We start from the raw sequence: 144,179 nt of genomic DNA, 5'->3' as shown, positions 1-144,179 counted from the left end.
AACATTAGAAAACACTAGAAGGGGATGGAAGCCTGGATCACATTTTCTAAAGCACTCATTTGAACAGGTTATCTAACAAGTATGAGTTATTTATGAAGATGGGGAGTGGTTACAGCAAATATTAAAAATTTAGCCTGTCCTGGAAAATCTAAGTTGAAGGAAAGAGAGGATAAAGAAAATGGCCCAATTGTTCTAGAACAGCACCGTCTGATAGAAATATAATGCATGCTACACATATAATTTAAAATTTTCTAGTAGCCCCGTTAAAAAAAACAAAAAGTGACAGACTAAATTCATTTTAAAAATATATTTTATCTAACTAAATATATCCAAAATGTTATTATTTCAATATGTACTCAATATACAAAAATTAATGGACTTTTGTGGCAGCTTCCTAACACTGCCTGCTTTGTATTGCTCTGCTCCAATCCACTCTCCAAATGTAGCCAGAGTACTCTTTCCAAACACAAATCAGGTGAAAGATATGGCCTGAGCAAGGTAGTGGCAAGGCACATGAGTGGAACTGAGAAATATTTTGGCACTCAAAATGGCAGAACTTTGTGATTTCGTGTGTCATAGATTGCCTGTTAAGGCGGATACTGAAATGGAGTGCTCATGGCAAGTTGTGGTGTCCTTGAAACTGATCTTCATTGTTCTGTAACATCCACTGAACTCCTTTGGTTGTGTATATATAAGAGGAGAGGGCACGCATTGTTCAGTGTGGGAAAAGATACTGGAACTCCATACCTGCTTTCTGAGATTCAAAGCGTAGGAGTTAAAGGGAAGTCATAAGAAGTCATTTCTCACCTTGGTTATGGAATGTGGCAATGCCAAGGCCTCCAGGAGGGTCTCCCAAAACCTCATACAAACAAGCCGTGAGATAAAGAGCCTACAGTTGGGCACCTGCTGCCGTGACAGAGGTACCAACAGTTAGACTGTGCCAGAGCCAATCCAAAGGGCTTGCTCTTTGCCTCTAGTCTCTATATCAGGAGCCAGCCAGGACAGCAGAGTGAGTCGAGGTCCAGAATACAGGCTAGTCCCCTTCTTCACTGCTGGTCTGCAGAAGTGGGGGCCAGGTTTGAGCTGAGAAGAGGGAGAAAGTTTTGAATTGAATGAGAGATTAATTTTTTGACAGTTTACATTTTAAAACGCAAATATATTCATCTTGTTCAAAAAAAATAAACACTATAAAAAGATCAGCAGTGAAAAATCTTGCTTCCACCTCTATATTTCAGTCACCTAATTCTCCCTAAGAGGTCATTACTTTTATTAGTTTCTGAATTAGTTTCTCATGGCTACTGTAACAAATTACTGCAAATTTGGTGGCTTAAAACAAAAGTTTATTCCCTCAAACTTCTGGAGGCCAGAAGTCTGAAGTCTGTGTCAGTGAGAGGAAATCAAGGTGTGGGCAGGGCTACGCTCACTCCAGAGTCTCTAGGGAGATTCTGTTCCTTGCCTCTTCTGGCTTCTGGTGGCTGCTGGCATCCCTTGACTTGTGGCGCATCATTCCATTCTCCGCCCTCATGGTCATATTGCCTTCTTCTCTTGTGTGTGTGTAATCACTCTCTGCCTCTCACTTATAAGGATACTTGTGATGACATTTAGAGCCCACCTGCATAATCCACGATAATCTCCTTAACTTAATCATATCTTTTGCCATATAAGATAATAGTCACAGGTTCCAGAGATTAGGAAGTGGATATATCTTTAGGGGCTGTTATTTAGCCTACTACTGTTTCTTATGCGTCTCTCTCTATATAAACAAACGCAAGCACATAGGAAAATATACTCACATTTTCTCACTTTCTAACACAAAATGTAATTTACCATACACTGTTCTGTACTTTACTGATTGACCAATATATGTTGAGATCTTTCCATATCACTGCATAGTGAGCATCCTCCATTTTTACAGGTGCATAGAATACCATTGAATGGATGTATACAATTTATTTAACCAATTAACAAAAATCAGTTTTCATTTTTCTGACGTTACAATGGCAAAGTAAACAACTTTGTATGTGTGTATACACATACATACATGTTTGCAAAAATATTTTATGATAAATTCCTAGAATTAGGATTTCTTTGTCAAAGGGCATATGCATTTGTGATTTTGTTCAGGTATTGCCAAATTGCCTGGTTAGGAGCTATATCTATTTGCTCTCCCACTTGTAAAGTATAAAAAGTGCCAGTTTCTCCATGTCCTTGAAGGCAGAAGGCATTGTGAAAGAACATTTGGATTTGTGCCAATCTGATCAGTGAAAAATATCTCAGTAAATTGCTTGTGTATACGTGAACATGATTTTTAAGAGTTGCAGAATATTACATCATGTGAATGAAATAAATTCTAAAACCATTTTTCCTCTCGTTAGATATTTAATTTTTTATTGTTTGAAATAGTGCAATGATCATTTCTGAGCATATATCTTTTTCCACATACGGACTGCTTCCTCAGAATAAATTTCTAGCAGTGCTCATGCTCAGTTTGAGTATTTAAGGTCCTTGATATATATTGCAAAACAGCTTTGTAGAAAAGTTTTACCTGTTTTATTTTCACCAGTAGCAAATGAGGGCCAGATATCAGAATCTTAATTGCATTTATTTATAGGAATTGCTTGCAAGTAAGCAATTACAAGTCTTTTTGGTTCCTGGATGCAAGTTCAACGTGGGGAGGTAGGGGTTTCCTCATACCTCCAACAAGCAATTCTCTAGATACCACCTGAGCGTCCTACACTTCAACTCAATTCTGACGCCTACCTACCTAGAGATAGTGTCAGATCCCACAAGTTAAGGGTTCAATCCTACAAGACTGCCCCCCACCCACTTCAGACGCCAGTCACAAGCCCAGGCTGTTACCGGTACTTCTGACCAACTGGCTATAAATCAGAGGTTCCCATGACCCCTTCCTTGGGTTCAATTAATTTGCTAGAGCAGCTCACAGAACTCAGGAAACCCATTTACTCACTAGATTACTGATTTATAATATTATAAAATGATATAACTCAGGAACAGCCAGACGGAGGAGATACATAGGGCAAAGTATGTGGGAAGGAGCGCAGAGCTTCCATGTGCTCTCCAGGCGTGCCACTCTCCCCAAATCTCCACGTGTCCACCAGCCCAGAAGCTCTCCAAACCCAGTCCTTTTGGATTTTTATGGAGGCTTCATTGCATAGGCATGATTCATTAAATCATTGGCCATTGGTTATTGAACTCAATCTCCAACCCCTCCCTCCTACGGAGAGGAAGTTCCAACCCTCTAATCACATGGTCAGCTCTGCTGGCAACCAGCCCCCATCCTTAGGTGCTTTCCAAATGTCACCTCATTAACATAACAGAAGACACCTTTATCACGCTCATCATAAGAAATTCCAAAGGATTTAGGAACTCTGTGCCGAAATTACAATGAAGACCAAATATATATATATATATTTCTTATTATATATCACAATATCACAACAAGTATGGAGTTTTAACTCAGGGGTAATATTAACAATAATAACATTAAAATAATAATACAGACACTTATTGGGAGCTTATGTGCCAGGTGTTTTCCTAAACATTCTATATGCATTATGTCATTTACGATCCCCATTTTACAGTTGAAACTGAGAAGTCCAGCTTCTGGCCAAAACCTATGTGTGATTTTTCAGGCTTAACCAATAGGCAATTACAAAGGCTTTACCTAGCAGGCCTCACCAGGGAAAGGAAAGCTGCCTCCCTACACCAGACAGTGCACAACCAATCCATCGCAACTCTAAAGGGAGTTGCAGCCTAGGACTCAGGTTCTCCTGGTCAGCCAAGCTTTTAACTCATGTCTGCATCCCTAGCCCAGATGCCTTCCTTCAGAGACCTCCTTATCCGGAGCCTTCCTCAGGTGCCTCCATGGAAACCTCTTTATCAGAGCCTAGAAGACGAAGGCCTTGAAGACACTTTTCTCCACTATGAGTCAGTCCTTTTCTACTCCTAGTTCTTCCCCTCTCCCTCCCCCTGGCCCCTAGGCCCATAAAACTGCGGGAGCCTCTTGTTTGGGGCTCCCTCAGCAGGGAGATGACCCCCAAGTCTGTGCCGATTCACTTGACCCTCAACCAATGTACCCTTCCATGGTGGAAAATGGAACAGTGGGAGCCAGCGCTTTATCCAGTTCAGACTCTTGCTTATACTATCACAGTAAGTGAGTAAATGCTTGAATGCTACTTTTATTTTGACTTGTCTTAATCAGCTACTCTGATACCTGGCATCTCAGCTGTCTCCAGCTCAGCTGAGCTCTGGACAGAAACTGAGGCCCATGGAGGTTAAATAACTAGCCTAATATTCATAGCTAGTAAGTGGTGGATCCCAGATTTGAACCCGGGCTGTTTTCTAAAATAAGAATAGCATACATGATTAGTTAAGAGTAATTAAGCCAACAATGAGCCATTACATGCAGTCTGCTCTCTTTTTTCCTTAGCTTACCTAAACGTTTGTCAATTTTGTTTATCTTTTCAAAAAACCGTTAGTTTCATTGATCTTTTCTATTGTCTTTCTAGACTCTATTTCATTTATTTCTTCTCTGATTTTTGTTATTTCCTTCCTTCTACTAACTTTGGGCTTAGATTGTTCTTGTTTTTCTAGTTGCTTGAGGTGTAAAGTTAAGTTGTTTATTTGAGGTCTTTATTTTTTCTTAACATAGGCATTTATCACTATAAACTTCCCTCTCAGCACTGCTTTTGCTGCGTCTCATAAGTTTTGGTATCTTGTGTTTCCATTTTCATTTGTTTCAAGATATTTTCTGAAGTCCCTTTTGATTTCTTCTTTAACCCATTGGTTGTTCAGGAGCATGTTGTTCAATCTTCACATATTTTTGAATATTCCAGATTTCCTCTTGTTGTTGATTTCTAGTCACATACCATTGTGGTCAGAAAAGATACTTGGTATGATTTCAGTCTTCTTAAAAATGTTAATTTGGGGGCCACAAATACTTGTTTTGTGGCCCAACATGATCTCTCCTAGAGAATGTTCCATGAACCCCTGAGAAGAATGCTTATTCTGTTCCTGTATATGTCTGTTAGGTCCATTTGGTCTAAAATGTAGTTCAGGTTCAAGATTTTCTTATTGATTTTCTGTCTGGATGATCTATCCCGTGTTGAAAGTCGGGGTATTGAAGTCCTCTACTATTATCATATTGCTATTTCTCTCTCTAGATCTGTTAATAATTGCTTTACATATTTAAGTGCTCTAATGTTGGGTGCATATATATTTACTATTATTTCCTCTTGATGAATTGACTCCTTTATCATTTTATAATAACCTTTGTCTCTTAGTACTTTTTTGACTTAAATTCCATTTTGTCTGGTATAAGTATAGCTATTGCTATTCTCTTTTGATTTCCATTTGCATGGACTATCTTTTTCACTCCTTTTACTTTAAGCCTATTGTCCTTAGCTGAAGCGAGTCTCTTGTAGGCAGCATATAGCTGAGTCTTGTCTTCTTTTCAATCCATTTAACTACTCTATGTCTTTTGATTGAATAATTTAGTCCGTTTATATTTAAAGTAATCATTGATAGGTAAGGACTTACTATTGGCATTTTGTTAATTGTTTCCTGGGAGTTTTGTGGATCTTGTGTTCCTTTGTTCCTCTCTTGCTTTATTCCTTCATGATTTAATGATTTTCTACCATAATATGCTTTGTTTCCCTTCTATTTATCTTTTTCTGTATCTACTATAAGTTTTTGCTTTTTGGTACCATGAGGCTTACATAGAACATCTTATATTTATAACAGTCTATTTTAAGTGGATAACAACTTAACTCCATTTGCATACAAAAGCTCAACACTTTTACTCCCCACTCCCAATTTATCTTTTTGGTATCACAATTTACATCTTTTTATATTGTGTATCCATTAACAAATTATTTTAGTTATAGTTATTTTTAATACTTTTATCATTTAACCTTTACACTAAAGTTATAAGTGATTTATATACCACTATTACAATATTAGAGTATTCTGAATTTGACTATATAGTTACCTTTACCAGTAAGTTTTACACTTTTCCTATGATTTCATGTTTTTAGTTAGCATCCTTTCTTCTCAACTGGAAGAACTCCCTTTAGCATTTCTTGTAAGCTAGGTTTAGTAGTGATGAACCCCTTCAGCGTTTGTTTGAGTGAGAATGTAATTATCTTTCCTTCATTTCTGAAGAACAACTTTGCCAGGTAAAGTATTCTCGGCAGGCAGTTTTTTCCTTTCGGCACTTTTACTGTATCATCCTACTCTTTCCTGGCCTGCAAGATTTCTGCTGAGAAATCTGCTTATAGCCTTAATGGGGGAGGGGATGGCCCTCGTATGTGATGAGCTTCTTTTATCTTGTTGTTTTCAAGATTTTTTTTGTCTTTGTTTTTTACAGTTTTATTATGTCTCAGTGACTTCATTAGGTTGAACTTCATTGGGAAGCTTTGAGCTCCATGTACCTTGATGCCCATATCTTTCCTCAGATTTGGGAAGTTTTCAGCCATTATTTATTTTTTTTGCTGGGAAAGATTCACCCTGAACTAACATCTGTTGCCAACCTTCCTCTCTCTTTTTTTCCTCCCCAAAGCCTCAGTACATAGTTGTACGTTCTAGTTGTAGGTTCTTCTATTTCTTCTGTGTGAGCTGCCACCACACTATGGCTACTGACAGATGAGTGGTGTGGTTCTGTGCCTGGGAACCAAACTCAGGCCACTGAAGAGGAGTGCGCCAAATTTTAACTACTAGGCCATCAGGGCTGGCTCCAGCCATTATTTCTTTAAATAAGCTTTCTGTTCCTTTCTCTCTTTTCCTTCTAGGATTCCTATAATGCCAATATTGTGTCACTTGATGTTGTTCCATAGTCTCATAGGCTTTCTTCATTTTCTTTCATTCTTTTTTTTTTTCTTCTCTGAATGGATAATTTCAAATATTTGTCTTCTAGTTCACTGAGTCTTTCTTCTGCATGGTCAAGTCTGATGTTAAAGCTCTCTATTGCATTTTTTTTTATTTCAGTCATTGCATTCCTCATTCCTCAGTTCCAAAACTTGTTTGGTCTTTTTAATGTTTTCTCTCTGTTGAACTCCTAAATTTGTTCTTGCATTATTTTTCTGATTTTGTTACATTGTTCATCTGTGTTCTCTTGTAGCTCTTTGATCTTTATTTTGAATTCTTTGTCAGGCAATTTTTGGATCTCCATTTCTTTGAAATCAGTTACTGGAAGTTTATCATGTTCCTTTGGTGGTGTTATGTTTCCTTGACTCATCATGATCCATGTAGCCTTGTGTATGTGTTTGTGCATTTGAAGAACAGTCACTCTTCCAGACTTTATGGACTGACTTTAGTAAGAAAAATTCTTCACCCATGGGTCTGGGCATACTGTGGCCCTTGGTCTAGTGGTATGAGGCCCCAAGTGTGGGAGCATGTGGTCTCCTGGGTCTGGGGATGGTGTGTGTGTGGTGTCTCATGGGCTAAGGCAGCTGTTTTCCGCAACATTGACAACTGTAGGATCCTTTGTGGCGAGAGCTGCAGGGTGTCTGTGGTGGCTGCAATGGATGTTACAGTCCTTAGTGGTACCTCCAGGTCCAGAGGCAAGGGACCAGGGCTGGTGGTAGTTCTGTTCAGAGCTGGTGATATGCACACACTTAGCTGTGGGCACTGGCTATAGGTGCCTGTGCGGTGGCAGGGGCCAGCTTCAGGCACACATGCAGTGGTGAGGACCAAGGCCAATGTCAGGCACCAGGATCAACTGTGGTCACACAATTATCTGCAGGGTCCCAGGGTGTTTAGTGTACCCTTGCATAGCTGCAGGGGCTAGCCACAGGCATATGCATGGCAGTGGGGGCCAATAAAGAGTCAGAGCCATTGGTGTGCAGGCACACATCTGCAGGGGCTAGCTGTGGGCACATGTGGTGGTATAGGCCTGTGAAAGGAGTCAGAGCCAGTTCCAGGCACCCAAGCAGCTGTGGGGCCTGAGCTTTTGGTGTATACTCATGTGGCTATAGTGGCTAGCCTTGGACGCACACACAGAGGTGGGAATCAACAATGGAAGTTGGGGCCAGCAGCCTACAGGTGCACAGCTGCAGGAGCTAGCCACTAGTGAATGCGGTGGTGCACACTGTGATGGAGTCAGGACCAGCTCCCAGTGCATAAGCAGCTGGGGGAGACTTTACTGTCAGTGTGTACTTATATGGCTGCAGGGGTTAGCCACGAGCACATGAACAGCAGTGGAGGTTGGTTATAGGAGTTGGGCTGGTAGTGTGCAGGTGCAGGGCAGTAAGTGCTAGTTGAAAGTGCATCGAGCAGTGTAGGCCAGTGACAGGAGTCAGGGCAAGATCTGGGCCCATGAGGAGCTGGGTGGACCTCAGCTATTGGTGTGCATTCATGCAGCTGCACAGACACATGCACAACAGTAGAGGCTGGTGACAGGAGTTGGGATTTGGCGCATGGTGTGTGGCTGCAGGGGTTAGCTGTTGGCATATGTGGTAGTGCAGGCCAGTGACAAGAATCAGAGCCAGATCCGGGCACATGAGTAGCTGTGGGGGCCTGGGAAGTCAGCATCCACTTATGCAGCTGCAGGAGCTAGATGTGGGCATGCACATGGAGGTAAATGCTGCTGACAGGATTCAAGACCAGGGGCATAGCTGTAGGGGCTAGCTGTGGGCAAATGCTTGGCAGTGAAGGCCTGTGACAGGAGTCAGGCTGTATCCAGGTGTATAAGCAGCTGCTGAGGCCTGGACTTTTGGCGTGCACTCATGCATCTACAGGGGCTAGCAGCAGGTATGTGCATGGTGGTGGAGGTTGGCTGCATGGACCTAAGCTGGTATTATGTACCTGCACAGTCCCAGAGGCCACGGTTGGTTTCCAGTGCAGATCCTGGGTCCTGGGCATCCTGTGGCAAGGTGGCCAGGGGGAGGGAGAGGAGAGTGGGGATGGACTCAGGCAGCTGGTGTCTATGAATGCAAAAACCTGTGGGGCCCTCAGTGGCAAAAGTTGCAGGGTGTACGGTGGCTGTGCTTGGTTTCCTCAGTGGCAAAAGCTGCTGGGATCCTCTTTGGAGCAGTATGCTGGGATCTGTGAAGAGGTCTTCAGTGACGAAAGCTGCAGGGGTCCACAGCATCCACAAGGCCTTTTAAGATCCTCAGTGGCGAACACTGCTAGGGTCCTCTACAGAGCAGGCCACTGGGAACCGTGTTCACTCCCACCACATGGCTTGTACTGGTAGCCCCTGCCCTTCTTCATTGTTCCTAGCTATCTCTAGATGTCTCAGCAATACATCTCTGGGTATGGTGACACCAAAGCAGGTCTTTTGTGCAGTGCCCCAAAAGATTGGAGAAGCTGGTTGCTCACCCCATTTTCCTTTCCCAAGCAAGGGGAACTATCTCAGGCCAGGGAGCTCCCTCTTGACACTGAGCAATACTGACCTTGCACTGGGATGATGCAGGTAAAATGAAACTGTTCTTCCTTCTCCTTTTTGTGCAATTATTCTCAGGCTTTTGGGTCCACTGTGTTACTGAAGCTTTTTAAGTGGACTTCTGAGCTCTCCCAGAGCTATTTTTGTTAGTGGATAGCTGACTAACTTGTTCTTTGTGGAGGAAAGGAGGCTCGGGTCTCCTTCTCTGCCATCTTGATGATGTCACTCCCCTGTTGTCATGTATTTTAATTCTACAAATAATTTAAACTTGACATGAAATTATTGTTTTATGCAATATTTATTCATGTATATTTACTCACTATATTTTCTCATTAGTTCTTCATTCCCTCTTGCATTTTCACGTTTCCATACAGCATCATTTTGTTCCTGCCTGAAGAAATCTTTTTAATATTTCTTTTAGAACAGGCCTCTTGGTAAGGGATTCCCTCAGTCTTTGTCTGAAAATGTCTTTATCTTCATTTCTTAAGCATATTTTTGCTACACATAGAATTGTAGGCTCAGTTATTTTGTATAAGCAGTTTAAAGAAGAAATTCCATTGCTTTCTGGTTTCATTTGTTTCTGATAAGATATTGGCTGTCAGTTACACTGCTGCTCTTTTGAAGGTAACATACCTTTCTTCTCTAACCACTTTTAAGATTTTCTAATTGACTTTGCTAATGAAAGGCATCAACTCAGAGATTCAAGAAGCTCAGAAAACTTCAAGTAGAAAAGACAGGTGTTTTTCCATGATGTGCCTAAGTGCGGTTTCCTTTTTTGTTTTTTACTTGTAGTTTTCTGAGCTCCTTGAATCTCTACGTTGATGTCTTTCATCAGTTTTGAACAAATTCTCAACTATTACCTCTTCAAATATTGCTTTTGTTTCATCGTCTTTTTTTTCTCCAGATTTTCAATTACATGAATGTTAATGCATTTGAGTATGTCTGAATGTCTCTTCTACTCTAACCTTTTTTTCCACCTTCTCTCTCTGCTTTAGTTTGAGTGTTTTCTATTGACCCATATCCCAGTTCACTAATCCTACATTCTGCGTCTCCCTGCTGCTTAATTCATACATTGAGTTTTAAATTTCAGATACTGCACTTTTCAGTTCTGAACTTCCTATTTGATTATTGTTTAATGATTCCAATTGTTTAAATTTTTCCATCCTTTCATCTATTTTGTCCTTTTCTATTTTGAATATATTATACAACATATTTTAGAGTTCTTATCTGCTAACTTCAATATCAGCAACATCTGTGCATTTGCATTCTATTTTTTTCTCTTAATTATCAGTCATACAGTCTTGCCTCTTTACATATCTAGAAATTATTTTATCATGTGCCAGATAGCATGTATAGAAGAAGAATCATAGAAGTTCCATGGAAAAGAGCATTTCCCTTTTATTTCACTAGGCAATTAGGGTGAGCAGCTAATCAACTCAATCCAATCAGAAATTGAGTTTGATCCAGGATCTATTATTGCAAGTTTAGTAAGACTAAATCCACTTCTGGTATGTTCCTGTTCCTAGATTCTGGAAGTACAGATCTCCTCAGCCCTAGAAGCTAACAGAGAACAGCTCTGACCTTCAGAAGTTTCAGCTCAGCCCTTTAGCCTCCTACTTCATTCAGCTTAAAAACCTGCAGATGTCTTGAAGAGGAAACCGGTCAGGCGTTTGATGCAGAGCTCCTCCCTGGAAGCACTATACAACTGAAAGAGATTTCAGTCTGCCCTTTAGAAGTTTTTGTGCTAGCTCCCCTATGTCTTGCGCAGCCACAGAACTATAAAAATATCCCAATGTGAAATCTGTACTTTTAAGGCCCTAAATGTTTCAATTTGTCACTACAGCACTATGCAACTGCTAAAAGTCTGCTGACTTCTCTGTCCCTAAGCAGAAGCCCTTTACCTGGACCAAGACTGATCCACAGCCTGCCCCAGATAAACAAAGGGCTGGCAATTATCAAGTCACTTTGGAACAATTTTCCCTTTTCTGTAATTTTAGTTCGTCCAGTCCTGTTTCCTCAGCTCTCTGAGTCCTTTAAAATGTGATTTTTATAATGTATCCAGTATTGTCTAGCGGGAGAGTGGACCTGTGGCAACCTATTTCATTTCACTGTTACATGAAAGTCCAGTTTTTTCAATGTCGTTTTAATTTGCATTTGCTTATTATGTGAAGTTATACATGTTGTTAAATGTTTATTTGCATTTCCTTTTCCATTAATTGTTTTAGTTTCTTTGCCCCCTTTTTCTACTGATTCTTTCCCTTTATCATTTTCAAGACATTTTCTCTGTACTGTGGAGATTAGTCCTTCTTTTGAGATATGTCACAAATAGTTTTTCTGATGTTATCTTTTGACTTACTTTTTTTTTAATCAAGATTTTTTTCCCTTTTATGTCTTCTGGATTTTGTGAAACAGATTGATAAATCTCCCCCACTCCAGGTTAATATGGAAGTCTTCCCTTATTTTCATCTAATATTTTTTTGTTTCCTTTTTTTATACTTGAAACTTTGATCTATATCAAATTGATCCTGGAAATGGGCACATTCTCCCCTTCCTCCCACAGATGGCTACTTGAATTTCCTATGACCATCTTTCCCTTACTGAAGTGGAACATCATCATTATAATGGACTAAATTCTCATGTATTTGGTCCTATTTCTGAAATTTCTATTCTATTGCGGTATGTGGCTATTTGTGCACTTGGAACACACATACTGATATTTTACTATACATCTTAATATCCAGTAGGGTGAATCTCTATTCCCCACCATGCTTTTCTTTTCAGAGTTTTCATGGCTTTGGCCTGCAGATTTTTCCACAAGAATTTTAAAAGCAGCTTGATTTGTTCCAAAAGAAGTCTATTTGTATTTTTATTGTGATTGGGTTAAATCAATAAACTGAGAGAAAACTGACATCGTAATGATATTGAGTCTTCCCCTCCAAAAATATATGTATTGCTATTTTTAAAGTCATTTTTTTTGATCCTTTAGTAGTATTTAAATATTTTACTCATTCAGGTCTCGCACGTTTCTTATTATGGGTACTTTTTTGTTGTTATTGTAATTATGATATGTTTGCTTTCTTATAGAGTCTCATTTTGAAGATAATAGATTGGACTGAACTTTTCAATACCTGAAAATCAGATTGCTCTTCAGTACCTGAAAGTACCAGAGAAGCCATAGGGATGTGCCAGAAATACTGTCTGAGAGTAGGGAAAGGAGATTGCTTTCATTGAGTTCAGCCCATTTAATAAAAGTCTACTTTCATAAAATGGTATGGATTTATTGAAGGAGTTCAAACTACTCTTTTCCCTAAATTCTCTATATCAGTAACCCAAAATAAAAACCTGGGAGTCCTCCTTAACTACTCCCTTTCGTTCTGCTGACCATCTATCCATGGTTTTTAACTCAGAATCATATTTGAAGCTTTTAGAAATACATATAGCCAGGCTCTACCCTTGGCCATTCTGGTTCAGGTCTAGGGCAAGCCTAGGCATTATGTGTGTGTCTGCATATACTCACACACATTCAAGTCTAGTGATTCTGATTCCCTACCTTGTAAGAATCATTAATAAATTAAAAACTAAGTTCTGTTGACTATAGACCCTAAATATATCTGCAATATTATTTCTTTAGTTTTGCCTTTGCCAATTTAAATCAATACTTCATCATCTCTCACTGAGACCACTCTGGCAATCTCACTGCTATTTCTGAATCTCTTCATTCCTTACGATCCAGCGTCCAAAGAGCTAACAAGGTCATCTATATAAAATAAAAATCAGATCATGCCACCACTTGCCAACATAAATTCCTTCAAAACTTCCCATCTATGATTCCTAAACATTGATCACTGACTAGTGAAAGGCCATATGTTTCCACTGGTGTGTTGCACAATGAGATTGAGAAAAATAGAGACAATGTAATGATTTTTTCACGAAACTAAATTTACTCAGTTTAAACTATCTGTATTCTATGATTATATATTTAATATAAATATATTGTTTTATAAAGTGATGGTGGCATGGGTGCCACTTTTTAACATCCTTACCTGGCAAAACAAAAAGTTGTCAAATCTATGCTGGCCTCGCCAATTTGTAAAATTACAGCCACCCACATGATCAGTCTGGGAACCACTGATTGAAGAATTAAATATAAGTGCTTTAATGTGTCACGTGATATGGAAATCCTCCCCCACTCACACAAACACACCAAAGTTGGCTCTTTACGTGAATTTCTTAAAGCTACAATTCATTCATTGATATTTTCTTTTCAAAAAAATTACACTAATATTAGTTAAGCACCAATTATGTGCAAAGTACTATGCTAGATGGGATACAAAGGTAAGCAAGACAGAAAATGGGCCCTGCCCCCAAGGTAGTTAAAAGGACAGGGGTTTTACATTTTGGAGTCAACAGCCTCGATTTCAAATTGGAGCTAACTATAGTACCTGCCTATAATTAGTTAGCTATGAAATTATAATTATAGTCACTAAAAAGAAGTATGATGTACTACAAAAGTGTATACTAAGGGGATTTGACCTGGTCTTAGAGGGTCAAAGGTTTCCATGAGGAAGTGAATTAAGCACCAAGATCTGAAGGATGAATGGGCATGAAACTAGGTGAATGAGAGAGTAGGAATGGAGAGAGAGCAGCACACATAATGGGAACAGCATGTGCCGAGTTTGAGATAGAAAGCAAAATGCTGTGCTTGAAGAACTGAGAGAATGTCAGTGACTCATGCCTACAGGGACAGGAGTAGAATCCTAGCTAGGCTCATGAGGTAGGTTAGATGACACCATACCTTGTACGCCACATATGCATTTTGATCTTTATTCTAAAAGTAATGCGAAGCCACTGAGTGAACACTGAAACAATGGAAAGATGGTGAATGGCTTTTCAGCAGATCAGTTTTGTGCTTTGACAACTGTAGCTGCTGTTTGGAGAAGAAGACTGGAAGGAAGCAAGAGTAAAAACATGGAGACAAGTTGGGAAGCTGCTGAAATAGTCCAGGTAAGAAATAATGGTAGCATGGAACAGGAAGGTAGCAATGAAGGTGGAAGAAAACTTGATAAAATTAAGATATTTAGGAGGATGGATTGACAGAATCTTATACTTTAACACTAACCATCTGCTTATAGTCCTATGCAAATATCGTTCTATTTTTCATTGCTTTTACAATGACCTATGCTTCTTCCTCCAAAACACCCTTGATTTTTTAATTTTTAAAACTAATGTAAATGATAATAAGTGTTGTATTAGTTTTCTAGGACTGCCAAAACAAAATGCCACAAACCGAGTGGCTTAAAACAACAAAAATATATTGTTTCACAGTTCTGGAGGTTAGAAGTCTGAAATTGAGATGTAGGCAGGGTCATGCTCCCTCTGAAATCTGTCGAGGATTCCTTCCTTGCCTCTTTCTATCTTCTGGTGGTTTGCTGGAAGTCTTTGGCATTCCTTGGCTTCCAGCTACATAACTCCAATCTCTGCCTACATTGTCACACTGCTTGTGTTCTCCCTCTCTCTGCCTTCATATTCTCTTATAAGTACACCAGTCATATTGGATTAGGGGCCCACCCTACTCCAGTATGACTTCCATCTCAACTAATCATATCTGAAATGACTATTTCCAAACAAAATCACTCATTTTGAGGTACTGGGGTTTAGGACCACATCATATCTTTTTGGGAGGACACAATCCAACCCAAAACAAATGCCTATGTAAAAACACTTAAGGAGGGGCTGGTCCAGTGGCATAGTGGTTAAGTTCACCCACTCCACTTCGGCAGCCTGGTGTTCATAGGATTGGATCCCAGGCATGGACTAAGCACCACTCATCAAGCCACACTGTGGCAGCATCCCACATAAAAAAAAGAGGGAGACTGACACAGATGTTAGCTCAGTGACAATCTTCATCAAGCAAAAAGAGAGAAAGATCAGCAACAGATGTTAGCTCAGGGCCAATCTTCCTCACATACACATACACACACACACACGCACTTAAGGAGGAGTAAACGGTAAACGTGCAAAGTCTACCTCTCGTAACCCAGGCCCAAGCCAATCAACACAGGGTATTCAAATATCCACAGGACATTTTAGGACTGAATGTGAGACTGAATGTGGGACTATAAGACATGAGGAGAGATATTCCTTTGGAAAAGAAGGTTCCTCACTCTTCCATAAGCTTTCTCCTTCTGGATGGAGTGGTGTGCGGACGTGTATCCTGGAGGTGTTGCAGGCCATTTCTCCCATGTGGGGAGCCTATGTTAGAATGAAGTTGAGAACATCCTTGATATTCTGCTGAGCTGCTGAATCAAACCAACTCAAGCTTGCACACCTCCCACCAGTTACAATAGCCATGACCTCTCCTTTACTGGTCAATTTGTTTTGAGTTGGGTGTTCTTTCCATATAAGTCCTAATGGATAAAGGTGTCATTAGGCATTGTACAACCATCATCTTTTCATTGTTTCAGTGTTCAGAGTAATTTTTCATTGTTAGGAGTTAAATAAAAGATATCCTTCGACAATGACTATGGACATAAGGCATGGAAGATAACCTAAATTGGAAAAAGTGAAAGAAGAAAGTAAGATTAAGCTTATGTATCCTTTGGTTTTCCTTTTGTCACCAAAAATGCTGGAACACAGATAATGCAGGGCAACACTTTTGTGCAGAATTTGTATCAATGGAAGTACAATGCTAGCAGAGATGGATTACCTTGCATTTATCCATTCAGAAAACACATCAGACTGTGAGGACTTTATGGAATGACACCAAGACTATACTTGAAAACTTGAGTTTTCCTCAACACAAAAGCCTTGACTTTGGCAATACCATAGGTTTGCTTATCACCTTGCCTCTCAGAGCGTGATCCATGAACCAGCAGCAGCAACAACACCTGAGAGCTTGTTAGACATGCAATCTCAGGCCCCGCCTAGACCTACTGAATCAGAATGTACAGTTGAACAAGATCCCCAGGTGATTTGTATGTATATTAAAGTTTGAGAAACAAAGGTACATTACATTGTCAAGAGAAAGATGCCATTGACAAAGAAAAATCTGTGAAGCTGTGCCCCCTGAAATGGTGAAGCTGATTTGCTACTTGTTGTAAAGAGGCGGCTCTCAACCCTGGCTGTACATCAGTATCACCTAGGGAGCTTTTAAACTGATGCCAAGGCCCAAGGCAGAACCTAGACCAACTGGATCAGAATCTTTGGGGTGGGGCTTAGGATCAGCAAATTGCTTTAAGAAGTCTTCAGGTGATTCTTATGTACAACCATGGCTGAGAATTGTCAGTGTAGAATAAGGGTTGGTGAGAGAAGGAGAGAGAATTAGTGTTTAATGTGTACAGAGTTTTAGTTTTGCAAGATGAAAAAGTTCTAGACCTCTGATGCAAAACCATGTGAATATACTTAACACTACTGAACTGTACACTTAAAAACGATTAAGATGGCAAATTTAACTTTATGTGTTTACCACAACAAAACAAGTAGGCAAACTAAATTCACAAAATCAATTTAAAGAACTTATTTGCTTTAACGTACATGGATATCATTTTAATTTTTAGAACAAATTTTGTTTCTAAAAGAGTTTTGAAAATAACTATTTTATGGGTTCACCAATATAGTAAAACCAATTTTTCAATCAATAAATATTTCAAAATCACATGATTTAAATATTTTAAAGCCCTTTTTACTGTCCCAAGTGTTCTGGTTTGAACTTCTTTCTTTCTGTTTACATTTCTCCCAGGGCCTTTCTTCAGAGGGCAACAGGCCTGGCGGATGATCCCTGAATCATCAGGCAAAATTCCATTATATTATACCACTTTAATCCACAACCACCCCCAACATGAATACCTTAGCTTTTATCAGACCCTCAAAGACCAAAATTAAGAATTCCTGCTCCCAGATAGTGGCCCTATTGGGTACAGTACCCTAACACTTTTATGGTCTATCTCAGTGTAGCATACAACTCTGTGCCACTATCTCTTCCATTAGGACTGCAAGCCTTGGGGCCGGCCCGGTGGCGCAGCGGTTAAGTTTGCATGTTCTGCTTCTCGGCAGCCCAGGGTTCACCAGTTCGGATCCTAGGTGCGGACATGGCACCGCTTGGCAAAAGCCATGCTGTGGTAGGCATCCCACGTATAAAATAGAGGAAGACGGGCACGGATGTTAGCTCAGGGCCAGTCTTCCTCAGCAAAAAGAGGAAGATTGGCAGTAGTTAGCTCAGGGCTAATCTTCCTCAAAAAAAAAAAAAAAAAGACTGCAAGCTTTTTGAAAGCCAAGCAGAGTCATATCTATCTTTTTATCTCCAGCACCTACTTATAGCCTGGGCATGACAATGTATTCAACAAAACGTCAATAAACACATGACTGAATGAAAGATCTCTACATCCCCTTCCACTTCGTACACCACTGATATTTTGAAACAGATAAAATGTTTTCTATAGGTACATCATTTGGAAGGATTAGAGCACACAAAGGGTAAAAGAAAGAAAACAGAATTCCATTCCTTTTCTTCTCAAATGATGTAGTACTCATATGGCATAAAGACAGAAGTTTTCTAGGCTAGACAGCTTACAACTTTTCCCAGAATTCCAAGCTCTAGCGCAGTGATTCTCAGCCAATGGCAAACACTTCAGAGAATCTCAAGACCTCCTTAAGATGTCTCAAAGAGAAGTTACTTAAGTTAAATGACACTTTCATTTAAGAAACACCAAAGTATGAATGAGCAATGGTAAATGCAGTAATTCTGGACAGTGATGGTTCCAACAAAGACAACTGAAAGGAAATAGGGAAGACTCAGGTATTTAAATATAGTTGGAAGATATTAGGCAAGAGATAAAACTCAGCTGGGGCCGTGTCCTGGACTCTAAGAACTAGCCCATTCCAGGATTTAAGATAACATGGCCCACATTTTCGATGATATTTCAATTACATTAACAAATTTATACTTTTATTGTACATTTCTTATAATCTTTTTGTTACAAAAAGTGCATTCTAATATAAAACTGTCAGAAGACATGGCACTGTTTTTATTACAACCTAACTTCCTAAGCCGAATAGCATAGTGGTGAAAGAGCAAAGGTTCTGGAGCTACAGTGGATTTGAAGCTTAGCTCTGTTCCTGACTAGCTATGCGACGTTGGCTATGTTATTTAACCTGTTTGGATCTCAGTTTCTTGATCTATAAACAAGAGACAGTTAATAGTATACATCTTAGAGCAGCATTGTCTAATAGAACTTTCTGTGACTATGGAAATGTTCTAGTCTGTACTGTCCAAATGGGAGCCACTAGCCACATGAGACTATTGAGCATTTGAAATGTGGCAAGTGCAACTAAGAAACTAAATTTTAATTGAATTTTAATTGATTTAAATGTAAATTTAAATAGCCACATATGACTAGTGACTACTGTCCTAGAAAGCACAGTTTTATAGGATTGTAAGCATCATATGGTCTAAGCATTCAAATCAATGTCCGGCACACAATAATCAATAAATGTTAGCTACTGCTATTTCCCAGCATGCCGCATCAAAGAAAACTGGTATGCAATTGTGGGTTACAGTTTTCTTCAACTCCTTCCCTAAATTTGTTGGATAATTATTTTTGCTACTATTTATAGTTCCAGGCTAATTCTTTCCCCTTCCACGTGGCACTGGCTTCAGGAAACACCATACCAGTCTACACACCAAGCCCCACCATCCCTTCTTGGGCCCAACACACTCATGTTCACTTTCTCTGAAGAGTTTGCAGACTATCAAGAACACATCTGGTCCTGGCTCCCTTCAGATGCTACCCCCTGCCCTCACTCCCAATGTTTTTACTACATTCACCAGAATCTTTCAAGTGTTAGAGCATATTCATTTCCTGTTTGAATAACTTATAAGAGGATTTTATTATGGCACTTGACATAGCCAAATTAGTCATTCTAAACCTTAAAACATCTCATCAGGCTTACAAAAAATTATGGCACTTGACATAGCCAAATTAGTCATTCTAAACCTTAAAACATCTCATCAGGCTTACAAAAACTACACTAAAAATTCCCATCATCTCGTTTTTTTTATGAGGTTAGAATGAAGTTAGAAAGGGTTATCTTTTGCTCCCTAGTATATAGTAGAAGGCAACCACTCATGTTCTAGCACATATTTATTAGATTTGAAAAGGCTACAAACTCTAAATTAATAATGTTGTGCATCTCTTTACATAGGAGTACTACTCTATTTCTATGACAGTCCCATAATATCAAATCTGTTTTTCCTAGAACAATCAAAATTTATAAAGATCTCTTTCTCTTCCTATTGGAGAGGGTATAGCTGAGGATACGAGAACAGTAGTCTGAATTCTTCTGATATCTAAGAAACATGATATGGTCCTTACATTTATAATTTTATATTCTAAAACAGGAAATATGGAGATATTGGTTAAATAACCTGACATATACCTCTAACCCAATGACGAAGGCATAATTAAACAAGTGGCGGGGTAATACCAGAGGGAAGATGAGAAATTGAGAAAAGATAAATAATTTAAAAAAATTAAAGCTTATCTCAGATATAAACTACTATCAGGTATGAACTAATTTAAGTTGTAAATGGGAAGACAACAACCACCAGCACCACCACCAGAAAGGAAGCCTAGTGAGCTACTGTCCAGAAATTAAAGGTGTGTGTGGGGGCAAGGGGTGGGTGGCTCTTTCCTACTCTTCTTTTAGCAGATACAAGCTGTAGCAAACTTCCTGTCCTGGACACATGTTCAAGAGTCAGCTTTGTTCTCTGGGATTCTTTTCCCCATTTCTAGCAATGAGAAATGATTTCAGCTGCAAGTAATAGAAACTTTGATTTCTGTTACAAGGAATTTTTTTTCTGAAGTAATAGTTCTGGAAAAGGGCGTCATTTAGGTTTGATTCAGTGGCACAATAAAACAATTTTGCAGTCTATAATGTCAGATCCATTCTAAAGCCTTACTTCCCATGATTATAAGATAACTCATAATTTTTTAAATTAGGGGCGCCTACTGCGAGCAGGACAGGAAGAGAGCCTCTTCCTTGCCAAAGAACCAAGTCCTTCCCCTCAGTCTGATTAGGCCCAATTTAGTTCTTGTGCCCATCCCAGACCAGTAATAGTCGCCAGGGAAATGTCTGGCAATAACTGGCTTAGACTAGTCAGGACTAACCTCTGGAACTGGGGATGGGGTCCACTTGCCCAATCACATGAACTATGGGAAAGGAAGTTTCTCACACAAAATGAGAGTTCTGATACAAGAAAAGGAAGAAATCGATGTGGAACAGGCAATCAATAGAGTGCATCACACTTCTCTCCCACTCCTGACTGACTTGGTATCTGATGCTAAATGCTTTGGCTGATTACTAATGGTATGCTTTACTGACCCATAACACCACTTATACTTTTGGGTAAGTGACTGCTGCTGTGGGGAAAAATGGATAATTAAAGATGAAGTTAAAAATGCTAAAGAAATTTCCAAGCCAAACTCAGGACCATTAGTTGACCTACAGTTACTCACACAGGTACTTTTGTCCAGTGTAGCTGCTCACAAGTGTAGCACAGGAAAAATTTGAACAGCAGGTGCATGGTAGGTGTCTGATTTTCTGCCCTTATGAACATTCACTACCTGAACAGTGCCTGCTACCCTACTGAATAAAAAGGTAAGACAAGATTATTGGAATAAGGCCCTAGAAAGTGGCTAGACCATTTGCACTGTGAAGATACTCAACACAGTAGGATTTCAGAGGATAAGGCTATTTCGCTGAGGCAGTAGGCAATTCAAGTTAACAGATCCAGGAAACTCAAAAAGAGAAAACAGAACAAACCCTTGAAGGATTCAATTAAGTATACTGTTTGGATCAGTGGATCAGCATTCTTTCCATCACAACATACTGTCTTTAGCAGTAAAGGCCTAAAGTTCTCCAGATGGGGTTACCCAAGAAAGAGCTTTTACTTTCAAATTCTTAGAATGGAAAGTAATGTTCTCACAAGTTTAACTACAAGGAAGAGAAAGGTTCCTTCTCAACATCTGATATTGTCCAAGTTTTAGGCAAGAAAGAAAGAAAGAAATCACAGCTTTACACAGGTTTCTAGCCAGGACAGTTGAATTTTTTGCTTTTATTGGGGAAGGCAGGAAGAGAAGTTAATCAGATCTTTTCCTTTCTGGGACTGGGAAAAAAATTGAATAGTGAATTCTATAAAGAGATGTTATCAGGACAATAAAAGATTCATTTGTATATTAGAATCTTTTTTTTTTAAAGATTGGCACCTGAGCTAACATCTATTGCCAATCTTCTTTTTGTTGTTGTTCTTCTTCTCCCCAAAGTCCCCTAGTACATAGGTGTATATTCTAGTTGTGAGTGCCTCTGGTTGTGTTATGTGGGATGCTGCCTCAGCACAGCTTGATGAGTGGTGCCATGATCGCGCCCAGGATCCAAACTGTGGAATCCTGGGCCACCGAAGTGGAGTACACAAACTTAACCACTCAGCCAAGGGGCAGGCCCCCTAGAATTCTTAAAGGGTCTGCTCATGTTGAAAAAATTTGTAACATGGGTACAGGATCAAGTTGCTTGCATGCATCCCCTTAATTTGGTTTAACATTTTTTTCCATACTAATAATTACAACACTAATAATTACACTTCATGGGTTGCTGTGAAGGATTACACCATATATATGTATGGATATGGATATGAATGCGTATGTGTACACGTGTGTTTCAAGCTTACTATTTGGCATATAGTTGACAGACGATAGATATTACATTTCTTCCCCCTTTCCTCAACCTGGTCACCGAACTGAATAATGTCATGCCTAAGCTGGCTTGCACACATTCCTTAACTAAGGGATCAGGAGACTAACAGAAAGTTTTGTGTCTGAAAACTGTGTAGTGTTCTGTTCCAAAATAAAACTTGTTTTCACTTCAGCAACATGGATTTGGGCGGACTACGTTTTTGAGGGGAGCCTCAGATTCCTGATGAGGATGGTGGTCAGAGGAATATGCTTACAGAGTCAAACAGACACTGAATCATGAGAGAGGGACGAAGGTATCATTTCCTCAAACTTTGGCTTTTCTAGTTTGTCGTAAGTAGAAAAGATATACTGGAATACCAAACTCACTTGTAAAGAAGTTGTTTGGTATATGTAGATTAATTATCTTTTGGTTGCTTTCATAAATAAAAAATAAGCAACATGCTATTTTTTATTATCCTAACTTTCCTACAAATAAACTATTATGATTAAATTCTGTTTAGCTTTTTTGACAGCCTCCATTTTACAATTTAGTTCCTGTATTTTATACTTGATTGTTCTTTCATAACATGACATGGGCAGTTTCAATATCTATTGACACCCACTGCTTCCAGATTTCCACAATTAATCCTAAAATTATTCCATTTCCAGAAAGTCTGAAATATTTTCCATTGACATTTCATAGAAATAGAGCTGTCGAGTTCTATCTCAATTTCCAATGGACTACCAAAAAAAGAGTTAGCATATTATATGGACAATCATAAAAACCAAGACAAGAAAATAATAATCTACATTCTCTAAAACCCATTTGCATCACCAGATCATTAGGTACAAGCACTTCTAAGGCATGGGAGGAATCAGCACTTCATAGCTGCAAGCATGAAATGCCACTTTCTATAATCATCTTTCTTTCTTTCAGCTGAGGTGGAAATGTCCATCTCACTTAAGGATTTTAGAGCAAAATGGATCAGAAACATTCCTTTTGGCCCATATCCTTTTGTGTCTTCTTTCCCTCTCCTGACATTCTCTTATTACTCCAGAATTCTTATTTTAAAAAAAAAAGAAGTTGAATTTTTATCCCTTTGAACTGTCTCATTGGACCCCTTAAAAATCACTTCTTAACTGAAGTGAATTTTCACTTGTTTTAAAATTTCTCAGTCCCTGAGGAGCACCATATTCTTTACTTTAGTTAGAATTTTATATTTTAGCTTTGCCTAGAGTTGGAATTTCAGATGGCTTAAAGGCATTTTCAATTTGTTTTAAATAGCAGCCAGTGAGGTATGCTTAACTTTTTGAAATAGATATGCTTTTCAGAGAAATGCCCTAAAATTTTCACATTCCTATACACTTAGAAAATTTCAGAGAAGCTTTCTAATAAAACTTAAATTAACAAGGGTTCCAAACACTTTCATTTTAATTGTCTCACCAAGACACTCCACTGTTTAACTTTCCACAGGAGCTTGATGTTTACAGAAACTTGTGAATCCTGACAATCTTGTTTATCTGTTTGAAGCCAATTTTTATATGCTAGGTTTTACTAAGCAGAATACGGTAAAAGGACTATTTAAGTTTTTTGAAGATTTAGACCAAAATATTGTTATGGCAGGATTTCTCAACTCAGCGTTACTGACATTTTGGGCTAGATCATTCTTTGTTGTGGGGCTGTCCTGTGCAAAGTAGGATGTTTAGCAGCATCCCTGGCCTCTACCCACTAGATGCAAAGAGCACCCCTGCCTCATTCTTCCCAACCCCCAGTACTTCTTACAACCAAAGATGTCTCCAGACATAGCCAAATACCTCGGGGTGGGGGGAGCGGGGGAGGTGAGAAGGAAAATGGCCCCAGTTGAGAACTGCATGCTAAAGCATGCTATTTTGTGCATCATCAAAACCAAAGATTCTACAACAAGCCTCAATCTTTACTTTTTACAAAGGAGGCATATAATGTAAAATGAAAACAAGTGGGGGCTGGCCCCGTGGCCGAGTGGTTAAGTTCGTGTGCTCCGCTGCAGGCGGCCCAGTGTTTCGTTAGTTCGAATCCTGGGCACGGACATGGCACTGCTCATCAGACCACGCTGAGGCAGCGTCCCACATGCCACAACTAGAAGAACCCACAACGAAGAATACACAACTATGTACCGGGGGGCTTTGGGGAGAAAAAGGAAAAAATAAAATCTTAAAAAAAAAAAAAAAAAAAGAAAACAAGTGGAACCAAAACATCCTGGCAGGGAAAACATATTTTAAAATATAATCAAATTGAGATTGTAACTATAAACCACTCAGTTTCTGTGCAGCAAGGTCTGATTTCTGCTGAATCTCAGCTAATTTCAAAGTTATTTCTCTATAAGGGGCACCACTCACTTTTAGGTTCATCTCCAGTGTTTGTTTCTTTTCTCTCTGAAGTTCTTTTCTGTACAGATGGATGATGTCCTCTCTGTCTGATAAAGTAGCCACAACACCACTACTCTTTTCTTTGTTTTCTTCACACCTCTGCACCAAGTTGTTTTCAACTTTAACTAAGGCAGAAGAAAGAGAACCAAGGGTAACCAATTCCTTCTCCAAAGTTAATGCCAATTGATCAATTAGGAAATCCTCACTTCCTAATTTTAGATTTTTGAAGAAACAGTTTATAGGGAGAACTCTGATGAGATTATGAAGGCACTGGAACAAAACTGTTTGATTCCTGGAACAAAAAAACCAAACACAATATTACAAAACTCAGGTCAGCACAAGTGGTCGTGTACCACATATTGTAGCAATCAATATTCATTTATAAACATTCTGGTAATGAATAGAACCAATAATGCATGCATGTGATCATTCATATAATTCGGACTGTAACAATCAAATATACATATACTACACTAAGTCAGCTAATATTAATCAGGTTACTTCCTGATTAAATTTTTTCTCTGAGTAATAAGATCAATATCATATTTTTAAAATTTCACTGTGAGGGAGAAGGGGAAATCTTAAAATAATTATTAGGCCCTAAAAGAAAAAAGCCAAAAACACACACAAAATTTAAACACTTCAGTTTCTAAATGAGGCCACCTTTCCATTCATGCTGTAGGAAGCAACGACCCAAACACGTCCCACAATGGCACAAAACTCTACCGTAGGGACTGTTGTTGGACCGCCTATTCACCACATCCATACACCCTAACTTCTGTGGACTAATTCCAATTTGATGTGCATTACCTGGAATAGACTACTAAAATCCCTTCAAATGGTGTTCTTTGTTTCCAACTGAAGAGTGTCCCATAGAAACTTCCTGGGATTTTACAAAAGCAAATTTCTGGAAATTCTTTGATTACTTCACATTTCATAAGTTCTAAGAGCCACGTCTTCATTGAAGTCAGAGCACAGCTGGGTGATGTGATTTGAAAACAAGTTTTGTACAATGCTGCAAGAAGTGCACAGAGATCTTCCACGTGTTCTACAAGAAAAAGATGTCACAAGCTCTGTCATTAAACTCTGTCCATTATCAAAAAAAGAGAGTTCTTAAAATTTGCTGACTCAATTAGGTATATGATTAAATAGTACCAACAAAAATTACCGATGGTTTTCTTCTTTGGAAATTTCACTAGGTATTTCCCACTTGAAAGATCTTCTAGACTTATAAAAAGTCTACCACACTGAATATAATGATCTTCAAAATAGTTACCATTTTCTCTCTTCCTAATTTGTAGCAGCAGAATACAACAAAAATTATTGAATGCTAACAGTGGTGAAAGAGATGTTACAGCAGTAATTATCTGTACACACTCTTTCTCAGATGGTTGTTCGCAAACAAAGCTTTTCTCTTCCTCACTATCAACAGTCAACTTGATCCTTTTTGCCTCTGATCCTCTTTCATATGGCTCTGAGCATGGTGCTGGGAAAGAATCCCTACTCAACTTGATCACCCTATTTTGACACTTAATAAGCTGAATGCTGGAGCTATGGGCTTGATCCATCAACAGCGATAAAGTCACCTGATCCAGGGACCTGTAAGAAATCCAGAGTTCGGTTTACTCTAAAGGTTCATTATTTAAAATCAAATAGATGATTAAATGCCATGCAAACAACAACAAAATTTTATTCTCTCTTTTCCTAGGAAACATCATTTCAAATGCAAAATGTATCAGAAAATTAAGTGTAAAAGCTAAATACATTTTTACAGATCCTGTAAAAGCACTTCTCTTGAAATAGGAAAGCAAAAACAATGTAAATATGCTGGACTTTAAGAAAGTAATATTTTAACAGAAAGGAATGGTAAAATAATGCCTGGATTTTATTTTTAAGGTAAATTACTTTCACCCCTTCTTTTTAAACAAGAAAAATACTACTTATTTTTTCAAAGAGTTTATTTTGGCAATAATTTAGAATGCAAATACCTCTAAAGCAAAAACTGCACTTTATACTCCCCTAAATGACTTGAATAAAATCTGCTTTTTAATACAGAATATTGTTTGTCCCTCAGCAATGATAATGTTTTGGATATAATATTATTAAAATTAATTTCACCTGTTTCTATTTACATCTTTTAATATGGTTATAGAACATTTAAAATTACATATGTGGCTTGCATCATAATTCCCTTGGACAGTGCTGTTCTTGAGCATGCAGATAATGTTATATTAAGATTTACTTACAACTTCAAAGAAGATGTGATTTTCACTCCAACAACCAAGCTATCATCTACTACACGATACCATATCTTCTCTACTAGCTGTTCTGAATCTTGAAAATTGTCTGATAACTTTTCATCAAAGGTATGGACAGGATTTTCTTCTTCACCACAAAGAGTAAAAAGACATTCCTTGTAGAAAAACATGTTTAAATAACTGATTACAAAAAAACTAATAAATGTAGTAAAATGTGAATCAGCTATTGGCCAGGCCTTATGGCTTACATGTTTCAAAACAAATTATCATTTATAATATATTAAATTATACGTTATACATATTTCACTAAAATAAAATTTATAAAACATATATAACTATCTACTCAGATCAAGCAGCACGCCCTGACTGGAAACAAGATGGGGTATCGCACACAAAGCCAGCAGGGGTATAAACCTGGAATCGATTTTGAAAAATAATCTGACAATATGCGCCCCAGGCATGCTGAAAACAATCCAATCTTTATTTTATCACTTGTTTTAAACCTATAACCGTAAACTTTTATACGAATAACACTGATTAAACTATCTTTGGACTGCTGATCGATTATTGCTAAAATTTTATTCTTAAAATTGAGGCCATATTCACTCATTTCCACACACATACGGATTTAGAATAACAATAGAAACAGTAGTAGCAATAGTAAGTGGAGGAGGAGTAATGGTAATAATATACAACACTTATTGAATGCTTACTGTACGTCAGGCCCTATTCTAAATGCCATTCATGTATCAATTTGTTTACCTTTCAGAATAACCCTAGTATCCTAGGTCAGTAAGATGATCATCTACATTTTCCAGATAAGGAAAACGAGGCACAGGGAGGTTAAGTACCTTTCCGAAGGTCACACAGCTAGCAAGTGGCAGAACTAGGATGTGAACCAAAGCAGACTGGTTCCAGAGCCCATGCTCTATCTTAATCATTACTCTATACTGGCCTTCTTTGTGGTAATTACTGAAAAAAGACATGGGCACTTATATTATAGTGGACTAAACATGTTTCTAGGAATCTGATGTTTCTGCCAGTAGCTGTGATATTTGAGGCAGGCTATTTATCTGAAACCTGTGGACATTTTGACTACTTGCCAGGATTACTTTTAAAATTAACTATATAAAGTGCCAAAAACGGTGCCTTATACAAAGTGGTTTCAATGCATTAATTTCTGAACAGTTCTTCCCCTTTTCTAATACTGGCAAAATCGTTGGGGTGAGGTGGAAAAGGGAAACGGTGAGACTTTTAACAATGACTTTCATGAGGTTTCCCAGATCAGAAGAGTAATACAGAAACGCAACATGATGTGCTTTTGTTATGTTTGTTACGTCAATGGAATCCTATTTTGGACCAAAATCCTCATATTGATAAGACTGAATTACAGACACAAGGCATGGACCATTACAAGAATGGTCAATCTTAAAGAAAGTCGGAGCTAGGCACTAAAGTGACATCAGGGAATAAAATGCAACATCAAGTTTCTCTATGTCTAGCTTTTCTCGATTTATTTGTAATTTTGCTATGCTTTCTCTATGTGGAACTAATGTGCATAAATACTATTTTCTATGAAGTCAAAGCAGCTTTTGCTAACTTCCTACATTACCATACTGGCATGGGTAACTGCAGGGTACCTGAAGAGGATCTTATGATGGTCAACCACAAGGAAAACGAGAGTAAAATTATAAAAAGCAGATATAAGGACTAAAGCATAGCAATTCAGGGACATTAACTAGAAGAACAAATATCCTTAGAAATGAACCATGCAACAGACTAAAAGAACAATTATTATATTAATGATGAAGTCATGTAATCACCAATACAAGGTTAAATAACGCTTAGTATATTCTGTTTAAGAAATTAGAAAATATATAATTCACTTAGGAGTAATTTCTATTCAAACTATACAAATAAAAAAGTTTAACAGTTAAATCTTTGTTAAACAAAAGGACTTACTCCCCAAGGTTCCTGATAACTGAGATTTTAATATCCTACAGAATAATTTGCAAATTGGTAAAATATTGGCTTCTGAATCAAATATTTTTCAATGTCATAAAAGCCCACCATTATAATCTCTGCCACTTTTCTTGATCCATTGAGCATTTTCTAACATATTCCAATACTCCAATTTAAATAACTCTTCAATAGCTTGTAGATTTTCAACTCATAAAATGATAAAATGGTCACAACTAATTTTACCTCCTCTGCACTTGATGTACTATCATCTTTCCCTTGAACCAGGTTTATTAAAGCTTTGTAAGATTTTGAAATCATTTTTTCCTTAAGCAAGAGATGCCGCTGTAATTCCTGAATAGAAATGAAACCAACCTGTAAAGTAGAAAGAAAAATCATTGTCAGGGACATAATTTCAAATGAAACCTGACATACCATTAATTCAGGAAGAACTTTCTCCAAATTTGCTTATTAATTCATTTCTCTATAGAAAAGCAGAGAATATTTCTCAGAGCAAAACTACTTTATTTATACATTTTAAGTCTCTAATTACAAAGGAAAATAACACAGCAAGTAACTGCAAGAGTTTACATATCAAACTGAGAGAACGCCAATGTATTAGTATCCGTTTCATCACTGAGTTAGGTAATCAATCAATATGAATAAAAATCAAGGCCAGGGGCTTGCCCTACAGTGCAGTAAGCTTGCATGTTCTGCTTCAGTGGCCCAGGCTTCACCAACTCGGATCCTAGGTGCAGACCTACACACTGCTTGTCAAGCCATGCTGTGGCAGGCATCCCACATATAAAGTAGAGGAAGATAGGCATGGATGTTAGCTCAGGGCCAATCTTCCTTAGCGAAAAGTGGAGGATTGGCAGTGGATATTAGCTCAGGGCTAATCTTCCAAAAAAGAAAAAAAAAATCAAGGCCTACCAACACTCCTGCCCCTACAAGAAACCTGTTTTTCTTGTTGTTGAAATAATTTCTGCTTCAAAAAGCAAAAGGCATCATTATGAATAGAAATGGTCACTTTTTTGAGGAGGAGGATTAGCCCTGAGCTAACATCTCCTGCCAATCCTCCTCTTTTTGCTGAGGAAGACTGGCCCTGAGCTAACATCCTTGCCCATCTTCCTCTACTTTATGTGTGGCACGCCTACCACAGTATGGCTTGCCAAGAGGTGCTATGCCCACACTGGGATCCGAACCGGCGAACCCCGGGCCGCCAAAGCAGAATGTGAGAACTTAACTGCTGCGTCACCAGGCTGGCCCGAAACGGTCACTTTCAATTTGATAGTTTGACATCTTTGATTCATACACCTTTATGGCAAAATTTTAAAGATAATACAGTTAACAGCCTCCAAACTGTCACAAGTTTATTTTTGTGCTAATAAATTCAGTGCTAGGGTCAACTCTTAACTACTGGAAAAAAAAAATCTGGCTCTGAAGTGGGGATAGAGCAATCTGTTCCTTCTATTACATTCAGATAAATAAGATTTCAGCACTAAGGATGAAACGTTCATGAAATACATTTTGCTACTGAAAATTTAAAGAGTTGCATTGAACTGATAGAAGCTGTTTCATTTCAGATGGATATCTGAGACTGTTTAAGTATTAATCCAGCTTTTAATATAACATGTTTTTCTAGATTGAAAAAACAATATGCATGAAAAAACAATATGCATCCTGTTTTTTAATTCCTTTCTTTTAAATTACATTTTAAGACAGGTAAATTCTTTTTCTTTTTATCAATGAATAAAAGTTGGAGAGTAATGATTGAATTATATCTTACCTCACTGCACAAAGTATGTAGTGTCTAGCTAATATTTTTAAACTCCTTATGTTGACCTAGTTCTGTGGGTTCCCCATCATTCACACTCCATCACTCATTCACTGAGTTTATTTGTGAGTTGGGGGAAGGGAGATGTACCCATCAGAGGTGGACAGTCAACCTGAGACTGCTGGAGGGGCAGGGAGCAGAAGAGAGGACTACGTGCGCAGATTAAAAATGAGGGCACCCTCAGAAATTTTCCATGTTCTCTCTTCCCTACTTTCTTCAACATGGCCCCAACTCCAGGACTAAATGGTGAATCACTAAACTACTTATATTTTCTATGTTGCGAAGTTTTGTCATAAAACTATGAAAATAAGCACATGGCAAAAATTTTAAACAACATAAAAATATATCTCACCTTACCTTCCTAGACCACCAATCCCATTTGCACAGCCAAGAGTGTTTACTTTTCCAGAACTTTTCCATGTATATGTTAAGAAATGCTTTCTTTCTCCTCCCCACAAAGAAACAAAACCCATCCGAAATCAAATACAAGAGCATACTGCACTGCGTGACATGAAACCTTGCTTTTTTGTTCTTTTTCTCTCATACATGCAGAAGAATGCATTATAAAAAAAACAGTTTACAGACTAATAATGAAGTCAACACCCATGTAACCACACCCAAGTCAAAAAGTAGCACTCCGGGAGCAGCCCGTGGGCACTCCCCAATCATGACCCTCTCTTTCTCCACTGGAGGCAACACTACCCTGGCCTTTTAAGATAACTTCCTTGTTTGTCTTCATAATTTTACCACCATTGTATGAACTCCTAAAGAGCACTTTTAGTTTTTTGTGTGTTTTGCTTCTGAACCTTTTATAAATGTAATCGTTCTGTACACACTAGGTTTTAGAGTCATCCATTTGTTGTGAGTAGCTGTAGTTTGCACCTTTCATTACTCTATAGTACTCCATCGCATGACTATACCAGTTTATTTCTCCATTCTCCTGCTGATGGACCTCTGGGTTAGATCCAGTTGTGAGGCATTACAAAGAATGCTGCTGTGAACATTCCTGTAAATGCGTACAAGTTTCTTAAAGGTCCTGGTCTTTCCATTTCCCCTCCAACAACTGGTTGGAAAACAAATTGCACAGGAGAAAGAACAGTGAAACAAAATCTACTTCTAGCACTGCAAGTCACTTAATCTTTCTGGCTCTCATTTGTTTACTCCTATGTAAAACGGTGGACAGGGTAGACTTGTTAATCTCTAAAAGGCTTTCTAATACTTGGAAATGTTTTTATCCACATTGAGAGCTAGCAATAAGATGTGAATACTTGAAACAAAATGGACACTCAACTCTCTCTTATTCCCCAGCTCCATATATCCCTGCCTTCCCTCTATGTTTCTTTCATATTTTCCTTCTTTGTCTCCGTGTTACCTTCTGGATAATTTTTCTAACATAGTCTGGTTTGCTTATTTGCTCTATATTTTTTTGAGTCAACTGTTCAACTCATCTGTTGAGGTTATTTTGTTTTTAATTCCAATGTATTTTTAGTTTATAGTAATGCTATTTGGTTATTTTCTGTGAATGTGCTTAGCTATTCTGTGGGTGGCTCCTTTTCTTTGAAAAGTTACTTGTGAGATTTATAAGCAGCCTAGAATAAATCTGTTTTTCGAGAGAGGATTCTACATTTGTTTCTGCCAGGTGCCTAGGGCACTACTGCTTTAGGCTAAATACAAATGCTCCCAGGGCAAAAGCAGCATCAGTGCTCTGTTTCTCTCTCTGGGTTCCAGCCTTTAAAGTTTAACTCGATAATTTATTCTTATATTTTCAGCTTTTTGAGGCTTTTAAAAACATATTTCAACTATCATTTTAAGTTGTTTTTATCAGGACAGTTGGTCCAAATAAATTGAATGACTTATTACCAGAAGTGGAATTTCTGAAAGTCATGTTTTCATAAATTAAATTATTTCAGCATCATTTCTAAATCAGCATAAAGATCTACCTTATTCTTTTTGACAGCTACATGGTATTCCATGGTTCAGGTATATCATAATTTATTCACCATACTCTTAAGTATGGATATTTAGATTTTGACAGAATTTTGTTGTTTATAAATACTACATAAACATTCCTGTAAAATCATCTTTGCTTACATGTACAAGTACATCCTTAGAATAGATTTCTAGAAGTAAAACTGTGAGAGTAAAAAGATATATTTGATTCACATTTTAATAGCTATAAGAAGTTTCCTTCTGAGGAGGCTGGGCCACTTTACATCCTCAAGATTACTGTTTGAGAATGCATATTTATATTAAGGAAGTCAATTCCTTTGTCATATGTTACAATTTCTTTTTACAGAGTTGGTCATTTATTTTGCTTTGTTCAGAGCACAAAAGTTTTTAATGTAATCGATCTTTCCATTTATGGTTCTATGTCCACTATGATGTTTTATTTATCTACTGTTCACATTACTATTTGTGTTTAATAAGCATTTAGTGAACTCACTTTAATAATTAAAATAGTTGCAAAAATTTTTAAAACAGCCTGCAGAGTACAAATATTATGATCTGGCCCTTTATAAAAAAAAAAAGTTTGCCAAGGATAGAGGAAAAAGTTAAATGACAACACAAGGAAACAGACAAATCTGAAAGGTGACAACTGGCCTGACCTCTTCATTAGTGTCCTTTAAAAAAAAGAGGAGAGAGGGCATTATTCTAGATAAAATGAGACATATAATAATGAAGTACAAGGATAAATTTCAATTTGATCCTGAAAAAAACAGCTATAGAAAACATCTTTGTCGGGGCAGCCTGGTGGCATGGTGGTTGAGCTCACACACTCCCCTTTGGCAGCCCAGGTTTCACAGGTTTGGATCCAGGGCACGGACCTGCACACCGCTCATCAAGCTGTGAGGTAGCGGCCCACATACAAAATAGAGGAAGATTGGCACAGATGTTGGCTCAGTGACAATCTTCCTCAATCAAAAAGAGGAGGATTGGCAGCGGATATTAGCTCAGGGACAATCATCTTCATACACACAAAAAAAGAAGAAAGCATCTTTGTGGCAACTGAAGACATCTGAATATAGTCTGAATAGTAAATAGGATTAAGAGGTCATTATTAATTTTCTAAGTGAAAATGGTATTGTGGTTACATAGGAGAACGTCCTTATTTTTAGGGGATTCCTGCTAAAACATAAAGGCGTGAAGTATTGTAATATTTGCAACTTTCGTCTGCAAAAATGCACACATACTCGTACATACGCACAAGCGCAAACAGATGAGGCAAATATGACTTTTAAAAAAGAAACAGTTGAATCAACGTGGGGACTACAAAGATAATCATTGTACTATTCATTGAAGTCTTCTGTATATTTGAAAATTTTTATGAATGAAAAAAGGCAGTTTATAAAAGACCATGAATCTTATAATCACATTTCCATGTAAATTTGCATATATTTATTAAAAAATCTACAAGAATATACATGCCAAAGTGCTAAAATTGATTATATCTCAGTAACGGAATCACGTAATTGTTAGTTTCTTTTTATTATTTCTTTGCATGGTCTGAATATTTTACAGGGAACATGCATTATCTTCATACATTTGGGAAAAAACAAAAACTCTTTTTTAGAGAGCTTCGTACGGAAAACTAAGGGTAAACTGTTCATGTTTGGAACACGGCATGAGTCATCATATTTGCTGCTCTTTGAAAAGAGATACTGTGGTATACTGATCCTAAAGACCAGAAAGAACGTGTTTTCAAAAGTGAGCTATTTATATTTTATCTTACGAGATTTATTAAATTTACACACACTTACTATAACAAGGTATCATTTTTAGATGATACATTTATAAGTAATTTCATAATAATTTTTACAGAGCTACTGAAAAGGTAAAGATCCTTTAAAATACCATTTCTTCCCAATCACAGAGTTGCTTATACGTTAAGGATCTTTCTTTCAATGTTCTTTCCTTCACTTAGAATAACACTTATCCAAAAAAGCAGAAGCAAAAAGCAAACATTGACACTAACTTTCAATCCCCTTTTCAGAGGTGGAACCACCAAATAACGATTATCTTGTACGTCTTCAAATAAGTCCTCTTCATAGCAATCTGATGTTTCAGTCTAAAAATTAAAAAAAATACACTAAAACTGAAACTTTAAAATAAACTGAAAATTCATAAGACTAACAAAATACAATTAAAGTTTCTCCAGTCAAAGGGCAGTTTCCCATGTTACACACTATTATGTAAAAGACAAAATATATATTTGCCCCATCTTCTTGTAACTAGAAAAAATTACTATTATTACCACTATTACCACCCACCTAACATTTGTATACTGCTTCGAAAAGTATCAGCTTACTAGATTTTTATAAAATCTCATTAAATAAAGAAAATAAGAATTATCCTTATTTTACTAATGAAAAAAAACCAAGGCTCAGACCTATTTATATAGATCTGAAACTTTAGTATTATTTCCCTTATGCCCAAGATCTTAAGATATTATGAAGTGTTCTTTTAATATAGCAGTTTCACTTCATTTTATTCCTTAATCCAAAATTATCATGTTTATTGGTATAAAATGTGATTTTCAGAAGCAAAAGGTTAATTTACAGTATTATTGTCACTTGAGTGACTACAATATATTCCAAATTTATATCAAAAGTATAGTCAATTTGTATAACATTTGTTGAAAGGAGATTCAATGTATATATTTAAAAGGCTTAATCTATGTATTTTCAAAGTTCAAAAAGTTTACTTTAAGCATGAAATCAAATATTTAAATGGTGGATCAAAAGCTTTAGGGGCCGGCCCAGTGGCATAGTGGTTAAGTTCGTGCACTCTGCTTTAGTGGCCCAGGGTTTGCAGGTTCAGATCCTGGGCGTGGATCTAGCACTGCTCGTCAAGCCATGCTGTGGTGGCATCCCACATAAAATAGAGGAAGATTGGCACAGATGTTAGCTGAGGGCCAATCTTCCTCACACACACACAAAAGCTTTAAAGCACTCAAATTTTCTAAAATGGTTCTTAAAGTAATGCATAAAAAGTAAATAGTACTTACTGAATAGTTTATGCTGCGCAGATTTGTTATTTTAAATGAACTCAGACTATCTGAATTCAAGGAGTCCTTAAAAAGTAGCAGTACTTGTTCAGTTCCAATTCCAATAAAGTCATCTATGAGTACCAAGCTAACTTTTTGCCATTTAGCAGCAACCTGAGAGAAAGAGGATGGTAGAGGAGAAACAGAGAAGGAAAAAAAATCAGATGTGAAATAAACTAAATCCTTTTGTTTCATGTAGTTGTAATTTGTTATCTTCAATCTTACAAACAAGTAATGAAAATGGGAGTGTAAACACTAAAAACTAAACTAAAGATACTGGGAGGTTAGAAAACATAAGGAGTTATAACAACTTTATAAATAGCAAGGTACTTAAATTTTAATATTTTATCAACATCTATCATGGGACTGTCACATTCCTGATTTCTATATTAAATTTTATTATAATTTATAAATTCTAACACTTCTCACGACTAAATGTTTTGGAAATTCTAACATTTCTCATGAGTAACTCTAGCGAAGATTCTTTCTCTAACATGATTAACTTAAGGATGACCCTCACTCTCAAAAGCCTTAGTGGATATGTATTTACGATAAGACTAATTACACAAGGAATTCAGTTGCATTAGGGCAACTGGAAGATACTAATAGATACTTTAAGAGCTCTCAAAGCAGAATAACCTTTAAGAGTCAAGATGAGCTTAATACCCTAAACCCTGGTAGGGGAGAACATAGCCATTATCAGGGTCACAGAAGGGGAGGGATCCTAATAATCGGGCACCTAGAACCATGCCAGCCTAATGAAATGATTTGATCAGTTTATACCACAATGTGAAACCTCAAGTTTAAAATAGAAGACAACTTCTTAAAGGTCCATAAAGCTGAAAGCCTCCAGATTGGCCCCCTGGAAAACCAACACCAGGGGAATCAGATACTCCTTCTCCCTCAGGCAGAAAAGCTTACACTCCCACTCAGAATCCGAGGAGCACAGATACATCATCTGGATGATTGAAGGTGGCTTGCATTAGAGCAAGAATATAAGACTCTTCAGTCTATATAACCAAATATCAATCTTTCCCCTATAAGGCTAATATCCAAAGCAGTGATTTTTCATATATCTAGGAATGAAGCTTATTTGTAAATCCATATCCTCCTTTTCTCCCACCACCCCCATGAGCATCGTGCAGTATAATTAACTATGTGAAGAGATATTAGTGATAAGAATGTGTTCAGCATGTAAACACCATAGAGCTGTGCACTCATGCATGCACCCACACATTTGCAATCTATAGCTCTAGAACAGCGCTGTACAAAAGAAATATAGGTGAGCCACAAATGCAAGGCACATATATAATTTTAGATTTTCCAGTAGCCAATAAAAGAAAATTCTCTAGCAGTGAAAAGAAAAAGGTGAAATTAATTTTATTATATTTTATTTAATCCAATATATCCAAAATATTATTTTACTTCAATATAATCAACAAAAATTAACATGATACTTTACTTTCATTTTTTACTAAGTCTTGAAATCCGGTGTGTACTTAACATTTATAGCACATTCTAATTCAGAATAGCCACATTTCAAATGGTGAATAACCACATGTGGCTACTGACTACCATATTAGACAGCACACCTCTAGAACATATTAACCTCTTTCTATCTACAACACACCAATGTTTCAGGTATACTTGAAAATGATCTCAATTCTCAAATGCCTGCCACATAGATTCTTGTCAAAACTTGCAGAGACAATTTCTACTGAAGAAAGCCTGAGAAAAGCTAATCATTATTTCTCTAGACTCAGCTGTTTCAAGTCCTATCACTGGATTAAACATTATACCTGGGACTTTTATGAAGGGCTGATCTGAGAACATACTAACCTTGATTTTCATTTCTTATTCTAATTTATGCTTGTTTGTATTTTACCTATCTTTGCAAGCTGCCTTAATTCCTTTATGGAATGAGGTAGTGAAAGGATGGATGGATGGATGAATCCATAGCCAACACAAAAGAAGACTGCTTCTGTTGTTTTCTCCCATTTTGGGGCAAAACTGCTATTAAAGGCACCATTTTATTATTCAATAATGTATTCATTTTATTATTCAAAATCTCTTACATAATACTACAAACAGTAAATTCCTCTTGGAACTCAATATTAGGAATTTTTTTCCCTTGATAGTGTGTTTCATTCAATTGCAAAACTTGCTGTATTTACCGTTTTTGTCTTAACTGCTAAACTAAGTATAATTGCTCAAATGCAATTACTTCCCTTAACCCAGGTTTTCTGCATGCTTACCTCCCCTCCCCATTTATTTTCAGATTCTCAACCTTTATTCTCTTTTTTTAAAGTAATTGAATATTTTACCCTAAGCTACATCCAATTTTTCTTTAAGTAAGGGAGTATAAATATAACATCAAGAAAGAGGCAGGAGCTGTAAAACTCCAAGAGTGGCAAGGCGACTGAGGCAATTTAGAAGCACTTAACTTGTAGATATCAGGGTCTAACTCCAGAGCTTTCAGTATAGGGCATTTGAGGACAGTTTAGAAGTACAGCATCCCTAAAGAGGTAGCTTAAGGAGTAGGTCAGCAGGGACTCAGGAAAGTAACTTGTGGAAGAGACGGTGGTTCACCATAGAGAAATAATCCTAGAATGCAATTTCAAGGCAGGGAGGCCAACAGCTACAGGCCCACTTACAGGGAGTGATCTAGTCTGCTGCTTTGGGTAACATCTTAGTGGCAGAGCTCTACAGTGTCCAAGCAAGGGACCCACTTCAAGTGAATAATGACCATATTTTACTGAATTAATGAAGCATAAGGGAGTTGTTTTTCCTTATCCAGGTGAGTAAGGGACCTTGGGTAGGTACAAGTCACTGATGACAGCCCTAGCCTTTGTCTAACATAATAGCAGTTACCACTTACTGAGCTTTTCCTATGTGCAAGACACTTTACAATATCATTTTATTAATTCTCCCCTCTCAGAGGCAGGATGATTCCACAATTTCATAAAGACAGAAAGCGGGTTCACAAAAATTAAATATATTCCTTAAGGTAACACCAGTAAGGGGCTCAGGGGGTTCAAACCCAGGTTAAGTGTGTTATTTCCATTACGCTGACCCCAATAAGGGTTACAGGCTATACCAGATGTTTCCCCCTAGCATTTCATGAAAGTAAAAGAGAGTAGAAAAAGACAGAAAATGTTACCTTCCAAATAACCTTCAAACAAAACTACAATGTACTTTTAAAAGACTGCTTTCAAAATAAAATAGGACAGCTTTCAAATCATTTTCCTTTTGAGAATTTAAGTCCTCTATGTGTTACAGAGGTTGAATATGATTACATAATCCCTGGTACCATAAAGGTAACTTACAAGGCAAAGCATGATAAAACACAATTTCAAACTGACATTTCCACACACACTAACACACACACAAGGTAACGATTCACAGAAAAGATGTCTTTTGAACTTTTCAAAACATTTATCAATATTCCATATCAAGGTGGTAATATAGTGATGGAAATTTTAGTTGACGGGGCTGGCCCGGTGGCGCAGCAGTTAAGTGCGCATGTTCCGCTTCAGCGGCCCGGGGTTCGCTGGTTCGAATCTGGGTGTGGACACGGCACTGCATAGCACGCCATGCTGTGGTAGGCGTCCCACATATAAAGGAGAGGAAGATGGGCATGGATGTTAGCTTAGGGCCAGTCTTCCTCAGAAAAAAGAGGAGGATTAGCAGCAGTTAGCTCAGGGCTAATCTTCCTCAAAAAAAAAAAAAAGAAATTTTAGTTGAGCTTCTAATTAAACAAATAGGGCACACAAAGTAAAGCAGTATCTGCTTTTTTCCAAAGTAACACAAGAACTTAAAAAGTTACATAATGTACTAAAAAACTACTTTTGGAAGAGACATTTCTAACTAGTAATAATTATTTATCTTTAATTATAAACACTTCACATCACATAATTGAATAAGCTGATATATCTTAAGGCAGGAGGATGCAATGTTACCAAAAACTCAGTTAGATAAATACTATTGGTGGGACACCCAGTTACAAACCTCTAATTTACTATTCATTTTCTGCGCCTTTTTACCTGTTTTTGAACACTTAATATCAGTGAGTATTTTAAAGCAATTTCCAAACCTTACATTAAAAGATATGACTAGATCAAAGGACAAGTCTGAGTTTCAAAATATAACATAATGAAATGCTCTAAGCAACAGTTTTTAGAAAATTAACACATCGCTTGTCTCTGGAGAGCAATTATTTGCCTCTAAAGGGACAAATATGATACATTTCAAGGAATTCCTCTAATTTCATTTTAAGTTTAAATAGACAATTACCAATTGTTAAAAAGTTAAACTGATTGGCGTTTTCTAGGAAGGCTTATGAAGTCAAATTACTAATAATCTTATTCTAAGTAAACTACACACCTAATTATTACATTAATAAAAATTAGAAATTGTTATACTAAAAGAAAAATAAATTTATAACTGCAGTTTTTTTCCAAACAACTCAAAGGTTTTATGGCTCAAAATGGCAAGGCAAAATCTTTATCAGGTAGTATTTAGACAACGTTAAGAAAAAAGAATGATGTAATATATATGATTTTAAGTGCAGCACTCACAATTGATTTGGATAATACGACTTCAGCATAAACTCTATGAAGTGTAAGAATGCTTCATAGGTCTAAGACCACACCAATTGAATGATATGAGAATAAGTACCGTACCTGAAAGTTCTTTTCCCAAACAGCACAAGCATCATTGGACCTAAAGGATACAACAAAAAGGAGGTCTCCTCCAGTGGAATCCATCAGTTGAACTGCACAAGGATCTCCAAATGGAAGTTGGCACACACTTTTAGGAGTTCCATTTTGGAATGAAATCAGCTGATTCTTCTGAGTAAGGACAATCAGAGACATTCTTAACTGGTTGTTGACCATCTCAGCTGCATACACATGCACACACGTTACCACACTGCTATAAGCAGGAGGGATGATATATGTATCACTTATTACTTCTTCATTTTCAAGAGAGTATACACAAAATTTGGTATTCTGAAATGCATAATCCGATTTTGAAGGCTTTCGGTTTGAACATCTCCTTGGTCCTAATAAAACCATACCTAGATTTGCAATCTCCCCTGCCCACTCAATAGAGGAAAAGTTAACAGACAGAGTAATAACTTTGTGAGTTTCGGAAGAGATACAGAAGAATGTTTTGTCATATCTCCATAAAACTAAAGGGCCATTAAGGACCCTTACGCCATCCAGCAATTCATGGCCTAGTTTAAAACTCAAACGCTTTTCAAATTTATTGGTACTGTGAAGAAACAGTAGAAGATATTTGAAAACATTATTCTTTTTATTGCACTGCATCACAATATAAGGGAGGTTAATTCCATTTCTGAAATCTGACACACAGCTGCAACACATAATTTTTAAATGCGAGTTTTCTTCCTTTATGCTAAAGAATCCAGTGGACTTCTGAACAAATGCTCTTGTCCCTCTGTCAAATACCATTCTTCTGACATGTAATACGGGTATTTCTGCAGGTCCTTCATCAGCAAAATTTCCTTTAGACAATCGAAAAACAAGGACTTCCCCATTATAACACAAGAGCCTTTCTTGTTCATTAGATGACATTGCTTGTTTGCTAGTCATTCCACAATATGAAGTCTTTGTGTTGGTCCAATTTTCGACTGCAAATTGATTCTGGTTGACGCTTTTAAACCTAAAAATGAAATGAGAAAAACTGCCATCAAGTAGGCAGCGTTGAAAAGAAAACATACATTTCTATTAGAGAACTATCACATAGGTAATCATAAATGCTATTAAGTTCACATTTTCCAGCTTTTTATGCTATCTTAACAACGTTACGCTTATCAAAAAACATATCCCAAATGTTATTTCTGTACAGCCCTTAAAAAACAGTTTGCAAAGAATGCAAAGAACCATATCAAACAGATAACTAAATGTGTTAGCAGCATCTATTAAAAGCTGCAGTGCTCTATTCAAAGTGACTGCAGACATTCCTTTTGGCTCAGGGAATTTCTTAAGGGTTCCACTTCAAATCTACCAAACTAATCTTGGTTTCCCAATTTTCTAACCTGTTGCCTCAAACCAGGTTTCTCCATCTCAACCTCAGCCCCTTTACCATGACATGATTCAGTCAGTCAATGATTCAAATTAGACTGCTCCCACAGCCCAGGCACTTGGGCTCCTGCTTCCCTGAGACAGGAGTTCGTACAGACTCTATAGCTAAAATGAAAGGCCCAGAAAGAAAAATAGGAGATGCTATAACATGGCTTAAAAATCTCCATATGAGTAATAGAAATAAATCTTAAATCTTACTTTGCAAAAACAATGCAGTTTTACAACCTAAAAAAGTCACTATTCTCAAAGTTGAAAAAAATAGAGGATTAGTAATACTATAATGAACGCAAGAATTAAATAGCTGTCAATTATTCATGCTTATTATATGCCAAGTGCAATACATGCGTTATTTCATTTAATGCTTACAACTGTTCTTTTAAAGTAAGTCTTTGAAACTGGCAGAGTTAGCCATTGATGATTAAGTAGCTAGGAACTAACGTTTTTTTTTCCTTTTTGCAATTACTGATTATAGCTTTTAGCTGTTTAATCCACCCATTGTTAACTGTGCTATTTAGGCAATATGCTATCTGACTCCCACTAGGCTCCTATAGATAACATCTCCCTGGAGCCTGGGTCACCATGGTAATGGCTGTGTGAGCTGTTTTTCAGGAATTAGAACTCCTTGTCTACTTCGGGCCTGTTGAGACCACCAACTCATCAACTGGGCCCATGGAGATGTCTGATAGGTGACCTTTTGACGTCAAGAGGCCAAAAACTCCACCCTCAGATCATGCTAAGGTGGCCATTTTGTGAACATCGGTCCTATGAAGAGGCATGGAGTCTGACTACGCTTGCGCAGATCATCAATTACCTCACCTCTCCTCACCTCCAATCACCTCTCTCCACATTTCAGACCACCTTGCCCCCATCCCATAAATATCCCTGAGTCCCTATTTTCGGGGAAGCAGATTTGAGACTCATGCTCTCACTTCCTCACATAGCTGCCTTGTGAGTAAACTCTCTCTCTGCTGCAATCTCATCGGCTCAGTGTTTGGCTTTCCGAGCGGCAGTCAAAAGTGAACCTGGTTCGGTAACACCTTCTTGTTATCCCATCTTTTAAACAAGAAACCTTATTTTAACGAAGGTCAGAAAATTCTGCAAGGTTACAACACTAACAGGCAATGGCAGTAAATTGGGAAGAGGGGCCCTCTGATTCCTGAGCCTACACTTTTAACCACCACACTGTCCTGGTATGCTTTCCCTTACTCTGAACACTGGTTATAAGAAAGGCAACTTTAGAAAATTAGTAAAGTAAAACAAAGAACGAAGGAACAAACCCTACATTGAACAAACATATAAGAAAAAGATTTTGATCTCTCTTTATTCAGTGGCCATATATGCTGAGTCACTCCTTTAACAGTTATTGAATGCTTAGCACATGCTAAGCAGAGCTGCTATGGTTAGAGATCCATGTGAACGCTGGGCCTGCCTTTTACTAGATGTATGACTCGGGCAAGTTACTTAACCCCTTTATGCCTCACATCTACATGTATACAAGGGGGCGGGGAGAATACAGTATCTACCTTACAAGGTATTGGAATTAATTAAAACCCACTTGAAATAAAACCTGGTACATAGAAATTGCTCAATAAAGGTGAGCTACCATCATCATTATCATCATCATCATGGTCAGCTCTGGTTTACATAGTACCTACCCTTAGAAAGGTTAGAAGAATAGTTGTATACTTAATGGTCCGTGAATGCTGAAAGGTCCCTCTCCACTATAAATAACTCTAACTCATACCTTCTCTTTTCTCCTACTTGTGGATCATTTACACTAGGAAATTCAACTATTTCAGTAATAAATGAAAACTAGGTCATTTACAAGTAAGTAATATTGTTTTTCCTCCGTTGAATGAGAAGTAAACTCCAAAGGCTTAAGTTTTGTTCTTTTACTATAAAGTCTACCAATAGTCCAATCAGAAAAAAGAATCACTGAACCATAATCTACAAATTTAACTTAATGTAGCCTGCATTTTATAGAAATGATTTTGATTTAGAGGCAATTCTACTTAAAAGCAAACTAGATCAACTGGCATCTACTTTCAAATTGGAGATGGCACACCTTATTGTCTAATTTCCAAATGTATCACTTGTTGTGGTTTTAAAATATGTTCACAAATTCTTTGAAATTCCTTTCATCAAGAAGCGGCACTTAATTCTCCTCTCCTTGAGTGAAGGCTGGTCATTATGACTTGCTTCTACCAACAGAATATGGCAGAAGTGACAGTGTGTGACTTCCAAGACTGGGTCATAGAGCACTGTGGCTTCCTCATTGACCTCTTCTTTGGATCACTTGCACTGGAGAAAGCCACCTGCCATATCAGTAAGACACTGAGGCAGCCCCATGAAGATGTACACACGACCAGGAACTATGGGTTCCTACCAAGCGCCAGCAAGGGACTGAGGATTTTTACCCACAGCCATGTGAGTGAGCCTTCTTGGGATCAGATCCTCCAGCTCCAGTTAAGCCTTTGCATGACTCAGCCCCTTGGAGAGATCCTGAGCCAGAAACCACCCAGCTAAGCTGCTCCCAAATTCCTGATCCTCAGAAATTTTGAGAAAATAAATATTTGTTGTTTTAAGCTGCTAAGTTTGGGAGTAATTTATTATACAGCAACAGATAAATACACTCTTCTGTGGCAATTTTTTAAAAATTAAATTGATGAGGGGGCTGGCCCCGTGGCCGAGTGGTTAAGTTCGCGCGCTCCGCTGCAGGCAGCCCAGTGTTTCGTTAGTTTGAATCCTGGGCGCGGACATGGCACTGCTCATCAAACCACGCTGAGGCAGCGTCCCACATGCCACAACTAGAAGAACCCACAACGAAGAATACACAACTATGTACCAGGGGGCTTTGGGGAGAAAAAGGAAAAAATTAAAAAAAAATCTTTAAAATAAAAAAAAAATTAAATTGATGATACTGTTTTTAGAATTTCATGAAGCCTATTACCTGAAGCAACTGGAGATACTGTATCATAATACAAACTAGCAGAAGTTACTGGCTTACTGGTTTGTTGTTAGGAAATCAATTTCATGCAAAGATCTGAGACAACAGGTATTACAGAGTAGTTTCGGCTTCATTAGTAAAGAAGATAGGCAAATCAAAGGTGTGGCTTTTACTTATGAAACTATCTTTTACTTTAAAGGAAACATATTAGCTGTATTACATCAAAATGTATGAACAATAATTTATTTCAAGTTTCTCACAGACATGTCAGGTCTCTTAGAAGACTTGTAAAAAAGGAAAAGCATTAAAATGATATATTCTGAGGCAAAGATCTAAGAACTCATTGTCTTTTACTACAGGCTTACTTAAAATGTTTTTCAGATTTCTTAATAATACTAAAAACAACCAAAAATAATTTCTGTATGGAAAAGGATTTTAATATTAAATGTCACAACTGTTTAATCAACACAAAGCTCTGGTTCACCAATATGCAAGTATGACAGGAGCAAGGAGAATCTGATTGCTAAAAGGTCAGTAGAATCTCCCCCTTGACTAAACTTTAGAGTATGTATTGTTGCACCTTGACAGAGTTATGACTTAGGAACATCAGGCCCCTTACATTCTGGTCTTTTAATGCTACCACTAAGTTCCTTAACTTAGAAACCTCTACCTTCCAACTCTGTTCCAACTGCCACTATCATAGTTCAGGCTTTCATCTCTCACTTAGGCTGAGATAAAAGCTCCTTAATTGGTCTTCCTTGCTTTAGTCTCTCTCCTCTCTAATATATCAATTTATTTATGCTACCTCAGTTATTATTCTAAAACACAAACTTGATCAAGTAACTGTCTCCTAATTCAAGAACTTTGCATGCATGCCCTCCTCTAACACACACATCTTCTCAATATATCTGTGATCCCTGAATTACTACCTGGAAAGAGAGATGCCAAACACCATGTACTGAACATATGAATGATGTAGAGACAAAAGGTTGCAAAGCATTGCTATAAAGCTTAGCAGAGCATTCAAAACCCTGTTATAATCCTAATCCAATATGCTTTTAGCATGAGCTCTAGGCAAAAAGTAAATTTATTCTCAGGGACTCAGGCTCAAATAGATTTAAAAACATAAATGTTCTTTCAAAGGTCATTATTTTTTATTTTTAAATCCTACAGCAAAAACACGTACATTTTCAATATTAAGTTATTTTATTTTAAATGGATCACCTTTGGAGTTAAAAATTAGAAGCTAGAGGGGCCAGCCCGGTGGTACAGTGGTTAAGTGCGCACATTCCGCTTCGGCGGCCCGGGGTTCGCCAGTTCTGATCTTGGGTGCGGACATGGCACTGCTTGGCTAAGCCATGCTGAGGTAGGCATCCCACCTATAAAGTAGAGGAAGATGGACATGGATGTTAGCTCAGGGCCAGTCTTCCTCAGCGAAAAGAGGAGGATTGGCAGCAGTTAGCTCAGGGCTGATCTTCCTCAAAAAAAAAAAAAAGGAGTCAAAAAAAATTAGAAGCTATTAATATATTTATTTATGAAGATAAATTTTTTCCTCAAACTTCCTATAATCTCAAAGCTTACTGAATTCACACATCTGTGTATATGTGTTTTATTTTATACTGATGCAACATATCTTTTAACAGTAAAAGTTCTTAGCATATATTCATAAAGCAAACCTTTAAGCCTATGGAATAAGTGGTAATTTTCTTTTTTTAGATAGAAATAATCTGAAACAAGTGAAACTAAGGTTTAATTTAGGGGTTCTTAAACCAATATAAACAAGCCCTAATTAATCAAACTCTGATTATCAGGGCACCAGGCTTACTATTCCAACCTATTCGTCATTTGACTTTTTACTTCGTACCCTTACATCAGTGGCTGCAGAAAACAATAAGTAACTCAAACCAGTTAAGTATCACCTCCTATTGCAGCTATGGGGGTGGAGGGGTGGGGGAATTAGGAAGCAGATTATTTATAAAACACTACATAATTAATTTGAGCTTTTCCTGATCTGTAATACCATACACCAAAGTTGACTGTATATATTTTATACATAAAATGAAAACAAATATGTAAGTATACTAGAAAAACAGTAATATATGCTAACATAAATATAGCAGGTTGGCAATAAATTATCACCCTCATCCACTCTTCTCTGCCAGCCTCTGACCAAATAAACAATGTTCCCTTTAAATGCTAATAAATTCACTGTGCACTATAAATTTCAGAACTTTATTTAATTTCAGAATTTCAGAAATTTATTTAAAACTACCAATCTGGTTCAGGAAGATCCTAAAAGAGCACTATATTATCTGCAGATGAAATCTAAAAAAGTCTCTAAGAAACCATATCAATTGCGCCCAATAGAAAGCATCTTGGAAAAACGGCAGAACTAAGACACCCAACTAAAAATTTCACCTAATAATATGAAACATAATCTTATGACCATAATACTGATAGATGTCCTTCTTTCAACATACAGGACATTGTTTGCCCAAGTAAATTAACTTGGCTACAGAATTGGTCTGCTTTTGTAAAACTTTTTTCTACCTATATAACTAGAAGTCATTTGTTGGAGGCTACCCACAATCAATCTCCCCTTTCCCTTTCCCAATAATACGGTGTACCTGAAATGGAGGTGAACGTGGGGAAACGGAGACCCACTAAGAGGATCAGGAAAGATTAAGTTAAAGAAGGTTTTCTATGTTATACTAAGGACTTCTAACTTCAAAAATAGAAATCACAGGATTTCTTCTGAATTATAAAGATCCTGGTGACAGTGTTGAAGATGGGGGTGAGGAGAGATTGGAGGCAGAGCCATCAATTAAGAGATAATTATGAGCAATTAAAGGGAGAGGTGAGATGGAAGGCAATTGGCAGTAAACAGAAATGCATATATCCAGCAATTTCACTTGTAGATATAAACCCAGAGAAATAATCTTACATAACACACAAAGACACTGCTGTAGAATGTTCACTGTGCTGTTATTTGTAATATAAAAGCAAAACTGGTAAAAACTTCAATGACCACCAAGAGGGGAATGAATAAATACTGATGGACTATCATACTATAGTTAAAAGGATAGATCTATGTATATCATCATGGCTAGATCTCAAAAACGAAAAAAATTAAGTTGCAGAAAAATGTTTACTGGAGTACATTATGTATCTAAATCAAAACACATAAAATAGCATTATACATTTTGTGTCTACCTACAATGGCTACATTTGAGTGCTTTCTCTGTGCCAGGTACTTTTCTACACACTTTGGACTAACTCATTTATTCCTCATGACATCTTTATGCCATAGGCACTATTATCCCATTCTACAGATGAGGAAACTGAGGCATGGAGTGTAAGGATCTTCTCAAAGGCCTACAGATAGGAAGGAACAGAGTAAGGATTCAAACCCAGGCAGCCTGGTCCAAATAAAAAAAGCAAAGCTGTAAAGATTCATGCCAAATCTCAAATAACTGTTTACTCTAGAGAAGGGGACAGATATCAGGGTAGGGGAGTGGAGCCAGAGGGAGACTAGCTACATCTGAAATGTTTTTTAAGGATGTATCCAAATAATTTTTAAACAATGTGTCCATTTTTTCCCCATAAAAGTGTAAACATAAAGAAATGTCTGGAGCAAAAGATGTTCAAGTGTCAATCGTGGTTGAGTATGGATGGTGGAAATACGGGAACTGTCCTTACAATTTCCTTGTAGTTTTCAGTATCTTTCAATTTTTAAAAAAGCCAGTATTATTGAATGCAAAACCATTTCCTTTCAATTTTTAAACCGACAACCATAAAACTTTTTCCAGTACGTTATAAATCTAAATCTTTCTCAACTTCGGCACTTACTGACCTCTTGCACTGGAGAACTGTTCTGGGCGCTGTCCTGTGCTTTATAGGATATTTAGCAGTATCCTTGGCTTCTACCCACCCCATGCCAGTAGCAGGCCCCCTCCAAGTTGTGACAACCAAAAGTGTCTCCCGACATTGCCAAATGTCCCCTGGGAGGCAAAACTTCCCCCTCCCACTGGAGAACTACTTGAATTAAACTGCAAGATGCTTTACACCTCTTAATTTTATATAACTTTTAAAGATTTCAAAGACATATGCCTTGTTAAGCATCTCACACTCCAAGTGGGAAAGAGGCTGCAGGAGTGAGGAAAGTTTCTAGGGAAATCTAGAAAATCTAGTTAGCATTCCATAGAATGATGGACACAGGCCCCAGGGACGCCTGCTTCCTCCTCGCTGTCCCATAAGGAGGGGACAAGGGGAGCAAACCCAGTCCCGCCGCCCCCTCCGCGAAGGCCCTACCTCGGCACGCGGAGGGCCTCCGTCCAGCACCCGCCAGACTCCCGAGGCCCCACGCAGGCGCAGCGTCTCGGGTCTCCAAACCTCCCGCCCGCGCGCTGCATCCTGGGAGGGCGGGGCCGGAGGCTGCAACGAGCGCAGAGGAGGCGGAGCCCGCCGAGCCTGCCAGGAGACGGTTGCCAAGGGAGGTTGAGAAGGCGGGGCCACAGGGAACGTTGTGAAAGCGAACCGCAGGCTGAGCTCTCTCAGACGCAGGCTATCCCACGGCGGGCGGGGACGGGGGCGGTGGCGGGGGCGGTGGCCGGTCTGCAGCGCAAGGGACGTCAGGGGGCGGGGCCCAAACGAGAAGCGAATGGAAAGCCAGGCTGAGGGCCTGGTCCCGCCTCCAGGCCCAGGCGGCCGCATCGGATTGGACGGCGTGGCGACGCTTCCGCCCGCTTTCCTGTGTCACGCGACCGCCTCCTCCTCCTGCTCTTCCCTCTCTACCTTGGGGCCGGCCCAGCCGGTCGTGAGTGAGGTATTCGGACGGCAGCTCTGGAAGTGACAACGGTGACCATGGCCGAGGTAAGGAGCCGACAACACCGCTGCCGGCACTATCCCCCCGCCCCGAACCTGGAAGCCGCCTCAGGCCTGGGAGCCGCGCGCCCAGGTGCAGGTGGGCTGTGCTGAGAGGAAGCGGGCTGGTGCGCTTGGTATCTAAGTGTCCCTTGGTGTCTCCTTTCCAGCATCATGCCCAGAATAAAGCCAGGCTCATCTCTGAGACCCGACGGAGGTTCGAAGCTGAGTATGTGACAGGTGGGTACCGCGTTCTCCGTGTTGAGGCGGGTGTGCGGTGAGCATCCCCAACTTTGCTGGGATGTTTGTGGGTGTGTCTGTGGGAGGCGTTAGGGACCATTTCGACCCTTACAGGGACGGTGCCCTGCACATTTCCTAGATTTTCCTCTCGGTAACATGCCCTGCACTCTGCTCCAATTGGGCGGGCGTTGCGGCCACTGCTTCCTTTAAAGGGGTAATGTAAGTTGGAAATCGGCGAGTTTCTAGCATCTCGCGTTTATGGAACTTCTGAGCACTCCTTAGGCCCACGGCACAGGTGACACTGTCCGGTCCACGGTTTCTCTACTGACCTCTCACCAGCAACAATGGAGAAAATGAACCTAGAAACTCCTGTAATACTATTCTCGTGTACTTAATTGGGGATCCAAATTCCTTGGATATTTTGCCTAATTACTCTTCATGCTACCCAGCATGCTACCCACGGAGTAAGGCCTGCGGCGCTGGAACAAGTTTTTGTCTTTTCAGCACACACCGTACCTAGCAAAGTACCTGTGAGTCCAGAATCGATTTATTGGTTGAATAGTCTAAGTCCAGATGTCACAGATACTTGAGTTGTCCAGCAATTAACTGATGATTTAATGCTTGTACAGTAATTTTTTAAACATGCAGTTTAATTTACCATAAATATGGAATAAATATTCTTATCCTGACCTTGCCACTTAATACCTTACTTGTCTTTTCTGAGGCCCCTCTTTTCATATGTGTGAAATGCCATTATTAGGAGGATTAAATGAAAAAGCATATATCAAACTGTCTAGCGTGGGGTTAGCATATACTAGGTTCTCAATGAAGATTTTGCCTTAATAGTCATTTTGCTTACTGTGAAAGGAGTTAAGCTTCCACATCTTGACTTTAGTGCTAACCAGAGGTTCCCTGCAACTCTAGACTGCCCTAGATTATATGTCAGTTGATGACCTAGAACAAATAAGGAAGTCTGTTCCAAATAACCTGGTCAGTAAATCTTTTCATCCCTCCCTGTCAGTTTTCTTCACATCCTAACTTTGCACCAGAGAGTTGCAAAAGCACTTAATTCATTTTTAGCCCAGAGATCTCATTTCTAGTAATATAGCTGGTTTCAGTAAAGAGATAATTCTAAAATTACCTTCTATAGAAATGTAGCTCTTAGAGCTAGATGGTTTATATTTTAAGAAGTAACCCAGAACTTGACCTAATGAGCTAATGTCTCCCCAATAGTCATTTACTTATGCCCAAGGGAGGAAGCAGAATATAGTCATAGAAATTTAGCAATAGACAAGATGTTAAAGGTCATCTTGGTCCAGCTTTCTCATTTTTAAAATGAAGAAAGTAAGGTCTAGAGAGATTGAGTGGTTTGCTCAAAATCTCTGGTGTTAGTGGCTAGGCCAGGGCTGGTGCTCAGCTCTTCTGAATTTCACTGTAGTTAGTAATCTTTTGGCAAAACCACCTTCTCGAATTAGATCATATCACTCCCTAGCTTGAAATCCTTCACTACCTTCCCACTGTGTTTAGAATAAAAATCCCAATTCTTTACGGTAGCCTACAATGCAAGGCTGTGCATACTCTAGCTCTTGCCCATCCCTCCATCCTCATCTCTTATTACTTTCCTTGCTTAGTACAGATTTCACCACTGCCCACAGTAAGAAATGTGTCATACGTTGCAATCTAGTACATAGTCACACACACACACACATAGTTCATTAAAGAATACTTATTCTGAAAACCTATGACTCCCTGATGCAATGACCCACAAAGTTGGCATCACAGCCTACAAATATGACCCACAGTTTGAAAAACATAACCAGCTACACTGCCTCTTTTATCTTCTTCAGACTGTTTCCATCTTGTGACCTTTCCACTTCTCTCTGCCTGGAATGCTCTTGCCCAGGTAGTGTGCATGGCTAGGTCTTTCTTCTCTTTTCCATCTTGGTTTAAATGTATCTGAGAAGCCTTGGTTGATTGTTAAATAGCCTCCCTGTCTTGTCTCCTTTACAGCTCTTATCGTAACCTGTAATTATCTCGTTCGTTTGCATACTTGCTTATTGTTTATTTCCTTCAGTAGAATATTTCTGGGTCTGGGGCAACCTGTAGACACTGAGGGCAGGGTCTGACTTGCCTCTGTACACCTAGCACAGTTCTCAGTACATACTCGTGGAATGAATATAGCAATGCTTAAGTGTATACCTAGGGATATTGGTCCAAGTCTGTAGTAAGAGCTGTCCTAACAGGCTCCTCTCCCCCACCAAAATCTGGCAAAGAACAGCCCTCAAACTGTGTTTCATCAAGACAAGCGTTATTTCAAAGTAAAGCACTGTATGTCAATAATTACAGGGAGGTTTTTGTCCTTAAATATATACACTTGGCTATGTGTGAGCCCACATGGGTGGGTTATCTGCACAGCCGTTGTAAATATTAATTAATTTAAAGCCTTGCATGCGAAAGGAAAATAAAAACCTTTAAAGACTTTCTCCCCTTAAAGTTTCAGTTGTTTCCTGAAATATAGCATCAGGTAAAGGTAAAGTAGGAAAGTGGTAAAAAGGGCTTTTTGATTTGCTTGTGTACTCCCTTTCGAGTTTACTTTTTAGAAACTAACTCAGGTGTTTTGAACGTCCACTTCTGTCATTTTACTCTTTCTATTGTCGTTAACAATATTTTGTTTCAGAAGAGGCTTAAGGCAGACTTAAGCAAACATGATTTTTTTTAAAAGCAAAATACTATTTTTTATCTGCAAGTTTATCACTTTAATCACTGGCTGTACTCCAAAAACTGTTTTGGAGGTAGGTTCTTGGGAATTCCACGCATATTTTTGTTTCCAGAGAAATTAAGATACCAATTATAGATAGATTCGTAGCTGGCAAAAAGAATAAAATGCAAGTCCATAATTGGTTTATGCATTACCAACGGTCTTTTTCTTCCCCTCATTGTTTCTGTGAGAAATTCCGTGCTGAGTCTCAAATGAGAAACATTTCCCATTCTCTCTTCCTCCTCCTTGTGGCCAAGGCAAGAGATTAATCCCTTGTGACAGTAATTTATTCAGTTCCTCAAATACTCATTATGTGGTTAATTCTGGGAAGCAGTGTGTCACTTTTAGAGAAAGAGCTGAAGAAGGATAGAGCCCCTTCCTGAACTACTAGAATCTAGAGAGACCTTAAAACAGAGTTAACTATTAAAGTTGAGGGAAGTTGCATCAAGAGTAGTAAGAGTGTTAAATCACTTCCGTAGGGGTCAAAGACAAGGAAAAATCACATCTGGTTGGGGTGACTGGGTTAGCACAGAGTTAGAAAAAACTTCATAGAAAAGGTGGTGTTTCTCATGAGCTTTGGAATATGGTGGAACTCATCCAGGTAGAGAATGTGATCCAGATGGATCAAATAATCTGAGCTAAGGCACTAAAGTGAGAAGGTATGGGGCATGTTCAGGAAACCATAGGAAGTCGCCTTTGATGAGCCTTACGGAGAGTAAGCACACTTGACTAAAAACAGTGGGAAAATAGCGTAGAGAGCCTTCGACACCAAAATGATGCATTTGTAGTTTAGCGAGGTGACACAGCTGTTGGGAGGTTTGTGGGTTTTGTTATTTTAGGTTTGTTTTCTGACTTTACAATTATATGAATTCATTTAAATGAATTTGGATGATAGGCAAAAAGTCGGAAGAATCCCCCATATTCTCACCATCCAGAGATAGCTCTGCTAACAGTGGGTGCATTTTTCCTGGTCTTTTTTTCTATATAGTTTAAAAAACATAGTTAAAAGACAATTCTGTATATAATTTTGTGTTACATTTTTTATTGGCATGATCTTATTTCATATTTATGAAGTAAGCAACGTTTTACATTACCATTTAATATTCAATTCTATAAATAAAAGATAATTTTCTTTGATCTTAAATAGTCCCTTTTTGTACATTTAGCTTCTTTCCAGTTTTTTGTTAATACATTTTTTTGTGCAATAGTTCAGATTATTTCCTTAAGATTCGTATCTGCAAATAGAATTATTGGTTTTTAAGAGTGAATATCTTTGAGACACTTCACATGCGTGCTAAACTTTCCTCTATAGAAGTTGCACCAAGATTCATTCCCACCAGCTAGTGTGAAAGTGTTAGTCTTACCATACCCTTACCCATATTTAGTGTCATCATTTCTTAACTGATGGTTCTTTCTTTTAGTTTGCATTTGATTACTAGTGAGAGTAAACTTGTTTTCATATGTTTGTATCCATTTGTAGTTAAAAAATTTTTTTTCATTAGTATGGCTTTTAAAATTGGTTTGGGCTTTTCTTGTTTATGTCACTTTCACTGTTTTCATTTTTTGAATATATTCAGAATTACCCATTCTTTTGTGGTTTCTTCCACTGCTCTTAAGTTAAATTATTTCTTTGTGGTTTCTTCCACTGCTGTTAAGTTAAATTATTTTTCTCTTACCCAATAATTTTTCTAGTCTTTTAATTTTTGTTTTGTCTTTATTATTTTTCTAATTTTGAAATATATTTTATATACAAAATATATAAAATGAATAAAATAAACAACCATGTACTCACCACTCAGCCAAAGAAATAGAACTTCCTATGTACCCCCATTCCTGCCATTCAGGGGGCAGCTGCTTGTCCTGCATTTGGTTTTACTCATTCTCTTGTTTTTCATTAGTTTTACCACCTACGATGTATTCCTCACCAGTACTTTATCAAGTTTACCTCTTTTTGAACTTTAAATATAGAAGCTGAATATATTTTTCCATGACTTGCTTCTGTTGCTCAAGAGTCATTCATATTGTCAAATATAACTGTAATTGATTCCTTTTTATAGCTGTGTAGTAGTTAAGGGAATGAAAATACCAATTGATGGATTTGGAGTTGTTTTTAGGTTTTGCTATTGTGTACAATGCTGCTATAAACATTCTTATACATATCTGGTGCCTAGACTTTCTCTAGGGCAGTGGCTCTCAAAGTTGGTCCAGGAACTGTAGTTCCTTGGGACCATTTCAAGGAGCTTGAAAGGTCAAAACTGTTTTCCTTATAACACTAAAACATCATTTTTCTTTTCACTATCATTCTTTCACAAGCATAAAGTGGCGTTTTCTAGAGGTTACATGGTGAGTGATGATGTCATTGCTCTGATGGCTGATAGAAGGTGTGCTTGTGTGTTCTCATGTTTAAAATTTTTCTTAGTTTCAATACCTAACACAGTAACTATTGATAAATACAACCCATATAAATAATAAAAGCTCTTTAGAGGCCTCAGTTATTTTTACGAGTATAGAAGGGGTCCTGAGACCACGTTTGAGAACTGCTGCTCTAGGGTTTGTACCTAACAGTGAAATGGGTGGTCATAGAATAGGCATGTGTTCAACTTTACTAGGTAATGCCAAACTATTTCCCAAAGCGATTGTACCAGTTTTCATTTTAACCAGCAGTTTTTGAGTGTCCTTGTTTCTCTACACCCTAAAATTTGGCAGTGTTAGTTTTTTTCTTAATTTTTGCTCATCTCATGAGGGTGTTGGGGTATCTCATTGTGGTTTTAATTTACATTTCTTTGAGTACCAGTGAGGATAAGTGTTTCTTCCTATCTTTATGGGCCATTTGGTTTTCAATTCTTTGAAAATCTCTTCTTCAGGCTCTTCTTGGGCCTTTGTTCCTCCATATAAATTATAGGATGAGCTTATCATGTTTCTGCAAAAAAAACAGAAAACAACCTTTGTTGCAATTTTGAATGGAATTGTGTTAACTCAGAGGATCAATTTTGGGAGACTGACATCGTCATGGTTGGGTCTTAATATCCAAGAACCTGGTATATCTATCTGCTAAACTCTTCCTTATTGAAAGATTTATAATTGTCTCCATGAAGGTAGACCCACTTTTGTTAAATTTATTCTCAGATGCTTTACATGTTTTATTTTTGTGGTTTAAATGGTATGTGTTAAGAATTTTTCTAAATGTTGTTGCTGGTTTATAGAAAGTACATTTGACTTTTTTACATTAATATTGAACTCAGAAACCGTACTAACTCTTACTAGTTTTAGCAATTTATCTCTAAATTAGTCTGGGATTTCTGTGTAGATGATAATATTACCTTGAAGTAGACTGTCTTCTTTCTAATTTTCCACTTCTTACAACTTTAAATGCTTTTGCCTTTACTCTGGCTGGAACCTTTAGAACACTGTTGAATCAAAGCAGTGATAAAAGCCTGCTTCTCTTATTCCTGATCTTAGAAAGATAGCCCCGAACATGTCATCATTAAATATGGTCTCTGTTAGGTACCCTTTATCCAAATGAAGAAGTTTCCTTCTATTCCTGGTTTTCTAGTTTGGTTTTTGTTTGTTGTTTTGTTTTGTTCCCATCACAATTGATGGTTGAATTTTGCTAAATGCATTTTCTTCTTCTATTGAACACGTTAATTGTATCTGATGAGATGTTCACTTGGTTTTTCTCTATTAATCTGTTAATATGGTAGATTATATTAATCAGGTTTTTAAAATATATTGCTGTATTCAGTTAGCTGATATTTTGTTTAGGAGTTTTGAATCTGTATTCATGAATTTGGCCTGTAATTTTCCTTTCCTGTACTTTTTTTGTTTGTTTTTGACATCAGGATTATGCAAGCTTCATAAAATGAGTTAGGAGTGTTTCCTCTTTTCTACTCCCTGAAAGATATGGTCATTGCGTAGTTCTAACTTGGTTCCCCATATTCACCCCTTCCCCAACTTATTGTTGTTTTAGATACTAATATTTACTTACCATATATTTACTAATGTCTTTATTTACCATTCCTTCTTAGGTTACAGCTCTTGTATCTGGGATCATCATCATTTTGTCTTAAGTGTAACCTTTAGATTTTCCCTTGGTGGAGTCTTGATGGTAAACTCTTAGTTTTGAAAATGTCTTTATTTTGTCTTCTTTTTTAAAAAAAAATTGTCATTAACCTTGAGGAATGCCTTTATTTTATTAGACTGAAGGAGACAAAGTGGTTAGAGAAGTAGAAGAACAAGGAAACTTGAGTATCTTAGATGATCTCAGGAGAATTTCAAGGACAAGATGATCAGCAGTGAATGGAAGGAATCTCTGTAGGTAGAGGGTGCATAAAACAGGGGTTGTCCTTATTAACTTCCCTCTCTGGAAATGAAGGGTGGAAGGAAAATGACATTTAAAGTGTAACTACACTGTTGCATATTTTATATAAGCTCTCTAGGTTATGAAACACCCAAGGGATCAGCTCAGGCTTTATTCGTCTTTGTTTCTGCAATACCTAGCTCTCTTTTGAGCTAGGATGTGGTGGGTGATCATAAATTAGTCCTCATAACTAATATGAGTTATGTGTTATCCCCAAGAAAAGATAGGTAGGTAGGTAGACACTTGCATTTTCTTAAATTCTGTCTATCTTGAACATTCTCAAGGTCAACCTTTTAAAGTTGTCATGATCAGAATAAGAGGAAAAAAATCTTAAGAGTTTATCAATTTTTGTCTATATTACATATCTAAAAATATCAAGCCTTTGCTGTAGAGAATATATGATTATAACTTTACATGGAGACTCAAGTGGTAAATTTGTGATGGGATGTAGAATTGGTAGACCTACTTAGTTTTGAATCTTTATTCTCAGTAATGACTTTTATCAGTACCTGGCAAATATTTTTTTGACTTATCTCTTTAAGTTGTTGATACCTGTTCTTCATATATGCTCATCCTGAATGTTTAGTGAGATATGCAACTTTAAAGAGTCTGTTACTAGAAAACGGTCACTTCTAGGATGTCAGTTTGTTTAGTCAATTGTCATTTGAAAAGTTCACATGAGAAGAGTGATCTGTTTACCAAATCTGAGTCCTCTTGATAGTAGAGAACATGAATGATTTTTCATTACTGAAAATTTAATCTCTAACAAGAATTTTGGTTTGATTAGATCTCTAGGAGATGGAGTAGAATTCACAGAAATTACTAAATGTTTTTTCTTCCCTGCAGCCATTTTGTAAGGAATGGGAGGACAAAAAAATTGCTACATTTCAATACAAACTATTTTTAGCTGAATTTGTGTTGGCTGTGGAGATTTGGCATATATGTATAGAACTTTTTGATGTTAGTTACTTTATGTTTACTGGTTGGGCTGTGATTTGCAGAAGTTATCTTTTCCCATTATACTGCCATGTATTTATAACTGACATAGGACATTAATAGACAATTTTTAAGTTTTTATACAGGCACTTACTCCATACCCAGATCATTGGAAGAAAAAAACGTAAAATTATGTAAGAGAAAATAAAAGACATGAGAAACCCTATATACATTTAATAGGACTTCCAGAAGGAAAAAATAGAGACAACGCTGTTTGAAGATATAATAGTTGACAGTTTTTCAGAATTTATAAAAGACATCAAATCCTTAAAGAAGCATAACAAGATCTGAGCATCATAAAAGAAAAGAAATTAATCTCTAGGCATATCATATTGAAACTGAAAACACCAAGGATAAAGAGAAAAATCTAACAACCAGAGAAAAATGACAGATTATCTACAAAGAAACAAAAATCAGACTGATACTTGATTTCTCATCAGCAACAGTTGATGCCAGGAAACAGTGAATTAATTTCTAAATGTGCTAAGGAAAATAACTGCCCATTTAGAATATTTAGTCAAAAGTTAAAGTAAAATTTTTTCGGGCATGTAAAGATTGATAGTCCATTGCTAATAAAAAACTACTAGACTACTTCACTAATAAATAAATAAAACCCAGAAAGAAGCAGAGGGATCAAGAAACAATGAAAAGCAAAGAAAGGGTAGGCAAATTAGTAAAGAGAAAATCTAAATTAATGTTGAGAGTAAGAAAAAAAATTAACAGGGCCAGCCCCGTGGCCGAGTGGTGAAGTTCGCCCGCTCTGCTGCGGCGGCCCAGGGTTTCACCGGTTCGAATCCTGGGCGTGGACATGGCACCGTTCATCGGGCCACTCTGAGGAGGCGTCCCACATGCCACAACTAGAAGGACCCACAACCAAAAATACACAACTGTGTACTGGGGGGCTTTGGGAGAAAAGGGAAAAATAAAAAATCTTTAAAGAAAAAAAAATTAACGGTAATAATAGGAGTAAGGGAGATTGGAGGTAAAACGTTGCAAGGGCTTGTATTGTTCAGAAGGAGGATAGAGATATTAACTGCAGATTTTGGCAATTGTGACTATTTAAAATAAGGGTAACCACTGAGAGACAGAAATAAAATATATGATTTCTAAACCAGTGGAGGAATGAAAAGGAGAATGAAGAAAATATCATCTCTCCAGCAGGAAGCAGGAAAAGAGAAAAAAGCAGCATAGTAACTAAAAAACACAGAGTAAGACAGCAGAAATAATCCCAGCTTTATAAATAGTTACTACAAATATTAATAGATTTATACTTAGCAGAGTAGACTTTAAAAATCTTAATTGCCTACTGCCTACAAGAGACTAGCCTAAAATAAATTAATGTAGAAAGGTTGAAAATAAAGAGATGGAAAAAGGTATACAAAACAAATACTAACCAAAAGTAATCCTATGATGGCTACACTTTTGTTAGACAAAATGTTATTTAGGGTGAAAAACATTAATACATTTAAAAAGTGATATTACTAGTGATAAAAGGAACCCTAAAAAAGAATAACAGTTAGGAACTAACAACATAAAAAGTATCTAACAGTATAGCCTTAAAATTCATAAAGCAAAAGCTCCCAGAATTAGAAGGGAAACTCAAGAAATTCACAAACTTGTTGAATGATTTTAACAAACCTCTTTCAGAAATACACAGAACAAGGGGCTGGCCCTGTGGCCGAGTGGTTAAGTTCACACGCTCCGCTGCAAGCGGCCCAGTGTTTCGTTGGTTCGAATCCTGGGCACGGACATGGCACTGCTCATCAAAGCACGCTGAGGCAGCGTCCCACATGCCACAACTAGAAGGACCCACAACTAAGAATATACAACTATGTACTGGAGGGCTTTGGGGAGAAAAAGGAAAAAATAAAAAAAATCTTTTAAAAAAAAAAGAAAGAAATACACAGAACAAGCAGGCAGGAAATCCTTAAGATTTTAGGTTTTAACACAATGGACAAAGTTGATCATAGATGTATATGTACGTGTGTGTACACATGAGTATGCGTATGAGTATACGCTCACGTATTAGTATATAGAATCTCCTACCCAACAAATAGAGAATATATACTTTAGAGAATATATATTTGTGCTCTTGGAGCTGTTGCAAACATTCACCACATATTAAGTCATGAAGGAAGTCTCAGAAATTCCAAAGCAGCTAGATCATACAGGCCATGTTATCACACCATTAAGCAACTAACTTAGAAGTCACATAAACAGGTATTAAAAACAAAACAAATGTTAGGAAAATAAAATGACACGCCTCTAAATAACCCACGAGTTCACAGCTTCCCAGCAACGTGTGCACTTCTTAACTTCTGCTAAATAACCCGTGGGTTGAAGAGGCTATCACAGTGGAAATTACAAAATCCTTAAAGCTGAGCAACAAAATATCTATAGTCTTAATTCGTTCATGAGAAAACAAGGCCCAAATAAAAATCAGCTAAAGATTCAGTTCAAGGACCTACAAAATGAATACAAGTAAATACAGGAAAAGTAGAAGGAAGGAACTAAGAGCAGATATTCATGGTATAGGAAAAAAGATAGTAGGTATAATAAACATTAGCTGGTTTTTTGAAAGGACTGGTAAAATAGACAAACCTAGGATGAGTGATTAAGAAGAAAGCGAGAGGGGCCAGCCTGGTGGCACAGCAGTTAAGTTTGCACGTTCCGCTTCTCGGCGGCCCGGGGTTCGCCAGTTCGGATCCCGGGTGCGGACGTGACACTGCTTGGCGCGCCATGCTGTGGTAGGCGTCCCACATATAAAGTAAAGGAAGATGGGCGCGATGTTAGCTCAGGGCCAGGCTTCCTCAGCAAAAAGAGGAGGACTGGCAGTAGTTAGCTCAGGGCTAATCTTCCTCAAAAAAAAAAAAAAAGAAGAAAGGGAGAAGGCAAAGACATATACTAGGAACAAAAAGCAGATATAATTATAGATGTGGTAAAGATTTTAAAAATCATAAGAGAATACAATGATCAGCTTTATCACAGTAAGTTAGAAAACAGATTGAGTAGAAAACTTTGTGGAGAAAAGAAAAGTCATCCAAAATTGTCTCAATGAAAAGTGAAAAACCTAAATAAATCAGTAACTATTAAAGAAATTGAAATGGTAGCCACAGATTTCTACCACTCTCACTGCCCTGCCATCACAAGGACACACATGAACATATAAGGCCCAAGAGGTTTTGTTAGACTCAGGAATGCAAAGATGATTCATAATCGGAAAATGCAGCAGAGGAATTTACCACATTAACAAAATGCTTCTCAATGAAATTTTTGAATAGGTACAGTAATTCAACAATCAAAACTATATAAAAAGGTAAACGTTGAGAAGTGTCTTTTGTCTTTTATGCGTCTTACTCCCTTCTCCTCTTCCTTTTTTAGATAACCATATTTGTTTTCTGTTTGTTTTTTCTATATTTGTTTAAGCAAATACAAATATGTATGCATTAACAAAATTAAATGATGGGAAATGTTTATTTCAGTAAAGACAGAAACCATGCTGGCTATAATTCAACTTTATGAAAAGCAAACAAAACTTTTAGCAAACAAGGAAAACATTCTTAATTCTAAGTGTATCTTCTAAAAACCTACAGTAAATGTCGTGTCTAATTGTAAAACTTCAAAATAATTCCCATAAAGTCAGGAAAAAGACAATGATCTCTCCATTATTTTTTCTGTAATTATACAGTATATAAAATAACCTAGTTATCAATATGGCAAGGAAAATAAGAGGTATAAGGTTTCCCAATTCTGACATCATTGGTTCATGATAGCAACATGGAAATCTCTAAACTGCCTAACAATCTAATAGAAGAAATGTATGACTTTTTTCCTTTTATGGAGAATATTATAAAATGTTATTAAAGAACATGGAGAGAAGACCTGAATAGATAAATGGAGAGAGATCTTATCCAAGATATTATATGTCTTACATATCCAACATATGAATCCAGCTCTTGAAGGATAGGAGGTGAAGCAGAAAGCGCCTCCCCTCTCTACAACAGACCTGGGGTCAGCAAAGTCCTGTTTCTGTACAACCCTCTGTCCAAGAATGGTTTTCGTATTTTTAAAGGGTTGCTAAAAAACAAAATGAAAAAGAATCAGTAACAGAGGTCATATGTGACCTTCAAAGTCTAAGATTTAGATATTTACCATCTGGCCCTTTATAGAAAAAGTTTGCCAACCCCTATATTAGACCAGTGGTCCTCAAAGTCTGGTCCCTGGACCAGCAGCATCAGCATCTTGTGGGAACTTGTTACAAATGCAGATTCTCAGATCCCACCCATGAATTAGACACCCTAGGGGTGAGGCCTGATAATCCCTGTTTTAACAAGCCCTCCTGGTGATTCTGATAGGTGCTGAAGTTTGAGAATCATTGCTATAGGTCAGTGGCTTAATCTGTCATAAAAGATCACCTGCCTGTCAGTCTCTCACCAAATAGCTTCACAGGAAAGTGGAGATACAGCGTTGGTTGTGGCCAATTAGCAGAGGATGGCCTTAAGAGAATACTTCATTTCAGCCTGATCACTCCCGTTGTTGGCATTTACAGTCTAGCCAATAGAAGTGGTTCATCCAGTACAACTGCTCTTCCAGGGCCCTACCAGGACGTGAAGTGGATCAATGCTTAGAGTCCTGGAGATATAAGAGATCCTAAGAGGTTTTAAACTACTATAATGTTTGATGGTTATATGTTTGCTGCTTTTGAACATTATAACACCCAGTTAATAACTATTCTCTGGTTTTCGTTATCAGAATACTTTTGTACTTTTTCAACCTTTATCTGAATTTTGGGCACATTTATAATAACTACAATATACTTCCAAGATTTTCTCAACTGATTATTGGTCAATTAGAATTTAGTCTTCTGGGCCGGCCTGGTGGCGCAGCAGTTAAGTTCGCATGTTCCGCTTCTCAGCAGCCCAGGGTTCGCTGGTTTGGATCCCGGGTGCAGACGTGGCACCACTTGGCAAAAGCCATGCTGTGGTAGGCGCCCCACATATAAAGTAGAGGAAGATGGGCATGGATGTTAGCTCAGGGTCAGTCTTCCTCAGCAAAAAGAGGAGGATTGGCAGTAGTTAGCTCAGGGCTAATCTTCCTCGAAAAAGAAAAAAAAAACTAAAGAGTTTAGCCTTCTGTTTGTGGGTAGCATTCTACCTTATGTTAATAAAAACTCATTTGTATAATGTTTAAAATTTTCAGTGTCCTTGATCTTTGTAAGACTGTGGGTAGGTAGACCTTATCTTCATTTTACAGAGAAGAAAATCAGGCCCAGAGCAACTTGCTCAGTCTCCCTATACATAGTAGCATGAGTCTTCTGATTCCATCACTCTGCCCTGTATCCTGAATTTAGCTGGAAATTTTTTCATACTTGTTAACTGTAAAATACAGTTTCTGACCTGTTGGTAATTTCACCAGCCGACAAGAGAGAAAAAGAAAAGTTAATGGATTTCGCTGGTTTATGGGTAAGAACTATATTCTCTTTATCTTGCAACAACAATTTTTAAAAAGTGTATGTGAGAGACAGTGTGAAGGGGTTGTGTGTATGCACACACTTGCACGCATTGAAGAGAGAGAAGGAAAGTTGAAAAGCTGAGAAAGAGAAGTCATCTTTACCCTGGAACATTTAGTACTGTCTGTTCCAGAGGTGAATCACTATGGCCATTTATCTTTAGTTCTTTCTCTGCCAAATTATAAACTTTACAATTTGTTTGGTGGCAATACATCTGTAAATACAAGACCAATTTACAGAGCAAAATTCATATAAGAAGAAATAAATAGTAGAAAGAGACAATGAACTATAGGTGTACTGGTAGTTCATTGTTTCTTAACAAAGGAGTGGCAAAGGAGCTTTGAGCTATTTTGTAGAAATGCAAGGATGACGCTTAAAAATCCACTACTTGAGATTAATGTTGGTCTGTGATGAAGTTTTCACTGATCCACAGCAAGATGAGTGTAATAAGGACAAGGTACTATGAGAGTATATACATATGCATACATATCTGTGTATAAAACTAATCTCTTGGGGGCCAGCCCGGTGGCGCAGCAGTTAAGTGCGCACGTTCTGCTTAGGTGGCCCGGGGTTCCCCAGTTCGGATCCCGGGTGCGGACATGGTACTGCGTGTCAAGCCATGCTGTGGCAGGCGTCCCACATATAAAGTAGAGGAAGAACATCAGGGCCGGTCTTCCTCAGAAAAAAGAGGAGGATTGGCAGATGTCAGCTCAGGGCTTATCTTCCAAAAAAAAAAAAAAAAACCCATGAAAACGAATCTCTTATCTCTATGCTTTAATCATTGAGAGGTAGAGTTTTTCAAAACAATGTTCTGACATGGTGGGGGTGCATGCACACATTCCTGTTTTGCTATCCTCAGATACCTTTTGAGTGTACATCTTTAGCTTCTTCCTTTAACGTCTGGACTTACCAAAGTACTGGTTTTCTGAAACTCCCTAACACTTGAAGGTTCAGTTTTCTGGCAGCTGTGTTTGAAACCAGCATATTGTGTTGTCATAAGCACAGTTATTATTGCACTTGGCCTTGTGGTCTCAAGCCAAGTTTTCCTTAGCTTGAACGCTCAGTTGAGTTTCTGTTTCTTTCTCGGTCTCGTTCTTTCCCACCCCCTCTACACTCTTCAGCCCTCTTTGTCCTCTTCTGCTCTCACTTTTCTCCTGCCTCTGTCCCTCCTCGCCTACATGACCCCCTGGCCAATCCTCTCCTTTCTCTGTCTTTTCCACCCTCTCTGTTTTCATTTCTGTCTAGGGGTAAATGTTTAACAACAGGTGTTTCATATGTAAGTACATTCATATGTAAGTACATGTTTTATTAGTAACAATAATTATTCATTTTAATATAAATGGAAATTTCTGATTTCAAAGATCTGCATCCCTAAAAGCTATCCAAGACCAGTTGGCTTTAAATTTCTTAGTAATGGGCACTGTCTCGTTTATGGTATTCCTAGTGGTAATACCAGCAGTGGTAGTAATAATGATAATAACAATGTTTTATTCTTACTATGGCTAATACTGAGTTTTTACCACTTGCCACATATTGTTCTAAGTAAGTGGTTCTCAGAGTTTAGTCTGCAGACCCTTGAGGATGCACAGGACTCTTTTCAGGAGCCTGTGAGGTCAAAACTATTTTCATAATAATACTAAGAAGCCATTTGCTTTTTTGAGTGTGCTGATGTTTGCACTGATTACACAGAAGCAATGGTGGGTGGAACTGCTGTCTCCTCAGCCCTAATCAAGGCTAGTGGTCATTGTAGTCTTCGCTGTTGGTGCTCGCAGTAAAAACAACAAAAATACAACCCACAAGCCAATTTTATTTTAGAAAGCCCCTGATGAAGCAGTAAATTTTATTAAATCTTGACCCTTTAGTACATGTCCTTTTAATGTTTTGTGTGACAAAATTGGAAAATATGCCTTAAATACTTCTGCATGTTTGAGTTGCCAGCTGAATGTCACATTTTTCATGGACCACCATTTTTATTTGAATGAACAACTGGCAAGTAAACTATGGTTATTCAGACTTGGGTATTTGGCACAAATTGTTCTGAAAATGAAGAAGTCAGCCTGTGATTTCAAGGAAAACACCATACTGGTCCAGTGGAGAGGACTGTCCAGTGGCCAAACTGGATGGTGCTTCTTCAGGGGACAGGGGCTCCGAGGGGCCCTCTGGATGCTAAATAGTGTAAACTCTTTTATATCCAACTCATGTTTATAAATTATAATCAAAGAAGAATTGTGCTTTCACTACTAATGAATTTTCAAATAGCAGAGCTAAAAAACATTTGCCAAGGTTTATCTACTACAGAAAACCACTCATTATATAAATGAGAAGAATAGAGCCCAGATATTGATAAGCAGTATCCAAGGTAACACTCTACAAATGCATGATTGATGGCCAATGTTATATTTTATAGTGCTTTAAACTTCCAAGTAGTTTCATATGTACATTTTTATCTGATCCTCACACAACCCTGTGAGTATCTAAAGCAGCTTAAAGATAAGGAAATTGAGACTCAAAGAAGATCATTCTCTGAATGCACTTTATATTTTCCTGCCCTTTCAGCTATTATCTCTGAGCCTGAAATAAAGCAGATCAAATGGAGAGGAGATAGAATCTATAAAATTTGGCAACTAACTAGATGCAAAAAAAATGGAGATGAAGGAGCAAGGGAATTTCCTGAAGTTTTTTGTGTGGGCCCCTGAGAGGGTGGAGAGTACCATTAACCGAGAAAATAAAAATAGAGAAAGAATAGATTCAGTCAGCAAAGGTTTCCCGAAGGCCTTTTCATTGGCACTACTGTAATCTGCTTTGGGGGATAGACTGTGCTGTTACAGTCTCTATGCGCGAAGATATGGCATGCATGCCAGTTACTTTGATTCGAGGGAAAAGTGCTAAGTGCCTTAAGAAAGGCTTAGTTTAAGTCCTGTAGTTGTTCACAGGAGGGGAGGAACTTCTGGGCTCAGGGAAAATTTTATGGAAGAGGAAGCATTTGAAAGGAGTCTTGCAGAATGGTAGAATTTGGATGTGCAGTGGTAGTTGTTGAGGAGACAAGGAAAGTTCAGTTACGAAAAATAGAGCAAGGCATGGAAGAAGGAATATCAGATATAGAGGTTGGTAAAAACATAGATGTATAGGTGGATAATGAGAAATTATTATTGGGAACAATTATTCTAATAAATTATGGGAAATGTTGACTGCTGCATACATGGTCAGTTTTCCATTTTGTATTGAGTTTATTTTTTTAAATATTTGCCAAACAAATGTCTTTTTAAGTACAATTTATTTATTTCTTTACATATAAAATTTCAATTTTCATTGACTAGAGTAAGGATTTCAAGTTCAGATAACATAATTGACCTTCCCAGGTACTGGTTTATAGTTTTAGAGAGGGTCATGCAAAATATTTTACTATAGTCTTATTTTTTAAATCTGTGGTGGCTTATTTAAAGTAAACCTTCTATCTTTAGATAACTTTATTCTCCTCACACTTAGAAATTCCATCAATCCTTTAAATTGCACATTCATCTGAACTGTATCCCTATGTCTGTCTTTAAATATCTTAGCTTTGTCTTCCAGGTCTTTCTTCTCTTTTGGCATTAGTGTTTGTTATTATTCACTACAGAATTTGTCTGACTTGGATATTTATTACTGTTTTTGCCCTAGATAAATCAGATAAATATGATCCACGTGATGTTGAAAGGCTACAGCAAGATGATAACTGGATTGAAAGTTACTTATATTGGAGACATAATGTTATAGATGAAACCCTGAAGATGCTTGATGAGAGTTTTCAGTGGAGGAAAGAAATGACTGTCAATGGTAAGCTTTTCAATTTAACCTTGACAGTATACCATCTCTGCATAAATGTTACTGTTTTACATTTATCTAGTAGTATATTTGCAAATATTTTTGGCAATCTTCATAAACACCAGAATATAATGTTGTACAGAGACCCAGTAACACTTTGAAAGGAGCATCTTATGAATAAGTCTTAAAAGTGGTATCACTCATGGGGAAATCAGATCACCAGGGAGCAGAATCACACTCAGATTCTTCACTCACAGCAGAGTCTCTTAATCTGTGCTTGTTTAGTTTGGTACCATTAAACAATAGCAAGATAACATTTTCACTACTAGGCCTAGATGCTATTTGCCTGTTTTTCTCAGTTGGTACCTTATGTCTTTCTCTATCCCCAGAGTTTCTTGTGCTAATAAGTGCTCCATATAGAATTACTAAATGAATGGGGATCCCTTAAAAAAACAGACTTATCCCCAAGGATGCCTATGACAGTCTTCTCTTAACTTCTTGATTTCAAGGCCCAACTCTAAATTGAAATTTTCCCCCAAAATGGAAGTTTTAAAACTTAGAGGGGTTTTTATAATAGTCTTCAAGTATATGAAGAACTCTTCACAGGAAAGGTTACCCATTATGTCTCTCCTCCTAAAAATTTAACAGGAAAAACTGTCATAACTGCTGGTTTAGATGAAGTAGAAAGAAGGGTTTCCTGACCTTCAGGATTATAAACTCTGGTATGACTGAGTCTGGAGACTTTTTACAAAATAGTCAACAAATAAATCAAGAGCAGATACTCTCTCCTAGTCTTCAGAGTTGTAGAAGGAATCCATTAGAAGGAGAGTATTTAAAAATAATTTGATTGAAAATATAAAATCTGTGGGTAATTTCAACAGTGAAGCATTTATTAATCAAGCAAAGAAATACAATCTGATATTTATAGATCATTAAAGTGGAGAATAAACTTTTAAATTCAACAATAGTTTTTTCTTACATACAATTGCTAGTTTATAGTGGCATCCAAGCAGAGGTATGATAAAAGGTGGGTGGGGAAGGATAAATCTTTGAAAGTTCTCAGGGAACCATGTGAATGAAACAAAAGCTTTGGCATTTCCTGCCTTGCTCTGTTGATTCTCGGCCTCACTAGAGACTGGACAGGCCCTTTTTTGTTCCTCCTGCTAAAGGATCTAGCATTTATCTTGAAATATTTTCCAGCTTCCCCAAGATTATAAAATGTATGAGACTACTGAATATCAAACTTAGTAGAAAAATTGTACTTTACTAGACAAATCATAATGATTTCTTTCATCAATTCTGAGGCTGTAATATAGATATTTACTGGCATGGTCTCTTGAAATTGTCCAATAATGATAATATTTGTTTGCAAGTCATTACTTGAAACACAACCAGAATATGAGAATGTATCCACAAAGTAATGGCTGACGTGTAAAGGGAAATGAGTTTTTTCCATTTCTCTCATCCATGTCTTTATGTAGTTTGTTTACTTAGTAAGAAACACCATTTTTATTGCCAGAGGTTCAAATATGCTTTATCTGTTTTTATATCAGAAACACTATATAATATTAACTTTTACATTGTAAATTTTCTTTTTAAAAGGCCCCTAAGTTACAATTACTAATCAAAGTTTATCACTTTTTAGACCTGACTGAATCATCCATTCCCAGATGGTTATTGGAAATTGGTGGTATTTATCTCCATGGTTATGACAAAGAAGGCAACAAGTTGTGTAAGTATATTTAACTTATGTACTTGCTTTTCAAGATTTTGAGATGTAGTTATCTATCTCAGCTGAATTAATGATAGGCAGAACTTTCTCCATGTGGACCACATGTCAAGTTTCTGACAATTGGGAATGGTTAGGGCCATTTTGACCAGCATCAGATACTTAGTTGTACATACTTTTTGCATTGTAATAAACTAGGCAGTAAAAAGTGCCACATCCTGTAACACTGCCGAAATAATGTAATTCAGAGTCATCATCATCTTTCTAATTTAATGATATTAAAATTCAACCCAGTATTTTTATGGAAAATCTTTTGACAGTTGCTAATGGTTGCTAAATGGACTTTTTTCCTTTCAAGTTTCCCATTTCTTCCTTAATCTGTGTGATAGCAGGAGGAACAGTCATAATCATTCCTGCTGTCCCAGTGACGCCCTTGTTACTCCTCTCTCCCCTTTGCCAAAAATCCAGTTTGGTTTGTACCAAGGCTGGGACTTGACAGGAGTGTCAGAGCCCGGTCCCAAGCAGACATCCTGCCAAGGCAGTTTCCTACACGGTCAGTGCCTGCCTTGCTTGCCCTCTGTTGTGGCCTGTGGTCCGTTCCTGTCCCAAGACTACTCTGTCAGCATTTTCCTCTTATTGCCAGCTCCTCCTTCTCAATAATCTTTTCTCCTTTCTCTTGTTCTATATGTCCTTTTCATGGGCTTCCCAGGTTTCATTCCTTTCTTGGCCTCTTGCTTTCCACCTGATACTGTCTCCGTGGGTGATCTCAAGTACATTGCTACCTTCAGCTGCCTCCCCTGAAACAGTGGAGACCCCACATCATCCCCAGGCTGTATGCACATACATACCCAGCTACCCACTGACTGGCCCCGCAGGATTGATTGTCAGCCGCATTGAACACAACACACAGCTAAACTGTGTCCCACCACCTGCCCTCCTTCTGTAGTGCCCAGCTCAGGCCCACAACCATTGGCTCATTCGTCTGACATAGCTTCAATTTTAGCCTCTTCTCTGTTCTCACCAGCACTTCCTCAGTTCGGTGCCTAACTACCCCTGTGCCTTCCCAGGCCATAGCCTGTCGGGTTTCCTTCTCTGCCTCTTCAGTCTCCCCTCTGTGCTGCTGCCAAGAGATGTTGTAAATAGGAAAATCAAAACACCTTAGCATTTTACTCAGTCCTTCAAGCCCAGCCTTGTCTATTTAGCTTCTCCTCTCACCACTTGTCTCATTTTGTCTTTGCTGCCACCACTCTCAACAGGTTGCTATGCTTCACCTACGTGCACGACACCCACTCAGGCCTCCGTCATGCCTCTGTCCAGGCTTTTCCTCTGGATGGAACATTTTTTCTAGTGCTTGACAGACCAATGGCTTTCATTTTTGTTAAGCACACTCAAGAGTACTTTTTAGGTTATTGCCGAGTGTTGTCTACTCACCCGTATTTTCTTTTCCCCCTTATTTACTAGTGAAGTTTGTTTATGTCCTAAGGGGAAAAAATAGTTTACCTTTCTGCTACTCTTTAAGGTTCACAAGTGCACACTATTTCTCGTTTCAAAGAAGGAAGAGATGTTTTTAATCTGAGAAACAAAGTGAATTATAAATGAAGAAAAATGTCAAGAGAAAGGAATGATATGTGTATAAAATAATATTATAATGCTATAAATATTTTTCTTATTTTTGGATAAGTCTGGATCAGGGTGAAGTATCATGTAAAAGACCATAAAACCATGTTGGACAAAAAGAAGCTTATCGCATTCTGGTTGGAACGTTATGCTAGAAGAGAAAATGGGAAACCTGTAACAGTGATGTTTGACCTGTCAGAAACTGGAATAAATAGCATAGTAAGCATTTTTCTTTGTATCATTGTTTATCATGTTGTTCTTCCTCTCTTCTGTCCTCCCTGTCACCCCTCCCTCCTACAACCAAATACTGCTATAAAATTGAGCTAACCAAGTTATGTTTGGGATTTATGTTTGTCCCCCTGCATTGTGAGTGAAGCCAAACATGGAGTGGGATTTGCAAAGAAATAAAGTTGTTTTAGTATTTGACATTGAATCTATAGATTCCCTAGAAATGTTCCTTGTCTAATACACAGTATGTAGAGGTAGGAAGTCAAGGCTGGCAGGGTAAGGTAGAGTGGTAACAGTAAACTTTTCTGTCAAAACTAATATCCTACAGCACTTAACCCTGTGCCTAGCACACAGTAATACACTAAATCAATATGGAGTAAAGTAATGTATGCTCTCTATTGTACCATTAGATTCATACCATGTTTTGCAGTTGCGAGATGTTCACTTGAGTTTTGCTCTCAACAGCACTTTGTGATCTTGTTGGGTTGTTTTTTGTTCTTTTTTTTTTTTTTTTTTTTTTTGCTTGTTTGTTTGATTTGGTTAGTTTTGGAAACTAGTTTCCTTTAGGTGATTTTTGCCAAGCTTAAAATGTAAGTAAAACCTACCAGTCTCTAATTTGGGCCCTTGTGACCTTAGTGGTAACTACAAACCCTTCAGTAGCATGGGGCTCTGTGGGCACATTTATTAGAGCTATTGTCTCTACATTCAAACCTTGGCTAATTCTGGCAGCAGTGAAATGACATTCACACACCTGGCTGGGACAGTGTTGAAACCTTTTTGAAAATCCACTTGGCAGAGCATGTTAAGAACCTTAAGATGTTCATATTCTTACTCTTTGCTTGCTAACTCACTTCTGGAAATCCATTCTAAAAAAATGATTCTGTGTCAGAAAAAGCACTGTGCACCAAAATGTTTTTTAGTGTCATTTAAAATAGTGAAAAATTAGAAAAAAATGTAAATGTCAACACAGGGAAATTGTAAATTATGGTATGTGTAATTGATAGAGTATGTGTGCTATGTAAAATGGTGTTTATAAAGAATTGGTAGTAATATTAGAGAATACCTTTTTTTTAATGAATAATGAAAAAGGCGACAGGATTACATCATAGTGATACCTAGCCCAAAAGAAAGGAAACCTTAGACATTAAAAAAAAAAAAAAAACAGGCTAGAGAGAGCTGCTAGAGAGAACAAGAGTGTTTTTGGATGGTAGAACCACAGATTTCTTTTTTTCATCTTTCCCTATTTATATTTTAAGAGTCCATTGCCCTGGATTTTTTCAATCTGGTTTCCATGTCAGTGAGTTTCAGATTACAAAGTAAATCCTTTTATACCCAAAATCTAAATCAAAATGCCTAGATAAATATCCCATAAGAATAAATCATGGTTATCCTTTGTGTATGATAGTTTTCTAATTATTAATCCAGAATCATGAAAAATAAATGTTAATGTTTTCTATTGCCAAATATAGAGGCAAGGAATTGAGCTGATTGTTTTCAAGCTACTTATGTCCTATCTCATTATCTTTTACTTATAAATAAGGTTTATTTGTGTTACCGAGTATTTAAATCATTGTTTTAAAATACCTGAATCTTAGTTATTTTTATATGTGATTCACAAAGGATTTAAGTTGGCTTATAAAGATGTATACAGAATTGCAAGGCAAAAATTTTTTTTTAATTATTTGTTAGAGTCGAGCCACTAATTTGACTCTAAGCGTTCAGCTGCCTGCCTGAAAGAAATGGAATCATTTAAAATTATTCATGAGCCATACTTTAAAACCAGTATCTTAGGAGAAATATATCCATTCCTGATACTTGAACTGGAGAGAAAAGTCTTTCATAGGTCCTCAAAGGGAGGACATTTTACAAGATAATGAATAGCACCCTTGAAAACATCCTCACAAAATGTAGAGCAATAAGTTTCATGGAGCTTTTTTATGTAGTACCCACAATGTACATACACACTGGCATCCTGTCAGATCCACTTGAATTAGCAGTAACTTGGGATTTTACAAGCAAGGCTATTCAATTAAATAAAAGATGAAAACAAGAATATTGGACAAAGCCTTTTTAGACAAAGTCTCTGGGGGCCACAGATTATATACTAAGGTAACCAAATTTTTATACAACTAGTTATTTTGAGATATTTCTTTGACTTTTACGTAACTGCAAATTGTTAAACTCTATGCAGAGTGGATATGGTGATTAGTTATAAAGGTATTATTATATACTAGGATTTATCCCATAATAAATACTTAAGATAGTTAAGGATGCCTACTTTCAGTTTACTGGAGTTAAAGATGCTGCAACTCACATGCTAGGAATGACTTTATAGACTCTCATCTCTAGGACAATCTACCTTTCAGTAATTGATGAATATAAGCTTACCTGGTTATATCTTTCATCCTACAGTCCTTATAAGATGCCTGATCAAGATTAGTAAGTCAGCCATGGAATGACATGGAATGAAATGACCCGTGTCAATGGTAACCCTAATAACCTAATTTCATGTTACTGTGTTCAAGGCAGTAGAACCAACAGACAGCTATGTTTATAAAGGCTCCCAGAAATTAGAGTCAATGAATAACACTTGAAAATAAATTTTAAAATTCTAATTCTACTTCTAGCTCCCTAAATAAGAGGAGAGAAGCTAGAAGTGAAGTAGATACAGCAGGCCAATATGATCAGATTAACTGTTGTGTAAAAAGATTAATAAAATATATTTTATTGAGGCTATTATGAGGTATAGAAATTAGATTTAAAAAGCAAATATACCAGAATTTATATACATGTGTATTATCATTCCAAGTAGTCAGATTGTAAACTGTATACTTGTTTCAGTAATTCTTTAAATTTTCAACAGATTTTTAGAATTTCTCAGCGGGGATTGCTTTTAGATCCATTTTATAATGCCATGTTACCTTTGCAGCCTCAAGCATCTAACTAGTTTGAGGTAACATGAATCATTTTTTTTTTTTTTTAAAGATTTTACTTTTTCTTTTTCTCCCCAAAGCCCCCTGGTACATAGCTGTGCACTTTTAGTTGTGGGTCCTTCTAGTTGTGGCATGTGGGATGCCGCCTCAGCATGTCTCAATGAGCAGTGCCATGACCGCGCCCAGGACTCGAACTGGCGAAACCCTGGGCTGCCGCAGCGGAGCACACGAACTTAACCACTCAACCACGGGGCCGGCCCCAACCTGAATCATGTTTAAGCATCTGATTTCTTTAACTCAATTTTAGGACTGATTATTATAAGTAGCTTAATTACTTAAAACCTTAGTTCCTGGGAATATAGATATTTATATATGAGCTTATTTTTTGAAGAATTTAATAATTTTCTCATTTGTATTTAATAATTTATCACCTTTAGAAATGTACAATTTAACAAAAATTTAAATGTATAATCTTTATTTTAGGACATGGAGTTTGTACGCTTTATCATCAACTGCTTTAAGGTTTATTACCCTAAATACCTCTGTAAGTAACTAACTTCTTTATAAAAATATAATATATAGAAACTGTAGATAATGTCTGAGAATTGTGGAGCTTTATATTATTATAGACTCTAATACCTGAAACATTGTTTTATGATGAAGAGCTTAAATGTGTTCATAGAAATTTAAGTGCTTGTCCTAGTAGGTACAGGGGAAATTTTTCATAAATAATCATTGTCCTTTACAGTTAGTTTTTAGAGTTTAAGTTCTAAACTATATACATGGCATCCTGTAACACACAGGGACATAAAAACACCCATTTATTTCCAAGATTATCCCATTTTTACTAATCTTTAAACTGAGAAATTCATTTACAATAATATTCATTATGTGGAACTGCTTACATGCAAGAAACATATTGATGAAGTATACTATATGTTAAGCAATATCATACATAAAGTACACTGTGTTACTAATTGCTATTTAAAAATTGTCGTTAAGAAAACACTTGACTAGAGCGCACTACATTTGAATTTGTCATTTGGAGTTTATTTTTAATTGTGATTCTTCCAGGAATTACCTGAATGAAGAATTCCTAAATTTTATGTATTCATTTTTGACTTATTGGATTTATATGATAGTTTCCCCCTGGGGAAGTCAAGATGCCATCCCACATAAATATTTTTAACTTCAGTGAGTTGAAAGTGAAAAGACAGACAAGAGGCAACAGGGACATCAGAAAGTGGAAACTCACAGATATGCCTGGGCACACCCCAGCAAATACCACAATGAGGGTCTTTGGGTCTCGTGACTCAGATGACACTAAACCATAAAATCCCCAAATCATCTTACTTTGGCATGCTTTCACATTTTTATTAATGTGAAGTGAGGAACAGACAAAAAGCATGGCAGATATTGAGGATCATCAGTTTTACCCCTAGTCGTATGCTCTGATGTCTTCAGAAAGAGTATTCATGAACGTTTTTAAGCGTAGAGAATGTCTAATTTGGGGAACCTGTAGGATCTGCCCTTCCTTCTGAATTCTTCTTGGAGCTAGCATGTACCCTGATTCATTAAGGCTTGCTGAGCAGTGCCAGTCAGTGGTCAGTAGGGAATCACTACTACATGTTATTAGCTTATTTCTCTTATGTTCAAAATGCACATAAACTATCCACTTGTTTATTGAAATATCTAAAAGAGTTTGTGAAGAGCCATTTATAAATAGTATAAATATCATTATTACCTTATAGAACACATCCAAGATTCTTTTGAGGAAACTATTAATAAATTCATGGGTCTATATAAAGATGAATTGGGACACTTTTCATTCCAATTAACTAGAGATAATGAGAGATAATGTATATAGTCTACCTATATAATGTAGTTTCGCAGACAGTGAGTTTTGTAGAATCTTAAATTATGCTTCAAAATCTGTCATAAAATGTAACTATTAATTTCTTAAAATATTGAGTCCAAATCCTTTCAGGCATATCCTAGATAAAGAGTGAGGTGTTAAGCACCAGGGTACTTCTTTGCAGATACCTTGTTCTTTACATGTACTTTACTTGTCCTACATTGACATAGTTATTTTAGGAGGTTCTCTGCTCAGAGAAGAATGAAATTGCATTTTGATTCATGTGGAATAGAAGAATGGATTGGATATCAAAAATTCCCTTTGTTGTTTCTGTTTCTTTCTCATGATTGTTAATAGGGCTGTTTAATATCTTCATCTAAGTATGCAAATAATACTTCTGTATACTTTGGAATTATTGGCTTCCTCGGGCTCATAATATTAAAAGTAGAAATAATTTTTGTTTTTTTAAACATAATTAAAAATGGGGGGGCAACTGTGAGAATGGTTTAACATATAATCTCTAGAAAATTATAATTCAAACTATAAATTAGATGTTGAAATTGTTTTAAAGTTCAGTGGACTTCAGTGCTAAGTTGTAAACGCTATGACGTGCCATATCCGAAGACTCTACTAACCCACTTAACTATTTTCTTTTGTGCCTTTTTGCAAACAACAAAAGCAATAAATGAATAAAAGAACAGGCTATTTGCCTAAGGACAGTGATGGTGCATTATTCATTTCCCACAAGCCATCCTCCTGGGTGGGCCCCTCACAATTATGAGAAGTTAGTTTGGTTCTGGCACCACTCACCCTTCATTCAATTAGAACTGAGTCAACCAGCTGAGTTTAGAGTTACATTTAGATTACCAGATTTTCTAGGCCAGGTATAAATGATATTACTATAGTGGTACTAAGTCACATTCAATGAATTTTTTTTCATCTTTCAGCAAAAATGGTGATCTTTGATATGCCTTGGATAATGAATGGTGAGTATATTACTTATACTTTCCTAAAACAAAGTGTCTGATTTCCTTTTTGCCAGTTTAGCCATATTTCTATGGTTGTTTAAAAAAATGTTTATATTGTGCTTGATATGTACTCTTAAGAGGCTGGAGCTAGAACACTCGAAGTCTATTCCTAAGCAAACTGGGCTAACATTCTACCCCCAGGCTCTGGGGACACCCATTAGTCATCTCTAAAAACAGCCTCAAGATGTTCAACCATTCAGGTAAGCTATAGCCAGAAGCCTCAGTTTGTCACCCCTATATGGGGTATGTCACAGAACACAGGCCTTGGTAGACTTTCTCATGAGCTTCAGGTGTTGAGGAAGAAGGTGGGATGAATATGAAATTTACTCTAAATTTCTGTAGTCACATAACTCTTACAACAGTCGTTATATATTTTTGGTAAAAAAATTTTTCGAAAACATTGAAACACACTCTTTTTCAACTTTAATGTGATTGTAAATTTAGTAGTATTTTCAGAATGTTCATTTTCATTTGTTTGCCAAAGTCAGTCGTTACATAGAAAGCAATACAGAAAACCAACAAAACCAAAACTTGGTTCTTTGAAAAGTTCATTAAAATTGCAAAACTTTACCTAATCTGATGAAGAAAAAAAGAAAGATTCAAATTATTAAGATCAAGAATGAAAGAAGAGACTTCACTATTGACCTTACAGTAATGAAAAGGATTATAAGGGAATACTGTGAACAATTGTATGCCAGGAAATTAGATAACCTAGATGAAATGGACAAATTCCTAGAAAGACACAAACTACTGAAATGGACTCAAGAAGAATCTGAACAGAAGTATAACAAGAGAAATTGAATTAGTAATCAAAAAATTTCTCACAAAGGAAAGCCCAGGCCCAAATAGCTTCACTGGTAAATTCTACCAATCATATAAAGAAGAATCAACACCAGTCCTTTGCAAACTCTTCCACAAAACAGAAGAGGGAGCACTTCCCAACTCATTTTATGAGGCAAGTATATCCCTAATAACAAACATCACAGGAAAAGAAAACTACAGACCAGTATCCCTTATGACTATAGAGAGAGCAGCTCTCAATAAAGTACTAACAAACCAAATCTAGCAGCATATAAAAAGGATCCAAGTAGGATTTATCTCAGGAATGCAAAGTTGGTTCAACATATGAAAATCAGTCAGTGTTATCCAACATATTAGTAGTCTAAAGAAAAAAATTACATGGTCATCTCAGTAGACACAGGAAAAGCATTTGATAAAATTCTCTACTCTCATGATAAAAGCACTCAAGAAACTAGGAATAGAAGGTGCAAAGAGTTGGAACAACTGCAAAGTTAGGGGACCACCGTAATCCATATAGGACTACCCTCACTTTTCACACTAACTGTAAGTTCAAGAAGTTCCCAAAACCACCCTCAGGTTCACTAGAATGACTCAAAGAGCTCGCTGAAAGCTATATATCACTGTTACTGTTCATTACAGGAAAGGATTCAAATTAAAATCAGCCAAGGGAAGAAGAACATAGGGTAGAATTCAGGGAAGTACCAAATGTGGAGCACAGTACTTTTCCAGCCTCAATTGGTGGCAGTACCCCTAGAGTATTGCCAACCAGGCAAGCTCACCCAAATCTCAGAGTTCAGAGCCAGCCCTGATGGCCTACTGGTCAAAGTTCAGCATGCTCTGCGTCAGTGGCTTGGGTTCAGTTGCCAGGAGCAAAACCACACCACTCATCTGTCAGTAGCCATCCTGTGGTGGCGGCTCACGTAGAAGAACTAGAAGGACATACAACTAGAATGTACAACTATGTACTGGGACTTTGGGGAGGGAAAAACAAGGAGGAAGGTTGACAAGAGATATTAGCTCAGGGTGAATCTTTCCCAGCAAAAAAAAAAGGATTAAAAAAACATCTCAGTGTTCAGAGTTTCTACCGGGGCTTTGGTACATAGGCCTGACTGATTGATCACATGGTTGATATCAGTCTCCAGTCTCTCCAGAGGTCTGCTGATACTGTGTGACCCAAAGCCCTCACCCTAAATGATATTGTTCCAGTGTGTCCCGAGGTCCCCAGGCAAACAAAGACTCTCCTATTAGGCATGAAGATTACCTCCTAGAAGCTGAGGGCAAAGTCTAGACCTTTCTTTGAATAAGGTTAATTCTTCACAGAAGAGAACTTCCTCAGCCTGATAAAGGGAATCTATGTAAAACCTGCATCTATGGAAACCCACAACTAATATCATACTTAGCGCTGAAAGAATGAATGCTTTCCCCCTAAAATGAGGAAGAAGACAAAGTTGTATACTCTCACCACCTATATTGCCAGGGCACTTAGGCAAGAAAAAGAAATAAAAGGCATCCAGATTGGAAAAGAAGTAGTAGTATCTATATTTGTAGGTGACATAATCTCCTATATGGAAAATTTTAAGGAATACACACAGAAAAAAACCTATTAGAACTAATAAATGAGTTCAGCAAGGTGACAGGATACAAAGTCAATACACAAAATCAATTATATTTCTATACACTGGTAATGAATACTCCAAAATATGAAATTAAGAAAACCTCCATTTATAATAGCATCACAAAGAATAAAATACTTAGAAATAAAATTAGTAAAAAAAAGGTCAAGACTTATACACTGGAAACTATAAAACACCATTGAAGGAAATTCAAGACCTAAGTAAATAGACATCTCTCGTTCATGGAGTGGAAGACCTAATGTTGAGATCTTGATACTTCCTGAATTGATGTACAGATTCAATACAGTCCTTGTCAAAATCCCAGCTGCCTTTTTACAGAAATTGACAAGCTTATCCTTAAATTCATATGGAAATGCAGAAGACCCAGAGTAGTTAAAATAGTCTTGAACAACAAAATTGGAGAACTCACACTTCTTGATTTCAAAACTCACTACAAAGCTATAGTAATTAAGACATGGTACAGACATAAGGATGGGCATATAGATCAACAAAAAGAATTGAAAGTCTAGAAATAAATCCTAACATTTATGGTTAATTAATTTTTTGGTAGTGGTGCTAAGACAATTCAGTGGAGAAAGAATAGTCTTTTTAATAAATGGTACTGGGACAACTGAATATCCACATTCAAAAGAATGAAATTGGACCTCTACCTCCCACGATATACAAAAAATGAACTCAAAATGGATCAGAGACCTAAATGTAAAAGTTAAAACTATAAAACACTTAAAAGAAACCTTAGGTGTAAATCTTTGTGACCTTGGATTAGGTAGTGATTTCTTAGATATAACACCAAAACAGCACAAACAACAAAAGAAAAAAATAGAAACATTGGATTTCATTAAAATTTAAGACTTTTGTACTTCAAAGGAACTGGTCAAGGTGGAAAGACAACTCTCAGAATGGAAGAAAATATTTACAAATCATACATCTGATAAGGGACTTATGTCTAGAATATATGAATAACTGTTACAATGCAACAGTAAATAGACAAATGGCCCAATTAAAAAGGGCAAAAGATCTGAATAGACATTTCTCCAAAAAAGATAGGCAAACAGACAATAAACACATAAAAAGATGCTCAACATCATTAGTCATTAGAGAAATGCAAGTCAAAATCAAATGAGATACTACTTCACATCCACTAGGATGGTGATAATCAGAAAGACAGTAAAAAGTATTGTCAAGGATGTGGAGAAATTGGAACCATCATACATTGCTGGTGAGAATGTAAAATGGTACAACCACTGTAGAAAAGTTTGGCAGTTCCTCACAAAGTTAATCATAGAAGTACCATATGACCCAGCAATTCCACACCTACGTATATCCTCAACAGAATTGAAAGCCTTATGTCTACACAAACATCTGTACACAAATGTTGATCAACTGGTGAATGGATAATAAAATGTTGTATATCCATAAAGTGGAAAATTACTCAGCAATAAAAAGGAATACTGATACATGCTACATCATAGATGAACCTTGAAAACATGCTGAGTGAACAAAGCCAGTAGAAGAAAACCACATATTGTATAATTCCATTTATGTGAAATGTCCAAAATAGGCAAATGCATAAAGGCAGAAAATGGATTAATGGTTTGCAGGGAATGGGAGAAGGGAAGATAAGGAGAGATTGCTAATGGGTGAGGGTTTCTTTTTGGTGGGATGAAAATGTTCTAAAATTAGATAGTGGTAATGGTTGCACAACTCTGTGAATATACTAAAAACCATTGATGTGTATACTCTAAAAGGGTGAATTTTATGGTATGTAAATTATCTCAATAAAGGTGTTACAAAACATCAGATTTAGCACTTTAGTTAATTCATGTATCGTAGCTTCAAACACTTCAACTCACAGACTTTTTAAATTGAAATTAATGAAAATGTAAATGTTATGTAAAAAAACTTTAAGCATAATTAGCCAAAGTAAAAATGCAGTTTTCTGAAGTAATATTTAATGTTTATCATGCTGTTTTATTTCTTGATTTTTTTCATTGATGCTTTGCAAGTTCAATGCAGGAATCCTCTTTTAATTTCTTTAAAACCATGCTTAGAATGTCACGATAGAAATGGGGTTTAAAAAATTAAGTATAGTTTTGGTATAAATCAGAATAGCATGACAGAACAAGATTGCAATTACTGAGTAGCTGTGTTTGGTAACAGTTTATTCTTGCAGATTCCGTAAATTCCTCACAATTACTTAAGCTGCAGGGCCTGGGAGAAAGGCAGAGAAGTTTAGGGTTAGGATGGAAGTCTGGGTCCGGCTCACACTCATGATGAGAAGGGCTACCTCCTCTTCCTGACTTCCCATTTGAGAAGGTTTTTCAGATTGGGGGTTTATCAGAATTGTAAGGCAAATGACCCTATTGTGTAGTTATCCCCTGAATCACTATGCTATTTGATTCAGTGTCTGACTATCTTAGTAGTTGAGATTATTGATGGATTTGTGCAGAGGCTAAAACTCTGAGAAGTTTATTAATGAATATCAGGGTAATTTAATCTTCCTGAATCTTCATGGGACATTTGAAACCCATAAGGGACAGTCACAATGTAAATGCCTACAGGAATTAGAGAATGTTAATGAAGTATCATGACATGGAAAGGTACGTATTAATAGACTTTAGCGCAGACTAATTTCAGAAGACCTGGGTTGGCACATAGCAAATTAATTGAAAAAGAGAATGAAAAGAATTTAATGAAGTGACTGTTTTTTCTTCAGCTGCTTTCAAAATTGTGAAAACATGGCTTGGTCCAGAAGCAGTGAGTTTGTTGAAGTTTGCAAGTAAAAGTGACATCCAAGACTATGTCAGTGTAGAATACCTGCCTCCCCACATGGGTGGAACTGTAAGTATAGTACTCGAAACTTGTTTCTGAAATAACACTGGATCACAGTACATTAGGCTGTATTCTTTCCTCAAGGAAAAAGGAAAATCAAAATCTTAACATCCAAAGAAAGATCATAGATACCCCCAAAATAGAAAGCAGCATTATGTTTTGTATTTGTTTTCAAGTTGTTAAATTTTTATTTTTGAATAGGTTATATATTTACACAGTTCTAAACTGCTGCTATCCCAACCACCCTGTTCCCCTCCCCAGTTCCATTTCTTATATTTCCAGGAATCTGTATTGCCTATAAAAGCACCTAGAATATTATATGTAATATATATAAGCAAATATACTATATATGTCATTCTTTCTCCCTCCCATCTCTTCTGAACAAGTAGTATATTTATATACTATTGTGCATCCTGCTTTTTTCTTCACAACATGTCTTAGAGATCATTCCAAATCAGTATGTGACAAGCTGTCTTACTCTTGTTTATGGCTACATAGTATTCTAGTGTCTAGAGATGAACTGTAAATTATTTAGTTAATAACCATAAGTTACTTAATTTCCTTTTGATGTCTTTAGTTTGTTTCCAGTTGTTTACTGTTGAATAGTCTCTTTAAAGATAATATATACTATCAAGATATTTTTTGAAATGATTTTACTACTTATAAATAAGAGACCAGAAGTAGATATGTGTTAAATTTTTAATACTACATAACAATGAAATATATTGTGGTAATCACTTTTTTAATAAACTGTGAAACCTATGGATTTGGTATGCTTTAGGTTAACTTGATTGATAATATTTTCAATTATTTGATTTTTATAATCTACTTTGTATACTGCCTACTTGGCAAAATTGTATTCAACCAGAACCAAGGGGCTAGCAAGATGAAAAGTTTTATGTCCTTTTGCTTTTTTATTAGAAAAAACTTGAACCAATATTTTTAATTTGAAGTTTGCTGCTTTCCTATTCTGAGGCTTTGTATTTCACATTTTAACCTAGAAAAACAGAGTGTGGTTCATTTCAAGTACTACCCTCAGTTAAAATAGCAATTTGATTGATTCATCATTTGTAATAATTTGCCCACAGAATTATTGTATCTTAAAATTAATAGCATTTAGTAAAACTTATTTTTAGGGGTAGAAAAGGTTATTTCCCTTCTCTGTTGGTAGTGGTGTATTTCTTCAAGATTGTAGTCAAAATTGTAGTAGGATTACTATTCTTTAACATAAGTTTTTTTTTTTCCCAAATGTAATACGTACACATGATTTATTATTTTGAAAGCAAACAAGACCAAAGACTGGAAAGTACAACAGTACAGTGAAAAGTACATCTCCCTCCCCGGGTCACTGCCCACTGCCACTCCCTAAAGGCACTTACTGCTTCCAAGTTTTATTCTATCCTTTATATTTTTTTTACATGATGGTCACATACCATATATATTGTTCTGTTGTGGTTCTTTTTGGACATCATTTATTTTTAGGTTATACCATATTGATTGGTAGAGGTCTACCTGATTTTTTAAACTGTTGTAGAATATTCCATTGTATGGATATAACATAATGTGTATTTTCATCAGTTCTCTTTTGAAGGACCATTAGTTTTCTAATCTTTTGCCATTACTAATAGTGCTGCAGTGAATATTCTTGTAAATAACTCTTAGTGTACGGGTGCAGCAATATATGTAGAAGATAAACTCCTAGAATTAAAATCATTAGGTCAAGGGATATATTTAGTTTAAATTTTGATAGGAGTTATCAATTTCCCTCTAAAGAGATTGTGCCCATTTATGAATAATGTGTGAGAATGCTTGCACCACATCCTTGCCAACACCATATATTCTCATTTTTATAATCTTTGCCAGTCTCAGGTAAAAAATATTTTATTGTAGTTTTAATTTGCATTTCTTTTATTGTAAGGCATGTTGAGCATATTTTTTATGATTTAAAAGACAGTCTGTTCTTTTTCTATGAACTCTGTATTATTCCTTTATTCCTTGTTCTGTTGGGTTATTGCTCTTTTCTTCTTAATTTGTATATATTAACAATAGCTGTCTCGTTCCTAATATGTGTGGTGCATGTCTTTCCGGTTGTGACCGTTAAAAAAAAATTTTGTTTTTTAAGATTTTATTTTTCGAGGATGGTGGTAGTTGATTCGTTGGGTTTTGTTTGTTTTTTGTCATTCAGAAATGTTTCGTTTTAGTGGGCTCAATTTTTATCAATATTTTCATGCCTTCTAGGGTTTTGCTATGCTTAGAAAGGCCTTCCCTACTTAGGTTTTGTGTTTTTTTTTTTTATCTTCCTATGTGTTGTTCTGGAGCTTATATGGTTTTCAAAAAATACTCTCACCACATATACACACACACGTTTAAAGCTTTTATTCATCTGAAATTTTTTTTGGTATAAGGAGTGAACTAAAGATCTGACTTAGTTCTTTTACAGATGACTGACCAGTTGTCTCACACTGCTTACTGCTCTTTCCCTTTTTGGTTTGAAATGTTTTCTTTGTTTTAAATTTCACTATTCTCTTGGCCTGTTTTCTTGGCCAGAGGAATGGATTTTAACTTTACTAAAAGAATTATTTCTCTACCCATCTCTTAGCAGACCGATACAAAATTCTTTTCTTTCAGGATCCTTTCAAATATAGCTATCCACCACTAGTAGATGATGACTTCCAGACACCATTGTGTGAAAATGGGCCTATTGCCAGCGAGGATGAAGCCTCAAGTAAAGAAGATATAGAAAGTGATGGCAAAGAAATCTTGGAAGCAATTTCTAATGAAGAACAAACGGCTCTTCTAAAAAAGGTAATTTTAACAAAAAAATGAAATCAAGTCAAAAGCTATGGCCTAGCCCCAATTCTACCAGCAGCTGGCTACGTGATTTCAAGTGATTCACTTAACTTGCTGTCCTTCCACATCTTTGTATTAAAATGAGGAAGGATGGCACTCGCTGACCATTAGGGCCGATATAGTGTATAAATGGCTGATTCCATGCTTTTGTATAAAAATTGGCAAAATGCTCCCAGAGGGAATTGTTTTATCTAAAATATTTTTTATTTATCGGAAATAAAAGTAATTAATTTAAAACTTTATCTTGATCTGCTTCCTCTATTTCATTTTTTAAAAAGCACTTAGTTGTTATCTTTTTATGAATCTTCAGGGCTTAATGGAGGGATAAATACATTATAATTTAGAACAAACTTAAAGACTCTTAAGGGAAGGACCACATTATATTTTCTATGGTGACCTATTTGTAGTAGGCACTTAAATAATATGTTAATAGTCTTATTAATGTAGGTTAAATATATTTAAATATAATAAACCTATGTTAAAGATTATAATTTGGATTGAATCACTATAATGTTTACTTTTGGGCCTAATGAACTGCCCAACTGTCAGTGTAAAACTAAATTTCTTTATCTGTTCTTTCTTCATTTGTTTTGTCTTTAGATTAACCTAACTGAACCTACTTCCAAAGCAGAAGAACATGAAAAAGATTCCAAAATGAAAGCTTTCAAGAAACCCTTGAGTGTGTTTAAAGGGCCCTTATTACACATCAGGTAATAGTTGAGGATTTTATTAGCTATGCTTTTATAATATATCTTGATCATCTTAAGGGAACTGCAAAATTAAGAAAACTTCCGTACTGTTTTGAAACTGTGGAAATACAAAATTAAAAGTTATCTGAAGACTCACCTTGGTTTCCAGGCATAGTGGATATATTTAGCTGCCTTTGTGTTATTTATTCCATTGAGTGTGTTTAAAGGGCCCTGATCCCACATCAGGTAATAAAAGTGAATATTCATATATTAATGATAAATCTGAATGATGTATATTTTCCTCCTTTTACTGATACTGTTTGACTTGCACAAGTTTGAGGATGCCAGAGATGGCATTGAAGTAGGCATTTGTTGATTTGACCTTCCAAAAGCTAAAGCTGAACCAGAAAAGTGGGTTTTTTACCAAAGCCAAATTTCAGTACATCTGTATTTTTGATTTTAGGTTATTTAATCCAAAAGATTCAGGATTGTTTCTTTATCATTTTGTAAAGACCTCTTTCTCACTAGTGATGCTTTTAGTTGGTAAATCTATATAGCATTATGTTGATATTGCTATACCAATTTGATTTAGTGATGACCTAATATATCATTTTCTATCCCTTTACTTGAAAACTCTCTATGTAACTGTTTTGGGTATGACTCTTGTGAACAATCACCCAGAGTTTTAAAAAATCTAATCTGAGATTCTCTATTAATTGACAAGATTGATTTGTTTATGTATATTTTGATTATTGTTATTTTTGGATTTATCTTCACCATCTGTATGTGTGTGCGTGCATGCGTGTGTGTGTGAGAGAGTGTGCATGTTGGGGGAGGGAGGGAACCGCATGCATGTTCTGTTTTCCATGGTTTTTCTTAACCATTTTCCCCCTTTGGAGTTTTGTTTGTTTCCCATTCTTCCCTCTAGTGGTTTGAAAGTTACACATTGTTTTTTCACTGGAGGCCTGTCAAAACCATAGGTCCTAGCTTATAAATGTCAAGGTATGGCTGGAAGAGCTGGCTAGGGAGAAAGCCATAGTGGGACAGGGCAGCTTCTAGGCCTGCACTTTTGGGCTCTATACCCCACCCCACCCCCAGCCCCCAGGAGAGTCACAGTCCTTTTCCTGCCAGCACACAGGGACCCATCCAACATCTGTCTCCCCAAGGCTTCTCACAGTTTTTATACTGGCTCCTGAGAGCAGTTCTAAGATCGATAACCTTCCTATCTTTTCTGTGACACATTTCAGATTGGGTTCTAAACGGACGCCAGCAACCATGCCAAAGCTGAGCAGAGTCCTCTTAGGAGAGTGCTTCCTTAAAGATGTGTGTTCTTTAGATGAATAAATATCTCTGATATGCAGACATTCCTGATATAAAATGAATATATTTAAAGATGTAGCTCAAAGTCAAGAGCTATCTGAAGAATTCATCTTTTTATCTAGAACACAAACACTGTCCTTCCTATTGTTTGGAGGCACCTGATACAATTTGGCTAATATAATTAAACTACACAAACTGTGCTTGAGTCTTTTAGTTTTTATTTTAGGTCGTGGGTATTACAGTGGCCGATAATAGTAAAATTTCTATTTTGAAGCTCACTGATTTTACTGTTTGACAAATTCTTCCTGCAGTTCCCACCCCAAATTTTATTTCTGTGTTTATTTTTCTCCTCCCATATTACTTAGGAAAAGCCTTTATAGTAAGGAATTACTTTGTTACTTAAATACATCCCTAATGATTTTTCAGGTTTTGCTTTTCTCTATTGGTATGTAAAAATATGCCCCATTCTAATGTGTTTGTAATTAGGTTAAGTTGAAGCAGCAATTCCTTCTTTGTTTTGATTATTATCTATAACTTTCCAAAGAGTTTAAATAAACGCACCTTAAGATGATGCTGATTGCTATAGGACTATTGAGAATCTTCCTAATTCTCTCTTCTGTTCTTTCCTATTTTATTTTGATCTTGGGGAAAACCATAGGACTTTTTTAATAGCATGCATTGAATCAGTAAGATTAAACTGCAAAATATATTAGGTTATTGTTTTATAATCTTTTCTTTTTTGATGAAATCTCTATATACAAACGAGCATAAAATATTAACCAAATATTTTTCTTCAAGCTAATGATTAGATTATTTATTCTGAGAATTACAAATGCCTTATGCTTTTGTCACCACCTAGCCCAGCAGAAGAACTCTATTTTGGAAATACAGAATCTGGAGAGAAGAAAACTTTAATAGTGTTGACAAATGTAACTAAAAACATAGTGGCATTTAAGGTAAATATCTTGAAAGATATAATAAATTATGTCTCAAAATTTGACATGTAAAGTGATTTTAGATGTATTTTAATTGAAAGATTGATAGTTTTGAACTTACACAATGTTTTTTATTTATGGTATTTTTAGGCATGTTATACTGCCTTCTAGTTCTAACCGCATCGCATAGCTTATCTAAAATTTTTCCTGGGATCTGTATCTCAATCTTTAATGTGCATTAATAGGCTAATGTCCAAATTTATCCCAGGGTTTAATGTCTGTTAGTAAATAAAAATCCAAGGGAAATCACTCTTCATTATATGAATGCTTTAATTCCTAAGAGTGAAAAATAAAACTATAAAATCGAAAGTGCATTTTCCCCCAAGTGTGGTACATTCTGAAGTATGGTTTATACTGGATACTAACCAGATATTGAGCTTTAAGTGTAGCAAGATGGAGTCCACCGTCACCCCATATTGTAGGTATTACTTCATTAAATTGTCTATTTAAATTTAACCACTAGGGGGAGTGGCCTGGTGGCATAGTGGTTAAGTTCACGTGCTCTGCTTCCGCAGCCCAGGGTTTGCAGGTTCAGATCCTGAGTGTGGACCTATACACCACTCATCAAGCCATGCTGTGGCGGCATCCCATGTACAAAAAAATAGAGGAAGATTGCCATGGATGTTAGCTCAGGGACAATCTTCCTTAAGCAAAAAGAGGAAGATTTGCAACAGATGTTAGCTCAGGGGCCAATCTTCCTCACCAAAATAAAATTTTAATCACTAGGATGTTCTGGTTGTCCTTTGATTATCTACTGTTTTTTAATTTCTGAATGCTAGTGTAATGTGTTCTAATGTGCACTCAGTTTTTTGAATTTGTATTAAATTCAGGTGATTACCAGACAGAATACGTATTTAACAGATGGATTATTTTTTTTTTTATTTAAGAGGAAGGCTAAGTGACAATTGGACTTACAAGTGAATATACTTTTTTAAATCAGTTGAGGTGAGGTGCTTTTTTCATTATTGATGAGGAAAGGTACAATCTATGCGTTAACCACCAAGGTTGTTTTATAGACTTTGTCTGTTGATTATTAATTTTTTTAAAGTCATTTGTAAGCTATTTCCCCCCCAAAAGCATAAAGGTTATTATGTGATTACTGTGTTTTATAAACAGGTGAGAACAACTGCTCCAGAAAAATACAGAGTCAAGCCAAGCAACAGCAGTTGTGACCCTGGTGCATCAGTTGATATAGTTGTGTCTCCCCACGGAGGTGAGTTGTCACCTGATAGCCACAGTGGGGGACCTGGGGCTGGGTGATGAATCAGCAGAGGTGGGACTAGAATCTAGAAATAAGCAGTGTCAGCAATCACCTCACCATACTCTAGGCATCTGTTTTCTCACGTGTAAAATGAGAGGGGCAAATGGGCCTCATTGACATTGCCCTTTCCACATTAAAATTCTTTTTTTTTCAATTTTTGTTTTGGATGTACATCATATTTTGAATTCTGTATACATTACATCATGTTCACCACCTGAACACTAATTATAGTCCATCCCCTCACATGTGAGCCTAATCACCCCTTTTGCCCTTCCCCCTCCCCCAAAGGTAACTACCAGTCCAATCTCCAATGCTATGTGTTTTTTGTTGTTGTTTTTATCTTCTACTTATGAGTGAGATCATATGGTATTTGACTTTCTCCCTCTGACTTATTACCCTCAAGGTCCATCCGTGTTGTCACAAATGGTCGGATTTCGTCATTTCTTATGGCTGAGTAGTAGTCCATTGTGTATAAATACCACATCTTCTTTATCCATTCGTCCCTTGATGGGCACCTAGGTTGCTTCCACGTCTTGGCTATTGTGTATAATGCCACAATGAACATAGGGGTGCAAGTATCTTTATGCCTTTGTGTTTTCAAGTTCTTTGGATAAATACCCAGCAGTGGAATAGCTAGATCATATGGTAGATCTATCCTTAATTTTCTGAGGATACTCCATACTGCTTTCCATAGTGGCTGCACCAGTTTGCACTGCCACCAGCAGTGAACAAGGGTTCCCTTCTCTCCACACCCTTTCCAACATTTGTCGTTTCCTGTCTTGTTAATTATAGCCATTCTGACCGGAGTGAGATGATACCTCATTGTAGTTTTGATTTGCATTTCCCTGATAGCTAATGATGTTGAGCATCTTTTCATATGCCTGTTGGCCATCTGTATATCTTCTTTGGAGAAATCTCTGTTCAGATGTTTTGCCCATTTTCTAATTGGATTGTTGGTTTTTTTGTTGTTGAGCTGTATGAGTTCTTTGTATATTTTGGATATTAACCCCTTATCTGATATGTGGTTTGCAAATATCTTCTCCCACTTGTTAGGTTGTCTTTTCGTTTTGTTGATGGTTTCCTTTGCTGTTCAGAAACTTTTTAGTTTGATGTAGTCCCATTTGTTCATTTTTTCTTTTGTTTCCCTTGCCTGGTCAGACATGGGACTTGAAAATATGCTGCTCAGACCAATGTCATAGAGCGTACTGCCTATGTTTTCAAGTCCACATTAAAAATTTTTGTTTTTTAACAAGTAAAATGAATTTCGAAAAGAAGTCCTCATTTTTAGAATAACGTTTTCCTTTTTAAAAGTAGTTCTGTATTATTCTTTTTCCTTAATGTTGTTTTCTAGAATGATGCCTTAAACCACATATCCAACCCTTTGTAAAGGTTCCTGTTTATATAATGTTACCCTTTTGGAATGCAGGTTTAACAGTCTCTGCCCAAGACCGTTTTCTGATAATGGCTGCAGAAATGGAACAGTCATCCGGCACGGGCCCAGCAGAATTGACTCAGTTCTGGAAAGAAGTTCCCAGAAATAAAGTGATGGAGCATAGGTATGCTTTTTACTCATAGAAGCTCAAATGTGATGGGAAGAATCAGAGAAATGTGCCTACGTGGGCTAGGCAGGCATACCTTCCTATTTGCATTTGGCAGACATTTAGGCTTCTAGTGTGGCCCTCAAGCTCTGCAAGGCTCTGGGGTGCCCAGGTGAATAAGACCTGGAGTTTCTCGAGGAGGTTGCTAATAGCAGAGACTTGCTTGCAGGCTAATGCAAGAATCTGGATGTGTCAAAATTACAAACACAGCTTTCTCTGTCACAGCAGTTCCCTTTGTAGGAATGCTCACCTTGTGTACTAGCATGTGTTTTTGCAGCATCATTTGTACTAGTGAAAAATGGAAAAGAAAGAACCTAAATGGTCACCAGTAAAGCAATAGTGAAATGCAATTGAGTATATCCACACTAAGGGATACTCTGCAGCCATTCAAAAGAGTCAGGCAAGTCTGTTTGTTCTGATATGGAAACACATCTATGATATATTATTAGGGGGAAAAAAACCCTACTCACAGAAAAATATGTATGACATTGTCCTATTTAAGAGGGGAAAAGCCTGTGACATGAAAGGAGAATAGAGAAGGCGGCTGTGTTGTGGTTTTATTTTGAAGTGTGCCCAGTTTTGCTCCCCAGGGGACACTTGTCAATGTCTGGAGACATTTTTGGTTGTCACAACTGGGCAATAGGGTGTGCTGTGGGCATCTAGCGGGTAGAGGCCAGGGATGCTGCCAAACATCCCACGATGGACAGGACAGCCTCCTGTGACAAAGAATGATCTAGCCCAAAATGTCAGTAGTGCCAAGATTGAGAAGTCTCAATTGAGAGTAGTTAAGGATGGCTACTCTGATGACATTTGAGTAGGACTTGAGGGAAATGAGAGAGTAAGCCACATAGATAACTGGAAAAAGAGCTTTCCAAGTAGAGGAAACCACAAATGAAAAAAGGAGTGTACTTGGCCTTTGTGAGGATCAGCAAAGAAGTCAGTGTAGCTTGAATCTGGTAAGGAGGGACATTGTGGGAGATTGTCAAAGAGACAGTAGGGAGCCAAATCATTGCCATGGTGAGGACTCGTGATTTTGAGAGGAGAAACCGGTAGTTGGTGCTGAGCAGAGCCATGAGGTGATCTGGCTTATTTTTTAAGGATTATTCTGGGGACTGTGTGGAAAATAGACTATGGGCAGACACATGTAAAAGAGTGATATTAAGTTAACACTTAAATAGAGCTTGCTGTGTGGCAGCACGGTTCTAAGTGCTTTTACTCTTATTTATTCATTTAGTCATTGAAGCAGCCCTAGGAGGTAGGTCTTTTTTTTACTTTATAGATGAGAAGCTGGGAAACCTAATAATGGTCACAGCTGAATTAAATCTTCAGAAAAGTAGTTGAAAGAATACAGATGTGACTGGAACACAGAGTGTGAGAGGATCCATGGTAAGAAAAAGTTGGAGAGGCAGACAGGGCCCAGAGGAGGAGCTTGATCACCATCATAAAACCAGTGGGAGAGCATTGACCTGATCTGTTTTGCCTTTGACAAGATCACCATTTATGGGGTGGTTCATGGTGGAGAGGAGAACAAGAGTGGGCCTGGGGAGACAAGCTTTATTTCATCCCAGCAAGAGAGTAAAAGTTAGACCTAGCCTACAGGAAAATTGAATGGCCAAACAGAGGAGGACAATTCAGCATGGAGTCAGAAGGGAAATCACTACGTGAGCTGTGTTATGGAAGCCCAGGGAAGTGCATCTTTCACAAAGGAGGAGATGACCAGAGGTACCAAGTACTGCCATGCCAGTCAAGAAGGGTGAGGTGTGAGCAGTGGCCATTGCTGGTGACATGGAAGTCATCAATCGATGACCTCATGGGGAGCACTTTCAGGTGACAGGAGCCACATGTGAGAGACGAGCCAGATCCCAAAGAAATGAAGGTGGTAAAACTGTTCTGGAGGTTTGGCTTGTTGGGGAGGGACGAGGAGTCATGTTTGGAAGGAAGAATGTGGTGGCAATGAAAGGATTGTTTGGGTTTTTTAATGGGAGAGATGTGAGCATTATTTAAAACCATAGCAAGGGCCATCTGAAAAGGAGAAGACTGACCATACAAAATAAATCATTGACACTGAAATTCCTCAGAAAGCTGGAAGGAACAGGATCTAAAGCCAAGGTAGGGATCAGTCTTAGGAGGGAGGAAGAAACACAGATATAGCTAAGGTTCATGATGGGTTTGGCTTGTTTTTAGATGGAGTAGTTAGATATTTAAATTTTCAAGTTATATTACAGGAGGTCCTACTTTTTGTCAAAGGCATGGCTATGGAAACATATTGTTATGTGTAAGCTGCTTTGTTCTTTTCTTTTTTTTAACTGTCAAGAGGGAATCACTTATCTCACAGAAAGACGGAGCCTTGGTGGTTTGGTACTGAAGGCCCAAATAAAGCACTGCCACCTATCTAGAAAGGGTGGTTTCCTTCAAATCAGATCAGATGAGTTCTACTGAATACCATATAAAAAACTTTCCATAGGCTACTGAGCAGTATCTGCAATTTCTTGTGTTATTTGTACATGCATTAAGAAGCTGGAAGATGTAGGAAAGGAAAAAAATAATTTTACCTCTACACTTCTAGGTTCTTGACTGAGACCCCCAACCCCCTGGTAATCAAAGACAGATTAACAGGAGAAGAACAAACCTAAGTTCAAACATATATACTTCCTGTATACATTGGAGATATCCAGGAAAACGGAGTAAAACTCTCTAAAATGGCCCAAGCCTCCACCTTAAATACCATCTCCAGCTAAAGACAAAAGAAAGATGGTGAGGGGAGCCAGTTATAGGAGGCCATCAGGGAAAGTACAGTAAACAAGGGTAAGGTTATTACATAGATTTAGGTGAATTCCTCTCTTCTTGAGGTCCCCAGAATATCCTGAGCCTGCCAGGAAGTGACCTTCATTATTCACCTGGTAAGGCTATTCAGAACTCTATAAGCAAGGTACCAGGTCAGTTTTTTCCAAGGGGCTTTATTGGCTACATAAAGTCAACCTTAGTTCCTTAAAGTTGTCTGGTCATATCTGATTTTATGCCTATCATTTTCTCAATATGACATTCCAGTCAAAGCCTTGGTAATATATCCATGTTTCGTATTGTGTCCTGTTATAAGGAGAACAGATTCTTATTGAACTTATGCAAATAACTATATTGCCATGAAAACAAGAATGCTAAGAGTTCTCAAATTCTGGAGGTATCAGGTAGGGAGAAAAATTGTTTCAATTCTTCTTACTAAGGTATAATTTACCAAATTGCTATAAATCCTAGATAGCTTAAGAGAAAAGAGACAAAGGGTTCCTTAAATCATGAAAAACAAAATATTAAAGAACTAGCAATCTTTCAAACAAAAAGTAAAATCAGTTCATTCTATCTCATGTTATTAATTCTTATTCTGCTTGAATCCAGTTTTTCCATTAGTTCTGGAAATTCTTACCCAATTCAGTTTTATGATCTTTAAGTTATCAGAAACCTGTATTCTGGAGTACTTGTTAAGAGTCCTTTCCATATTTGCAAAAGCATGAGTAAAACAATAACTTCTATAAATGACAAAAAGATTTAAAAAGGGCCACAGGTAAAGATATGATAAGAGTTCATTATAATGCTATTGACAAGGAAATTTGGTTATTTCTGTGACATACAACTGTTAAGATAATAACTGGAATTACAAGTGATAACATTATACCAGGACATATCAGATTTCTAGGAATTTTATACAATTTCTGGAATGCTTATATTAGTAACATATCCATACAAATATAATCTAAAGGAGGTTTAGTATTCTTATTTGACAATGCTTCCCATGTAATTTAGCATATCCAGTAAGCCTAATTAGCTTAATATCTCTCTTTTTATAAGGAGAGAGAACAAATCTTTTGAGATGTCCCAGGGACCCTCTGGAAAGTCCTAAGGTTAGTTTGAGGTCAAAAAGACTTCATTTAGAATTTGATTTTGGCAAGTTTGTCAAAAATATCAAAAGGTTTTGGACACTTGACTAAATAGGATCATAGATCATTATGAAACAATACTTAATTATGTATTAAACCAAAGTGACAATAAAAGGTTTCAAAGGCAAATACAAAAGGTTACATAGTTATGAGCAAAACTTAACCTTTTTAATCTTTAGAAGACTGTGTTCTTAAGTAATCAAAGATCTGATGATAAAGATAACGTGAAGCACAGGAAATTGTTTTGATCAATCGTAAAATCTTTACTTTCTAGGCAGATTACTTAACAGGTAAAAACCTTTCACAATCTCTTATCAGGAGCAGACCAATAGTGCAATAAGTCTTTGTCCTTGTAGCAGGTAAAAGAAAACTATGTCTTAGTTTTACGTAAGTACACTATTGATATTAAAGCCTTTATCTTTTTTTTTTTATGAGGAAGATTGGCCCTGAGCTAACATCTGTTGCTAATCTTCCTCTTTTTGCTTGAGGAAGATTGGCCCTGAGCTAACATCCATGCCAATCTTCCTCTATTTTGTATGTGGGATCTCATCACAGCATGGCTTGATGATCAGTGTGTAGGTCCATGCCCAGGATCCGAACCTGTGAAACTTGAGCCGCTGAAGCGGAGCACACAAACTTAACCACTACGCCACTGGGCCAGCCCCTTAAAGTTTATTTTTAACACCCTTAAAACAAATTCATTCAATTTTAGCCAGCTTGACTACACAAGGTAAAATTTTCTCTTTCCAACTTCCTATATCCATTTAGTTGGTCCTTTATTCTCTTCTTAAAATAAGCAGCTTTACTTTAGGACAAAATTACTTTTATTTCCCTTAACAAAAATGCATCCCCATAGCTCATGTGTTTTCTTGGCCAAAAAGACATCCTGCATTCCTTGCATATGGAGTCATTTCCCTTATTATTTCTAGTAGTTTTACTTACATATATTAATTAGAATTCTTAACCCTTTGTTGTTAGTGCCGAGTCAATTCTGACACCTAGTGACCCTCTGTACAGCAGAGCAGAACCCTGCCTGGTTTTTTTGCACCATCCTCTCACCTCTGACACCATATCAGGAAGTGCTCTGCTGCTATTCACAGGGTTTTCATGGCCTGTTTTTTCAGAAGTGGGTGGCCAGGTCCTTCTTCCTAGTCTGACTTGGTCTTGATGCTGTGTTCAAAACTGTCCACCATGGGTGACCCTGCTGGTATCTGAAATACCAGTGGCATAGCTTTCAGCATCATAGCCACGTGCAGCTGCCACCATATGACAATTGACAGGTGGCATGGTTCCCTGACCAGGAAATTAACCTGGAGCCGCAGTGGTGAGAGCACTGAATCCTAACCACTAGACCACCCGGGCTGGCTTCTTGGCCCTTAGAAACTTTAATTTCTAGTGAAAAGTAAGAAGTAAGCCATTGTGGTCTGTTACATCACATCCTTTAGATTGGCAAATTTATGAATACATTTCATAATTGAAAGTATATGCTTCCTCATATTACAGTTTTTCAGTGTGGCACAAGGTATGTTTACTAACAGACCCAAATATCTTTAGTTCCTCTGTAATAAGAAACCAAAAGTAGATAAACTTATATTCAGTAATTAATGTTTTAGTATTTTATCTTATTTGGAAATGACCTAGTTATTCAATGAATTTCTCATCATTTAACTTAGTAAAACTCTAGTTTCAAGTTACCAAAGAGATTTGGAAAACTATTTTTAAGTGGACATAGTATAAAACAAAATCATTGCTGAAAAGTTCACCTAAAAACTTATCCCACTTAAATCTATCTAAATCACCTGCTCCCAAAAATTATGTTTAGACTATTCACAAAAACTTGATGAGACATTAGATAAAGTCAGCCATCATCCCAATCTATTCTTCTTGCTGACACATTTTTTAAAAGAGATAACATGAACTTATTTGAATAGTAAACACAGGTAGAATAAAAGTTGCATGTCTGGATTATATCTAATGTTGGTAACTCTGGAGACATGCCTATTTTAATTAAACCAACAAACTTACCTTTTATTCACCAAAGATTATCCCAGATCACATGAACTTGAGAAACATTTGGGTTAGTTTCTATATTTGAGCGTTTTAGTAATACTTAGTTTGGTAAGTGCTTATTTTTCTTTAAGCCAATTAAATAGAGGTTTCACAAATTAATTTTGGCAATACCATCTGGATGTAGAAAAACATCACACATCTGTAACATACATCTATGGACACACACAAACATACAGATAGACACAAACAGGGACCTTATAGCTCTAGTTCTAAAATTTTAGCCATGAATCAGGTACAATAATACAAAACCCACTAGTTTATTAAAGCCCAGTTGGATCCAACTTGTGTTTCTGCCAGCTGGAATAAGTTTACCTGCTCAGGTGGCTAAAGCTTGTTTACTAACATTTGTACTTTTAATTTTTTTTTATTTGCCCAATTTCCAAATAGCTCCTTGTTTTCCTTCTGATGAGAATCATTTCCCTGAAGTTTGCATTTCAAAGAGTTAGCTAGCAGGTCCTTGAGAAGATGGGGTATAAAATTTACATTTCAAAGGAACAGAGAAAGTATCCAAGTTTTTTTCTAGTAGTTTTAGGATATATTTGCCTGTTATCAGAGATCTAGAGTAATTACTATTAAATTTTTCTTAAGTGCAGGACAGTTCTGTTTCTAATGTCCTGATTTTTTACAATACCTACAAGTATTTTGAGGTGAATAAGGGAGGTTTGGGGATTGGTAAGGATAGGTGGACTTTGAATTGCTTCTGGAGCTGCATTTCTGGTTTTGTAAAGATTTGCAGGACAAAAACAGTTGCTTTTAATTCCTCAGAAGAATTGGATTGCAGCCTGAATGATATCAAGGGACTGACTTGCCCATCCAACTATACTTTCTTCAATTTGCTTTATATCAGGAACAAGATTGCCAACTAAGATGGAAATCAAATGATTTCTATGTTCTGGAGCTTCAGGGTTTAATGCAGTATGCCTTTAACAAGTCCATATCAAGTGTTCAGCAAAGGCCTTTGAATGCTCTCCTTTTTCTGAGTGCACAATTCAATCTTACACCAATTCACCTTAGGGGGAAAAAACCCCTACGATTGCTTCTTTGAGCCACTGAACATTGGCCTTCAGCTGATCCATTTCCTGATCAGTTGTAGGAGTGCCTAGGAGAAATTCTGGTCATGTTTCTTCTGTGATGAGGGTTTTCCCCAGGGGGCTGTCTGGCTTGCAGTATAATCGTAGGTGGGAAGAACACCCCATAGCAGCCAGTCAGCGTCCCTGTGAGTGGGGACTGAATGGCCACTGATCTTTTTAACTCTTCTCTAAATTTGGTAGATATATTCTGAAAGTGGAAGTAAAAAGAGCTCTGTAATTTCATCTTGCTAAGGAAGTCCTTAAGGCTAGCTGCCGTACTCCTTCGTGGCCTCCTCTCAATTTGGTCTTTCCATAGATACCAGTAAGACAATTGTTTAGGATGAGAGCTCCCTAAAAATTTTTCAGACACAGAATTTTTTCCAATTCAAAGGATCCATCGTCTGGCCGTTGACAAGTAGGGTCTTATATTAATCTCAATAGCAACTCAAACCAATAAGCCTTTTTTATGGCTTAACCATGAATGCAAGGGGTGTCCCAAAAGAGGATACAAAATATGCAGCCCTCACAAGATCTAGAAAGTTTACTCTGAGAGTTAGCCTAAGAAAGCAAAGACCTTCATTGTCACAGGCAGTAAGAATGGTGTAGTGAAGATGGTCTCCAGTTACCCACAAGAATGTGAGATGCCTCTAGTGAAAGACCTGCTAATGAGACTTCTCCAGCACTAACAAGACAACAAAGGTTGAGATGACAAAGGCTTCTTATGGACCAGGGCCCTTATGACAAACTCCCATGAGAGCTGGCATGGTCGGACACAGAATGCTCCTTGTCACTTTGTGTCTGAGATCCCAAGCCTATTTAGCTGGCCACCAGATACATGCAGACATACATGCATCCTCCAGTTTTCAGAGACCAGGGAATATTCTCATTGGTCATAAAGCCAAGCTCTCAAAACGTAGAACAAGACAAAAGGGAAACCTCATCTGGCCTATGGTTCTCCTCATGACAAATGACACAAAAGAAATCAATGACCATCTCTGGGAAGAAAAAGGATCAATAGAAAACAAGGATACTCATAACAAAAATCGCTACTAAAGTCACTATACCCAAAGAATTACTTCACATAAATATTGTCTTCTGCTAATCTAGATTTGGAAAGGAAGGGACAAGGTGAAACTTCTACCTCCTTCTCTTGACCTGGTACTAGAGTAAGGTCCAGGAGAACTGACTTTGGTAAGAGTTCTTACCCTTCCCAGGCTTCTGCTAGTTTTCCAGGATTCCATTTGCAGATGCCCAAGCAAGTATGGTGTCTCAGCAGGTCCCATAGTAGGTTGCCAAACCGTAGGGTAGGAAAAATAATTTTTCCCTTTACCCTTCTCAGTTCATGGCTGAGGCCCCCACCTTCTGGTAATCAAAGACAGATTAACAAGAGAAAAACAAACAGAAGTTTAATAACATGTATACCTCCTGTATACATGGGAGAGACCCAGAAAAACTAAGTGACTGCCCGAAATGCCCTAAGTCACCACCTTAAATACCATCTCCAGCTAAAGACAAAAGAAGATGTTGGGGTGAGGGGAAGTTATGGGAGGTGACCAGGCAAAGCACAGTAAACAAGGGTAAGGTTGTTATGCAGATTTAAGCCCTGCCTTCTCCATTGATGAGAGTTTCTAGAGATTTAGAGTCATTCTCCTCTTCTCCTCTTCCTGCTACAGAGATGGAGACACCCTTAGAAATGGGGATTTCCCTTGCAAATGTGAATGTCTCTTACAAAAGGATAATGTCTGCTGTTTCCTAAAAATAATCACTCAAGATAATCCTTATGCCAAAGAGGCGTATTTTGGGGTGGTATATTCTGCTCCCCTTCAAAGATAAATATACACTGAGCTGCTACCTTATGTGTATCTAGGGGGAGGAATGAGTACTTTCACTTCTGTTAACATATACTTCTGTGTTTAACATTTTTCAGTTTATATTTTACTTTTATGAAAAAAAGTCATTAAAAATTTTAAGTTATGTTTCCTTTGGATTTTCATAGGTTAAGATGCCATATCGTTGAGAGCAGTAAACCAACCACTCTTACATTAAAAGACAACGCTTTTAACATATCAGATAAAACCGGTGCAGATATATATCTACAAGTAAGTGTTCTTTCTTCCTAACTAAAACAAAGTTGTTAATGCTAACCAACGTTAGAAATCCATTTTTTCCCACTGACTTAAGGAAGCCCTTTGGCATAGACACAACAGAAATACACTCTTCTTCGTTAAGGGAAGTGAAATCAGAAATGGTAAGCGGTGAGTTACTTTTGGAGATATACTGACTTTTTAGCAGCTCTGGCCATTTTAATTTGGACTAGGGACAATATAACAAAGCACATGATGGGTTGGGGAGTATCAAAGAATTCAATCTCATAGAAAAGATACCATGTAGGGTGTTTAAGTTTGAAACAGACTGAGGGGCTCTCTTTCTGAGTAGTGGGTTTTGGTACCTCCAGGAAGTGGTTGCTTTGCTCCTTTCTCAACTAGAAAATTAGACCTTTTTAAAATGAGAGAAGGAGATACATGTCTCTTCACCAAACAAATCTAATTCCTTGTTGCATTCCAGCTCCCTGCCTTTCAGAGTAGATGGACCCATCCCGTAAATGTTTGGATTTCTAATATTCCTGTTTGTGGGATTTCTAATATTCCTGTTTGTCATTTACATGATTAATACACTGTTTTATTGATACAAATCTTTCATCCTTTTTTCCCTCTTTAGCTCAATCGTTTACTAGAAAGTAATAGGAAGCTTGAAGACCAAGTTCAGCGTTGTATCTGGTTCCAGCAGCTGATGCTTTCCTTAACAGTTATCTTGCTTGCTTTTGTCGCCTCTTTCTTTTATTTGTTGTACAGTTAAAGAAGTGGTGCTCGGTAGGAAACATGGCTCTTTCATTCGTTAGTTGGAAAAAGTAAGACCCAGAACTTCTCCACCGTGCTACTAAGAGTGTCACACATCTCTGCTTCCTAAAAGGAAATGTGCAATGGAAGAGATACATGTCTTGAAAATAAACTGTTAGAATAAGGAAACACTGAAGAAATTGATTATAAGAGACTATAGCTAGTTAGTAAAGTAAGAAAAGGCATATTTGTTGTGTAAACTAATAGTTTGGATATAATTTATTTTTTCCTTTTGAATTGAATACCTTTAAAGCTTAAGTTTTATTGTGTATAAACATTAGCTGAACTGAAAAGTATAAGTAACTTGCTTTGTTGCAGCCAAAAAATGTAATCTGCTTTTTTTATAACAGAATTGTTATAGCTGAGCCAACTTATTAGCTTTTCTATACTATGTATATAGAACATGTATATTGAAAAAAACATACAGAGTAATTTCTGTAATAATGACTTTGTATTTTGGAGAATTACTTCCAGATGCTAGTTAATATTCTCTTGGAATGTAAAACTATTTAATGCCAAACCACCTTTAGCCTTTGTTTCTTATCTTTCTTCCTTAACAGCCTGCCTTTTATTAATCTCGGACTTTTTTATGAACACACTCATTTAGATAGAATTTGGGAAACTAAGTTTGGTTGGATTTTCTTTGAATTGTTAGTGATATCTAGAAGGAAAATCTCTTCAGTCCCAGTGTCCAGTCTTTTTTATGCAGGTTCATGTTGCCACTATGGCTGGACACTGACCCTTCTGCATCATTTATTGTAAAGGCCTGATCTTCCATTGCACCATCTTCACTTTCTTTTCTAAGTGAAAGGAGATAAAATTTTTTGAAAAGTTACTTTTTGAAATGCATAGCAGAATATTTCGTTTGTATTTCCATTCCTTGTTAAAATCAGCCATGAGAAGGAAATTTGACAAAAGACTGGAGTGTCAGTAAGGGTGGAAAAAAAAAGAAAAATTGAAACTCGTGTAACTCGTGTCAGTTCTCCATTCAAGAGTGAAAAATATAACTCATGATCAACTGTAAAACCTTCAGACCAGGGCTAAGGGACTTGCTTGATACTCTGCCCTTGTCACAGTAACACTGAGGATGATTCCTAAATTGAAACACTTTGCAGGAGCAGAGGCTAATGAAATTAGTTTGTTTTCTTCATTAATATGACCAGTTTCAGTCTGTGTTTGTTCACATGTAAATCTACTTTATATGCAAGGAAAAACAGTATGCCTGTAAAATAAATTTTGAGTTTTGATTGAGCCATGTTTGGAGATTTTTTTTATTCTGAGGTTCATTGTTGGCGGCTTTCATCTTGGGAAGTTGATTCCAAAATTGAGTTGTGAACAATGATATAATAGACTCCCTTCAAAACTGGCATAGGAAATAAAACCTTAAAAGGACACTGGTCTGATACGTTGTCTTAATTTGGGTTTTTCTGTTTCAGTTTGCCAACTCCAGCCGTGAAAGTGACTGCAGTCCACCCTAAGTACTGTCCATAGTACCTCCCTGTGTGTGTGCACAGTGGTTTCCCCTTCTGTGTTAGATTCCTGGCTTTAATATAATCTAATCCCAAAGCATTTGTGTATATTTTTGTTCCTCGGCAAATAAATGAGGAAATAATTAGTCAAAATTGGAAATGTATTGTCCTAACAGTGTCCCTTTAATGTTTCATATGAAAATTATGTTGACTCACTAAAATGTTCTTCCCTAATCTCTGGCCAGTTGAATTTACTAACATTTCTTCTTAACATTTGTTTGTCTGTTAAATGTGACTAAGTGAAATTATTGAAAATTAACTATAAAATCAAAGGCATCTAAACTTTTGTACTTGTCTTGCTTAGTCACATGTATTTACATTTGACTTTATTCTGTCTTCATTTGATTTTATTTAATCACGTTTGTATGGTTATTATTTTTGGTACTTTATATTAATAATTTTATTTTTAATCATATCATTACCTGTTCATGACCAAATTACCAAGGACCAACATTTAGATTTAGATTGTTTTCACTTGGGAATGGAAATTAGTAGATTTCCCATGAAAACATTAATGAAATATCATTAGCTTGATCTGCAGGTAGCCTAAAAATGAAATTACTGGAAACCTAGCCTCAAATTTCATAGTAATACCATAACTGTTTTTATATCTTGCCACTAAGTTTGACTGAATTTAATAGCACTTTATTGTACAATTGCAAAGATATATTCCTAGAATTGTTGCCAGTGTAATTTCTCTAATGTTCTGGTGCTTTTCATATATTTTCAGTATTTTTATTACTATATTGGTATTTTCTTTGTATAAATTGATCAAAAGAACATGTTTTCTATTTTAATATGTTTTAGAAAAGTAATTACATTTATGAAATAAATATCATCAGGAAAAACCTCTGGTCTCTAATTGATAAAGCATCTTAAAATCAATGTTCAGGCTCACTCTGACCTTTTAAAGATCACATGAATTTCTTTTGGACCTGCTTTGCATTTTTATAAGGACAGTGCCGCAAGCTTCCAAAGATGCAATTGTGTTATCAGGTGAACCTGACCTTAGTGTGTCCCATTTCTCCTTGACCACCATCAGGGTCTGGCTGCTCTTCAGTGGAGCTCTCGGTCTTCCCCAGACTTAGCAGTGGACTTGCTGTCACAACTGGGGGCTCCATCATGGAACCTAACGCTAGAGCTGCTCCGTGTGCCCACGAAACCTAATACCCACACAGCTTCCTGCCTGACGAGAACCAGCAGGAAGCAGGATGACGAGAAGTCCTACCTGGCTGCCAGGCATATGGAAGGTAGTCCATGCTAGGAGGCACGGGAGCACAGGGTGTGGGTGTGGTTGGGGAGGGGTTCTGGGGATTGTCGGTGTGGTCCCCTCGCTACTGGAAGACACAACTCCCAAATGGCAGCTACCACTTCATAAAAACATAATGAAAAGGACAAGTCCATCTTCTAAACTGAAAAAGAGGTGGAGACACAAAACCATCAGAAATTCAAAACATAACTACAAAGACAGAACAGGAACCTGCCAAGAAGCACCACACCCTACCCAGGACTGTGAGGGCGTGGTCTCCTTTCCTAAAAGACAATTAATTTTCTGGGAAACAGCAGAGCTCCTGTGGGGTAATCTCCAGCCAGGAAAAGATGGGGTACTTTACATCAATCTTCAGTTCTGGCTCCCTGAATTTTCACCAGCAACTCGACATTTCCTGATATCAGAGCAACGTGGGCCCCACAAGCATAGGGCTCCCCTTCTCTCCCTGGCCCAAGAGGACAGAATGGAAGTCCTCTTCCATTCCACACAGAAGTTTCTCTCTTCCAACTGAGGCGGTAGTGGTTAGGAGTGAGGACTCTGACATAACACTGCCTGGGTTCGAGTGCCCTCTCTGCCAGTTTCTACCTGCGTGACTTGGGGATCATAATCGACTTCTTTCAACCTCAGTTTCCTCATCCCTAAGTGAGTCTGATAATCACAGTACTACTTCACAAGGTTAGTCTGAGAGTGAGGAAGTGATGCATTTCAAGCAGCCTGGAGAGGCCGGCCTTGTTTCGCTGATGTTGCCTCTGCCGCCTGCCATTCCAGCTTCCTGGAACTCTTCACACTTGAGTTGATCTTCCTGAATATCCCACCTCATTCAAAGCCAAAGGTCAGTTCTCCAAACTTTTCCCTGCTTTGTACCCCTACCCTTGCCTTCTTGGCACCTCACTCTTAATTCTGGTGCTCAGATCGGTGGATGCACCTAGAAGGCCAGTGATGCTCGGCTGCCTTGAATCTTGTGAAGGAGTATCCCTGCCAATCTGAGGAAGACTTGGCCAGATATTTCCTTCCATCATTGCCCGCACACTCCTTCAAAACACACTATGCACACACATACACAGAGAATTAATCTTGCAATATTCCACCCATAAAAGTTTCCCGTTAAATTTGTAACAATTTGATAAAAATATGACATAGGATCTTTCACATATTCATAATAATTTTGTCCTTACATTGCATAAAATTACCTCCCTGTGATGTCCAAAGATTCTCTTCCCTACCCCACTCATGTCCCCTGCCATGCTAAGTAGGACTAATCACTTGACATGTTAAAATATTTGAGACAATTGGTTCAACTGCCAAGAACACAGAGGAACATCTCCCTGGCCCATAGGGGCAAGATATGTGCACATTTTCACATCTTCCTAGAGGGAGAATTTGAGTAGTGAGTGGTCCTTGAAATTCTACCAATTTGTTCATGCTCCTTTGACCTAAATGGTCTGGGAATACATCATAAGATCTTGTGTTTTACAGATAAGGAAACCGAGGACCCAAGACATAATTCTCTTTCCCAAGGTCACATGGCTAGTTGGTTTCAGAGCCAAGAGCTGAACTAGTCTCCCAAGTCCAATGCTTTGTTACAACTACCCAGAACTGCCACATCTGAGTAATAGGTTAAAATGTTGAAAGGACAAGTCTGAGAGCTTTGCCTTCACTAAACAGCAGGAGAGGAAGAGAAGATAGAGTACTTAAGGAGAAGCAGAGGTGACAAAACACAATAGCACTCAAGACCTTTGGCTGGAAAAGTAAGTTTCTTGATATTCTAACATACAGACAGACCATACTTTGAGAAAGGATCGAAACGTAAGGGTTAATGTAGTGTTTATTTGATGGAGGGTTTTTGTGTGCGGCATCACCCTTCTGAGAGGTTTATCCACCACTGTGTAGAAGGGCATCTAATAGGGTATGTTGCCACTAGTTGTCTCTGCCTTAGTCTAGTGACCTCAAGGAGTCATATGTTTAATAAAATCAGAGCATTTAAGTTTTCTATTGCCATGTAACAAACTACTACAAACTTAGCATCTTAACACAAATTATCTCAGTTTGTGTGGGTTGAACCCGGCACAGCGTAGCTGGGTTCTCTGCTCAAGATCCCACAAGACTAAAATCAAGCTGTCAGCCAATTGCATCCTCCCTGGAGGCTCAACTGGATAAAGATCCACTTCCAAGTGACCTCAGGTTGTTGGCAGAATTCCTTTCCTTGTGGCTATAGGACTGAGGTCCTCAATTTCTTGCTGGCCATTAGCTCTCAGCTCCTAGAGGTCACTCCTAGGTCTTTGCTATGTGGTCCCCTCCATAAGCAGTTCACAACATAGCTGTTCCCACTTCAAATCTTTCCTTTCAGAAAGGGCCCAGTTCTATTTAAGGGCTCACCTGATTAGGTCAGGCCCACCCAGGACAATCTCCCTTCTGATGAACTCAAAAGTAACTGATTAGGAACCTTAATTACATCTACAAAATCCCTTCTGCTCTATAAGCTAACCTAAATCATATGAGTGCTGTGCCATCACATTCACTAGACCTGGCCCCCACTCAAAGGGAGAGGGTTATGTAGGGTATGTGTTAGGTGGGACCTGCAAACTCATCCAATCTGGTCCCCCCATTTTACAGACCAGGAAATAGAGGGTAGGAAAGCTGAACCCAACCTTACCCAGTCTAATTGACTGCTTTGAATTCACAGATGTCTTGCACATAGGAAATAGACTAGAACTTCTGTGTTAGGCACCAAATTACAGGCATGGGGACAGTATGTCTCTATTCCAGTTGGCTTTCTCCAATCTCATAGCTTCAGCACACTCAAGTATCCAAACCTTTATAAATAAACTGTTAAGGAAAAGTATGTGGGGCCAGCCTGGTGGCACAGCGGTTAAGTTCGCACATTCTACTTTGGCAGCCCGGGGTTCACTGGTTCAGATCTCGGGTGCGGATCTACGCACTGCTTGCTTATCAAGCCATGCTGTGGCAGGCGTCCCACATATAAAACAGAGGAATATGGGCACGGATGTTAGCTCAGGGCCAATCTTCCTCAGCAAAAAGAGGAGGATTGGCGGCGGATGTTAGCTGGGGCTAATCTTCCTCAAAAAAAAAAGGTATGTCACCAGTATTTTAAACACCTATTCAAACATAAAAAACATTCTAGAAACATTCTCACCATGAGTTCATGTGCTTGGACAAAGGGGACTTCCAGTAATTGTGTGCTTTTGTAAACAAAGCTCTAGTGAAAAACAGTTTAACTTTCCCTTTTCTTTCAGAATAATCCATTCACTTCAGTTAACTTAGTTTAATTGGACATAAATATGTTCTGTGAAGGTTGTTACATGAAAAGGTTAAAAGTGTAAGAAAAGAAAGACTCCTTTTCTTACAGAACCTTGCGTCATGATTCGCAGCATTTATACTGTCCAGTTCACTTTGGATCAAATTCCATTGCCTTCATTTCTATTATTCCAGAAAGTCCCCTGCACATTTTCAGGTCATTCTGGAGTTCTGCATGTATATATGCATTGAAAAATCTCTCTAGTTTTGGGAAGTAACCTAAAACTGTCCTGCATGGACTTGCTATTGCCCCACAAATTCAGACACTATTTCACCTTCTCCCTATGTATTTACATATTCTCATTTCTGACTGCACGAAACTTCAAAACTCCTAATATTATGCCTGTCCCCTTTTCTAGGATCTGGGACTATAGCAAACTAAGAGGTGAATCATTCCAATACTCCTCTCTTTTACTGCTCCCAGCCTTCACTCTAACACTTTCATACAGATTCACTCAGCTAAACGTATTATTTGCAGTTCAACTCGCCCTGAACTGCCTTTGCCCACTAACGTGTAAATATGCTTGAGCAACTTGAGTCAAATATCAAATCGCTGTTCTCAGTCATAAAGGAAATGTCAAAAATGTGCTTTTGGGTACTTTTCCAATATTCTCACCCTGTGACTCCAGCTACTTCCTTTTATGGGGGTGGAGAGGCAGGAGTTTATTATTACAAGCAATAACAATAGTATGACACAGTCTAGCAAAATTTGGTAATTTTTTTTTAATGTGGCTGCACTGATAAGTTGCTAAAAAGGAAAGGTAAAAAGAAACTGATGTCAAAAGCAAAGCTTCCTTGCAAATCCAGTATTTACTGCTCTGGGATGTCTTAAACCGATTAAGATCTTAGTCATTGAAGGTGGAGGTATGTCTTATAGAGGAGTTATATTCTAAAGTCAGTGCTTAGGGCAGAATTGAGTATAGTCAGAATTTCCCTAGAAAATTCATTAGGAAAGTCTTGCAATAGAGATGGACATAGTAACCCATATCTTGGTGAATCCAAACCTTCTTTTTAACACAGATAAAGTGTTTGGTTTGCTTTTATTTATCTTGGGGGGGCGGTTCATAGGATACAATAAATACATGTATTGTGTCTTTAAAACTAGAATCACCATCAGCAAGATTCTCTTAAGAGGCACAAGGGAATTGAGAATGAATGAGAAAAAGAAAAAGTTACATTTACCATTCTATACATATTGAGTGGAATAGACCCTCTTTACTCTAAGAGTTGAAGGCCAGATATAAGTGAGGTTGCTCACATAGTTAAGGCCAAAATCAGAACTGAAATCTGATCTTCCTCTTAGATAAACCTCTTTAGGAAGGCTTCTTACCACACCTCCACTTGCATCTAGCTCCCTGTTGTCTCACTCCATTCTAGTGTCTATTCCCATCACTCTAGCAAAACAGTACTTGCTAAGGTCCAGTAATGATTTCCTTGTCACTTTATCCAGTGGACCTGCTTCTGCCTGAATCTGAAGTAAGTTCTTGCAGCAGCATTTGGCTATTCCAACCACAAGGTTTCTGAGGCAACTCCTGCTTTTCTTCTTCTCTCACTGACACTCTTTAGTGTCCTCTACTGGCTCATCTTCCTCCACCAAGTCTTTAAGATGTTAAAGTTAGAACTGGGCTCTCTCCTTTCTTTCCTTGGGGGATCTCCTCTACACCCAGGGCTGCAATTAGCATCAGTCAGCTATTAACCGTTGGTTATTCTAACCAGAATTCCCATTCGAAGTCTAGATGTATATATCCACCATGAACTCAACAGTTCCAAGTGTCCATCACAAAATGTCAAAAACAACTCATGATCTACCACCAGACCTGGTCTTCCAGTCCCCATCTCAATGGATAGCACCATTCTCCATCCATTTACACCAGCTAGAAACCTGACCTTTATCCACAGCACCTCCCCTCTCCACTTCTCTCCCTCTCCGCTGCCACCTCCCTTCTTCAATCCACAGCATCTCTCACCTGGACTTCTGCAATAATCTCAGGCAGTGTCTGGGCATCCCCTTTGACTCTCTGCAATCTTTTCTCTATATTGCATTCAGGAATATTTAAGAACCATTGAAAATGTGCAACCTATCATATAACTCACCAGATTAAAACCTTCAAGTGGCTTCCATGGCTCTTAGCCCAAGATTAAATTCCCATAGGCCTACCAGCCCCTGAATGATCTGGCCCTTGCCTACCTTCCTGGCCTTATTTTCCCCCTCTCCCCCTCTTTATGATCTGGTCCCATCTCTCTACCTGGAATTCTCCTCCATCCCACCCTTCCACCTTCACCTCTTCATGGTGGCTCTCAGCTCATCATTCACTCAGGAAAGCTACCTCTCTGCCCACTCTTACTACTTTTATTCAACACAGTATTGGAAGTCCTAGCCAGAGCAATTAGGCAAGAAAAAGAAACAAAAGGCATCCAAATTGGAAAGGAATAGATAAAACTGTCACTATTTGCAGATATGATATTATATATAGAAAACCCTAAGGACTCCACAGAAAAACCCGTTAGAACTAATAAATGAATTCAGTAAAGTTGCAGGATACAAAATCAATGTATAAAAATCTATTGCATTTCTATACACTAATAACAAACTATCAGAAATAGAAATTAAGAAAACAATCCCATTTACAATTGCATCAAAAAGAATAAAATATCTAGGAATAAACTTAACCAAGGAGGTGAAAGACTTGTACACTGAAAACTGTAAGACATTAATGAAAGAAATTGAAGACACAAATAAATGGAAAGATATTCCATGCTCATGGATTCAAAAATTAATATTATTATAATGTCAATACTACTCAAAGCAATCTACAGATTCAATGCAATCCCTATCAAAATTCCAATGATATTTTTCACAGAAATAGAACAAACAATCTTAAAATTTATATGGAACCACAAGACTCTGAATAGCCAAAGTAATCTTGCGAAAGAAGAACAAAGCTGGGGGCATCACGCTCCCTGGTTTCAAACTATGTTACAAAGCTACAGTAATCAAAACAGTATGGTATTGGCATAAAAAGAAATGCATAGATCAATGGAACAGAATAGAGAGCCCAGAAATAAACCCACACATATATGGTCAATTAATTTACAACAAAGGAGCCGAGACTATACAATGGGAAATGGACAGTCTCTTCCATTAACGGTATTGGGAAAACTGGACAGCCACATATAAAAGAATGAAACTGGACCACTATCTTACACCATTGACAAAAATTAACTCAAAATGGATTAAAGACTTGAACGTAAGACCTGAAACCATAAAACTCCTAGAAGAAAACGTAGGCAGTAAGCTCCTTGACGTTGGTCTTGGTGATGATTTTTTGGATCTAATGCCAAAAGCAAAGGCAACAAAGTAAAAATAAACAAATGGGACTACATCAAAGGAAAAAGCTTCTGCACAGCAAAGGAAACCATCAACAAAATGAGCAGGCATCTATGGAATTGGAGAAAACATTTGCAAATCATATATCTGATAAGAGGCTAATATTCAAAATGTATAAAGAACTCATACGAGTCAATAGCAAAAAAACAATCCAATTAAAAAATGGGCAGAAGACCTGAATGGACATTTTTCCAAAGAAGACAGATGGCCAACAGGTACATGAAAATGTGCTCGACATCACTAATCATCAGCGAAATGTAAATCAAAACCACACTATCACCTCACACCTGTTAGGATGGCTATTATCAAAAAGACAAAAAATAACAAGCATTGGTGAGGAAGTGGAGAAAAGGGAACCCTTGCGCACTGTTGGTGAGAATGTAAATTGGTGCAGCCACAATGGAAAACGGTATGGATATTTCTCAAAAAATTAAAAAAAGAATTACCATGTGATCCAGCAATTCCACTTCTGGGTATTTATCCAAAGAAAACAAAAACACTAACTCAAAAACATGTGTGTACCTCTACATTCAGTGCAGCATTATTTGCAATAGCCAAGATATGGAAACAACCTAAGTGTCCATCAATGGATTAATGGATAAAGAAAATGTGATATATATATATATATATATATATATATACACACACACACATCACACACACACATAAACACACACAACTGAATATTATTTGGCCATGAAAAAGAATGAAATCTTGCCATTTGCAACAACATGGATGGACCTTCAGGGCATTATTCTAAGTGAAATAAGTCAGACAGACAAAGACAAACATCATATGATCTCACTTAGACATGGAATCTAAAACACAAAAAAACAAACGAAAATGAGCTCATAGATACAAAGAATAGATTAGTAGTTTCCAGAGGCAGAGGGTGTGAGATGGGCAAAATGGACGAAGAGGGTCAAAAGGTATGAACTTCCCGTTATAAAATAGATAAGTCATGGGAATGTAATGTACAGCATGGCGACTATAGTTAATAATACTGCCCTGCGTATGTGAAAGTTGCCAAGAGAGTAGATCTTAAAATTTCTCATCACAAGAAAAAATTTTAGTAACTATGAATGGTGACAGATGTTAACTAGACTTATTGTGGTGATCATTTCTCAATATGGAAAAATATCGTATCATTATATTGTACACCTGAAACTAATATAATGTTATGTATCAATTATACCTCAGTAAAAAAGAAGTTATCTCTCATCCCAAGGAAGGGGTCAGGTTCTGCTATTAGATGTCCCCATGATACCACCATGTTTTCTTCATAGCACTTATTACAGCTTATATTTAGATATTTGTGTGGTTTGTATTAACGCCTTTCTCCCCATTAGATGAGAAAATTTACAAGGGAGGGGACGGTGTTCACCATCAAGTCCCCACACTCAGCATTTACCTGCCACATGGGTGGAGCCTAACTGATGAAGGAATTGATTCCTGGGATTTAAAAAATAGAAATTCTGAGGTTCTAGGCTAGCCTTCCCCTGCCTCATTTCTAGCTTTTTCCTCCAAGTACATCAATCAATTAACATTTACCAAGCATAGCTTTAGGCAAAGCATATGACTTGGTGCTGTAGGAAAAATAGCAAGTAAGAAAGACACTAGCTGTTCTCAAAGAACCTAGAATAGCCGGTCTGCAACCCTGATGGGAATTGTAGGTGAGTAGGGCCATGGTCTTTCCAAGCCTCCCAAAGACATTCTTTCCATCATTGGTCATGGATTCACTAGAGCAGGATAGTGTGGAGGCTCACCCAAATGTTGAATGCGTGGGGGGTTCCCCTAGCTTTTCTTACTCTATTCACATCACATCAGAGACAACTATCATGCCAGAGCAGTTTCTCAAGTGCTGTTTTCTATCTCTATAGGCCTGCATTTCCCCCAAAGAGATCCCTTAGAACACTAATTCCATAGTTTGCTCTGGGCCAAAAGGCTTCCATTGTCATATAATTTTGAGAAATGCTGCATTAAACAAAATTAAAGTTTTCCCCCATAGAATTTCCCAGAATGTTTAGTGTGCTAATGTGCGTGACAAATCTCCAAGAATATTATATATTTCCCAAATTTATAAAGCCATGGAATCCTCTTTTCAAGCAATATATTTTGGGACTAAGTATCCTGAGAACACACTTTGGAAAACATTTGTTTTAACACATGTCGAAGGAATCCTGTAAGCCCAAACCACAACAGAAATTTAAGTCAGAACAGAAGGTGATACTTCAAAGTTAAAATGCCATGACATTGGTAAATAAAGGAGGGGAGATTCACTGATAAATCCCAGTATAGATCTTTATATTCTCATTTTCTAAACTCCTTTTGTAAAATTAATTGAATACGGCAGAGTGTATTTTAACTAAAAACTGCCTGCAACCTCAAAGACTTTTCTGTGGATTTGCATTTCCAAATCCAACCTATTTTACCCCCTAAGGTAGTTTATATTTTCGTTATGGCCAGATTGCATATATCTGACTCTCCCTTCCTTCTTATCCCTATCTGGACCAATATTTGTCTGTTATCTTTGTGCGGATCAGTTAAATATGTGATATATGTTTGCAACTCATAAGATGGAAGCTCATTATGAGAGCCAGCCATTATTGCTCTCTGCTCAGGAGGATTTCAGCTAACTCACCCAGGCCTTTGGGCCTGAAGTCATGGCCCAGAGGCAGTTATTACCTCCAGGAAACACACCTACCTTTGTTGGCTTTCCTTCACTAAGGGCAAATCCAAGTAGACGTCAAGGGCATCATGAGAATCCTAACTTAGGGGACTTCTTTATAGACACTAAATGTAAGTATGTTTAAAGTTAATGGCATTTTCTAAGAATTGGCATTCTTGGATATGACAGCATATTATCCTTTCATCTTAGCCTACCTCTCTCTCTGTGTTAATGGCCTTTCCTTTTTGAGTCTTCTTTTCCATCTTGAGGTTTCTCTGAAGACAGAAATTCCGCTGAGTACTTCACTTATGCCAGGAGTATTTTCTTCTTCATTTACATCTTTGAATTTCAGTGGTCTGGCACTGATCTTTGGCTACTTGTACCTATTAACCCTTCCACTTCATGGCTTAAAATCAATATACATTTTTATCAAAGGTTCAGGGGGAAGAAAATCTGCTCTGTGAGCCACCTATGTATAAATGCATTTTATTTACCCCAAGTACATCTTTTGATACATATTGAATATAATGTTCTTTGACTTAATTGTAGGCGAAATTTCCACGTTCCTTTTCTTGCCCACAGGACTCATTATTCAATATTGTATTTTCCTGCCTTCCAGTAAACGGCATGCATAATAGTACTAGACTGTTTACCCAGTAGTCCCTAAACAAACATGCCCTGAATCAAATGAACTGAAAGTTCAACTTTTTATGGTTTCAGAAAGGTACAAGTGATAGAAATCTTCTTTGTTGCCCCTTAGCAATAAGCATGAAAAAGCCAATCAATTATGATGGAGATATAGAGGCAACAAAGAAAATATCACTTCTGAAGTAGAACCTGGTAACTTTAGAGAGAGATCAATAAGGAGTCTTTGGACCCTTTCAAAAGGTTTGTTTGAAGGAATCAGGAATCAACGAAAAAGCAGCCAGAATCTGACTAAGAAAGACTGGGGCAGGGCGGGAGAGTCTGCCCTAACGAGCACCTAGGTCATGTGATGCTACAGTGCCTGGAACACACTTTAACAAGGATTTAGAAATGTTAGAAAGAGCATTTCAGGGCCCGCGCCAGATCTGCTGCATCAGAAGCTGCATGTAGACAAGATACCAGGTCCCCAGGTGGCTCATATGCACATTGAAGTTTGAAAAGCACTGATCTAAAGGACTCCTACCTTTTATTCCAAACTCCTTTTTCCTAAGGGTCTTTCCATTTTATTCGACTATTCATCATCCCTTTGGCTGCAACAGTTGTGGGTAGAAGCTGTTATGATCTTTTGTAGATTTTGCAAGCTAAATAGTTTGTGTCCATTATAAGTGGGTTATGTTATATAAGTGTGTGTATTCTTTAAAATGAATTAAACGTTCATTGAGTGTTCTCTAGGTGCTGTGTACTGTGCTGGGCATAGTGTTACAAACAGGAATAAGATGTGGTCTCTATCCTCAGGGAATTACAGCCTTAGGGCAGGGTGGCCCTGGCCCAGATTTAACATATGGGGCATCAATTTCACAAAAGGAGCTATTTTTGTCTTGAAACTTCTTCTTTTTTTACTCTGATAATTAAAAGGATGATAATGACATTTTTCACCTAGCCACACCCCAGAAATCCATAGATTCCAGATGCATTTACCATGAGTAATCCTATACAAACCTGGTATATCCTGACAAAAACATTCCATAGATAAGGACTCCCCATTGGCAAATACCACAGGAAGTCCAACTAGCAAATACACAAAATTTGCTCAGGTCATTTCTCCCTGGTGTGTCCCCAGGGTGGGAAAAGCTGGATTGCAGATCAGCTATTAACGCTTTCCTTCCCACTTGTGTAGATGTGTCATGCTGGGAGCGAGCTGATGAAATGTACTGTTTAGAGGGTGGGCTTTTCAGAAGCAGAAGGACAGGAGAGACCAACTTCAAAGAGGCTTATGTGGAAAATAGCTGATCCTAGTCTAACAAAACTCATCCTGGAAATGCAGCATCTGAAGCAGGGGAGGCACTCAATAAATATTTGTTGAATGAATGAAAATGCAAATCTGCCTTAGGGCAAACAGCTTAGAACACTAACCATAACACATCCCTGCACTGGTCTTGAGGACATTAATGATTAACCCGCCTCCACACTGGTGGGAGCATACCCCTGTGCAGGGTTCATCTTGCACAGTTAAAAATGTAGGATGTGCCCTGACTTCTATTTGGCAGGATCCAATTGTTAGAACTGCTGGTGTGACCATTAGTAGTAAATAGCTCTATGTTTATTCTCATTTCAAAAATCACTTTGATATTTAGCTTTGCAAAAGCGAATTCAGATGTTTAATGCTCCACTGAGAATTAATGGATTGGTTTAATGTTCGAAACCCATTAGCAAAACAGAGCTTATTCTGGGGACCAATTATTCAAAATTCTGAGGCTCTTCAGGGCACATATAAGAGACACCTCAACAGGTGCTGTTTACAACTTTCTAGCACATAAAATGGTCCTTGGAAACAGAAAATACTACCCAACTGCCTCTTGGCAATCACTCCTGTTAAGTGTATTTCATTTGGGTGCTAATTAAATGGATTTTGCTTTGCTGGATCTGTGAAGCCACTCCATTTCTTCTTTAGCTCCTATAGATAAAACATAACTCTCCTAAATTGTCTCTTTTTATTTTCTTTCTATTAAAAAAGGATTCCTGAAACTAGGACTAGCTACCAAGTATTCTCAGGATGGAAGAGAAGAGCAGGACTTCTAGATTATGATTAGGCCCAAAGAAATGTCGCTGGACAGCAGATGGGGAAAGAAGAGTTGTTTTGTGTAGTATAGCAACCCTGCCTGACACTCATAAGACGAGAGTAAAAGGGCAAGTTTGCATCTACAAATATGTTCTACAAAGAGCCGTTGAACAAAGGCAGCAATGCTCTGGCTTTGCTGCCAACACAAAGATTAGATTCCTTCTTTCCAAATGAGGAAAGTGCTGGATTGTGCTGGAAAGAGCTCTTAGCTCAAAAAGCCCTTTAAATAGATGGTGAGATGTTCAGGATGTTATGTCAGGGATTTCTCTCTCCAGGTAAGGAAATACAGGACCTTTGAAATTCACATGTGTCTGAGTAAATCTAGGCACCTCCCATAAATCATCAGAATGGTTTTGAATTGTTAAAAATAAGACAACAGGCCCAAAATGGAGTCACTTATGCCAAGCTCCACATTACCAAACCAAGAATTAATTACAGTTTCGGCTCTCCCGGAAATGGAATCTTAAACCAGTGTTAAAAAAGAAACAACAGGCCCCAAATGGAGTCACTTGTGCTAAACCCCACATCAATAAACCAAGACTTAACACCTAACCTAATCAAAGCTTCAGCCTCTCCCAGGAATGTGACCTTTAACAAGTCAATCTGGAATTACCTGGTCAGGTCCAGTGAGGTAATATTCCTGATAGACCCCTGCCTTACCCCAAAGGAAGGTGACCTTGCCTGAAACAATCCACTCTTGACTAGAAACTTTCTTTTTCCACTCGCTTCTACCTAAAAAAGCCTTCCACTTTGTACCACTCCTTGTGTCACTGACTAATTGCCCCAAGGAACTCAAGGGCAGTTTCAGAAGCATTTAACTGTTTATCTAAATTGTTTTTTCTTTTTTGTTATGTTAAGAGATGCGACCACCAACCACCCTGAACCAGTCCAAACCTCACCACAAGAGCAATGCCTGCATAGATGGGCCAAAAAGTGCCCAAGAATGACCTTTGCCTCATTTCAGCACTAAGATCACTGCCCCAGGAGAAGCTTAGGCCTTATTACTATAACATGCAATGTATGCGGAAGCATGTCTTCCAACTGAGCCTGCACAAGCGAATACTCACCTTTCTCTTTTGAATATTCATTCCCCATCCAAAATAAAAGACCCCTGCTGTCCCATGCTTGGGGACCCATGGCTTTGGGAAATAATTTCACTGCAGGCTCCTTATTTGCAGCAAATAAACTTTACTTTGTATGACAACTACTTCTGGCGAAGGCCCTAGTTTCAACTCATCAAGAAGCAGACCCATTTTGGTTCAGTAACACTTGAAGCTCCTTTTTATTTGCTAGATGGGAGGCTGCTCAATTTATGAATTGTTGAATAAAGCCAATTTGATCTTTAAATTTACTCAGCTGATTTTTGTTTTTAACTCCAGTCAGTCAGGAATTGCCTGATCAGCACTACTTAGGTAACCTGCCTGATAGAGCCCTGCCATCCCCCAAAGGAAAATGACTTTGCAATACTCAACCCACTTTTTTGCCTAGTATAACTTCCATGTTCCCATTCCCTTATGCCTATAAAAGTCTTTAATTTTGTACAGCTCCTTGGAGTTCCCTTCTATCTGCTAGATTGGATGCTGCCCAATCCATGAATCATTGAATAAAGCCAATAAGTTCTTTAAAATTTACTCAGTTGAATTTTGGGGGTTTTGAATTTTTTATTATTTTTTATTGAGGTTATGATACTTTACAACATTGTGAAATTTCAGTTGTACATTATTATTTGTCAGTCATCTTATAGGTGCACCCCTTCAGCCTTTGTGCCCCACCCTCACCCCCCTTCCCCCTGGTAACCACAATCTGTTCTCTTTGTCAATGTGTGTGTTTATCTTCCACATATGGGTAGAATCATCCAGAGTTTGTCTTTCTCTATCTGGCTTATTTTGCTTAACATAATACCCTCAAGGTCCATCCATGTTGTTGTGAGTGGGACGATTTTATTTTTTATGGCTAAGTAGTATTCCATTGTGTATATATACACACAATATCTTCTTTATTGAGTCATCAGTCCATGGCCACTTAGGTTGCTTCCACATCTTGGCTATTGTGAATAATGCTGCAATGAACATAGGGGTGCACGAGTCTCTTCAAATTGCTGATTTTAAGTTCTTTGGATAGATACTCAGTAGTTGGATGGCTGGGTCATATGGTATTTCTATTTTTAATTTTTTGAGAAATCTCCATACTCCATACTGTTTTCCATAGTGGCTGCACCAGTTTGTGTTTCCACCAGCAATGTATGAGGGTTTTCCTTTTTCTTCACAACCTCTCCAACATTTGTTATTTTTTGTCTTAGTGATTATAGCCTTTCTAACCAGTGTATGGTGATATCTTAATGTAGTTTTGATTTGCATTTCCCTCATGATCAGTGATGATGAGCATCTTTTCCTGTGACTATTGGCCATCTGTATATGTTCTTTGGAGAAATGTCTGTTCATATCTCCTGTCCATTTTTTGATTGGGTTGTTTGATTCTTTTTGTTGAGTTGTGTGAGTTCTTTACATATTATGGAGATTAACCCTTTGTTGGATATATGATTTTCAAATATTTTTTCCCAGTTCGTGGGTTGTCTTTTCATTTCGATCCTGTTTTCCCTTGCCTTGTAGAAGCTCTTTAGTCTGATGAAGTCCCACTTGTTTATTCCTTCTGTTGTTTCCCTTGTCTGAGAAGACATGGTGTCCAAAAAGATTCAAGACTGATGTCAAGGAGTGTACTGCCTATATTTTCTTCTAGAAGTCTTATGGTTTCAGGTCTTACCTTTAAGTCTTTGATCCATTTTGAGTTAATTTTTGTGAATGGTGTAAGAGAATGGTCTATTTTCATTCTTTTACATGTGGCTGTCCAGTTTTTCCAACACCATTTGTTGAAAAGACCTTCTTTTCTCCATTGTATGTTCTTAGTTCCTTTGTTGAAGATTAGCTGTCCATAATGTGTGGTTTTATTTCTGGGCTTTCAATTCTGTTCCATTGATCTGTGTGCCTGGTTTTGTACCAGTACCATGCTGTTTTGATTACTATAGCTTTGTAGTGTATTTTGAAGTCAGGGATTGTGATGCCTCCAGCTTTGTTATTTTTTCTCAGGATTGCTTTAGCTATAAGGGGTCTTTTGTTGCCCCATATGAATTTTAGGATTCTTTGTTCTACTTCTGTGAAGAATGTCATTGGGATTCTGATTGGGATCACATTGAATCTGTAGATTGCTTTAGGTAGTATGGACATTTTAACTATATTTATTCTTCCAATCCATGTGCATGGAATGTCTTTCCATCTCTGTATGCTGTCATCAATTTCAGGAAAGTCTTATAGTTTTCATTATATAAGTCTTTCACTTCCTTTATTAAATTTATTCCAAGATATTTTATTCTTTTTGTTTGAATTGTGAATGGGATTGTGTTCTTGAGTTCTTTTTCTGTTAGCTCATTGTTAGAGTATAGAAATGAAACTGATTTATGTAAGTTGATGTTGTACCCTGCAACTTTGCTGTAATTGTTGATTGCTTCTAGTAGCTTTCTGATGGATTTTTTAGGGTTTTCTATACAGAAGATCATGTCATCTGCAAACAGCGGGAGTTTCACTTCATTGTCTATTTGGACTCTTTTTGTTTCTTTTTCTTGTGTAACTGCTCTAGCCAAAACCTCCAGTACTATGCTGAATAAGAGTGGGGAGAGTGGGCACCCTTGCCTTGTTCCTGTTCTCAGAGGGGTGGCTTTCAGTTTTTCCCCATTGAGTATGATGTCGGCTGTGGGTATGTCATATATGGCCTTTATTATGTTGAGGTACTTTCCTTCTATACACATTTTGCTGAGAGTTTTTATCATAAATGGATGTTGGATCTTGTCAAATGTTTTCTCTGCGTCTATTGAGATGATCATGTGGTTTTTGTTCCTCATTTTGTTAATGTGGAGTATCACATTGATAGACTTGTGGATGTTGAACCATCCCCATGTCCCTGGTATAAATCCCACTTGATCATGGTGTATGATCTTTTTAATGTATTGCTTTATTTAGTTTGCCCATATTTTGTTGAGGATTTTTGCATCTATGTTCATCAGTGATATTGACTTGTAATTTTCCTTCTTTGTATTATCCTTGTCTAGTTTTGGTAGCAGGGTGGTGTTGGCCTCATTGAATGTGTTAGGAAGTGCTCCATCATCCTCAATTTTCTGGAATAGTTTGAGAAGGATTGGTATTAAATCTTCCTTGAATGTTTGGTAGAATTCTCCAGAGAAGCCATCTGGTCCTGGACTTTTATTTTTGGGGAGATTTTTGATTACTGTTTTAATCTCTTTACTTGTGATTGGTCTATTCAGATTTTCTATTTCTTCTTGATTGTTTGGGAGGTTGTAAGAGCCTAAGAATTTATCCATTTCTTCTAGGTTGTCCAATTTGCTGGAATATAGTTTTTCATAGTATTACAATTTTTTTTATTTCTGTGGTATCATTGTAATTTCTCCTCTTTCATTTCTGATTTTATTTATTTGAGTCTTCTCTCTTCTTTTCTTATTGAGTCTGGCTAAGGTTTTGTGAATTTTGTTTATTTTCTCAAAGAACTAGCTCTTTATTTCATTGATCCTTTCTACTCTCTTTTTTTCTTTCAATTTCATTTATTTCTGCTCTAATTTTTATTCTTTCCCTCCTTCTACTGACTGTGGGCTTTGTTTGTTCTTCTTTTTCTAATTCTGTTAGGTGTACTTTGAGATTGCTCATTTGAAATTTTTCTTGTTTGTTGAGGTGAGCCTGTATGGCAATGAATTTCCCTCTTAAGACCACTTTGGCTGCATCCCAAATGAGTTGGTATGGTGTGTTTTCATTTTCATTTGTCTCCAGATAATATTTGATTTCTCCTTTGATTTCTTCAATGATCCATTGGTCATTCAGTAGCATGTTATTTAATCTCCACATCTTTGCCCCTTTCCCAGCTTTTTTCTTGTAATTGATTTCTAGTTTCATGGCATTATGGTCAGAAAAGGTGCTTGATATTCTTTCAATCCTCTTAAATTTATTGAGGCTTGCTTTGTTTCCCCATATATGGCCTATCCTTGAGAATGTCCCATGTGCACTTGAGAAGAATGTGTAACCTGCTGGTCTTGGATGCAGTGTTCTATGTATATCTATTAAGTCCATCTGGTCTAGTTTTTCATTTACTTCTACAATTTCCTTGTTGACTTTCCATCTGGGTGATCTATCCATTGGTGTTAGGGGGGTGTTGAGGTCCCCTACTATTATTGTATTGTTGCTCATATCTCCTTTTAGTTTTGTTAATAGTTGCTTTACATACTTTGGTGCTCCTGTGTTGGGTGCATAGATTTTTATAAGTATTATGTTTTCTGGGTGGAGTGTCCCTTTCATCATTATATACTGCCCATCTTTGACTCTCTTTACCTGTTTTGTCTTGAAGTCTACTTTGTCTGATACAAATATGGTGACATCTGCTTTCTTTAGTTCACTATTAGCTTGGAATATCATTTTCCATCCCTTCTCTCTGAGTCTGTGTTTGTCTTTGGGGCTGAGGTGTGTTTCCTGGAGGCAGCATGTTGTTGGGTCTTTTTTTTTTTAATCCATCCTGCCACTCTGTGTCTTTTGATTGGAGAATTCAATCCATTTACATTTAGAGTGATTATTGAAATGTGGGGGCTGAATGCTGCCATTTTATCATTCATTTTCTGATTCCCCTGCATTTCCTTTGTCTCTCGATCCGTGTATTTCAGACTACCAATTCAGTTAGGTAGTTTTCTATGCTGGTTTTCTTAGTTTTCTCCTTATTTGTAATTTATGTCTCTGTTCTAATTACTTGCTTAGTTGTTACCATGTGGTTTGTATAAAACATCTCATAGATGAGATAGTCCATTTTATTTTTTTTAAAAGATTGGCACCTAAGCTAACAACTGTTGCCAATTTTCTCTTTTTTTCCTTCTTCTCCCCAAAGCCCCCCAGTAGATAGTTGTATATTCTAGTTGTGAGTGCCTCCAGTTGTGCTATGTGGGACACTGCCTCAGCATGGCCTGATGAACGGTGCCTTGTCCACACCTGGGATCTGAGCTGGTGAAAGCCCTGGCCACCACGGTGGGGTGCATGAACTTAACCACTTGGCCATGGGGCTGGCCCCAGATTGTCCATTTTCTGATAGCCTCTTATTTCCTTAGACTAAGCCGGTTCCATCCCTTGCCTTTTCCCCTTCTAAGTTGTTATCGTCGCATCTTTTTCTTCTTGTGTTTTGAGTTTGTGGTTAAAATGACAAGATTATATTTATTCTTGGTGTTTTCCTTCCCTTTATCTTTAATGTTATACCTAAGTATTTGCTCACCTGTTCTGGTGGAGATCTGCAGTTTTCTGATTTTGTCTTTCTACTTATTTCCTTGCTAAGAGTTTTGTAACCCCTTTCCTTTCCTTTTTTTTTTCAGCTCTGAGGGCCTTCCTAAGGATTTCTTGTAGCTGGGTCCTTGTGGCAATGAACTCCCTTAACTTTTGTTTATCTGGGAAAGTTTTTATTTCTCCATCATATTTGAAGGATATTTTTGCTGGATAGAGTACTCTTGGCTGAAAGTTTTTGTCTTTCGGTATTTTGAATGTATCATTCCACTGTCTCCTAGCCTGTAAGTTTTCTGCTGAGAAATCTGCTGACAACCTGATAGGGGTTCCTTTGTAGGTTATTTTATTCTGCCTTGCTTCCCTTAATATTTTTTCCTTGTCATTTACTTTTGCCAGCTTTACTACTATATTCCTTGGACTTAGTCTTTTTACATAGATAATGTTTGGAGATCTATTGGCTTCTGTCACATGGATTTGCAGCTCCCTCCCCAGGTTTGGGAAGTTCTCAGCTATTATTTATTTGAACAAGCTTTCTGCTCCATTCTCCTTCTCTTCTCCTTCTGGGATACCTATAATCCTTATGTTGCATTTCCTAATTGAGTCAGATATTTCTTGGAGAGTTTCTTCATTTCTTTTTAGTCTTAGTACTCTCTCCTCCTCCAGCTGAAGCATTTCTATATTCCTGCCCTCCAGACTGCTAATTTTGTCCTCCATATTATCAGCCCTACTGTTCAGGGAGTCCAGAGTTTTCTTACTCTCATCCATTGTGTTTTTCATCTCCAACATTTCTGATTGGTTCTTCTTTACAGTATCAAGCTCTTTTGTGATGTAGCACCTGAACTCGTTGTCTATCTGTGTTCTCTTTTAACTCACTGAGTTTTTGAATTCTTTGTCATTTAGGTTATAGAATTCTGTGTCTTTGGGATTGTTCTCTGGGTACTTGTCATTTTTCTTCTCTTCTAGAGATTCAATATATTTTTTCATACTGCTTGATGGTGTGGACTTGTGCCTCTGCATAGAGATAGAGTTTGGTTACTGCTTCCACTTGCTGCCACAGAGGGGAGGGGGCAGGAGCTGTGTAATCTGCACCTACCAGGATCCCTGTCAGCTGTTTCTGACTGAGCCTGGGACAGTCCTTGGGATTGCAGTGGCCCTGTGGGGTCTCCTGTCAACTGTGGGACCAATCACACAGGGGCTTTGGGTTGCTGCTGCCTGCTCCCACAGACCCACCTAGACACGCTTCCTCCCTAGGGACTGCAGTGGTGTTACAGGCTTTCAAGGCAGAAGGGAGTTGGTTCACCCAGATTTGCAGCTCCACCGCCATCTGGTCCCACTGGATCTCACTTGTCCCCTCAGGGCTGCAGCAGAGCTATGGGCATTTAATGCAGCCAGCAGTTAGCTTGCCCAGCTGCACCATGTCTGCTCCTAGGTTGCCCAGCCTTTGTGCTTGCTGGGCCAGGCCTCTCCACTAGGGCTGAGCCAAGACTCTCCCTGGGGCCACTGTGAGACCATGGATTTACCCACTGGACAAAGGAGCTATCACACTGGGGCTCTGGATTGTCACTGCCCACTCAGGCACTCCCGCTGGATCTCACATGCTCCCTTGGGGCCACAGCAAAGCTATGAGTGCTTAATGTAGCCAGTGGTTAGCTCGTCTAGCCATGCCATGTCTTCTTCTAGGTTACCCAGCCTTTTTGTATGGTGGGTGGGGCCTCCCTGCAGAGTCTGAGCTCGAGTTACTCCCCGGGGATGCAATGGGACTGTGGATTTTCCCACTGGTCCAAAGAGCAATCAGAGGGGGCTTAGGGCTGTAGTCACCTGTTTCCACAGTTGTGCCAATATGCATGCCCACCCTCAGGGCTGTGGCATTGGCCCACCCTATGGGCGCTTCAGCCAGGAGAGAGTTGTTCATGGGTACTGTGCTGTCTGGGGGCCAGAGAGTTCTCATCTGTCTCCACTTCCTCCCTGGGGGTAGTCCATCCACCTTCTGATGTATAGCAGTGCAGGTCTCTCAGGCATCCTGAGGTGCTGTGTGGGTATCCTCCATTGATCAATGAACGTCCATTTAGTTGTAGTCGAAGGAGGAGAGACAAAGGCAACTGCTCACTCTACCATGTTGCTGACGTCACTCTGAATTTTGTTTTTTAACAGAACCCAAAATGATACAAAGATCATATACTGACAAAAAATATATGATGTATTTAAGTGAAAAAAGCAGTATATATAACTATATGGAAAATACAATTTAAAAGAGACTGTTTAATCTTTCAGGGAGAGGGCAATGAAAAGAGAATACACTGAATTAACAGCAATTGTATCTAATGGTAGAGTATGGATTTTTTCCACTTTTTTCTCTTTTCCTATTTTTTTGAAGTGAGCTTATAATATCCCTAAAATTTTTTATAATTAAAAGTTTTAATAAAGATACAAAACAAAATAAGAACAAATTGTGACTTATGTTAGTTACATAATTTTTTCCTTGAGCTTTAAAAATGTTTTTTAACCACCAAACATCAAAAACCAAAATTAAAAAGAACTGACACTGGGTATTAACAAGTAGCACATATACACTTCTAGCACAGGGTCTGACATGTCGTAGACACTCCATGTTTCCATGTTCATTCTCTTCCCTTTTTAAACAGACACTAGTCCCCCATCACTTTTTATTCATCAAAGCCATGATCTCAAGACCTGAATTATTTTTTCTGGTTCTTTAGTGAATGGACTATAAATAATGATAAACGTGAAGTTCTCTTGCATTTGCTAGGCAATGATAAGGGCACTGCTTAGAATTTCAGGAGTATTCTGCCTACCTCAGCCAGGGCTCCACTCTACCTCTAATTCCCTAGATCCAACAATTGCCCACCCTCTCTACCCCTTCAATATCTCCTGAAAGTATCTGTTCCCTCCAATCCTATTTGCTGCTCCTCTAGAGCAGGAGTCAGCAAAGTTTTTCTGTCAAGGGTCAGACAGTAAATATTTTAGGGTTTGCAAGTCCAGATGGTCTCTGTCAAAACTACTGAACTCTGCTGTTATAGAGAGAAAGCAGCCAAAGGAGGACAGAATATGACACCCCAAAGTGTGTCTCTTTGGCATGAACATTATTTTGAGCTGATTATTTTTGAGGAACAGCAGACACAGGAGAAACTCTGGAAACAGATAAGTTACCCTTTTGTAAAGGGGATTTACATTTATAAAGGAAATCTCGATTTGTAAGTGTCTCCCTCTCTGTACCTGGAAGAGGAGGAAGACTCTAAATCTCTAGAAACTCTTATCAACCACTTAAATCTACATAACAAACCTGATCTTTGTATCCCCTGTTTCTTTTCCTGGTCACCTCCCATAACTGTCTCCCTCCCCCTGCAACATCTTTTTTTTGTCTTTAGCTGGAGATGGTATTTAAAATGGTGACTTGGGCCATTTGGGGGAGTTACTAAGTTTTCCTGGGTCTCTCCCATGTATACAGGAGGTATACATGTTATTAAACTTCTATTTGTTTTTCTCCTGTTAATCTGTCTTCGATTACAGAGTTCTCAGCAAAGATCTCAGAAGGGTAGAGGAAAAATGATTTTCCCTCTTTGACACAGCCATAGACAATATCTAAGTGTGTGGCCTCACTATGTTTTAATAAAACTTTATTTACATAACAAGTGGTAAGCCAGATTTAGCTTATGGTCTGTAGTTTGCCAATCTCTGCCCTTGTGTATTCCACTGCCTCATTATTGGTCCATCTGAAACTGGCAAACAATTAGCCATTGAAGATTAAGTAGCTAGGAACTAATTTTTTTTTCCTTTTTGCAGCTACTGATTATAGCTTTTAGCTGTTTACCCACCCATTTTTACCTGTGCTGTTTAGGCAATATGCTATCTGACTCCCACTAGGTTCCTATAGATAACATCTCCCTGGAGCCTGGATCACCACGGTAACGGGTGTGTGAGCTGTTTTTCAGGAATTAGAACCCCTTGTCCACTTCAGGCCAGTTGAAACCACCAACCCATCAACTGGGCCCATGCAGATGTCTCATAAGCAACCTTTTGACATCAAGAGGCTAAAAACTCCACCCTCAGGTCATGGTAACACGTCCATTTTGTGAACATGTGTCCTATGAAGAGGCACAAAGTCTCACTATGCTTTCGCAGATCATTACCTCTCTTCACGTCCAATTGTCTTTCTCCACATTTCAGACCACCTTGCCCCCTACCTCATAAATATCCCTGAGTCCCCATTTTTGGGAAGCAGATTTGAGACTCATTCTCTCACTTCCTCACTTGGCTGCCCAGTGATTAAATCCTCTCTCTGCTTCAATCTTGTCGTCTTGGTGTTTGGCTTTCCAGGCAGCAGGGGAAAATGAACCTGGTTCAATAATATGCCTACTTCCAGCCTTCTTTCCCTACAACCTGCTCACCTCACTACTATCAGAATGGTCTTCCTGAAATACAAACCTGATTGTAGTAGAATCTTCCAGAAATATATGGATATCAAATATCTATTCTCTCCCACTTACTTTGTCATAGTGTTCCGGTTTTTAGTTTAGTACATGGCAACCCAGAAAAAAAAATACTACCATGGCTATACATTACCTAGCCTCCTTCACAGCAAGGTGTAAATATGTAATGAGTCTTCGCCAATGAACTGTATGTAGAAGTGTGGTATGGGATTTCAAGGAAGGCTCCTTAAAATTAGGAAGTCGCCTATTGACCAGGAGTGCAGATGTGATGGGTAGAATCTCAACAGCTATCATGAAGAAGTCGAGCAATGAGAATGGCAAAGACAGCAAACAGAATTCTTGGTGTTTTGTGCTAATTGCCATTCTAGCCTAGACTGCATATTGATGAATTTTTATCCATGTGAGAGGGCAGTAAATGTAGCTCTTGTTTAAGCAAATATTGTTTTGGATTTAGTGTATGTATAAACATAATACTGATATATTAATGATTTGCCATTCTGAGCTAGTCACAGGAGTGCTTTCAGTTGCAAGTAACAAAAAAACCACCAGTGTCTGGAGGAAGTATCTTCTTGGCTTATGTTCTGCAGTCCAACAAGTCAAGGCTAGCACTGGCGTTTCTCCCATAATCAAGACGGCTGCCACATCTCCAGGGATCATATCTCCATTAAAGGCAGACAGAAATGGCAAAGGGATCTGCCAGCCACACCTAGTATTTTAATCAGGAAAGCAGTAGCTTTCTTAAATACCCCCCCCCCCCAGTAGATTTCCACTGAGGTGCTCTGCCCTTTCTCCAGCTGCTAGGGAGTCTGGGAAATTCAATATTGAGCTACAGACTCATCCACCTGGTACTTATGGCAAAAGCAGGCAAGAGTGCCTGGGGATATTGGTTTAGCCAAACTTCAGTGCCTAAAACCCTTACCATAGTTACACATATCCCTCAGGATAAAGGCTCCAATAAAAAATTCAGCCTCCATATGCCTCAGAGCAGTGCTTCTCATACTCCACTGAGCATATGGATGTCCTGGGATTCTAGTTAAAAGGCAGTTTCTGATTCAGCAGATCCAGGGCCTTAGAATCTGCATTTCCAAAAAGCTCCCAGGTGTTGCTAGTGCTACTGATCCTTAGCACTATAGCTGGCACAGCAAAGGCTGACAAGGGCTTTGTGATTAGACCCCTAAGTTATTTCTACAGCATCATCTTTTGCCTCTTCCCCTTCCACTCTCAGCTCCAGCCATGTTTTACTTTCAGTTCCCTGGAAGGGTTGTGACTAACTGCTGACGGTCTCACATGCAGTCTCCCTGCCTGAAACGTACTCTCACCCTCCTCTGCTTCACCCTGTGGATTGTCATTCAAGCCTTGGGTCCCAGTGAGTGTCACTTCCTCCAAGAAGGTTTTCTGCATTCCACTACTCTCCCTCATAGGTAGAATTTCTCCCTCACTCATCTTTGGGTCCCCAGAGCCCAGCCCAATGCCTAGTATACTGTGGGTTGTTGAACAAATACATGTTGAATTAATGAATCAATGAAATGGTGCACTATCTGCAAGGCAAATGTTATATCTCAGCTGAAGTCTTCATGGCCAGCTTTCTCGTGGATAAGAGCTATAAATTATCATGCTTTTCCAAAGTCATTTACTCCTTTTAAAAATTAAATAGAAGTCACCAACAAAACCACTAAAGCTCACCTAAATCATTATTTAAAGGTGACAAAAAGTTGAACATGACATAAGAAATATAAAGACTTAAGAACAATTTCTTACTATAGTGCAAGTATTATTTGATTTCATGTACTTTTTCTCTAAGTCTAATTTCCTCCAAATTAGTGCTAATGAGGACTGGGCCAGTCTACTGTTCATTACTGGTCCACATGAGATAAGTACATAAATGGAGACTAAGCATTTGGAAACAGTTTTGCCAACTTTACAGAGTAATTTTATTTCATTCGAATCTAACCATTAAAAAAATGGTTTGTATTTTATGTCCTGGTTAATCTACTCTAAGTAATTCATTTTTATTGGGTTTCAAAATGTATCAGTTCACAATGGATTGGAAATTTTTTCAAAACTGGTTTTCCTTACAGATAATTTGAGAAGGCTTGCTTTCAATCTTGGAATTTGGATCAGACCATCTAAAGCAGTGGTTCTCAACAGGGGGTGATTTTGCCCCCCGGGGACATTTGTCAATGTCACAACTGCAGAGAGTCAGGGCAGGATCTACTGGCATCTAGTGGGTAGAGATCAGGGATGGTGCTCAATACCCCACAGCGCATGGCACTGCCCCACAGCAAAGAATGATCCCGCCCCAAATGTCAATAGTGCCGAGGCTGAGAAACCCTCATCTAAAGATCTAAACTCAAAATCTGAAGCCAGTTTAGGGCCAAACACTTTTTTTCTTTTTCCTCTTCTCAGATGATGAATTGCTTCTTCCCATTAGAACCACAAACAGAAAAGTCACATGCTCATATGCTTACACAGTTAGATTTGATAAGAACTTTCCGCCCTTCTTCTTTGGGTCAAAGATTCTTCCCTCTTCCTCCCAACACCCTTGATTCCTTCATGGCAGAGCAAAAAGAGAAGTACAGCAGCATAATTTTGCTGCAAGACAGTCTCATGACTCTTTTCCCCATCACAGTTTTTCTGACAGCTAGCTCTTAGGTTTCTCAATTTCTCATTTAGAATGTGTTAGCACTAATTTGAAAGCAATGCTAAAATGTTCACATTACAGAAACTTCTCTGTTGGCCCTTTTGGCAACCATCTCTAACAGGATTAAATTAAAGCTTTTTTCTTGTTTGACTTGAAGTTACTGTTTAGGCTTCTTGGAAAATAGCTTCAAACCCATGTAAACAGGCTCTAAGAAGTTTCTCTGAAGAAAAATATGAAGTGACGTATCTGTTGTTGATTATGCTTATGTGCATTTACACGGCCACTAGAAGTCATTTAATTTCAGTTAGTTTTCATTCAATGACCTGATCCTTTTTCTTCATTTTGGCAGGGTCAACTGGCTATTTGTAGATAAACATGCTCATTGGTGACTGGGCTAATATCTGCATGTGAACAATTAACTTGAACCCAACATATTTCCTAAAGTTCTTGTAAATGAGGTCTTTGCAATCTTTATTGAAGCCATTCTTAAAAATAATCTTCCTTCTGCTGCTGTTGCCTGGTATTTTTTCTAAATAAGATGATTGTTTTTACTTTGTTCATTTCCTAAGATTCTGGTTATAAAGCCTGTATTCCACAATAAAAGTTCTGATTGGTATGACATAACAATAAGAGCTAATACTTTGAGCACTCACTATGTGCCAGCTACTGTTCTAAGCACTTTAAATATATTATCTCATTTAATCATGATGACAAGCCTACGCAATAGGTACTATCATTGTTCCCTCTTTATAGATGAGGCAACTGAGGCACATAGAGGTGGCGTGATTAGGCCAAGGTTATAAAAGTAGTGAGCAGCAGGGCTAAGATTCAAACTCAAGCACACTGGCTCCAAAAGCTGTGATCATACCCATCCTCCCTCTCTTGCAAGTTGAGAGTCATGTAAACAAGAAATGCAAGTAGAGTAGGAAATTGAAAGCTATGGTTTGTGTGTTCTCAGGCTGGTCACAAGAAGTGCCACATGGAGACTAATGTAAATAAGTTCCGGAAACTGCATCTTGCCTATCCTTGTTTCTCCCACAGACTTATAGTGTATCACTACAGTGCTTCTCACAGTCAGTGTTGTAGATTTGCCCCACACTACAAGCTGTTCACCCACATATTTGTACTTCTCCACTCACCCCATATTCACCCCTCTGTCTAGTCTGAAACCAGTAGTTGCAAAACCATGCATTCTCTCCCTGGGCAGCCCCTGATGACACCCACAAGCCAGTCACACATCTGTGCTGTGGTCTCTCACTATCTCCAGCTACCTGTCCATCCTTGGCAGGGATAGTGGGAGCCGAAGTTCAACCTAGATTAAATGACAAAATCTGGAGCAGCTTTGCTATTCAGCCCTGGGATGAGAAGTCTTAGACTCCCCTTTTGTAAGAAGAGGGGAGGAATGCTGAGCAATTGTTAGGATTGTCTCCCCTCTGTCACACTGAGCATTTCACTTCCTTAGTAAAGGTAGCAGAAGCTGCTTCTTTTCTTCTTCGTGTCATCAGTGCTATTTGTAACTTAGCAGCCCCAAAATTAAAATGGCAGATCAGAATGAAGCCAGAGTTGAGAGTTCCTTTTCAATGCCTCACAAGACGGCCTCAAAGTGTATTCTCTGACCCAGCAGCATCAGCATCAGCTGGGAACTTGGAGAAATGCAGATTCTCAGGTCCCAGCCCAGACCTGCTGAATCAGACACTCTAAGGATGGGGCCCTGCACCTGTTTTTTAGAAAATCCTCCTGGCGATTCTGATACATGGTCAAGTTTGAGATCCACTGGCCTTTATTCATGATTCTCAACCCTGATTACATATTAAAAATCACCTTGGGAGTTTTTAAGGTCCAAATGTCCAGTCTACACATCAGACTAATTAGACTTTCTGGAGGAGAGACACAGGCATAATAATTTTTTAAAGCTCCCCAGGTAATTCCAGTGTGAGCTAAGATTCAGAACTGGTGGGCTAGTGCAAAGCTCCTCAATAACGGTAATATTGACATTTTGGGTCAGATCATTCTTTATTGTGAGAAGCTGTTCTGTGCATCATAAGATGTTTAGCAGCGTTCCTGGTCTCTGTCCACTAGAAGCCAATGGCACCCCCTTCCCGAGCTGTCACAATCAAAACTGTCTCCAGACATTGCCAAACGTCACCAGGGACCCAAAGTCACGCCCAGTTGGGAACTATTGGATTAAAGTTCATCATTATCTCTCCAAGAATGATTATAGGCCAACCCACATAAGAATCATCTTCAGGGCTTATTAAAAAAGCAGATTATTAAGCTCCACTCAGGCCTCCTGAATCAGAATCCTCCAGGAAATCAGGAAGCTTGTTAGCATCTGAAATTCTGAAGTGCCTTAAAGTTGGAGAACCACTGAATTAAGTATTTCTTCTTAAAGGCAGATTGAATTTGACTTTGGTGCTTAGGAAAGCAAAATTTAGCTTGCTTGGGGTCCTGTTCTTTATTACTGGTAGAAGTGAATTGATTTATGGTTCTTCCACAGATTTCAGCTTCGCTAGACAGACCCACTTGGAGAGTTTAGACATCTCCCTGATGTGCCGTGAGATAAAATAAAACTATAAAATTTCAATCCAGTAACAGTAGTATCATGTTTTGTGTAAATGAGTATTTCAGCACCTACACAATAACTTTTTTATTCAGATTCTTGACTTTAAAGGAGATTTACTGTGAACGTCTATTCATACACCTGAAAAGTCACTGATCACAGGATCAGAAGAGTTTGCAACATTAACTCCAGTTTACTTAAGCATGTGAGCAGCACTGATGACCCTTTTTCATAACTACTCTGGTCTTTGGTGTTTTCTTCATGGATGCTGTCAATCCTCTATTAATTTTTAAATTTTTTTGGTGAGCTTCTTGGCCATGTTCCAAGTGTACACCCACTTACTGGCTACTTTTGACCTGTCCATTGTCTGTGTGTACATGAAACATGCTTCTTTGTTTAATAAGAGTTGACTGTGCCCCAACCTACAGCTTTTACCTGTTACTGTTTCCTGTAATCATTCATTCAGTCAGTCATCCTGCAGGCATGACTAGAATAATGAATAGACACTTTTAGCAGAGCTTTGGCAAAAAGTAAGGAGATCTCTGAGAAAGGTGTCATTTTTCTTGGGAAATTAGCAAAGACTTCACAAACGAGGAGGCATTTGAGCTGGCCTTAAAGGATGAACAGGAATCCATCAAGCAGAGAATAGAGGGCTATTCGGAAGATAAATCTTACATTAAAGATCAGATGAGAATCTGTCCTATTTCTGTGTCTCAAGGAGTCAATAGTACCATGGCCAGAAACCAAGGGTGCCATTGCTCAATGATTAATGACTGCCACAGGCACTTTTAGAAACTAATTTCCCCCTAAAGATGAAAACAAATTAGAGAGTGAAATATCCCATAATATTGAAGTGTTAAAAAACAAGACAACAGGTGGGCCAGCCTGGTGCTATCGTGGTTAAGTTGGCATTGCTCCACTTTGGCTGCCCGGTTTGGATCCCGGGTGCAGACCTACACACCACATGTCAAGCCAGGCTGTGGCAGGTGTCCCATATATAAAGTAGAGGAAGATGGGCATAGATGTTAGCTCAGGCCAATCTTCCTCAGCAAAAAAAAGGAGGATTGGTGGCGGATGTTAGCTCAGGGCTAATCTTTCTCAAAAACAAAAACAAAAAGCAAAACAAGACAATAGGCCCAAAAATGGAGCTTATGCTAAGCTCCACATCACCAAAATGAGACTTAATTACAGTTTCAGGTCTCCCAAAAATGGAATCTCAAACCAGTCAATCAGGAATCACCTGATCAGCACTAGTTGGGTAATCTGCCTGATAGACCCTTGCCATCCCCTAGAAGAAAGTAACCTTGCAATAACTGACCTGCTTTTTTGCCTAGGATAACTTCATTGTTATACTATGCCTTCTGCCTATAAAAGTCTTTCATTTTGTATAGTTCCTCAGAACTCTTTTCTCTCTGCTACACTGGATACTGTTTGATTCAAATAGATTTTTGCTCAAATAAACTCTTAAATTTTTTAATATGCCTCAGTTTATCTTTTAACAGTTTGCATGCAGTTAGTCATGTAAAATGTCAAATTAGGACAAAAAATAAAAATTAAAAAAACCATACATGAATCAGAAATTCATTTCATTCTAGCCCAGTGACTCTAAACTGGAGGCAATTTTGACCCCTAGGAGACATTTGGCCACGTCTGGAGACATCTTGGGTTGTCACATCTGTTGAATATGTGACTACTGGAGACCAGAGATGATGCTAAACACCCTATAGTGCACAAGACAGCTCCCCACAACAAAAATTGGTCCAATCCAAAATGTCAACAGTGCAGAGGATGAGAAACTCCGTCCTAGTCCACGCTGTGTGGCTAAGGGCACATTTATGTAAACTAGTGTGCTTTCATTTGCAGAATGGAAATCCATCCTGCTCAGCTCTTTGTTCCTTAGACAGTTTAAATGATGACATGTAAGATTTACCTTGTCCCACCCTCACTGCTGCACAGTTCTATCTATAAACAAGGCCCTCATGAATTTAGAACACTGTGCAAACTCATGTGAATTTAATAACTTTAGTTGAGGGAAAATAAGATAAGAATCAAAGCATGGGGAGAGGACACCATGGTTTCAAGGCTGTGTGCCCATCACTGTCAGTCCAACATAAATATTTATGACAGCACATTCCACCATGAGTGCATTCTTCTAGAAGAGAACCGTTTCATCCCACTGTCAGCAGAAGTAAGGTTTTCTAAATACAGCCTGTATTATTTGAAATGAGTAGTCCTACATTTGTGCCAGGTAGAAATGGTACAGGAATTTAATATTCAGTCAGCAAACATGCAAAGAACAAGACGGTCTTTGTCTAAAACTGTATTTTTCAGTTTGGTAGCTACTAGCCATATGTAGCTGTTGAGTACTTGAAATGTGGTGAGTCCAATTGAGATGTGATGGACATGTAAAACACACACTGGATTTCGAAGACTTATTCCAGGAAAAAGAATGCAAAATGTCTCAATAATTTGTATTTTGATTATAAGTTGAAGCGATAATTTTTTTGATATATTGAGTTAAATAAAATATATTAAAAGTTTCACCCATTTTTCATTTTTTAGTGGGGTTACTAGAAAATTTAAAATTATGTATATATAACACATCTATTATACAGATGTATTACGTATTTCTATTGGACAGCACTGTTCTAAAAGCACACATTTCTGTCATTCTTTTTTAATCTGATTGTGATGCTCATGGAAAGACCTTAGCGTTCAGATTTCTAACAGGCCTGTCTTTCAATCAGCAGGCCACTGGTTCTCATCCTTGGCTGCACATCGAAGTCACCTTCGAGAGCTGTTGAAAAGTACTGATGCTTGGACATCCATAGACAAAAACAAAACAAAACAACCCAGACCTAAGTCCCACATCTTACTAAAAAGTAACTCAAAATGGATCATAGAGTTAAACATAAAACGTGAAACTATAGAGTTTCAGAAGAAAGCATGGGGGAAGATCTATGGGAGCTAGGGCTAGGCAGCAAGTTCTTAGACCGTATATCAAAGTACAGTACATAAAAGGAAAATGGATAAATTGGACTTCATCAAAATTAAAAGCTTTCGCTCTGTAAAAGCCCATGTGCAGAAGATAAGACGAGCTGCAGACTGGGAGAAAATATTGGCAAACTCCCATCTAACAAAGTATCTAGACTATCTAGACAATGCTCAAACTCAACAGTAAAAATACAAATAATATAATTAGAATATGGGCAAAAGATATAAACAGATATTTCATGAAGGAGGATATACAGACGGCAAATAAGCACGTGAAAAGATGTTCCACATCATTAGCCATTCGGGAAATGCAAATTAAAACTACTGCACTAGAATCAACAAGTATCTGAATACAAATTTCAATTTTAAAAAGTACTAACACCACTCCATCCCATCCGCCCACCGCTCTAGACTCTGATTTAAATGGTCTGGACTATGGCCCTGGCATTGAGAATTTAAAATCTCCCCTCGTGATTTTAATGTGCAGCCAAGGTTAAGAACAATTCTTCCAGGATAAAGAGTACAGCTTAATAGGTATTTATAAAATAGAGCCTGAAGGCAGGTGAGGTAAGGTGCTGACTCTGGCCTTTCTGATTGAGGGTTATCTTCACACTCAATCCCCAAAGAAGAGAACGCAGCTTGTTCTCAGGATATTTTATGTTCCGGCATAATATTTAGCTAGAGATCCAGCTATTTCTATTCACTGAAAAGAGCAGGATTTGGGCAAATTGACCAGGTGGATGAAACTGTGATGCCTTCCTATATCCTCTCTCCTTCCCGCATTAACTTCCCTCTGAATCTTTTAGGATACTTGTTTTCAAATTTGTCTGCCCTTTGGACTCCCCTGGGGAGCTTATAAAGTGTCGACACCTGGGTTCCCTCCTGGAGATTCTTATTTCATTGGTGTGGAGTGTGGCCTTGGGTATAAGGACTTTTTAAAAATCTCCCCAGGGATTCTAACACACTGTGAAGGGGAGGAGAATATACCTCCTCCAAATGTGCCTCTTCAGCATAAAGACTATTTTGAGCTCATTATTTTGAGCAACAGCAGACACAGGAGAAGCTCTAAAAACTGAGTAGAAGTTACCCTTTCTTAAGGGATATTTACATTTATAAGGAAAATCTTACAAGGTGGCTCCCTCTTTGCACCAGGAATAGGAGGATGACTCTAAATCTCTAGAAACTCTCATCAATGGAGGAGGCAGGACTTAAACCTACATAGCAACCTTACCCTTGTTTACTGGGTCACCTCGCATAACTGGCCTTTCCCCCCTCCTCCAGCTTTTCTTTCTTTTGTCTTTAGCTGAAGATGGTATTTGCCATCTGGAGGCCATCTTGAGGAGTTACTCATTTTTCTTCAGTATTTCCCGTGTATACATGAGGTATACATGTTAATAAACTTCTGTTTGTGTTTCTCTTGTTAATCTGTCTTTGATTACAGGAGTCTCAGCTAAGAACTCAGAAGGATAGGGGGGAATTATTTTTCCTCTCCTACAGCAACAAAATTTGAGGACCACTGTTTTAGGCCACTGGCTCTCAACCTTGCCTGCAAGTTAGAATTACCTGGGGGAGCTTTTAAATATCATGATACCTGACATTCAAAGATCCTGATTTGATTTTTCTGGGTTGTGGCCAGCTCATGGGAATTTTTAAAGCTCCCCAAGTGCTTCTAGCTCGTAGTCAAGATTGAAAAGCACTAGCTTAGGCATCCTTCCTCCCTTATCTTCAACAAGGATATCAGCTGTGTTTTGGCACACAGCTATTTAGCAGGATTCAAGATTGAATGTTTTAATAGGTAGGAGGAAATTTTACAGGTTGGGGGGTGGGGAGAGTCCCGTCTAGTTTCTCCAAAATTGCTGATTACTTCATCCGTTTTTAAGGCTGGCAAACCTTTTACACTTAGCCTCATTACCAGTACACAGCACAATGTCCTTTCCCTATGAAATGGATTTGTCTACCCTGAGCCTGGTACCACATAAATGGGGTTCTTATACCCAATGCACATAAAAAAGCCAATTATTGGGGCCAGTCCTTTGGCATAGTGGTTAAGTTTGCATGCTCCACTTTGGCAGCCCATGGACCGCAGGTTCAGATCCCGGGTGCGGACCTACACACTGCTCATCAAGCCAAGCTGTGGCAGCATGCCACATATAAAGTGGAGGAAGATTGGCACAGGTGTTACCTCAGGAACAATCTCCTCACCAGAAAAAAGCCAATTATTACAGCATCAGTTTTTGGGAAAAGAAAACAGCTTTATTGCTAGATTGATTGATCTGTAAGGAGACAGGAGGCATGTGATCTCAGATCTGTCTCCTGATCCAGGGCTTGGGGCAAAATTCATGGGATGAAGGGTAGGGTGATCTGAAGTGTGGAGATAGATGATTGGAGGTAAGAAGAAGTGAGGTAATTGATGATCTGTGCAAGCGTAGTCAAGCTTCATGCCTCTTCATAGGATGCATGTTCACAAAACGGTGGTGTTAGTATGATCTGAGGGTGGAGTTTTCAGCCCTTTGGTGTCAAAAGGGTCACTTATTGGGCATTTATGCAGACTCAGCTGATGGGTTGGTGGTCTCAACTGGCCTGAACTGGACAAGAGGGGACTCTTAGTTCCTGAAAGACAACTCTTAATTACTCTGTTGATAAGATGGGGTCAGTTGAACTGGTCCTAGTAGGCCCATGGTTACAAGGCCATAAGACCCTTCTCAACCACCCAACCAACTGCCATGTAAATTGCCTAAGCCAGTGGTTCTCAAAATTTGCTGCATATTAGAATCTTTGGAGACTTTAAAAATACCAAGACAGTCTAATGTAATTGGTCTGGGGTGCAACCTGGGCATTGGGATCTTTTAGAGGCTCCACTGATGCTAATGTTCAACTAAGTTTGAAACCACTGACCCAAGTGGTATTTTATTTAGTGATGGGAAACTGACTTTTGTGCCAAAAGATCCTAACAAAAATAGTCAAAAACGTATGCAGGCATGCAGAATGTTTCTTATGTTCAATCTAAGGACTCATACAACATGGTGAAATGTTTGCAAGTGCAAAGGAGACTGTTTGTAGATGAATCATTACTGGGAACACAGTATTCCAAATCTAAATTGCCCCCTCCCACAGCTAAGACCTCAACCATGTATCCGTCTCTTGTGTGAACTATACAGAGTTCACGGGCATGCCAGTTCTACAGATGTGCTGAAGAGAAAGTAGCTCTTATGCAAAATAGTGGCTCAACACATCAACTCTCTACCTCCTGGTGGGCAAACGTTACACCAACACAAAATGCAAATTAAAGATAAACTAATTTAAGTACTAACTGCCTCTATCTTATCTCCTGAGGGGGCTAGTGTTTCTGATCACACATCCAAAGCGGTGTGCCACCTGCAGAATGTCATTTTCATCAGATGTGCATAATTATATAAACTCGTTTTGAAGATACCCGCCTGCATTCATTTCCAGATTCCACAGTAGTGGAAGACATTTTCCCAAGTTAAAATATCCTTTCCATCCCCTTTCAGAGGGCACTTTGTTTCAAGATGAGCAATCTGAGAGGAGTTACCACCCCTGGCAGCAATCTTCAGGGAGATTTGGAAAAGAAATTTAAATAAATGTCATAAGAGAGAATCGTATGCTTCATACTATGATTAAAAGTCCATCCTCTTTCTGAAAGGGATGAGTGCCAGAAGATGAGTCACACCAACGAGGGGAGTGGGATGTTAATAGCAAGGAACAGCATGTAACAGGGGCCTCAGAACTGTGGCTAGAGGCAGGCAAACAGTGGGATGAAAGCTTGTTGCCCCAGATTTTCTTGGGCCAAGCAATCTGGAAGCAAACATTTAAAACATCTGGGAGACACTGGTGATTTGGCCCAGCTGAGCCCACTGGAAGCTCTTTCCACATACAGATGGAGATATGGAGTCAATAAAAATGTGAGTTAGAATGAAAATTGATATCTCTAAACTTCCCATTTGTTCTATATGATTCTTTTCCTACACAAGGCGCAGTCTGTCCTAAGGTAAAGAGATTTCTAAACTAAGGAGTAGAACGACTCTGCTATGTTCAGCCTAAAAGCTCAGGAGATTCTGCCTATAAAGCTGTGTATCCAGGTCATGGCCAGAAAAAGAGACAAGAAGCAATTGCATTTCACTATTCACATTGGCTTTTCCAGACAGTGTTTTGAATTCCAGTAAAATTGAAAATCTATACAAGTGGTTCTCACACTTCAGCGTGCATCAGAATCCCCTGGAAGGCCTGTTAAAACATACCCCCAGTGTTTCTGGTTCTGCAGGTCTGGGATGGGGCCTGAGAATTTATTATCTCTACAAGTTCCCAGAAGATGCTGATAGGCCAGGGACCACACTCTGAAAGCCACTTTTCTGAGGATAACTTCTGGGTACTTTTTTTAACTTTAAAGAATGACTTACACATGACTCTGAGGACTTATACCCAAATACCTCTTTCTTTGTAGATGTTTGGATCCCTAGTAGGTCACGTTAGCACAGGATTTGGAGTCACATGGAAGATGTTGACTTTGGATAGCCACGATGTGACTTGTGTGACAGGAACTTCTGGTTTCACATACAAAAAAGCAGCTGACTGCATAACAAGAGAAACTATTGGGAGCATAAAGGGAAATACCAAACCCCCAATGCAGAAAGTAGAGTATATATATGTGTGTGTGTGCTGAAGAGAGGCAGGAGAGACAGGGAAGATGAAGGAAAGTTATTTTGTGGATGAGATACTTATCTTTTATATGGAGGACAGACCAGCCTTGAGGGACTGAGAAGGAGTGTTTTGGTTATTTATTTACTAAATTCATGATTATTAATGTCCACAGGGTGCACAAAGTTGTGCTGAGTTACACATCTGAAAGAATTTCCTAGTTGGGAGGTTTGTGATGTTGGGATATGGTGCCAGTGGAGGTGGAGTTCACCTTCTCTGATGATTAAAATTTTGGACTTGACCATTATTTATTGGTCAGCTAGGGATAGTTTTAGGTAGACTTTCCTAGATGCAGGAGAATGGATTTAATGATATCTCCAGTTCCATTTCTTCTTTGTGTAAAGAGAGTGTGTAAAGAAAAATTAGTGCTTCAATGGGAAGCTATGCATTGTCTATAGCTCATCCTTCCCCATTATCTCATTCTAAGTCTATGAAAGCTATTTTACAATTCTGTAAACTGTAGATAACTGATAGCAAAACAATTCTTGCCTATAGACATGCTAATTCTGTCCTGTGAAGGTTTCATCAACTTCCCTCCCAGACTGGAAGAGAGAAGAAGCTGGTTTTGTCTCTACAGTTCTGCAATACCATTCTGATGCTAACCACCTAGAGTTAGTGCAGACTCCATAGGTTAAGGGCACACTCCCCAACAAGATTGCCCTCACTTCAGATGCCAGCCACAAGCTTGGTAGTCCTTAAGCCACCTGCACTTCTGACAAACTGGCTACAAATTTAGGGATTCCCACTACCCTTTCACATTTGGTAATTCATTAGCATGACTCATAGAACTCAAGAAGCCTTTACACTCATGGTTACAGTTTTCTTATAAAGGATACAAGTGAGGACCAGTTAAATGAAGAGACACATAGGATAGGGTCTGGGAGGGCCTCAAATGCAGATCTACTGTGTCTTTTCCCCGTGGAATCAGGGCATGTCATCCTCTTAGGACACGTATTTGTTCACCAACCAGGAAGCTCACCAGAGCCTGGTGTCCAGCGTTTTTACTGGGGTCTCATTATATAGGCATGATTGATTGGATCATTGACTCCATGATTGAATTCAATATCCATCCCCAACTCCCCTTCCTGGAAGTCAGGCTGATATCACCTGGCTCAAAGCCCCAACCCTCTCATCACATGGTTGGTCTGATCACGTGTTTGGCCCCCATCCTGAGCCATTGCCTTAGCATAAACCCAGGTATGGTCCAAAGACCTACTATGAATAACAGAGACACTCCTATCACTCGGGAAATTCCAAGAGTTTAAAAGTTCCCTCCCAGGAACTGTGGGAACAAAGGCCAAATTCTTTATTACACTACAGTTCCTACTTGCGTGTTCATTTTAATATTCTTGATCTATAAACTTGTCTTTTTTCGAGTGTTCTTTTAACAAGTTACAACATCTGGGTTCCTTTGTTTTGAATCTTAAAACTTAGGTATCTGTAGCAGGATGACTGTCAGAAATGATCTTGGACCACCTCCCTCATTTTGTAGTCAAGAACTCCATGCCCAGAGATAAATGAAGTGTTCTTCAGCCTCACAGCCAGGTGGGGCTGACCTGGGATTGGAGTTTCTGCTTCCAGACTCAGACTCTAAGTTATGTTTGTATGGAAGGAAAAATAATTTTCCCTCCACCTTTCTAGGTTCTTGGCTGAGACTCCCTCTAATAAAAGACAGATTAACAGGAGGAAAAAAAACAGAAGTTTAATAACATGCATGTCTCCTGTATACATGGTAGAGACCCAGGAAAACTGAGTAACTCCCTGAAATGGCCCAAGCCACCACTTTAAATACCATCTCCAGCTAAAGAAAAAAGATGTTGGGCAGTGTGAGCCAGTTATGGGAGGTGACCAGGCAAAGCACAGTAAACAAAGGTAAGGTCTTTATGTAGATTTTAGTCCCGCCTTCTCCATTCTCCTGTGTCTGCCGTTTCCTCAAAATAATCAACTCAAGACAATAGTTATGGCCAAGAGGCACATTTTGGGGTAGCACACTCTGCTCCCCTTCATGTTCTTCACCACCAGGTTTACCACATAGCCAGACCCTTTATTCACTTTCCCCCCTTCCCTGAAGAGAAGCCCATCCAAGCTCTTATTTACTCCAGTTAGGAACTCCCTGCTTGTCCTGACTCTTCCTTTAGATCAAGAACCCAGCAGGGGTGAGTGTGGGGCTTTGTCCCACTTTGCATCTACATTACCTGAGACAGTACCACTGACATATGGAATGTTATCAATAGAAAATTGTTTATAAATACATAAATGATACATAATACCTAAGTATGTAAATGAATAATAGCAAGTAATGATGATTAACATTTATTAGGCCTGCAAATTACTTTCTTTGCATTATCACATGTAAAATTCACAGCAACTCCACAGATTAGGTACTGTTATTATTATTACTACATTACAGATGAGGAAACTGAGGCTCACAGAGGTTGAAAAACTTACCCAAAGTCAACCAGACAGAAGGTGACAGAAACTGGTCTGTTTGTTTCCCAATGTAGAGGATCAGAATTTGCGGTCCAAAAATATGTCTCTTTGGCTTGATGATTTTTTAAAAATGAAAGACTCAGGAAAAATCTTTGATCTTTCCCTTAACTGCCTAGAAGAATTTAAGATAGAAGGCCTGTTCCAGGAAGGAGGTAATACTATAAGATAACTATAGTATAATACAAACTAGGTGTGATAGGGAGGAGCCTAGCAAAGGCCATTTAATCAAAATGCTCTCCATCTCTCATTGTCTTTACAAGACATGATCATCATTTGTTTACCAAACATCTGTTTTTCCATCTCCATGTGAATTGCCTTCCTCCCATTTGAAGCCTCAAACCACTACCCCCAACATCTTCTTTTGTCTTTAGCTGAAGATGGTATTTAAGGTGGTGGCTTCAAGCATTTGGGGGAGTTACTCAGTTTTCCTGGATTTCTCCCATATATACATGTTACTAAACTTTGTTTGATTTTCTCCTGTTATTCTGTCTCATATCAATTTAATTCTTAGGCCAGCCAGAAGAACCTACAGGGTAGAGGAATAGTTCTTCCTCCCTTACTCTGAGTTAAGCTTTAAACATACAGGCCAGCATTTCTCTAACTTGAGTATTCATGAGAATCACCTGGGAAGCTTGTTAAACTACTGGGGTGAGACTGGAATTTGCATTCTTCAAGTTCCCAGGGGATATGGTCCACAGATGAACCACTGCTCTAGTCTTTGCTGGCTTACAGTGAACAAAATGAACACAGGACAATGCAACATAAGAACAAATGCAGGCCAAGTTTTAAACACCAAGGGCAATCTTCTTGTACGTTTTTCACTTTTACCAAGCAGACCTGAGTGACCCAGGTTTAATCTTTCATTGTTTATTAAGCATGTGATAGGATTGGGGTAGAGCTTGAAATTAAAGGAAGTGATGTCTTCTAGCATTATTAGGATCGTTCATGAGATGGAAAAAAATTGCCAGTAAAGTTATCTATTTCTGTGCAGATTTCAAAACTGAAATATAGGGTTGTCTCCAAATCAGAGCATTTTATCAATTTTGTGTTCTGAGAAAATGATACAAGGGAACAGAAAAAATTCATTTGAAACTCTTTTTTTCTATCGAAGGCTGTGCCAACCAGGGAGAAGGTGATGGTGGTGGCAGGTGGGGTACCTATAGTGGCCTTTAAGGGAAAAAATGCAGGCATTGTTTACTAGCCCAAGCCTTTTGCAAGAACATAGCCCCAGCTGTGACATCATGATCAGCTGCTGCTCTGCTGACCAAGGTCCACACAATACCCCTAGTCTTTCTCAGTTTAAGGTGAATGGATCTGGACTGTCGGATTAGATATCAAACACACACTGGAACAATCCTCTAAACAATGCCCACACTGGCCAACGAGGACTCTTTGGTGAGAAAAGTGGGCTGTTTCAAGTGGTGGTTCTCAAACTTAACTTCAAAATGGCATCACCTGGGGAGCTTTTATAACTCCCAATGCTCAGACCATAGCCCAACCCAATTACAACAGCATCTCTGCAGGTGGACCCAAGCCTTGGCATTTTTTAACCTTCCCAGGTGATTCCAACGTGCAGCCAATTTTAAGTTAGTGTTCTAAAGCAGCACTTCTGAAATTTTAAATTGCATAGGATTTCCCTGGGGATCATGCTAAAATGCATATTCTGACTCACTAGGTCTGAGATTCTGCATTTCTAACAAGCTTCTAGATGGTGCTGATGCTGGAATGTATTGCAAGTGTAAGAAAAGCAGCTCACATGACTGGAAAAGTTGTGCTGCATTGAATGCGAAGATCTCACTTGTCTGGAGTCTTAGCAAGCACAGAGAACGTCAGGAGAATGTCTGCTATTCAGCCCCATTGAAAGTGTTAGTATCCTGTCTCTGGTGAGGGGGCAAGGAAGCTCCAGAGACAGCTGAAATCCCAATTTCTCTTACCTAGCTTCACTACATGAAATGCTCCAGGATTTTCTAGAACAGCATATTGTGCCCCTCTGGACAGACTGTTGGATTTGACAAACCCTCAGCAATCCTACGTTTAGTATTACTCAGTGAAATCAATTTTCAAAGGACAGGATATTCTCCTGTATTATGTGCATTAGGCTAAGTCTTGCAAATGATTTTCCAAGTAATCATGCATTCCCCTCTCCCTCCGCTACAGAAATTCTGCAAAATGTGTGATTTGCATTGGGCATAAGTTATTCAATGACATCCCCCTCTTTCTTCCCACGCTAGCTGTTCACCAAATCCCAACATCTTCTTCTTAACTTGTCTACCTATCCCAGCCTCCTTTGCTGTTAGGTGTGGTCATCTGACTAAGTTCTAGTCAATGGAATGTTAGTAGAAATGAGTGTTACATGCAGACCTGGCCCATAAAAATCTCTCCCCATGTGATCTTCCAAGCAAGCTCCATTCTGCCAACTTGGTGCAAATGAGCTTAGCAACTTGGAAGCCGTGCGTTGCAGATGGCAGAGCCACAAGATGAAAGGGGAGCTTCCTGTCATTTAAGAACACCTCTCTTTGACTTTATGGAGAAATATACT

General features: G+C 38.1%; 2 protein-coding genes across 6 annotated transcripts; one reads left to right on the top strand and one right to left on the bottom strand.

Annotated features, from left to right (window-relative positions):
- Window positions 1–24,377: 24,377 nt before the first annotated feature.
- Window positions 24,378–49,062, bottom strand: FANCB (FA complementation group B). Of its 4 annotated transcripts, none has more exons than XM_046672696.1 (9): window positions 48,998–49,062; window positions 40,315–41,317; window positions 35,594–35,746; window positions 34,562–34,654; window positions 28,998–29,126; window positions 26,781–26,947; window positions 25,703–26,133; window positions 25,345–25,582; window positions 24,378–24,826 (listed from the first exon to the last, which is right to left on the bottom strand). In XM_046672696.1, exons 2-9 carry the CDS (start codon window positions 41,245–41,247, stop codon window positions 24,412–24,414), a joined length of 2,559 nt encoding a protein of 852 aa, XP_046528652.1. In that variant the 5' UTR covers window positions 41,248–41,317; window positions 48,998–49,062; the 3' UTR covers window positions 24,378–24,411. The 4 variants fall into 4 exon arrangements, with proteins under 4 accessions (XP_046528652.1, XP_046528651.1, XP_046528649.1 ...); XM_046672695.1 differs by lacking the exon at window positions 48,998–49,062 and adding an exon at window positions 45,911–46,029; XM_046672693.1 differs by lacking the exon at window positions 48,998–49,062 and adding an exon at window positions 45,911–46,023 and having other exon boundaries at window positions 40,315–41,338.
- Window positions 49,063–49,428: 366 nt separating this feature from the next.
- Window positions 49,429–102,886, top strand: MOSPD2 (motile sperm domain containing 2). Of its 2 annotated transcripts, none has more exons than XM_046673597.1 (15): window positions 49,429–49,558; window positions 49,720–49,789; window positions 67,067–67,222; window positions 68,856–68,942; window positions 70,621–70,775; window positions 74,201–74,261; window positions 76,520–76,558; window positions 81,752–81,876; window positions 84,496–84,672; window positions 85,318–85,427; window positions 87,586–87,682; window positions 88,838–88,934; window positions 90,409–90,538; window positions 99,646–99,748; window positions 101,983–102,886. In XM_046673597.1, exons 1-15 carry the CDS (start codon window positions 49,550–49,552, stop codon window positions 102,022–102,024), a joined length of 1,458 nt encoding a protein of 485 aa, XP_046529553.1. In that variant the 5' UTR covers window positions 49,429–49,549; the 3' UTR covers window positions 102,025–102,886. The 2 variants fall into 2 exon arrangements, with proteins under 2 accessions (XP_046529553.1, XP_046529552.1); XM_046673596.1 differs by lacking the exon at window positions 101,983–102,886 and adding an exon at window positions 100,368–101,797.
- The last annotated feature ends 41,293 nt before the right edge of the window (window positions 102,887–144,179 follow it).

The sequence above is a fragment of the Equus quagga genome, chromosome 10 (assembly GCF_021613505.1).
Source record: "Equus quagga isolate Etosha38 chromosome 10, UCLA_HA_Equagga_1.0, whole genome shotgun sequence".
NCBI lineage: Eukaryota > Metazoa > Chordata > Mammalia > Perissodactyla > Equidae > Equus > Equus quagga.
Note: the sequence above shows the minus strand (reverse complement) of the source record. Positions and strands in the feature narration are given on the sequence as shown.

What these genes read in the sequence shown, in the direction of transcription:
- FANCB (XM_046672696.1), bottom strand. Translation starts at nt 41,247, where the DNA reads ATGACTAGCAAACAAGCAATGTCATCTAATGAACAAGAAAGGCTCTTG. An exon ending in TGCGCAGCATAAACTATTCA is followed by an intron (nt 34,655 to 35,593) that starts GTAAGTACTATT and finishes TTTAATTTTTAG; the next exon opens with ACTGAAACATCAGATTGCTA. An exon ending in ATTTTAGTAGTCTATTCCAG is followed by an intron (nt 24,827 to 25,344) that starts GTAATGCACATC and finishes TTTTTGTTCCAG; the next exon opens with GAATCAAACAGTTTTGTTCC.
- MOSPD2 (XM_046673596.1), top strand. An exon ending in CAAAGAAGGCAACAAGTTGT is followed by an intron (nt 68,943 to 70,620) that starts GTAAGTATATTT and finishes TTTTTGGATAAG; the next exon opens with TCTGGATCAGGGTGAAGTAT. An exon ending in CTCCCCACATGGGTGGAACT is followed by an intron (nt 81,877 to 84,495) that starts GTAAGTATAGTA and finishes CTTTTCTTTCAG; the next exon opens with GATCCTTTCAAATATAGCTA.